The sequence below is a fragment of the Pleurodeles waltl genome, chromosome 3_1 (assembly GCF_031143425.1).
Source record: "Pleurodeles waltl isolate 20211129_DDA chromosome 3_1, aPleWal1.hap1.20221129, whole genome shotgun sequence".
Classification (NCBI taxonomy): domain Eukaryota; kingdom Metazoa; phylum Chordata; class Amphibia; order Caudata; family Salamandridae; genus Pleurodeles; species Pleurodeles waltl.
In genome coordinates this window covers 320,627,617-320,749,512 of record NC_090440.1, presented here as the reverse complement: position 1 = coordinate 320,749,512, position 121,896 = coordinate 320,627,617, and the positions used below count along the sequence as shown (strand labels likewise).

The 121,896-nt window shown below is 44.0% G+C and overlaps 1 protein-coding gene across 1 annotated transcript; it reads right to left on the bottom strand.

The window, feature by feature from the left end:
• Positions 1-11,739: 11,739 nt before the first annotated feature.
• Positions 11,740-111,219, bottom strand: LYSMD2 (LysM domain containing 2). Its single transcript, XM_069222473.1, has 3 exons — positions 110,563-111,219; positions 84,517-84,854; positions 11,740-15,502 (listed from the first exon to the last, which is right to left on the bottom strand). Exons 1-3 carry the CDS (start codon positions 110,809-110,811, stop codon positions 15,457-15,459), a joined length of 633 nt encoding a protein of 210 aa, XP_069078574.1. The 5' UTR covers positions 110,812-111,219; the 3' UTR covers positions 11,740-15,456.
• Positions 111,220-121,896: the final 10,677 nt, after the last annotated feature.

Sequence of the window (121,896 nt, the reverse complement as noted above, 5' to 3'; positions counted from 1 at the left end):
CCCTGGCGGACGGCGTTAAAGCGGCGGTAAGACCGCCAACAGGCCGACGGTAAAATTTTGGGAATTACGACCGTGGCTGAAACCGCCAACAAAGACAGCCACTTTAACACTCCGACCGCCACGGCGGTACAGACAAACAGCGCGGCGGTCACCGCCAACAGACAGGCGGGAGCCAATGTACCGCCCACACTATTGACAGGCCAATCCGCCACCTTTTCCGGGGCAGATTAATCGCAGATAAAAACACGGCGTAAACAGGCATTTCAAAGGAAAAATGCTCACCTCTACACACTCCACGAGGAAGGAGGACAGCATGGAGCCGGAACTTCATATTCTCCCAGCGCTAGTCTTCCTGCTCCTCTACGAGGAGCACCAGCGCCGGCGGAGAAGACCACGGTGAGTACTGCACCTACGACATAGGGGAGGCAAAAAACAGGGACACACACACGCAACACCCCAAACCCCACCCCCACCCTCACCCACTACAACACACACACCAATGCATATCTATACATTACAGTAACACCCCCCAACCCCCCCCGGAAGGATGCAAAGACAAAAGGAAATGAGTGTAACTATTGTAGTATATCAAAAATCAGTAAGCAAAAAAAAAAAAAAATATATATATATATATATACACTATAAACAAAATATACACCACGATTAGTAGTCCATGTATTGCACCATTCATAGTCCGTGGACCACGGGGCCCAAAATGCATGGGCAAGGCCCACACAAGATACCCGAACGTGACGGAGAGAACACTGCAGGGGCATCAGATAGAAATACAACAGGCACCTCAGGGGGAAGGGAAGGGGGGGCACCTCAGCCGGATGAGTGCACGACGCCAGATCCATGAGGGGGCACCATGCCCATTGATGTATCCTGGGGAGTGCAAAGCCACAGTCTCTCAAGTCTCTACGGTGGGTGGTTTGCCCACTGCTGCATCCTGGGGAGTGCAAAGCCACAGTCTCTCAAGTCTCTACAGTGGGTGGATTGCCCACTGCTGCATCCTGGGGAGTGCAAAGCCACAATCTCTCAAGTCTCTACAGTGGGTGGGTTGCCCACTGTTCAATCCTGGGGAGTGCAAAGCTACAGTCTCTCAAGTTCCTACAGTGGGTGGATTGCCCACTGTACCATCCTGGGGATTGCAAAGCCACAGTCTCTCAAGTGGATGCATGTCTCCACTGGTTCTGGAGGGGGACTGGTGCCCAGAGTGCTTCATCCTGTGCAGGACAGAGGTAGTGGATGCTATTCTCCACTGGTTCTGGAGGGGGACTGGTGCCCAGAGTGCTTCATCCTGTGCAGGACAGAGGTAGTGGATGCTGTTCTCCACTGGTTCTGGAGGGGGACTGGTGCCCAGAGTGCATCACTCACCCCGTGGCGGTCCCAGTTGCGTCACTACCCCTGCCGCTCATGGGCTAGCGGTGCTCGCCTTGGCGGTCTTTGCCCTGTTCAGCGGTGCTTGCCCTGTTCAGCAGTGCTTGCCATGGCGGTCTTTGGCCTGTTCAGCGGTGCTTGCCCTGTTCAGTGGTGCTTGAGTTGGCGGTCTCTGCCCTGTTCAGGGGTGCTTGCCATGGCGGTCTTTGCCCTGTTCAGCGGTCCTTGCCCTGTTCAGCGGTGTTTGTCCTGTTCTGCGGTGCTTGCCATGGCGGTCTTTGGCCTGTTCAGCGGTGCTTGCCCTGTTCAGCGGTGCTTGAGTTGGCGGTCTCTGCCCTCTTCAGCGGTGCTTGCCATGGCGGTCTTTGCCCTGTTCAGCGGTGCTTGCCATGGCGGTCTTTGCCCTGTTCAGCGGTCCTTGCCCTGTTCAGCGGTGCTTGCCCTGTTCAGCGTTGTTTGCCATGGCGGTCTTTGCCCTGTTCAGCATTGTTTGCCGCCGGTCCGTCATTGCCCAGCTGGGCTGTGGCTGGCGGTCCTTCATTGGTCAGATGGGCTGTGGCTGGTGGGGCCCTCCTGGGCAGCTGGGCTGTGGCTTGCGGGACCCTCCTGGGCAGCAACGATGAGGCTGGCGGGGCCCTCCTGGGCAGCGACGATGGGGTTGGCGGGGCCCTCCTGGGCAGCGACGATGGGGTTGGCGGGGCCCTCCTGGGCAGCGACGATGGGGTTGGCGGGGCCCTCCTGGGCAGCGACGATGGGGCTGGCGGTGGCCTCCTGGGCAGCGACGATGGGGCTGGCGGTGGCCTCCTGGGTAGCGACGATGGGGCTGGCGGTGGCCTCCTGGGTAGCGACGATGGGGCTGGCGGTGGCCTCCTGGCCAGCGGAGATGATGGAGGTCTTCTCTGCTGTGCTGCTCCTCCCAGACTTTGCAGGTTTCTTCTGCCCCTTCCCCACCTTGGGAGGAGTCACAGCCGAGTCCACACTCCCCCCGGGACCCCTGTAAGCGGCTTGGCTGGCTGGAGTCTTCCCCCTCTCCCGCCGGGCACTGGCCAACTTCTGGTGCTTCACAGGGGGGGGACTGGCTGTGCTGTGGCTCCGTGACAGACTGGCTGGCCTGGTGGCCGGTGCACTCCACATACCTGTGACAACAGGCACCACTGGTCCCGGAGATTTTGTGGCTGAGGTGCTAGTACGGGACCTATGAGTTGGACGGGGGGTGGTGGTGGGAAATATGTTAAGGATGGACAGGAAAAGTTGTTTGGAGACACTGGGATGGGTAGCTGGAAGGGGTTTGGAAGTGGAAGAAGAGGTGGTGGTTGTAGGAGGTGTACGTTTTGTGGCTTTGGGTGCAGGTGCATGCGCTGGAGGCTGTTGTGAGGTGGATGTATGCTGGGTGGGTGTGTGCCTGCGTTTGTGTATCTTCGGAGGGGGCGTCACAGACACACTGGGAGAGGACACAGGGGGTGGTGAGTGCACGTGAGCGGGATGTGGTGGTGGGTGTGCTGGTGCGGGACGTAGTGGCTGTAGTGGTAGTGCATGCAGGTGTGAGTGTAGACGAGACTGGGAGGGAGGAGGGAGATGACGAGGAGGGGGACACAGTGGAGGCAGTGGATGTTGGTGTGTCTGTATGTGTGTGATGCTTGCGTGAGTGCCTGTGGGATGTGTGGTGCTTATGTTTGCCAGAGCTTCCCTTGTGTGGTGAGGTGTGTGCAGGCTGGTCTGATGGTGTGCTTGGGATAGGCAGGGGTACAGGGGATTGGGTCTGGGTGGAGGAAGTTGGAGGGGGGAGGCTAGACACAGGGACAATGGCTGCCATCAGTGCTGAGGCCAGAGTTTGAACGGTTCGATGAAGGGCAGCCTGAACAGAAAGAATGACCTCTAGGAATGCATTTGTGTGTTGCAACTCCCTTTCTACACCCTGGATGGCATTCAAAATGGTAGACTGCCCAACAGTGAGGGACCTGAGGAGGTCAATGGCCTCCTCACTGTGGGCAGCAGAGGTGGCAGGGGCTGAGGTGCCTGGGGCGAAGGTGATGCCCACCCTCCTGGGTGAGCAGGCACGGGGTGAAGGCTGAGGGGCTGCTGGGAGGGCGGTACTGGTAGGGGGGGTGGCGGCTGTACCTGTTGAAGTGGGGGGCACAGATGTTGCCGCCACTACAAGGGAGCTCCCATCGGAGGACGAGCCCGTGTCACTGGTTACAGATCCTGTGACCGCTGTGGTGCTCCCCTCGCCCTCCGTCCCACTGGTGTATTCAGAGTCCGTAGTGTGGGCCTCCATGCCCATGTTGGATGCAGCTCCCTCATGCTCCGGTGCCACTGCACCTCCGCCTGATGATGCTAATGCACACAAGAACAGGGAGACCGCAAAAAAAGGGGGGGGGGGAAACAGAAGAAAGACAGGTTGAGTGCGAGGCTTATCGCTACCGTTGGCGGACAAGACAGACACAACAGCCCCCTGCACTACGTCGCGCTGTTAGGCTCTACAGTGCAATTCCTGGGAAATGGCCTACAAGGCTATGGACAACATCTGCACACATAGATGACACAGGTGCATGAATAGCTGTACTTGGCACTCTACAGAGGTGGAGTGGGGGGCCACAGGGCCATGCCTTACGAAGGGGCCTAGCCTACGGAACTCACCCTGGCCTAGGGAACCCGACAGCCTTCCTTCCCCATCCAGACCCCTCCACTGCGCACAAAGTCAGCAGAATGAGAGTGTACTCACGCCCTTGTGTCTGCTGTGATGCCCTCAAGCGCCCATCCAACTCAGGGTAGGCCACCGCCAGGATCCGGAACATCAGGGGGGTCATGGTTCGACGGGCACCCCTTCCACGTTGGGAGGCCATCCCCAGCTGAGCCTCCGCCATCTTCTTGCTCCAGTGGCGAATGTCCTCCCATCTCTTCCGGCAGTGGGTGCTCCATCTGTGGTGGACCCCCAGGGTCCGGACTTCCTTGGCGATGGCACGCCAAATATCCTTTGTCTGGTGGGCGCTGACTTACATGAAATGTACAGGGGAAGAAGAGATGTCATTAACAACTGCACCGTCAAAGTGAGTGGCCCCCATACCTACCCTTGCCATGTGGCACATGCCCCCACCGTCTTTCATGCACGCAGAACTCTGCCCCCTTCCTTCTTACTACCATCCCTCTCCACACAGGCATAGCCCATACAACATGCTCCCTGTGTACTTACCTGTTGGTCTGGAGGACCGTAGAGTAGCGTGTACTGGGGGAGGACCCCATCCCCGAGCTTCTCCAACTCCCTCGATGTGAAGGCAGGGGCCCTTTCCCCAGACGCACAAGCCATTGTCTCTTCCAGACCGAGGTCACAGCAGCACTTGTAGTGAAGGTCCTCTCCTGTCGAAGATCAGGTATCGAGTGATTCAAAAGCTAGAAAATGGCAGTCACATCTGCGGTGGTCACGTCCGCGGCGGTGCGTACCATCACTGCCGGCGTACATCGTCATTGGCTCCTGGGACCCATAGGGTCCAATGTTAACCAATGCAGCATTGCGCCGCGGTCTTCGACCGCCTACCGCGACAGTGTACAACGCCAGCGCAGTTACCTCACATCCCATTGTCCCGCTTTACAGGTCAGGCAGCCGCCATTTCAGGGGCCCACATGGCCTAATTACCAACTGCGTCACACATACCTAGGCCTACTCTCAACACACATACAGGCCAGATTTTGTGTATGAATCATGTTCTGTGTAGACTGTGGGTACATACCTCTGAGTTGTTTGACTCTGTGCTCGCTGTCCGCTGGGACATGTGAGGAGATGGCGGAATCTTCCGGTGTACCGACTGCTGGTGGACCTGTCGACAATGGAGGAAAGAAATTTGATCATCACCTACAGGTTTGACCGTGCCACAATCCAGGAACTGTGTACCCAGTTGGAGCCACACCTGATGTCAGCAATCCGCCATCCCACAGGAATCCCCCCTCAAGTGCAGGTGCTATCAGTGCTCCATTTCCTTGCAAGTGGGTCTTTTCAAACAACTGTGGCCATGGCATCAGGGATGTCACGTCCTATGTTTTCCAACGTGTTGTCCAGAGTGTTTTCTGCCCTGCTGAAACGCATGCGGAGCTACATCATTTTGCCTCAGGTGGAGGACTTGCCTACAGTGAAAGGTGACTTCTATAGCCTTGGACATATCCCCAACATCATAGGTGCCATTGATGGGACCCATGTGGCTTTGGTCCCCCCCACAGGAGTGAACAGGTGTACAGGAACCGGAAGAGTTATCATTCGATGAATGTACAGATGGTATGTGTGGCAGACCAGTACATCTCCCAGGTGAATGCCATGTTCCCTGGCTCAGTGCATGACGCCTACATCATGCGGAATAGCAGCATCCCTTATGTGATGGGTCAACTCCAGAGGCACCGGGTGTGGCTATTAGGTGAGTCTGGTTACCCCAACCTGTCATGGCTACTGACCCCAGTGAGGAATCCCAGGACCAGGGCAGAGGAACGCTACAATGAGGCCCATGGGCGGACCAGGAAGGTGATCGAATGCACCTTCGGCCTCCTAAAGGCGAGGTTTAGGTGCCTCCATATGACAGGTGGATCCCTATTATACTCACCAAAGAAGGTGTGCCAGATCATCGTGGCCTGCTGTATGGCCTGCTGTATGCCTCACCTCTGTATCCTTAAAAGAAATGAACATTTTTGTCGCAAATGCTAGAAACTTTTACATTCTATTTCATTACCGAAGGCTTCAATTATGCTTGTTTAAAGCTGACTCACCACCACAGAAGACACATCAACAATAGGTTTATAGTAGAACGTGTTAAAAGTAGATTCCGATAACCATTTAAAATGTCTTCCAAACGGGACCCCAATGCAAAGGACTTTGATGCCACTGCTCCTCTGGCTGCCTCAGATAGGAGCCATCTCATCCATCTTGCAAAAGCAGATGAAACAGGATGAAAGGGCTTCTGTAAGGCTATCAATATGTGACCGTGCAGGTTAGCCCGAAACTCGGCTGTACTTACTTCAAAGGCCTTCAAGCACTGTACCACACAAAGTTTGGGGTTATATGGAAAATCTGGATACGATACCAAGCTGGTAGTAGACTTAGTCCTTTAAGGAACAACAAAAGATACTCCATCAGGAGAAAACTGATGCCCTGCTAAATTGAGAACCGCCACATCGGAAACTCCTGTACATTAGATAAGACATAGCAACATAGTCAACTTGGCTGATAACTGTTTCCTGGACAGATATTTAATGCTTGGCCAAGAGTCTAAGAACTTCTATGACCACATTAATGTCCCATAATAATGAGCAATTAGGTAAAGTGGGGTTCAACATCCTAATCCCCCACACTAGTTTGCAGACAATGGGAAGTTGTCCAACAGTCTCCAGTCTATAAAAGATTGACCGTCAGAAATGGCAGAACGGAAATTGTTAATTGACCAATAGGCCATCCCCCTAGCTGCTAACAAAGAAGGAAAATTCAATATAATGGTACAATCGGTGTTAAAGGGATCTGCACTCCGTGCATTGCACCAATTACACCAGCGTATCCAAGCTGAGGCGTATTGTTAGTGGGTACTAGACGCTCATGCTTGATTAATGTAGTCTTTTGCCTCTTGCGAAAGTGCTGGGAGACTTCATCTCTTCCCGAATGCTGCCAGGCAACCACAGGCAGTTGACCTGTTTATATCAATGGGTGCAGAATACCCATAATAATGAGCATTTGGGTAAAGTGGGGTTCAACATCCTAATACGCCACACTAGTTTGCAGACAATGGGAAGTTGTCCATCCGGTCTCCCATCTATAAAAGATGACAGGCAGAAATGGCAGAAAATAAATTGTTAATTGGCCAATAGGCCATCCCGCAGCTGCTACAAAAGAAAGAAATTTCAATATCATGGTACAACCGGTGTTAGAGAGATCTGCACTCCGTGCATTGCACCAATTACACCGGCGTATCCAAGCTGAGGTGTATCATTAGTGGGTACTAGACGCCCATGCTTGATTAATGCAGACTTGAGCTTCTCAAAAAAGTGCTGGGAGACTCCATATCTTCCCGAATGCTGCCAGGCAATCACAGACAGTTGACCTGTTTGTATCAATCGGTGCGGAAGACCCACTGGGTCCACCAGGAGGTTCCAACGCCAAGGAACTAGGATTGGAGGAGAACAAGCTAACTCCAGTACATCCAGAAACCAGGCCTGTGTTCTCCAAATCGTGGTCACTAAAATCATCTCTGCTTTCTGCCGTCATAATTGAGCCAATGTTCTGGGTATCATCAAACAGGGAGAAGGCACAGGAGCGGAACGGGCCCCAATCCTTCAGAAAAGCATCCGACGCAAGTGCCCCGGGATCTGGTCACAAGCTGAAATGCACTGGAAGGTGACTGTTCAACCGGGATGCAAACAGATCGCTCTTACAGGGACCCCACCTGTGAACCAGCAAATGAAAGATCTTCCGATGAAGTCTCCAATCGCTAGTATTTCAGAAGTCGAGAATGCCAGTCCGCTATCACATTGCGTTGGCCCAGCAGATATTCCGTCGTCACCAAGATGTTATTTTGAAGACAGAAGTGCCTAAAATCCTTGGCTATTTCGGTCCGAATTTTGGATCTGGTCCCACCTAGTTTGTTCACATATCGGGCCGCCAAGATATTGTCCATGCAGAGGTGGATGCAGCATTTCACTCTCCCTGCTGCAATACACCAGACTGTGAAGGAACTTGCTAGAATTTCAAGGCAATTGATGTGTGGATTCAACTCCATTGAGGACCAATGACCGCTGTAGAAATCTGGCCACAACGGGCTCCCAAGCCCTAACGGCTGGCAGATGACTTGATGATTATCTTCAGCACTGAGTCAAAGATGGCCTTGCCGTTCTAAGCCTCCATATGGCTCAACCACCAGAAAATGTCTGTCTTCGCGTCCTCTCAACCTGCTGAGAATAATAAAGACCCTTGTTCAGATGTTGGGTCTTCAAGCATTGAAGTGCCCGATAATAGAGGAGGCCCAGAAATATCATTCGAAGGGAGGAAGCCAGAAGGCCCACTAGACAGACTATGAACCTCAAAACTGACCTCAACTCCTTCTTGATATTCTTCACCTTCTGAGGCAGGAGAACCAGCTGTGCTGACTGCAAGTTCACCTGGAAACCCAGAAATTCTATGCATTGGATAGATTTCTGGGCGTTGATAACAAACCCTGGATCCTGGAGAAGAGAATTTGTCCATTCTAGATGCAGAATTATTCTCTGCGGGTACTGGGACATAATGATTATGTGGTCCAGATATGAGGGCAATGTCCTTATGCCCTCAGAAATTCTACTATCAGCCTCATGACCTTAGTGAAGCACCAAGATGCCAACGAGAGTCCAAAGAGGAGGACGTTTAACTCATAACATCTGTTTTTCCACTGGAATTGAAGAATGTGTCTGAGGTGGAAAGATAGGGATGGTCAGATAAGCATCTTTTAAGTCTAATCGCACCATCCACTCCCTCTCCTGAAGTATGTCCTGTAATAAATGGATCTCTTCCATCTTGAAATGACAGTAGAGAATCCACTGGTTTAAGTCTCGAAGATTGAGAATCAAACTTGGCCACCTCCTTTCAACAAGGAAACTGGAACTTAGGAAACCCTGAGTGTGTAGGCTAGACTTCTCTATTGCATCTTTTAGCAAAAATGTTCGAATTGCTAAATCAATAAAAAACTGATCTCACTGGGAAAAATTTCCTGTGGGGGACTCGATTGAAAGGGAAGTTCCATAGACGTCTAACCTGAAACCCTGAATAGGCTCTAGGACTCATGTATCCTGTGAAATTCTATGCCAATTGTGTACCAACAGCTGAGTTCCTTTCCCCCAAAGACACCTCCGACAAAGGAATAATTCTCACCTGAGGGATTAGAGTCCTGGTAGGAGCTCTGAAAGCCTCTGGTTTGTCCCTTTCAGAAACGTCCTCTAAAGGAACGTGATCAACTTGGATAGAAGGAGGAAGCTTTGGGAAGGATACCGTGAAGAGCCTTTGTACCCCTACAGAACACTCAACCCATAAGGCGTCTGGCCCTTCCAAAAAGTTGGTTTGTGTACCTTTTTAACTGACCCTTGGGCCTTGTCTAGATTGAAATAGGTCGGGATGACTTTTGTTACAAACAGTAGCCCTTGTGCCACTGGGACAGACTCCGAAGAGGCTAAGTCTGACAATTTGGGGGTATAATTTCATGAGGATGGATCTGCGGCGTTCGCTAGAGATTGCACAATTGGTATTACCCCAACTGGCAAATGGCCCACTGGGTCTACTCTGATAGGATCTCAGCATTTATAGGGGTGTTTGACTCCTTGGATTGATAGGTAATTTCTAGAATCTTTGTTAGTGAGCCTGTCACAGCTTGACTTGGCAGGACTTCCACACTCAATCCAGGCCCTTTCTGGAATCCTTTGTGCACTTATTGAGGCATGTTACCATGGTGGGATACATTTCAGGAGTATCCATACCTTTGTCTGTCAAACCGGGCCTAAGACACTCAGACCGAAGGTGGGCTTGCACTTCTTTATCAAAATCTTTTCAGATGTGTGTTTTAACATAATCCGCTACTTCTGACGGGGAATCCATGAAGTAGATCTGGGGGTGCATAATGTCACCAGGTTCAAATGTAAGGACCTTTGTTAGTTTGGGAGGCTTCGAGTGTCGAGTCTTAGCCTTGCGCAGGCCCTGGGTTTTCTTGTGCGTAGAGCTCCAAGAGGAAGTGGAATCAGATTCATCCATGTTAGTGTCTGTACTGGAGTTTGTGGCATATAATAAGCATGTTCATTTGTGAAGGATGTGGCCAACCTTTCAAATGTCTCCCTGTGGGGCTCCTCACTTTGGCCATATAGGTGCCTTCACTTTCTCTAGTCATGCCAGAGGATGGGGGTATCCAGCCATGCTGTTGTGCGAAGCAATAGAGGTGATGTTTCAGGAGTGTGATAGCCTTTACTGAGGCATCGTTGACAGTTTGGCAAACCCTGCGGCCAGGGCGTGGAACAGATCTTGTTCGAAATAACTAGACTGGCTTTCATCATAATAACCATAATCATCACCTTCCTAATCTTCTTCATACATTGTTATGTGTGCACACCACCTAAAAACGGGGTTACAGAATAACTGGGTCCAGAAGGAGTCTTCACTTGTGCCAGTACACTCCAGAAGGGGAATAAGGTAGAGTACAGTCCAAAATAGTAATCACACCCCAAGTCAGGCCAATAGGCAACAGAAGAAAGAAGGTGGAGCGAGGGCCTGACAAATGCTCTGGGCAAAGCCTCTGGTGAACTCAGTCGAGCCAGGACATCACTGAGCTAAATGTCCCTAGTAGCGCTTGCTGGGCACTAAACGTGACTCTCCTTGTGTTAGAAAAAGACCCATTTAGACTACTGCCGGGTCGCGGTACGTGCAGTGTTCAGCATATGGGCGATAAAAAGAGGACTGCGTGGCCGACTGAATGGCTGCCGCGGTCTTTTGACCGCGGTTCGGTCATTCGGCGGCGGAACCTTGGCGGACGGCCTCCGCCGTCCGCCAAGGTCTGAATCACCCCCATAGTGTTGTGAAACGTTCATTTTGATTGGCTGCTGAGAAATAAAGCATTCAAAAGAGAAGCATAATCAGAGCCTCGGGTCCTGACATGGAATTACCAGGCACACAGAAGTTATACATTGTGATTTTCACACACAGATTTTGGATAATAATAAACACAGAGGATGATGGTCATGTAGCAGGCTTTTAGAAGGACACAGCTGGCTTCTGCTCCTGCATAATGTGCCTCTGAGTTGGACTGTTAACTAGCAGGCCTCTTTACTCATACCGCAGAAAGAATAATATTATGTAGGCACTCAGCAGCCAGGCTGTTAGGTTGAATAAGACGGAATGGTGGGGAGTGTGTTCTCACACTGTGAAAGAGGAAACCTGGACTGCTGAGAAAAATGAAGTGCGGAGCTTTTGGGGAAATAACATCTAAGTACTGCCTTATCGAAAAGAAATTCTATTTCACTGAGTTTGCGGATTGCCCTGAAGGTAGATGAGAAGAAAAACGTAACATGGGTGCAAACAAGTGTTATTTTGCACATTCCACAAGTGGCTACAGGTAATTGGAAGGGTCCTCCATCATGGGAAAGAACCCTCTTGTCACTTTTTAGTTGCGATGCCACTCGAAGGAGGTTTGCGGTCTGATGGAGAATAAATATACTAGATAAATACGTGGTCAGTACTCTGAATTGCATCTGGCCTATTTGCACCATACAATTAATGTATGTTGCTTGCCAACTGACATAACCATTACAAGTTTAATTTTATCACCAACCTAATTACTGCGAACATTCCATTGTGGTGAAAGGACAATGTCACGAAATGAAGCATTGAACTTAGCACACTCTTTATTTTTTATTTTAAATTAAAGTTACAATGAAAACATCAACTTAACAAACGCACATATAATAATGTGTATATATATGTATATATATACACACCTCACATATCACAAAATAAAAGCTTGCAATACATATTTATTTTCATAAAATTAATAACAATTTTAAAATATAACAGCTGAACAATATTATTCCTACGCAATAGCAGTTCTGGTCTATCTTTCCTGAAGATGAATGCTTTTGGATCCCAACTTACAGTATTAAGAAATCAGAAACAAAAAAAAAATGAAAGGCTCAAGCTCAAATACAACAAACGGATCAACATTCTAAACAAAGGTGCATCATCAAAATATGTAAAAATGTAATTTGTGCCATGTTCGCCAAGTGCAAAAGGTGGAATGGGTAACTCACACTTCACCCCACTTTCAATCTCATTTCTTTTCTGAATTCTAAACACCTTGCTGCTAAATTGGTTTACTGTATTCTTTCACCAGAAGACAAATGTCTGCACAAGAAAGGGTAGCACTTTTCATGGATCATTTACCGTACGAATTCTTCAGCGAAGCACATGAATAATCACCTAAAATTCTTTTTTAGGAGTTCCGATGGCCTCACTCAAACTCGCAAAAAAAAAAAAAAAAAAAAAAAGAAAATCCGAGTAAACTTTTGAAAACGTCTCCGCAATCTAGATGGTGAAAGCCGATATCTTGAGTTTCCACGTCCATTCACGGGTCGAGATATCTTCAGCTAGGAACTTTGCCAGCTCAAAGCAAGCAAAATATCCCAGTAAAATCATAAAGAAATTATGGAAAATGTGCAGAAACTCTACTGAAATGCAGACATCTACATATTATTCTCAATTACATCACAATCAGAAGAAATTACCCCACCACATATTAAAAGGTGTTGAGGATTCTGGGGATGGGAATTGAGGCTGGTTATAGGGCCAGTTCTAATCAACCTGAAATGCTAAACATGTCTTCAAAGAAAATATGTGTGTCCATCACATTACCCCATATCTTGAGGTTTTGAAAGCAAAACATGGGCAGTGATGAAAAGAGTATGGTGGCCATATCCACCTAATGGATATGACGGAGACAGGGTGAGCCTCGCAATGCATATTCACTTGTGGAATTGGTAGGAGCAGATGCACATATGGAATACAGGACAGCTGGCAGACAGCTCAGACACTGATGCGAGACTGAGATAATGAGTCCTAGTCTTCATGGGCACTTAACTGGGTCAGGCCACTCCAACATACTTAGGTTTGTAAAGTCTATTACTGACTATATAACAAGGCAAAGTGTATATACAGGAGTAATTGCATGTGCACAAGTGATTTGTAAATCTTGCTCTAGTGACCGAAGAGAAGTGAAAGTGATCAAATTATGCAAGCTGCAATACACTGAAGCTTCCAACTGAATACAAAACAGTGAAAAGTATAAAGTGCTCCTTAGGATACTATCTACGTTATACATCTTGATCAAATTAAAAATGAGTGTCGCCATCTGTATCCAAGCAGAAATGTATGTGCAAAACATATAATGTTTTATATAGCTAAGTGAATTTTAACAGTCTTCAATGAGGTGTTTATGTTTGAGTGAGATCCAGCAGGAGCATGTCAAGCTAGAGATGAGCTGAGTTGGTACTCAGTTGCTGGCTTCAACTGCAGACAGAAGTTTGCCAATTATTGGCTTATGATATGGATCTCATCTCTCTGGACTATTTAGACAAGGCTCCATGTCCACTTGTTTCACACACACAAACTTATTTTCAAACCACAAATTGGTAAGAACAGTGTACAATACTTAATGTGCAGTACTCTTTTGCCAATAATGATGACTCAATTTCATCCACTGCAGAAAATCCAGGAAGCCATAACTACTATTAACAGCCAGATGTCTATCTCCTTAAGGAGGTAATGGTTTCATTTTCCTTGGATTCCAAATAAGTCTTTCTTAAGCCTTTTTCTCACTTATTAACTCAGATGGTTTTATTAGGGCCACGAATGCACGGCTCTTCTTGTCCAAATTATCTAAGTTCTACATTGGAATCAACACTTGGACACCACTAATAAAGAGGAATGCATTAGGTAGAAAAACGTCATGAAATGAGGGCAGTGGAGGCTGTTCTCAAAACGAGGTTTGTCAAAATAATTAACAAACGTATTTGCTCTCTAAAGGTCCACTGTTACTAAGGGCATCTTTGAGTGCTGCAAGTAAAACAAATACGACTTGCCACTACACCACATTCATAGGGGATAAACAAACAATATTAAACATCTGGATACTATAGTCTGGGCAACCACCAAAGAATGAAATAGAGATAATCCACTTGCCTATTGGCTGCACCTTGCCAAACAGGTTGCCTTTCTACTCGAGTTTTTCTTCTCTTATAGTTTTGCCATCTTGTCCAGTGTCAAAAACTTAGGAATGTCAAGATCCACCAATTCTGATGGATATTACTTTCGGAGCATCTCAGCTATGAAGACACATAACAGTTTCAAGATAAAAGGTACGGTCTTACCCTTTGTTTTGAACGTAGAGTGAGTCAATTCAAACAGATGTCTTACATTTTATTCTGAATAGGTATGAGAAAGACAAATTCTCACCTAGATACACAACCAATCCACACTTTTCTTTTACTACAGAATAGAGATGAAAGGCTGAAGCTTGCTTCTTTCTAAAGTTCCCTGACCTAAAGTGCTCTCATATCAGTTTGATGTGATGGCTGCTAAAGAACAAGATAGCCTTTTCCCTTAGTCATTTCGGTAAACATTAAGCACTAGGAAAAATAAGTAAAGACCAGTATATGTGGGAGCTCCAGACTACACAATCCTAATTGTTATATAACATTATTTAAAGTCTAAGCTTTATCATAATTTATTTACCATGACACAAAGACATTATGAGGAAATGTTTCAGTTCTAAAGGATGACGGAAAACAGAAAGGAGCAAAATGACTTTGGAGGAAATGGCTATGCATGAACCCACCACAAGCAATCACATTTATCACATGTGTACCCAGGATCTTCTAAATAAGAAACCCTGAATCTCTCAAACTAGGATCTGAAGTGAAAATCTACACTGAAACAGTGGGAAAGAGAAGTCTAGTAACTCATTATGAATTGGGATCCCACATTCTGAAAAATAAACATTCGTGATAATAGGCCATAATAAGCCATCCTGAGCTCGAATTACAGGAAGCAAGTTCAAGTGTGCTGACATAGCAATATGTAGTTATAGTCCATATCATAAGCTAAAGTTCAATAAAATGCATACCATAGACAAAATCCATAGTGCAGCTTCCATACAAAGTTAACAAAAGATCAAGTCCACATATGTTTTAAAACCAGTCACCTGCATTTAGGGAATATCATTTACAGATCTGTTATAAAGAAGATGGCAGGCTACCTAAAAGAATAAACAGAGTCAATATATTTGCATGCAACTATGCATACTGAAGGTCGGTGAAAGCAGTCACACTTGTGGGGTTTTGAAATAGCAACAAAGTTGTGGAAGGCAAAAAGGTCAAATAATTTCAGTGCAATTATAGTCAGTGAAAACATCCTCTAAAAACTTGAAATGATGATCATCCATAGAGCGGATTATCCAGGAGAAAGGCTTTTCAATCCTGAGCCAAGTCTGCACCTTTTAAATCTCATTTCTCTTGAGCTGCATTTATATTATTCTTGTTTTTTAAAGCCTTTTACTGTTGATAGGATGAAGTTGCATAGGAAGTTCCATCGTCACTTCTGAAAATGAAAAAAATATAATAAGAGCAAGAGAAAAGCAACCATTTAGTCACTTCATAATAAAGTATAGAACACAGCAAAATAAATTCTCCATGATACAGGAAATATCTAGATTTATTTGATAAGAGTCGGTAAACAATTCCGCGTGTTCCAAATCGAATATAAGCAAGCAGGCAACTAGAATGACTCACTCATGCACTCCAAAAAGGGGGCACTATGTGAAAAAAAAAATATAGCCACATTTATGTTGCGTTCAACATAGGACAGAACATGCAAGAATGATTTCTGTGGGGCAGGAAAGTGACACAAAATTCTTATTCCTCAGAAGCCAACTCTGGCTAAAAGGACTAATTCACCCACTAAGGGATGTGTTTTCTGACTAACGAGACACAGGTTTGAGTCCCAAAGTCTTACCTCAGTTGTTAAACTTCTTGAGATAAATAAAAGAACTTATATTCATTTGGACAGCAACAACCATCTATTAAGAACACCAACAAACCCACTGGAATACGCTCTTTATTAATGTGCATGCAGAGATGCATGACTGCTGTCATCTCCCACTAGTACTAGGTAGCTGACTGATCCAGTCTTCTAAAGACATCTTAGAAAGTTTAGTGCTCTTTGCCGACTGTAGTAACCCTCTGCCCTGGAAAATGATCCTGGATTAAAATTAAGGCCTGTATTGCATCCCTACTAGGATATATGTATATATAGTAAAAATCACACTGAATTCAGCTTTGTTTTGCAATTTTAATTCCAAAGCCATTGGAATTCAAATTTGAAATAAAGCTGAATTCAGTGCGGCTCGTTACTCGAAGCTGGAATTGGTGAGAGTGATTTTGTGAAATATAACAGCACCAATGTCCGCCTCAGAGCCCCAACCCGCCTGGCTTGGCGTTTCACTACCTTATATGTTTTTTTTCACTTAAAAAACCCCAAAGGTTACATGGACATTATAGTTAAGCTCACATTTAAAACGTAGAAATTCAGCTGTTATAGTTGGAGTTATTTCAAGTAATTATAACTCATGCCTGAAGGTAATTATAACTCTCAACTCCGCCATGCAGTTTTCTGATCAATAATTTAACTGCTAATGCTACATTGATATTTTTTATGATATTATAAAAGAGGTCACAAGTGCTGTAATATCTGGGGTAATTGCTTTACATGGCGAGGGCGCGAGTTATAGTTATCTTACAACACAAGTTATAGTTACCTCTGAGACAGCGGTACTAGTGGAGAGGCCAGTCTCTCTTAACTCACCCTACTTTGTACACCCATCATTTGTGACAGAGTATGACAGAAGAGGCCAGTCCACGTACAGGTTTAGATCTGGACGCAGGACGTGAGTTCGGATTTTGATATCAGTGGCCAGCGTATTCGTTTTCATCGTTGTGAATGACAATTTAAAGGACTCGTATACCTTATTGAGTTTAGATAACACTATAGACACCATAATTGGAGATAATCTGGTATACTGTAGCTCCTGTTATCTCCAGGAGACTGCTGGGTGTGGATATAAGCTTATTTAGATCTGGTTCGCACACACAAAAGTACTATAAAATATTGCCTCATAAGAAATCATCTATAGAAGTGGTTACATCTAAAAAGGTTGCTGTGTATCTCAGTTTCGCCTGTCTTTCTGTTCTGGACCCCCATATGAATTACCATACTGGAATCGCCCTAATGAAGGTGGCCTCCATATGAGAGGGATACCGAAACGCGCATAGGCGATATGTTTTGAAACATTGTCTCACTGACTGTATTGATATATTTTCAAATCAAACTGCCTTCTATATCAAGAGCAGATAATAAGAACTTTTTGGACCCAACTTTCATATATTTTAATGTTTATATTTGTTTTTATATTATCCTGTTGGTGCTTTAGCATATGATGTATATGTATGTATAGATCTATTTTGTGTTAGATCATAGACTGGTTCACGGTTTTATGAATCCTAGGTTAAGTCTGGTTTCCACTGAGTATGAATGAGCATGAATGAGGTATATATGTTTGTTGCTTGCCGCTGTGTGTGTGGGGTAGAATATCTGGATTGCACTGTATTATATTGTATTGTATCATTTTTAGGATTCTTGTATATTATCTTTTTTAATATATTTGTTGTTGCAACTTGATATAAATATAATAAACATATTAAAGAAATAGATGATCGATTCAATTAAGTATGTCTTAAATAATTAAACAAGCAGGCACATATGGAGCGTTGTTAGATCCATTATGAAGGTAGTGAAATGTCATATATGAATATATCATGATGGGATTTGAGAAACAATAATCTTCTGACATATCTATCAAATATATACTCATTAGGTTTTAAACTGTGGTGTTTTATATATATCCTTATAATACAATTCAAGAATAGGTCTACTATTCTTATTTCTAATTGCTCATTTTCCCTGGCTGAGCTACTATATTATAGCAGAGACCCTCAGTGTAACTTACAGTCCACGTACACAGCCTTATACACACACCTGTCATTTTACAGAGAGGTCTGACAGGAGAGTATAGTTTGTGTACACACCCTAATATGCTCAGCTCTCATCTGAGAGAGAGAGAGAGGTCTAGCAGGAAAGGGTAGTCCCTCTCCACTCACTAATACTCACACCTATCTGAGAGAAATGTCTTAGCGTAGAGGCCAGTGTCTCTCCAGACACCCTACTATGCGCACACGTGTCACCTGAGAGAGAGGTGTGGAAGGAGAGTGTGGTCCCTGTACACACCTTACTACACACACACACACATCATCTGAGAGAGAGGTATGACAGAAGAGACTAGTGCATTTACACATTCTAATATGCACAACAGTCATCTAAGAGGGACGCTGGAGAGGAAAGGACAGTCTGTCTCCACCTACTACAGTGCACACCCGTCATCTGGGAGAGAGGTCTGACAGGAGAGAGCAGTCTAACTATACACCCTAATAGACCTCTCTCTGACATGACAATTGTGTGTAAGAGGAAAGGGCAGTCTCTCTAGACTCACTACTATGCACACCTGTCATCTGAGAGAGAGAGAGAGAGAGGTCAAACAGGAGAGGCCAGTTTATGTATACACCCTAATACTCACACTCGTCATGTCAGAGAGGTCTGAGAGGAAAGGGCAGTTCCTCTCTACTATCACTCACACTCATTATCTCAGAGAGAGAGAGGTCTTAGTAAAGACTGTAAAAAAATATTTCCTTTATATCTTCTACAGAACAGTACACAATTCATTGTGCTGCCTTATACAAGTGTAATGTTCTATTTTGTTCAAAATTACAGTAAAACACTGTAGGTAACTTAATTCTAAATGTACAATCTCGCAAGTGATTCGCTAAGGCCAAAAAGGAAGTGCAGCCCCCTCGGAATTCATGCAGGGGATTGTGCATCCAGCTCTCACACCCTAAGGTAACTATAACTCGTGCCCCCGCCATGTACAGTTTTCTCATTAATAATTTTATTGCACATGTTGCAGTGAAACTATCAATGATGTCATAGAAGACGTCATGACTGATGTAATATATGGGCTAATTAGTAATGCTCGATGAAGGATTGAGTTATAGCTACCTTAGGGCACGAGTTACAGTTTCTTGACATCAGTATAACTATAACTGCTGAATTTCAATGGATTTGTGTATGTAAATTCTGAACCTAACTATAACATCCCTGTAACCTTTGTTTTTTTAGTGAAATTCCAGTTTTTTTTCATTTAAATTATATTTTCTAAATATAAAGTCCCTGTAAGCTTTGGTATTTGCAGTAAATTTGAATGTTTTTTCAATGCAGCGGGGGTTGGCTGCAGGGCCTGGACTGCGCTCAGGCACTGCGGCCAACACCCTGCATGCAGCCAACCCCATACCTTGCATGGCCGGGGGTTGACTGCAGGGCCTGACGGCTAGCCTATTCCACTCAAACTACCCGACAACACAGCAGTTACAACACCACTACAAACCACGAAAAACCCAAATACACCCAAACATATCTCAAACGTGTTCTTTTTCTATCCAAACAACCACCCTTCCACAAGCTGCAACCAGAATACCCCCCAACCCAGCCACACTAAATTGCACTAAGCTCCTGCACCAATTCTACACCACAAACACCCTTCAAAGCACCATGACAAAGAAACACAAAAACTGAAATGCTTACTTTTCAATGCAAGCTCCATAAACAAAAATTGCTTAAACATTTCTGACCTGCCCTCAGAAACAATACCACATCTTACCTTCCCTACAGAAACACGGCTCAGCAAAGACTTTTAGTGGTGTGGAATTCCTAGAGCTCGATGGCAAGGACGTATTGTGTGGGGTCAAAGCCAAAAAATTGTAATGTTTATTTTGTCCTTGGGACAAGTAGCCCCAACCCCCTGCAACACAAACCCTTTGGCTGCCAGTTTACAGAGAAGGGAACTGAGTGAGGTTGAGGTGCTATTTAATGTTTGTGTCCATAGGTTAACACTGTTTGAATTTGTATTCATATTCATTAATGCACAGCCTTTAACATTAGGGTGAACGCTCTAAATAAATGTTGTAAACTCACACTGCACTACAGACTGTGGTTCAGTAAAAAAATAAAAAAAATGTGTACACACACGTTTGAAAAGTTTAACAATATGAGGCTACGCATAATGCTCCCAGAATGCTCTCTGATTATATGTAAATGTTTGTTGAAGCTTGTAAGCAAAACTGATGATTCTTTGCTTTCAAAATAAAATATTCAGAAAAAATGGAAGTAGGAATAAAACATTTTGATTAATTACTGTGAAACTGTAGGTACTAATTCTTTGAAGCATCATTTAGTAAAATGTGCTGATGCATACTAGTAATTCCAAAAAATATTCATAATGGAAAATTAGTGGGGGCAGTTTCAACAAGATTATGGGAAACATGAAAATAAACAAGTACTGGCAAAGCCAATCGATCTGACATTGGTGGTCAGTCTTTTGGTTTTGTCAACGTGTATTGTTTTGACATGGCTTTTGTAAATCTTTATTGTTATGGGAGCTGCCAGGTCATTACCATTGTAACAACCATTGGCAAAAAGCAAAATAAAAATTTGGCCTTCAAAATCACACATTGCCATAGTAGTTCCTGGCACTGAACATAACTACTTTGTGTGCCAATATGCTCCTTGTGGAAGAGCGCAATGCGATCACTCACAGTAAAGCCAGCCGAAACACGCATAGAGAGAAATTAAATTTTAATAAAAACAAAACATCTTGGTTAACTTCAGACCTAGTTAGGGGTCCAATTCTTAAACAAAAGTCACAAAAGGGCACCCATTACATATGTCATTGCTTTAGTGCAAAATTATTGCTTTCCTGAATTCACATTAATTGATAGAAGTAGACTAGGAAATTGTACTGTGAACTGTATTTTAGCACAAGCAAATATGAACCTGAAGATCTGCTCATGCGAAAAATTAAATGGAGCGTTTACACGTTTATTCTCCCTCCAACCACTTTCCTTAATAACCCTGTAAGAACTTCTACTTCTGCCCATATAAGGAGAACATTTACAATCTTTGTCATTATGGAAAAGCTTTGAGAAGAGACGGTGAAAATCCTTATAACAAGCAAGTTAGTAGGTTTGCAAAGACTCAAAGGCATTCCAACCCTTGAACTATTGCTTACTGCTTCCTCCAACCCCAGTATGTAGATCTGCTGAAAGGTGGCAAAATAAGGAAATTGCTAGTATTCAAGCCCTACTATAGTATTATCCCTGGCATAATCAGAGAGGCTATCATTAGAGCTCTTATATAATAAGATTGCTGCCATAATTTGTAACCGCATTACATGGCACCAAAGGGACAAGTAGATTTTTTCCAGGAAAAACAGATTTAGATAGCAACCTGTCCCACGGACAAGTAGATATTTTATTAAATCCCATACCCCTGGACTTTACACCACCATGCCACAAACCTATCCCACTTGACTTTTGCATCAACAAAAACTGCATTGGCAAAATTGAAGAGGCCTGGCCATTATATAAAAAAACCACTACAAATAATACAAATTGAAAGCCACATCATGGGGGACTGAATATTTGATGACAAGATGTCATCCCACTCCAACTATAAATTGTTCTTTCCTCATAATATACAGATCACCTTAATATACAGACCAATAAAGTGGGCAATGCCAACTTTTAAAAATATATTTTTTGATTCAGTTACCAACTGGACCTTCCAACCTTATACCAACATACCGTTTGACAAGAATAATCTAATCACAGTCATAGTTTTCACAACTACCCTGGAAGCCTTCAGCTCGTAACAAATGTTAGCTGGCCCAACTAACTCCATCGGACACAATCTAGATGTCATATTGCACCTGTCGGACAAGCCACAGTTATAAGCAACTCACCCATAAGCTGGAGCGACCACAACATCATCACTTTCAATATCAACACTCACATCAACAATTCTTCAAAGACACAAAAACCAACAACAAAAACTTGTAGACAATGGAAAAAAGCAAACGTCCTCAAACACAACTCCTGTCTTGAAAAAATAAATAAATAAATATGCACCCAAAATACACATATATCTTTTATTATAACGGATCGACACTGCACTGAACAAACAGTTAACAATAAAAAAACACATCCAGGGTTGACAAAATACCCCCACATGGAGCAATGACAACATCAAAAGAATGAAAACACGAGACAATATACTATAACACAAGTGGAAAAAATCATTACGTGTTAGAAATTTGGTCTCAGGTTGGCAGAAGTATGCACCCTGTTCAAGTGGGGACCACAATCCTAGTCAGGGTAAGTAATATACACAGCAAAGTTAACCTGTGATCACTCTCTGGTAGCTTGGTGCACAGCACCAGATGAAGGGGTGATTTCAAAGGAACCCTTGAAAGTGTACAACAATTACTTTCAGCCCAGCCCTAGCTCCAGATGATCAATAAGGGGAAAATCAGCCCTTTGACATTGACATGTAAGTGTGAACCACCTCTTCCTCTCCCAGCCCAGGAAGACTATCCGTATGCAGATGTATCCCCTGTCATACCCAGCCCTTGTTGTGTTGTGGTTGTCTAAAGAGTATGCACAAAGTGTAGCTGTCGTCCAGGCCAGACGTGGATTGGAGACAGGCTGCAAAGCACACAGAGTTATAATCACAGAGAAATGCCCACTTTGTAAACGTGGCATTTCTAAAATAGTAATGTAAAATCCAACACTAGTAAGTGGGTTTCATCATAACCTTTCCAAATATGACAAAGCTACTCCTTTCTGATCAGGAATTACCACCTAAAAGTGTATAAGGGAATTCCCAGTGCTAACCTCTGAAAGGAGCAGATTTCACAGTAGTGAAAAACAAAATGGGCTGTTTGTCACAACTAGAACATGCAAAACATAAAAGTACATGTCCTACCTTTTACTTCCACAGCACCCTGCCCATAGGGCTACCAAAGACCTACCTCAGGGTTGACTCATGTGTAATATAAGGAGAGGTTAAGGCCTGGCAGTAGTTTCAAATGCCAAATCCAAGAGGCAGTAAACTGTGCCCACAGGCCCTGCAGTGGCAGGTGTTAGACAGGTTTCAAAGGTCTGTGGGTGGCACAAGGAGTACTGCATATCCTCTAGTAGCATTTAATTTACAGGTCCTGGGTATATGGTATACAACTTTACAAAGGACTTACAAGCAAATCAAACATGCCAGACAGGTGTAAACCAATCATACCTTGTTTAAGGGAGAGAGCACGTTTGCTTTAGCAGCACGGATTAGCTGTGGTAAAGTGCCTAGAATTCTAAAGCCAATAAAAAGAAAGTCAGAAAAATAAGAGGACGAAGGCAAAAAGTTAAGGGGTAACCCTGCAAAAAGGGCAAGGTCCAACAACATGAAATAGACAAAAGCTCTCTACACCAGCAAAACAGAGCCTACAGAAGAGCCATCAAAACCACAAAAAGACACCACTACTCCACACTCATAACTGAAGCTGACTGCCCTTCTAAAGAACTCCACAAAATTCTAACAGAATTTTGCAATCCAGAGTGGAAAAACACAGAAACACCCCAATCACAAGATGCCTGTGAAAGAATCACTGATTAATTGATCTCAAAACTTAAAAAGACTGAAAAATACCTGTAGGAGAACACAGACCACACCACTACAATGCATGACCTTTAACTACCGTAGAAAAAGACAAAATAAATCACTCATCGACACATACTTTCAATGCCCTCTAGCAAGAAGATTTCCTGAGTATTATCTTTACAGCCAGATCATTAGGATTACCATCAAACTCATGACTTCCAAAGATTGTTAAACCTGTACAGGGAAGATAGCCAGATACCTACTCAAAAAGTCCCTGGAAAACCTCCTATGTGAGACCACTTCTAAAAAAAAAAAAAAAAAAACTCAATCCATCCCACCTCGCATACTATATGGTCCATTCTTGGGAAAAATATTTGAAAGTGTAGCATTTACTCAACTCTCCCATCATCCAGAACATAATGAATTATCAGACCAACGGTCTGGTTTCAGAACAGCTAAAGGCACAGAGTCAGCCATCATATCCATTTGGATTCATCTAAAACTCACACTGGACAAGAAGAGAGTAGCCAACCCATTCCTTCTACATTTATCACTGTCCACTTTATCTTGGAGTCTGTGAAACTGCTCTAAAATGGATTGATTCTTACCTCAAAGACAGGCAAAGTGTAGTTTACCTACCACTTTTCACATCAGCTCCTCTCACACAACACTGTCGGGTCCCTCAAGGAACCGTCATAGCCCCTCTATTTTTCAACATCTACCAGACTTCCTTACCAAGCTTAATTAAATCATTCAACCTGATCCTGCTACAACAACTTCAGCTATGCAGATGATACCTAAATAGTTTTTAAAATGCATGGTCCAGAAGAGCTCTACAATTCAAAACTAGATGAGTGCCTTTGTGCCATAAACACTAGGATGATGAATAACCATCTAGAGCTCAAAGGCAATGATTACGACCAGTGCACAATTACAAAAATACCATCCTAATGCCATATGGTACAAGAAACTTGAGGCCCCTCTGACAACATCAAGCGAAGTCAGAAACATAGGAGTAGGCATGGATTTAGACCAATCCTTGATACCATATGTAACAATGTCACAAACAGTGCATTCTGTGCAATGAAAACACTACGTTGCATCTTCCAATACCCTGGATGCCAACACAAACTGCAAGCCATCCACATACTCATAATCTCCAAGCATGACAATGCCAACAGCCTATACACTGGTTCACCCACGTTCATCATATGCAAAATACAACTCATCCAAAATGCTCACACACAACTTCTTTTCCGCCTTCACCAAAGAGAACAAATGACTCCTGACTTGCAATCATTCCACTGGATACCTACAGCTAAAAAGGAAACGCTCAATGCACTTGGTACTGTGCACAAAGCCTCCCAGGGTACAGAACTGTTATACCTATACGTTAAATTCATGCAATACAAACAAGCCACAGTGCTCCAGGCTTGCACCATGCATCATTCCACATTACTGCTTTCTCTGTACAAGCTGTTTACCTCTGGAACTCACTATGAGCCGAGAAGCATATACATTTCAGAAGACAGGTCAAAAATGGCTACTGCCAAGACATATACACCAGCCCACAGCCCACGGACAGGATGCGGAAAGACAGTTGTACCTTCAAGCTCAATCTTCAGATTGCAATCCCCAGACTGGAAATAATCCAACCAGCAAACTACTTTTGATATGTAGGTAAGCTACAAAGGACTGACTTATGGCTCACCGGATTATTATACAGTTATGTAATATCATACATATCATTTCAGGCCCACACCAATACGAATTTCATAACACTCAGCAGACTGCAGCAAACTGTAACTTATATCTCTTACATTCACATAAAACATATCTGCTACGGGGGGTATCAATCACCAGTACTGTACAGCCAATAACCAGACAACATCAAATGAACAGTCATGGAATAACTGAAGAGAACAGACACACACTGATGGTCAACTGGAGAACTTTAATCTCGTCTACCAGTGCAGGCCCCTAATTCTAGACACCGGGACCGCTTTTGTACATCTTACAATGACAATCAGACATGGGATGATAGTAACAATGCCCATCCCAGAACCTCTCTCCACTTCTCTCTTCCTCCAAGCATGCCAGCTCAGGACAGCAACTACAAACCAAATTTCAGACTAGACAACCCAGTGTAGCTGATAGCTGAGCAGACTATATATAACTATGAAAGTACTTACAGAGCTGTTCCAAATTGCTAGCGTAGAAAAAACCATACACTGCGCATCTCTCATGCTTCATCATCCACCACACTGTTACATACTGCATCCCTTAATGGATAACCACACCTCGGTGGTCATCACCCACAACATGGGAACACTTACCATAAAGGATTACAAAACTAAGACACCTTTCCAGCCACACATCCTACATGCGTAACTAGTCATCCACGTAGGCAAGTGCTTCAGTGCCCTACACAAGCCAACATTTGAGAAGAGGAAAGTTGGAGATTTATAAAAAAATAAATAAATAAAAAATCGGAAAAATGCATTTTTTTTTTTACAAGGACCTATATTGAACAGAGGTAAAATGAGGAGGGAGACACCCAAAATAAAGCCAATTTTGGCTTAAAGAAAAAGTGAGTCCCTCTCGCGAATCAGGTCTATTGGCACGTATGGTGCCCCAGAGAGAGGTAGGCGCTATATTAATGCTGCAATACAATACAAAATAATACAATACTTTTGTAGGGGATAGCTGGATTGGTTTTCCACCCAGAAGGTACAATGTATCAATCTCCTACTGAACCGATATAAAAGTCACAACGGGACACTTCTTGCACTGTGCGTGCACTGCTTAGGTGAAGATGTCACTTATTGTGACAATTCACAATGGAATTCGCGGTTGGGTGCAATGACTCAATGTTATTTGTTCACTTTTCAGAAGATGAAACACCTCTTGTTGTGGACTACGTTGCCTTACACTGGGAGATCTAGTACATTCTTAACAGAATGCACTAGAGATCTAAATGATATTTATTCATAAGGTAGTTTCTGTGCCGAGGGAAGGGTTTTCAGTGTATGCTATTTTAAATTAACATGCTGTCTGCAAAACGAAAAGGTCATCTTTATTCTGTGCTGGTCTGCCTATGCAAATAAGCCTATGTCTGCGATTCATAGACTGAGCTTAAAAGTACGTCTGGCTGCTTAAATACACATCTTTCGAGTAGACAATCGCATTTCAACCAAAGCCACCGCACCTTTTCTTCCAATTTCGAATGATTAAAACAGTCGTCGGCTTCCTATATGTAGAGCTCTTGATCTATAGGTAAACTGCTATACGTTTTTAGAAATATTCTTTGCGAGTTTTCTTTCAAAGAATGTATAACAATTTCAAGTTCGTGCAATGTTTGATAGTCAACGATAACGACTATGCTACTTAAAAAAAATTTTTAACACTTCCAAATCCTGCCACATGCCAAGTGCCGAAGGCCCGCAAAGGAACCTAAGCACCAGAGATTTAAAAATGCAGACCTTAGGCAGGGATGTGGAATTCCTATCGCCCGACGCCCGGGACATCTTGTTTGGGGTCAAGGGCAAGAAGTTTTTATGTTTACTTTGTCCTTGGGACAAGTAGGCCCAACCCTCTGCAGCACAAACCCTTTGGCTGCTTGTTTACAGAGAGTGGAACTCTCTGCAGTTGAGGTAATGTGTTTCCAAAAGATAATGCTGTTCGAACTTGTATTTATGGTTCATTATTTGAAAGCCTTCATTATTAGGGTGAGTGCTGTAAATAAATGTTTTAAGGTCATACTTCACTACTGACGTTAGTTCCAGTACAAAAAAAAATAAAATGTGTACACATGTTTGAAAAGTTTAGGCTATGAGGCTAAATATAATGCTCCCAGAATGCTCTCTGATTAGATGCAAATGAAGTGTCATTTAGTAAAATGTGTTGATGCATGCTAGTATTTCCCAAAAATATTTCTAATGGAAAATCAGTGTAACCATTTTCAACACGAATATGGGAAGCATGAAAATAAACAAACACTGACCAAGCCAACTGATCTGACATATTTTTATAAGTCTTTTAGTTTCATCAATGCCTGTCTTGTTTTGACATGGCTTTTGTAACACTTTATTGTTGTGGGAGCTACCAGGCCCTCAACATTGTAACAAACACTGGCAAAAAAAAATAAAAAAAAATTTGAACTCTAAAAGCACACGTTGCCACCAGTGGCATAACAAAGGCCCCACAGCCGCCCTCCAGGGGGCCCCTTCAGCACAGCACCTGCCCTGAGTGCAAAGAACATGGAGGAGCCCCCTCTCCAGACTCAAAGGGGCACCCTCCAGTTTCATTACGTCACTGATTGCCACTGTATTTCTTGACACTGAACAAAACTACTTTGTGTGCCAATATGCTCCTTGTGGAAGAGCAGAATGCGATCATTAACAGTAAAGCCAGCCGAAAGAGAGAGAAATAGAAGTTTAATAAAAACAAAATGTCTTTGTTAACACCAGACCTAATTAGGGACCAAGACCCACATGTAGGTAGCTTTTCGCATGTCGCAAAGAGCGACTTTCGCTGTTTGCGACGTGCAAAAAGCACATTGCGATGCACAAACCCAGTTTTGCGATTCGGTAACCTGGTTACCGAATCGCAAAACGGGTTGTCACAATTCGGAAGAGGTGTTCCCTTCCTAACTGCGACTCGCAGTGCAATGTAGGATTGTTTTGTGACTGCGGGCGCAAACCATTTGCAGTTTGCACCCATTTCAAATGCGTGCTAACACTTTTGCAAAAGGGAAGGGGTCTCCATGGGACCCCTTCCCCATTGTGAATGTCACTGTAAAAAAAAATTCAGAGCAGGCAGTGGTCCTAGGGACCACTGCCTGCTCTGAAAAAATGAAACGAAAATGTTTAATTTTTCGTTTTTGTAATGCATCCTGTTTTCCTTTAAGGAAAACGGGCTGCATTACAAAAAAAAAAAAAAAGAAACTGCTTTATTGAAAAGCAGTCACAGACATGGTGGTCTGCTGTCCCCAGCAGGCCACCATCCCTGTGAGGGCCGCTATTCGCAAGGGGGTTGCAAATTGCGACCCACCTCATGATTATTCATTAGGTGGGCATTTGCAAAGCCCTTGCGAATCACAGATGGTGTCAGGGACACCATCCTACATTCGGATTTGCGACTCGCAATTTGCGAGTCGTAATTCTGAACCTACCTACATGTGGCCCCAAATTCTTAAAGAAAGTCACAAAAGTGCACCCATGGTATATGTCGTACCCCTATAAAATATTTGTGCACTGTATTTTAGCATGGGTAAATACGATGTGTAGATTTGCTCATGTGAAAATCTATTGAGCATTTGCAAGTTCATTTTCCCTCCAGCCACTTTCTTCCCAACCCTGGAAGAAGTTCTAATTCTGCCATTGTCAGGAGTAAATGTCCAACCTTTCTTATTATGGGAAAATATTAGAGAGAAGCTGGTGAAAATCTTTAAAACATGCAGATTAGTAGGTTTGCAGACTCAAAGGCATTCCAGCCCTGGAACTATTGCTTACTGCTTCCTCCAGCCCCAGTATGCAGATCTGCAGAAAGGTGGCAAAATAAGGAAATTGGTACAGTAGGGATTGAAATTGCAAGTATTCAAGCCCTACTATGGTAGTAGCCCTGGCATAATCAGAGAGGCTATTATCAGAGCTCTTACATAATGAGATTGCTGCCATAATTTGTCGCCACACTACATGGCACCAAAGGGACAAGTAGATCTTTTTACAGGACAAGTAGATTTGAGAAGCAACCTGTCCCCTGGACAAGTAGATATTTTAATAAATTCCACACCCCTGCCTTAGGGCAACAGCAGTTAATAAAACATATGCACATACATATTGAGGGACGGCATAACATACTCGGTCCAACAGCTAACGTAGAACTACTGTGCAATATAGACACAAAAGGGGACATCTCCCAATCAACTATATGTCCGCGCTGTCTGATGCTATGTTGTCAATTACAGCCGATCAAAAATGCTGTGATTAGCCTCAAATCAAAATGGCCATACGGTTGAGGTGTCAAAGCAGCATACTGATCATGAAAGGACCAGACTCGCTGAAATGTTCTTTAATGATTAAAGGATTCACAGTCACATTTTTAACATCTAATATTCTCCTACCACCTGGCTTTACAGAAGGCTATCATGGATACCATTTGATTCTACATGAAAATGTCTGACCATGGGACAATTTTCACCCAGCATGCTCCCGGGCAGGTAAAGATCCACTGCCCAACGCCTACAAGACAGACTTAGAAATTAACTTTCCAGGAGTTTGCTACTGTTCGCCCTTTTGAACCGGCTACACCCAATTATCCTCCTGTTCCGAGGGAAAATATTTTTACTAAGCAATAGGCGGTGTGTCCACTTTACAAAAAACTAGAACAAATAAAACAAAACTTTAAGCAATTAACCTTCTTCTAATGTAAGGCCTCAATAATGGCCAAGCTCTCTGGTTAGAGATAAAATATGCTTTTGGTCACTTGAATGCAATTGGTCGGTCGATCATTTACCAAAATCAGCTGGTTTAAAGCAGCTCTGCTCATGTCATATCACAGAAATGTGAATGACTCAGACCTCAATCTTCAACAGAAAAAAGATGAATGCAGCTTTTCAAAACAATAATTTGGGTGCAATTAAAGACGAAAGGTTAGGCTTTCAACTGGACATGGTACAATACTTCTTTATTGGAGCAACACATAGGGCTGCAGCTTCTTTCTCTCAGCATTTATATTACAACCTAAAAGCATGGAATAGTGGTTTCCACTCTCTCGCCAGTATACTTTAAGACGATTATGTTGATTTGGTAGATCAGGATCAACTTCTAGCTTATTGTCAAAGATAACATGCGACACTGCTCCAAGTAACATCACAGCATGGCCTTTGTTTCACAGACAATCCTCCAAAAAGGCTCGCTGGTACACCCAAGCACTTAGAACAGTGAAACGGGACAGCAAACAATTGGAGTGGAAATGGTGCATCAGCAAGGACACCTCCGACAAAGCAGTCTTCAAGACCTCCCTCAACTTCTACCACCACCTGCTGAGAGCAACACAGAGACAGCCCTTCCCACACGCAACATACCCAGCGACACCACCACCAAGGAATTTTTCAACATTGTAAAGGAATTTTCCAACCCATCTGCCAGCGAAAACAAAATGACACCTTCCTAGGAGCTGTGAGACAATCTCGCCCACTTCTTCCACAGCAAGATCTCAACCATATACAAAAACTTTGAACTCCAACCAACATCTACGGACTTCCTTGGCAGATACGCCACCACTGTAACTGACACATACCACACACTGACCAGCTGGAGCATCCTTTCCTCCCATAACATGACCACCACGATGAAATCCAAGCAGTCCGGAGCTCCCACAGGCCCATGCCCACACCACATTTCAACCTTGGAAGCCAAAGGATCGGCCAGGAACTCCCCACCCTGCTCAACACCTCTATCACCATGCAAAATTTTCAGACACCTGGAAACACAGCAAAGTCAGACCAATACTCAGAAAACCCTCTGCCGACCTCAGCAAACCCAAAAACTACCAGCCAATCTCCCTGCTCTCATTCCAAGCGAAGGTACTGGAAAAGATCATCAACAAGCAATTCATGACATACCTGGAGTAGAACCAGCTATTCCCAATCTGGGTTCTGCAGCAATCACAGCACCGAAACTGCCCTAATCGCAGCCACTGATGACCTCTGAACCCTCCTCGACAGAGGAGAAACAGGAGCTTTGATCCTCGTCGACCTTTCGGTAGCCTTCGACATGGTATCCCACCACATGCTGATTGAAAGACTACACCACTTCGGCATCTAAGGGGAAGCGCTCAGATGGATCAATTCCTTCCTCACCAGAAGAACCCAGAGGGTCCACCTTTCACATCCGAACCCAAGGAGATCACCTGTGGTGTCCCCCCAGGACTCATCCCTCAGTCCCAATCTCTTCAATGCATATATAACCCCGCTGGCCAACATCGTCAGATACCATGCTCTCAACATAATTTCCTACGCAGACGACACCCAACTCTTCCTCTCACTCACCAATGACCCCTTCACCACCAGAACCAACTTTCACAGATGCATGACAAGTGTCGCTGACTAGATGAAGAACAGATGCCGGCAGCTGAACACAGGCAAGATGGAAGTACTGATCTTTGGCAAAAGCAGCAACACATGGAATGACTCCTGGTGGCCATCAGACCTAGGACCCGTATCCACTCTCTCCAACCATAACAGAAACCTGGAATCATCACTGACAACAAGCGCACCATTAAAATACAGATCAACATGGCTGCTCCACCTGCTTCCTCACCTTGCGCATGCTACGTAACATCTTCAAGTGACTACCCCTACACACAAGATGCACCGTGACAGAGGCCCTCATCACTAGCTGACTGGACTACTACAACACACTCTACGTAGGAATTGCTGCACACCTCATAGAGACTTCAGACCACACAGAAGGCCGCAGACAGAATCATCCTTGGCCTTCCCCAACAAACCAATATCATACCCCCCCCCCCAAGGCGACTCCACTGGCTCCACGTATAGAAGGGATGCCAATTCAAGCTACTGACCCACGCACACAAGGCTCTACACATCCAAGGACCTGCATAGATTAACTACCACCTGAACTTTCACCACCATCGGGAAGACTACACTCTGCATCCCTTTCACTTGCCCATACTCCCTGCATCTACTGAAGCAGAAGTGGAGGACACTCCTTCTCTCACATCACAGCAAAAACCTGAAACAGCCTCCCCTCACACATCCGGACTATCACCTCACTTTCAGAATTCCAAATGGCCCTCAAGACCTGACTGGTCGAATAAGCCTCCTGGACTTGCAAGCACCTGGATGCCCTATTGGGTGATTAGCTGTGCTTTATAAATCCTGATTGATTGACTGACAATAAGCTCTCACACCAAATGCTACTCCGCAATGCTCCTACTTTGAAAGGTACCAAAGCCATTGGTGTGTGCATTCCTATCACCTCCATTTCTTTGTTTTCACCAAGGATACAAATAACAAGGGGTTGGCAATGAGTAATTCTAACATAAAGCCTCCGTATACCAACGTTTTAGTGTTTTCCTTCACATCCATACAAACATGGAATACAGCCTCATTCATGCAAGACAAAAGCTAGACAACCTATTACAAGGTATGTATTTCTTTAGCTGTCTTGGTTTAAGTATAGCAACAGAAGCTTCTTCAGGTCATCTGTGCTAGTCTTCATAATTTCAGTTTTCTTAAACTAGGGAAAAAACACTCATTTGAACATGAAGACCCATTGCTCTAGATTTATCTGCACTGACATTCAGGTGTCATTTGACCAATTTCTTGATTCCTGCAAGCATGATCAAGGCATGTTGTCTGGCCTCTTAGAACACCTAATAACTATTGTTTTCTGACTGGTGACAAGATCTCCAGGCCATCACACAGATATTACTTAATACATCAGAATGTCAAAGAGGCAGGATGGCAAATGCACTGCTGTAGCTCCCACTATTTTAAATTAATTAATTACATGTAAGAAAGGCTACCAACAAAGGCCAAATTTAACCCCTTTGTTTCTGAGCAATTTCCACCTCAATGCTGAGCCTTTTATTTTTGTGGCACTAGGCACTTAAGCCCTCATAACTTTTTCCACAAAATGTATTCAGGGAAAATGTTATTTCACTTGGAAGGAACCACAAAATAGCGAAAGAGCTAAATTTTTATGTTTGGGAAATTGGAAAAATATGGTATTAACAACAAGTTTGTGGTGCTAAGGCCACCATCTTCCCACCTTCCAGGAAGAAAAAAGTACCACAGTTGTTGCATTTGTCTGAGTGGTGGCTTGTTTTTCCTATTTTTCGTAGTTTCACCCTATGTGCAGTTTGTGGTGGAAACAAATGTGAAGCCCATGGATAAAACCAGAAAGCTATACATTTCTCAAAACTAGACAACACCAATTTCAGCAAGATGTCATTTGTTTAAGTTGCTCATGGGTTACCCAAAAACGAACTGTTGAAATAAAAAGTAATGTAAAAAAGGATTAGGGAAAGGAACAGAGTGGCAGATTGGGAGTAAACCCCACCTCCCACCCCCAAGTGCAGCCTGCGAAACCTAGTGTGTGGTGGACAATAGAGAAGAAAATACGTTACTTGCCTGTAAATGTGGTTCTCCAGTATTGGTATCCACCAGGAGGAGGGATTTGTTTACTGGAGGAAACAATCTGAATAGTCCCTTAAGGAATTGTTTTACTATTCTGGAGGACCATAAAGATGGAGAATTTGCGATACGGTGAAATCTAGAAATGGCTGTCAGGTGTACCTTGATGGATGAGTGGGAAAGACCCAATTTTGCCAAGTGAAGAAGATACAGAAGTATTCTTTCTGGAGCAGATGTCAGAGGGTGGACATAGTAATCCTACACCATATACAGAATCTTTTCCATTTGAGTTTGAACACTTTATCAGTAGTCTGGGCTCTAGCATTAGCAAGCACTTCACGACAATCGTTTGGAATATTTAGCTCAGCAAATTAATTGAATTCAGGAGCCAGGCAGACAACCAAAGAGAAGTCGGGTTGGGATTACGGACCTGGTCTCGATTCATCGTTCGTAAGTTCGGTATTGGTTCCAACAGAATGTGAGGCTGCTCCTACAGAAGTGGGAGCTCAGTGAACCTAAACTGGCGTGGCCACTTGGAAGCTATCAGTAAGAGTCAGCAAGCTTCCCTTTTAATTTTCTTTAGAACTCTTGGGATCAATGGAAGCAGGAGAAAAGTGTAAGCATAGATTCCTGACCATTTGATCTAAAATGCATTCCCCCCACGGCCCTCTCTGCGGTTACCAGCTTGCTTAGTACTGCCATTTTTTTGTTTTCCCTTGTCGCGAAGACACCAAACTGGGCTTGCCCCAGCAAAGAAAAAGATGATTGAGAGTTGTCTGGTTGAGCTCGCACTCGTGGCAGGTTGTTGCGGTCCTGCTGAATGAGTCCGCAAGGGTGTTGGACACTCCCAGAACGTGTTCGGCCCTGAGAGTTATGTGATGTCGAAGTGCCCAATTCCATATCTCTTGGGCCTGGAGAGATAGCGCTGGTGAGCATGTACCGCCTTGCTTGTTGAGGTAGTGAAGGCTTGTGGTGTTGTCGGTTCGGATCAAAACAGACGAGTCCTTGATATTGGTTAGGAAGGATTTGAAAGCTAGGAAGATGGCTTTTAATTCTAGCAAGTTGATGTGGAGCATTGCTTCCTGGGTGGTCCATTTCCCTCTTACTGTCAGGTCATGGAGATGTGCGCCCCATCCCTCTAGGGATGCATCTATGGTCAGTACATGTTCCGGGCTTTGATTCAGGAAGGCCAGACCTTCGGAGATATGTGACGTCTTTGACCACCATTTCATGGCCTGCTTCATTGGTAGGGTTATTTGAACAATGTAGTCGAAAGATCTGTTGAATTCCACCCACTGGCTGGCTAACTGTTTTTGATCTCTTGTGGAGACTGCAGTTTGACATCAATGGAATGCAAGAGAACAGCATTCCCAGAAAAGATTTGTGGATCCGGACAGAAGTGGACTTTCTTCTGTGGAGGTGTAGTGCTAGATTTCAAATCTTCTTCTGCCTGTCATGAGAGGCGAAGTCTTTTGCTTGTTCTGTATCTAATACGGTTCCTGGAAAGTTGATGTTAGTTGTAGGAGTTAGGTGTGACTTTTGGTAATTGACTAAGAGACCTAACGTCTGGAAGAGAGATAGGCATGTTGTTGTGTCTCTGGCTGCTTGGCACGCTGTGTTCGCCTTTATGAGCCAATGGTCCAAGTACGGAAACACTTGAACTCCTGTTTGTCCGAGATATGCTGCCACTTGAGCCAAGACCTTGGTGAGCACTCGAGGAGCTGATCTCAGACTAATGGCAACACTCTGACTTGGTAGTGAGTGCTGGCTACCTTGACGCATAAGAATTTCCTGTGGTTGGGGTGAATAGGGATATGAAAATAGGTGTCTTGGAGATCTAAAGCCGTCATGTGATCCCCTTGATCGACCAATTGTAACACATCTTGAAGAGTGACCATACAAAATAATTGTTTTTTTCAGGAATTTGTTTAGTTGTCAAAAATGTAAGATGGGGCGCCCGTCTCCTGTCTTGTTCTGAATGAGGAAGAAGCAGGAGTAGAAACCAGTTCCCCTCTGCGACCTTGGTACGATCTCTATTGCTCCCTTGTCCATCATTGTAATCTGCAAAAGGAACTCTTTCAACTGAGCAGGTGGTGGTACATCTGGAGGGTTTTGTTGAAATTCCATGGTATAGAACCCATCGTTCTGAGGTGATCTGGGACCATTGGTGGGTGATGCTGAAAATTCTGCCCCCTATCTGAGTATTGCAATAGGGGTTGGTGGCCGGCACCTGGTGGAGGTCAGTGCTTTCTGGACGTGTCCCTGCCCCTATAGGAAGACTTTCCTCTGGTGGGATGTCTGTAGGCTGCCGAAGGTGGTTGCCTACAGGGTTGTTGTTGCTGTTGCTATGTGGTAGCTGAACGAAACCGAGTTTGATAAGGCTGGTATTGCCTATAGTGGTGGAGGTCGTCTCTATAGGAGTGAAGTCCCCTACATCTTGCACCTCGAAAGGACTGCCTTCTGAATTGTAGGGTACCCAAAGATCTAGCCGTCTCCATGTCTGTTTTTATCAATTGTAGTGCCTCATCGACATGCTTCCCGAACAGGAGTTTTCCATTATATGGCATGTCTAAAACCCTCATCTGAACTTCCCGGCAGAAGGAAGTGGCTTTTAGTCATCACTGATGTCTTAGTACTGGAGCTCCGGCTAGCTGTCGAAAGCCTGTGGACAAGACATCCATGGCACAATCTATGATCTCAGCGGAGATCTTCTCTCCCTCTTGTAAGATCTGCTGTGCGTCAGATCTAGCATCAAGATATTGGGAGATGTCCGACCACATCTGGCAGTCGTATCGTCCTAAAACCGCAAATTAGTTTGCTGCCCTAACCATTGTAGCTGTCATCGTGGAGAATTTCTTTCCTATAGTATTCAAGTGCCTTCCTTCCTTTTCCGGGGGGGGCGGAAGGCGGAGAGGATGGGTTTCTGGACCTGCGTTGGGCTGCCTGAGTTATCACAGAGTTGGGTTTGGGCTGACCAACCAAACAAGCTGCTGAGTTTACTGGTGCCTTGTACTTTTTATCTAATCTGGGAAGTACAGCTGGTATGGAGGATGGGGTCTGCATAACTTTAACGTCCTCTTCCAAATGAAACTACAATCGGGATCACACAAACTGATTTCCTGGTATCTTCTTCAAAGTCATAAAGAAAGCAATCTGCTTGTTTTGTGACAATGGGAAGCTGGAATCTCTTGGCTGCTCTTTCCATATTACTATGGGACCGTCCTATATCCTGTGGTGGAGAATATACTGATGGTGGAGTAGACGGGGATGGTGTCTGTGACTTGTAGTCTTTCCATTCATTGAGGAGTGAGGCAGTGACCTGGATCTCACCTTCTTCCTGGTCCTCGTCCGAAGAAGGCGGATTATTGTCGGGAGGTAAAGATGGAGGTAGCAACAGTGTTGTAGGTACCTGGAACTGTGAGGATTGATCCCTGGTAGAAGGACTTAATGGCAGTGTTCCTTATGGTAGTGAAGTTGTTGATCCCGGTGGTGGGAATCTATTGTAGTAATCATGCATTATATGCTGCAAATTGGTAATCAGTGACACTGGCATCTGCTCTGTTGGCTAATGTTGTTATTGTGAACCTGCGTCACCAAACAATTCATGAACATACAAATGTTCATACTGCTTGTCTTCCTCATTATCTTCCTGACATTTAATTTGTAGGTCTGAAGGACTACGAGCCACTGCAAACAACCCATCATCGGAATAGTCATCCATATTCCTCTTCATCTTCTTCCTCATCAAGAAGATTTTCTGGGTGTGTAGGCGATACCTTACTGGGTGACGTAAGTGACAGTTGTAATGTCTCTTGAGCAGATTTACGCCTTACAATTATTCATCTTAAGGGTAAAAAAGACGGTTTTGCTAAATGAATTGCCGTTGACGGTGTAGGTGTTGCCAGTGTGTCTGCAGGAAAGAAATGGGCAGTCGACAGTGCTGTCGTTGATGGTTTTTCCATTGATGGTGCTGTTGTCGACGGTGTTGGCATCGTTGGTATGTTGGTTAAGGTCAATGGATACTGTTGACAATTTAGAAGCCTTTGTAGTAGTCGATTTCTTTACTGACGTCGACAGGCCTGATGTTGAGGAGTGGAACCTCTTCATCGATGGATCTATGTAGGATGATTTCGTCAAACCTTTCTTACCTTGGGGCATTGTCGATGATAAAGCAGGTCTATGCTTTATGCTGACCGATGTTATAGTCATTGATGATATCAGCGATGACATTATAATGGGCGAAGGCAGTGCTGTAAACGTTGCCGTTGCTGTGGTAGCAGTGGTGATTAAAGCAGTTGTCGACGATGTGCTCATCGACAAGACTGAACTTTTTGAAGTTGATGGTGGCAGAAATCTGGATTTTAATTTTTTTTTAATAGTACTGGCAGCTGGTGCGGTAGGTTCAGAATGACCCTTTTCCTTCTCTTTCTATGAGATGAAAGAAACTTCCTCTGCTTTTTCTCTCACAGAATGCGCTTTCTTGGCTGCCTTACTTTGTTTTGGAGAGAAACTCTCCACAGATCTTTTCCTCTTTTTCAATGCCACAGATCTCTGTGAGGTGTCGCTGTCACCATCATCATCATCAGAGAGAAGGTATTCCTTGGATTTAAGCTTTTGAAGCCAAAGTAGGAGCTGGCCTTTCGGTCTCTAAAGGTCTTGTGAGGAAAAGTTTGACAAGTTTTACAGTCTTTCACCTTGTGTTCTGGGTGAAGACAATATATGCAGTGCTTGTGAGGGTCTTCACAATGAAGCCTTAGCTTTCCACAGGTGCTGCAGGGTTGAAATAAACCTTTCTTAGCTGTAGATATAATGTAGACATCGCAGTTCTAGAAGCAAATATCAGTATTCAGAAGAATTCCTGTAAGGAAATTAGTAAACTGAGCAGAGCTCAGGGAGACTCCCTTCACACAACGTGCAGTAGAAAATCTGAGAGACTGGAGCTTCTGTGGAAAGGGTTTTAAAGGGTGCTCTCGCCAGATTGGCTGGGCTTTGGGTCATTTCTAATAACACTGATAAGCTATTAAAGTGAATGTCTTTTCCATTAACTTCAATGGAAATTTTTTATTTACTGTTTTCTATGTACCGTGGGACTGCCACTTCGACGACGGGGAATGATTCAAGCATGTGATTCTATGAAAGATACCTCAATACTGGAGAATGTAGGAAGACTATTCTACTTTGAGTTCAGAGACAGAGCAGAAGACTAAATAGTGTCTATAGTCAATGGTCAGAGCTCTGCAACATTGACACACTAGGAGGGGAAGGGATCTCACAGAGTACACACTAAAACTTATCATAGTGGAGTACATAAAGCTTTAGAGCAAAAGAAAAAAAAGACAGCCAGATTCATAAAGATTTTCATGCTTGTAAATGTATGAGTTCAAATGGCTGGACTACTATGAGGCTTTAATAAAGAGCTGGCCTACAAATTATAAATCTATTTACTCCACATAATATTTCTCTGAAACAATTTAATATTACATGCTGAGTAAATCCACTTGATAGGTGGAGATCGGGCAGGTCAAGGCATGCTCACCCTTGAGAGTTTGCGAATGCCCAGAAGCAAACAATCTATTTGTGGCCAGCCACAAGTTCCTCCCAACAAAGTCCCACCAAAAAATTGGTCACAGATTTACTCCAGCCAGGAACTGAAGTAAATCCTGTTCATCTCTGGAGAAACAAATGGGGGATTACCCTTATTTCAGCAAGCACTTTAGGTATTTGCATGCAATCAAGAAATTGCCTGAGAGAATTTGCAATATGCTAACATTGTCAGATTTTGCAAATGTGTACTGGTTTTTATTCTGGAAACCGTACACACTGATCTTACTGCAATTTATTCTATTGCTTTATACACTCTCACTAACTGTTTAAGCTTTGCCTTCATGAACTACTTATACAGAGTGGAACATCTTGTATTTTGGATGCATATCTTTTTGCTATGGCAGCAGAGGATTTAACTACCGTGTGACACTGTAAAGTGATGTTTTCCTGGCTTTCAGACCACAAACCTGAAATGCACGGCAGGAGGAAACCTCCCTTGGCTAATGAAATGTAGTTATTTCATGAATCTGCACCCACACATTGCCGCTAATCTAGGTTCATAGACGATCTGTGGATTAACAGTACAGATATCTATAATTTTTTAACTACCTCATGCCTTTCCGGATAACTTTTTTTGAACTGCTAATTTTTCAACAAAAAGAAAGATTTTACCTACCCAGTAAGCATCTGTTCGTGGCATGTAGTGCTGTAGATTCACATGCTCTGCATTATCCTGCCATCTAGTGCTGGGTCCGGAGTGATGCAAGTTGTTTTTCTTTGAAGAAGCATTTCGAGTCACAGGACTCCTCCTCTTGGTAATACTGCGCATGGGCATTGAGTCCTTAGTTAGATTGTTTTCCCGCAGGCAGGTGAGTAAAGGAGTGTAGTATAAATAGAAAGAGCTATCCATGCACTGTTTTTACATATGTACAATATTTACAAGTTTAGTGTAACTGTAATGGCCACAGCCCCAGGCAGGAGGGAGGGTCATGTGAATCTACAGCACTAGATGACACACGCAGATGCTTACTGGGTAAATAATATTTTCCCTTCGATGGCATGTGTGGCTGTAGGTACACATGCTTTGTATAGACTGTAAAGCAGTCGTTCCATGAAAGCGGTAGCTAGCTTTTGGGAGCTGCAGGTGACTGAAAAAGTGTCCTTAGTACTACGTGCCCTACACTGGCTTGCTGACATGCTGCTTTACACATTTCAGTTATGGGGATATGTCCAAAAAAAGCCATTAAGGCACCTTTTTTCCTAGTAGAATGTGCTCTAGGAGTAACAGGTAAATGTGTTTTTGCTTTTGCATAGCAAGTTTGAATACATTTATCTATCCATTTACCTCTGTCATTTTTTATATTGGACTACCTTTGTGAGGTAGTGAGAAGGCTACAGAGAGTTGTTCAGTTTCTCTAAACTCTTTGGTTCTTTCAATGTAAAAAAAAGAGTGGCCTCAACATGAAGAGTGTGGCGAGCTCCCTGTGCAATAGAGTCAGGTTGAGGAAAGAAAAAAAAAAAGTGGTAACTCAATAGATTAGTTTATATGGAATTGTGAAACTACTTTGGGAAGGAAGTTTGGGTTTGTATGAAGGACTACCTTGTCTCTGAATTTGGAAGAAAGTTTCTTCCAAGGTTAATGCCTGAAGCTCACTGGCACGTCTGAGTGACATGATGGCAACTAAGAAAGCCACCTCCCATAAAAGGAATTGGAGAGGACATGAATGAAGTGGCTCAAAATGAGGACCCATGAGCTTGGTAAGCACAATATGGAAGTTCCAAAATGAAGCAGGAGGCACCCTGGGTGGAATGACTGTTTTACGGTCTTCCATGAAAACTTTAATGATTGGTATTCTGAATAAAGAGGTGTGTTGCCTGTTTTGTAGTTAGGCAGCTATAGCTGCTAGATGACGCTGAATAGATGTATAAGCTAATTTTGTTTTTTGTAAATAAATCAAATAGCAAATAATGTATTGAACAGTAGCTTTGATAGAGTCAATATGTTGGAGTTGGCAGTAGCAAACAAAACGTTTCCATTTTGCAGCGTAACATGCTCTGGTTGTAGGTCTACGTGCCTCTCTGAGAATGCCCATACGTTCTGAAGGAAATCGTAAGTAACCAAACTCTATGACTTCAGGAGCCATATTGCAAGGTTCAGAGATTTGGTGATTTGAGTTAGACGGTCCGGCCTGTTAGGGAGTAGTTACTCGTGGGGAACCACTGATCGGTCCAGAAATGTAGTGAACCATGCTTGACGAGCCCAAGTGGATCATGGTGAGAGACGTTTTGCATGATCCTCCGAACCAGAAATGGAATGAGAGGCAAAAGTGGAAAAGCGCAAGCAAATATCCCTGACCAGTTCATCCATACAGCGTTGTCCTTGGATAGAGGCTCTGGGTACCTGGAGATGAAGCTTAGGCATTTTATGTTTTCTGCTGTGTCAAAAAGGTCTATTTGAGGAGTTCCCCACTTGTTGCTGCACCCTGCTGAGCAGGTCTGCAAAGTCGTTGTCCGTTCCTGGGCTATATTCTGCCACTAGGCAAATGTGATGGTGAATCGCCCACTTTCATATTGTCTGAGCAAGATGTGACAGTTGGAATGACTGTGCCCCCCGTTTAATTAGATAATACATGGCTGTCATGTTGTCCGTACAGACTAATATAACCTTGTGCAATAGATGTTGAAGAAAAGCTTTCAGTGCTAGAAACACTGCCTGAAGATCTAGGTATTTGATATGTAGGGACTGATGACTGAGATCCCGTAGGCCTTGCACTGTGAGGTTGTGAAGATGAGCACCCCAACCCGTCAGTGATGCGTCAGAGGTCAGAATGATTGAAGGCACAGGATCCAGAAAAGGCCACCCCTTCAACAGGTTGGAGGTGTTCCACTATTGCAGAGAGTGGTGAGGCTGGCGGTCTCACAACACTAGGGGCCAAATGTACAAACACATTTTCCCATAGACACAGAATGGGTAAAACCATTTGCTACATCTGGCCCTAGATCCCTAGAACTAGACCCTGTAACTGAGACCATTGACGAGACAGACACTGCTGTAGGGGATGCGTGTGGAGTCTGGCATGGGGAACTATGGCAATGCAAGATGCCATCATACCTAACAGGGGCATGAAAGTTCTGACTGTATGTGTGATTCTCCTGTAACTGTGTAAGAAGAGACTGAAAAGTTTAAACTCGAGCTGGGCTTGGGTACACTAGCCCTAACAGCACATTGTGAACAGCCTCTAAATAAGGCTGTATATGTAATGGTTGGAGATGGGATTAGGTAAAGTTGATTGTGAAGCCCAGAGTGTATAGGAGACCCACTGCCAATTGAGTGTAATGTTGAAACTGTTGCAACGTACTGGCCTTGATGACCCAATCGTAGAGGTAAGGGAACACATGAATGTTTTGTCTTCTGAGATGTGCGGCAACTACTGCTATACACTTTGTGAAGGCTCTGGAAGCGGTTGTGTCCTCGAAACGTAGAACTGGCAGTGTTTTCCCGCAAGAACAAACCTTTGGTATTTTTGATGTGCAGGGTGAATGGGGATATACAAAAGTAGGCCTCCTTCAGATCTAGAGCAGTCATAAAGTTGCCTTGCTGAAGAATTGGAAGAACATCTTGAAGAGTGACCATATGAAAATGTTCTGATAGAATGTATTGGTTTAATGGTCTGAGGTCCAGAACAGGTCGGAGGGAGCCATGCTTTTTTGGGAATGAGAAAGTATAGAGAGTATATCCCTGATCCCTGATGTGCTAAGAGAAAAGGTCTGATAGCCCCTTTGAGAAGGAGAGATTGAACCTCTTGTTTTAAAAGAGTGAGATGCTCTTGGGATAGCCTTTGAGAACAAGGGGGAATGTTTGGAGTAGTTGGATAATGGAAAGGACCCACTGGTCCGTGGTGATGCTGACCTATAGTGGGTTAAATCCTATGATCTTCCCCCTACAGGTGTAGGGTGAGGAGGAAGAAGGTGTAGGTAGTCACTGTCGTGCTGTGGAGGTAGAGCTTCGAGATGTGGAGCTCTTAACTTTGCCTCTATTATTTCCCAGGTAAGACCCCTTAAAGAAGTCTTGCATTTGGAGTGGGAAGTCCGTTTGGTTCGTGAGCTTGAGTGATCTGTGGTTGTGAGCCTGAAGCCTCCTCTAAAAGTAGGGCATCAAAACCTACCAGGTTGAGTAGGAGACTGTGGCGCTCCCATTGCCTTTGCTGTGTCTATTTTTTTTAAAAGGTGTTCCTAATCGAAAGGCATGTTAAGCACTGCCTGCCGTACCTCGTTTTAAAACCTGAGCACGAAAGGCAGGCGTGCTTTCTTATAAGAACACTATTATTAATAGCGTGCTGCTGTATCTGCGGTGTCAAAGGCACAACGTATTGAATTATTAGTTATAGCCCAGCCTTCTGCAATTATTTGCTGTCCCCTTTTTGGATGTTCTTCCGGGAGAAATTGGAGGAGTTCCTCCATTTCATCATAATGGGCTCTGTCGTTTCTGGCCAGCAATGCATGTGAGTTGGCAATGCGCCAATGATTGGCTGCTTGTGCAGCCACCCTTTTACCGGCAAGATCCAAGTGAGGTGGTGAGTCTGCTGAAGATTGACTATTAGCACGTTTTCATGCAGTGGTGGCAACAATTGAATCTGGAGTGATCTGTGACCTTATGTACACTGGGTCCGTAGGGGCAGTCTTATGTTTTATCAACCCTAGGGGTGATAACTCTAGATCGTACTGGCTCCTTAAAAATGATGTTGGCATGACAAATGTAGGAAAGTACCATCTTGCCTGGCATGTTACCCCCATTTTTACTTGTGTGTCAGTTTGTTTTTGCCTGTCTCATTGGGATCCTGCTAGCCAGGACCCCAGTGCTCATAGTTTGTGGCCTAAATGTGTTTCCTGTGTGGTGCCTAACTGTGTCACTGAGGCTCTGCTAACCAGAACCTCAGTGCTTATGCTCTCCCTGCTTTTAAAACTGTCACTGCAGGCTAATGACCATTTTTACCAATTCAGATTGGCACACTGGAACACCCTTATAATTCCCTAGTATATGGTACCTAGGTACCCAGGGTATTGGGGTTCCAGGAGATCCCTATGGGCTGCAGCATTTCTTTTGCCACCCAGAGGGAGCTCAGACAATTCTTATACAGGACTGCCACTGCAGCCTGAGTGAAAGAACGTCCACATTATTTCACAGCCACTTATCACTGCACTTAAGTAACTTATAAGTCACCTATATGTCTAACCCTCACTTGGTGAAGGTTAGGTGCAAAGTTACTAAGTGTGAGGGCACCCTGGCACTAGCCAAGGTGCCCCAACATTGTTCAGGGCAATTTCCCCGGACTTTGTGAGAGCGGGGACACCATTACACGCGTTCACTACATATAGTTCAATACCTATATATAGCTTCACAATGGGAACTCTGAACATGGCCATGTAACATGTCTAAGATCATGGAATTGTCCCCCCATGCCAAATCAGGTATTGGGGTGCCAATCCCATGCATCCCCGGGGCTCCAGCATGGACCCCGGGTACTGCCAAACTAGCTCTCTGGGGTTTTCACTGCAGCTACTGCTGCCAACTCTCAGACAGGTTTCTGCCCTACTGGGGTGTGGGCAGCACAGTCCCAAGAAGGCAGAACAAAGGATTTCCTCTGAGAGAGGGTGTTACACCCTCACCCTTTGGAAATAGGTGTTAAGGGCCTGTGAGGGGCAGCCTCTCCTGGCCTCTGGAAATGCTTTGAAGGGCACAGATGGTGCCCTCCTTGCATAAACCAGTCTACACCGGTTCAGGGATCCCACAGCCCCTGCTCTGGCGTGAAACTGGACAAAGGAAAGGGGAGTGACCAATCCCCTGTCCTTCACCACCCCAGGGGTGGTGCCCATAGCTCCACCAGTGTGTCCCAGACCTCTGCCATCTTGAATGCAGAGGTGTGAGGCCACAATGGAGGCCTCTGAGTGGCCAGTGCCAGCAGGTAACGTCAGAGACCCCTCCTGATAGGTTCTTACCTGGTTAGGTAGCCAATCCTCCTCTGACGTCTATTTAGGGTCTCTCCTGTGGGTTTCTCTTCAGATAACGAATGCAAGAGCTCCCTAGACTTCCCCTGCATCTCTCTCTTCAACTTCTGTTAAGGATCGACTGCTGACTACTCCAGGACGCCTGCAAAACCGCAACAAAGTAGCAAGACAACTACCAGCAACATTGTAGCGCCTAATCCTGCCGGCTTTCTCAACTGTTTCCTGGTGGTGCATGCTCTGAGGGCTGTCTGCCTTCACCCTGCACTGGAAGCCAAGAAGAAATCTCCCGTGGGTCGACGGAATCTTCCCCCTGCTAACGCAGGCACCAAACTTCTGCACCACCGGTCCTCTGAGTCCCCTCTCATCTTGACGAGCGTGTTCCCTGCAACACAGGAGCTGGATCCAAGTGACCCCGACAGTCCAGAGGTCTTTCTGTCCAAATTTGGTGGAGGTAAGTCCTTGCCTCCCCACGCCAGACAGTAATCCTGTGTACTGCGTGAACTGCAGCTGCTAGGGCTTCGGTGCACTTTTGCAAGGAATCCTTCATGCACAGCATAGCCCAGGTCCCCAGCACTCCGTCCTGCATTGCTCAACTCGCTGAGTTGACGACGGGCTTCGTGGGACCCTCTTTTGTAGTGTTGAGACAACCGCCGTCCTCAGATTTCTTGAACGCCTGTTTAAGTGCTTCTGCGGGTGCTGCCTGCTTCTGTGTGGGCGCTCTGTGCTGCTGAGCGCCCCCTCTGTCTCCTCCTCCAAGTGGCGACTTCCTGGTCCTGGGCAGCACCCATTTTCTTCAACCGCGACTCACGGAAACAACTCTACATCCTCCAGCACGCTGTGGGACATCTTCTGTGCAAAGGAGAAGTTCCTGGCATCTTCTGTTGTTGCAGAATCTTCAGCTTCTTCCACCCGGAGGCAACCCTTTTGCACCTTCATCCGGGCCCCTCCGGACACTTGCGCGACTCTTGGACTTGGTCCCCTTCCTTTACAGGTCCTCAGGTCCAGGAATCCGTCTTCAGTGCTTTGCAGTCAGTTGTTTCCTTGCAGAACCTCCTAACACGACTTTAGTGTGCTTCTGGGGTAGTAGGGTAAATTTACTCCTACTTTCCAGGGTCTTGGGGTGGGGTATCTTGGACACCCTTAGTGTTTTCTTACACTCCCAGCGACCCTCTACACACTACACTAGGTCTGGGGTCCATTCGTGGTTCGCATTCCACTTTTGGAGTATTTGGTTTGTGTTGCCCATAGGCCTATTGTCTCCTATTGCATTCTATTGTATTCTACAGTGTTTGCACTACATTTCTAACTGTTTACTTACCTGATGTTGGTTTGTGCATATATTTTGTGTATTTTACTTACCTCCTAAGGGAGTATATCCTCTGAGATATTTGTGGCACATTATCACTAAAATAAAGAACCTTTATTTTTAGTAACTCTGACTATTGTGTTTCTTATGATATAGTGCTATATGATATAAGTGGTGTAGTAGGAGCTTTGCATGTCTCCTAGTTCAGCCTAAGCTGCTCTGCTATAGCTACCTCTATCAGCCTAAGCTGCTAGAACACTACTAATCTACTAATAAGGGATAACTGGACTTGGCACAAGATTTAAGTACCATCAGGTACCCACTATAAGCCAGGCCAGCCTCCTACAACGAAGTATCCCAAGGAACATAGGCAGGAACTAAATGTCCTTATGAGTGGATGTCAGACTGTCAAACAGAAAATCCTGCTCAATAGGATCAGTATGCATTTCCTTATTGTGGAAGGCTGCTGCTCATGTTATCACTTGTTGATAAGATGAACTATCCTCTGGTGGTGCGGGCTGTGCATGGTAGAGATCTGGATCATTGCTTAAAATAGGATCTGGTCTAAATCTTCAACTATGTATAAGGGTGAGACCTGTGTTGTGTTGTGTTTTGTCCGTTCTCAGCTCTAATGCTGTACCCGCTTATACAGCAAGGTCTACAAAACAAGCTTAGATGATGTAGTGATGTTATCAATGATGTATTTTGAGAAGTCATTAGTGGTCTCATAGAATATATCATGAATGATGTAATATTTGAGTTCATAAGCAATGCAGTGCTTTCCGCTGATGTTTTCTTTTTTGTGAAATGAGCATTGTGCCACAATGAATCCTACCCTACATATTTATAAAATATAAATCAGCAGAGCAGGATTATTATTTATATCTAATAAATGTTGGGGACTGCGGGGGGAGACTCAAGGCCCCCCCCAGCCGGCTCCCTTCCTCTTGAGGGTGCCGGCATTGATCACACACACAGGGAGCTGCTTGGAAAGCTGCTCCGTGCATGCAGGAGCAATACTTTCATCTCTTTCCCTGACCGCATGCCTCCAGGCAGGGAACAAGATGAAACCTCTGCTTCCAGCAAGCAGGAGCATTTTGACAGCTCCTGCTTGCTGGAAGCGGTGTGTTTCCTTATGCTTGGTGGGAGCTGCCACAGCACCCACCAAGCAAAGAGCTATCTCCAGAGGGTGGGCATCTCAGGAGATAGCAGAAGCTAGAACTGGGGGTGGTGGTCAGCAGGGCCATAAATGGCTCCAGGGGGTTGGCACGTGGCCCCCTCCTTTGATCGCACGACCCGGATGAGGAAAGGAGGGGCTCCTGGCGCCCTATATGGCCCAGGACAAGGACTCGGTGGCTCCCTCCTCCAAGTTTAAAAACAATTATTTGGTCCCAGTGAGGTGATGGTCCCCGGGGCCAGAGTCCACATGGACCTCCTTTTAAACTACATTGTAGCCCTAGGGATGTGGTGGTCCCTGGGGGCTCCATGCGAGCCCCCTTTACAATTTTATTCATAAGCCACAGGTAGGTGGTGGTCCCCATGGTCCATGCAGCCCTCTGTATATTTATTTTATCTAGCTATGGGGATGTGGTGGTCCCTGGGGATTTTAAAAGCCGTAGGAGGGGGGTCCTCTGAGCCCCCCTCCTTATTTATGTTTTTGGGCCTGCCCCGGGACCTGGCCCACCCAGGAGCAATATTAATAAAAAGCGCGGAAGACCGCACTTAAAAAACAAAAACAAAAATCAGCTAAATCTGCAGACCCATTTGTGGATTTTGCCGAAAATTTTAAAAAACAAAACCAAACAAAAAAATCATAAACTGTTTTGCCCTGGTGGGACTCCAGGACCAAGGCAAGGGGGGTAGCGTATTCATTCTCTGTCCCCCCTTTTCTTTTAAACTTTTTTTTCTTTTTGGGGCTGTCCCGGAGCTCATATCTGATTATCTGCCAGCAATTAAACAACAAAGTGTTAGCAGCCATTCTGAGACTCAACTTCAGTCGAGTTCCCCAAAAAATAAGAAAAGGGACCTAGGTAGAGGTACCCTGACCCCTTAGTGATGGGTTCCTAGAGGGATCTCCCAGAGCTTAAAAAGCCGTGACACAATTACAAATGAAAAATGCGGGGGAGGACACTTTGTCCCCCGCAGCCTCGGGGACCTCAACCTCCCAGGGCTCAAATCAAATACAGTGCGGGGGGCCACCAAGCCCCCCCCGCCGCCTTGGGACTGCCAACTGCCCAGGGATCAAATTAAATATAATACAAGGGGGGAGGGGCTCCAGCCCGCCCGCAGCCCCAGGGACCAACACCTCCCCTGGGCTTACATCAAATAGAGTGCGGAGGACCACGCTGCCCCCTGCAGCCCTAGGGCCCACCATCTTCCGGGGCTTAAATCACTACCTCCTCAGGCCTCAAATTAAATATAGTGTGGGGCTACTCAAGCCCCCATTCCCTATCCCCCCCTCGGGAACACCACCTTCCCGGGGCTGAACTAAAAGAATGAAGGGGGTCCGTCGCAAACCCTCGGCCACAGGATCCACTGCCTCCCTGGGGCTATTTTACATTGGTTAATGGCTGTGCGGTCCCCCTCGTGGAGCTACAGATGGCCCTGGGGACCACCACCCCCCAGGCCCGGTTCCTGCTATGTCCTGGGGTACCCACCCCTGGGACATAGCTGTTTGCTCTGACTTGGCAAAGCACTGAGAGCTCCCGCCAAGTCAGAGCAAACACTTCATTTTCTGCAAGGAGAGCTGTGAAACAGCTCTCACTTACAGAAAGTGAAGGTTTCATCTGTTTCCCTGCATGCAAATGTGCATGCAGGGAAACAGATGAAAACATCGCTCCCACAGGCAGGAAGGTGCTATTTAAAGCAGCTCCCTGCTTGTGGGAGCAATGCCGGCTCCAGCTGGACGTGGGGTGCTGGCTAGGACTGCGGGGGCCTTCAAACCCCCTATTTCCCTCCTCCGCCTCCGGTGGTCATGTCACTCTCTTGCATCAAAAGGGATGGAGAGAGAGAAAGATTGTAATTACTATGGCCACTCCATACAGTGACTTCAAAAAGACAGACTAGCTGGATGTTATAGGTACATTTGGATGCAGAGCGGAACAGTGTCACTACTGTCATAATGGTCAAGCTCTGTGCTGTCACTCGGTAGGCTGAAGGCTCATATCCTAGTATGGCTTGGCAGTGTGTCTGTTTATTTTCTAGTGTTTTCACTGTTAAACATTCCTAGTGATGGCACACTGAAGTCTATTTCCCCTTGAAATCTGTGGGTTGAATGTCAGAGCTAAGTCTGGACACTGGACAGTAAGGTGTCACCTCTGGCCTAGGGGTAAGGTCTCAGACATGCACACTAAAGGTTAAGGGTTCTAGGATAGGTCAGTCTGTGGTCATTTCCTGCTTTAGTTTCTTTTCAACTATAAATATTTAAGTTACATACTGAAAGGTGATTTCACTCTTTTTAATTGACAAAAACATTTTTCTTTTCAATTTGTCTGGAAATATCTAATTCTAAATATATGATGCATGAAAGCCTAAAATTGCTTTTTCTCTCAATCTCTCACTTTCTCTCTCTCCCCCAGGGTTGGGTGGTTATAGGGGGTTGGCCACCGGCATGGCGGTGGTTGCAATAATATATAGTAATAATTAAACTTACTATGGGTTAAAAATAACATAGAAATGCACTAGAAAAAACAAAGATTACAGGGCCGCTAGTTAGGGAATAGACTTTTTTTTTTTTAAACACAGAAATTCACTTAAAAAACAGGGACCTTATAGTTAGGCTCACATTTTAAATGTAAACATACAAAACCATAGAAATTCACCTGTCAGAGTTATCTCAAGTAACTATAACTCACGTCCCTGCAACGCACTTCTAATTACCCCACAAATTACGGCACTCAGGACATCTTTAATAACATCATTGATAATATCAATGTAATATTTATAGTAAAATTTGTGATGAAAAAACTGTTCATGGCGGGGGCCTGAGTTATAGTTACCTTAGGGCATACGTCTTTGTAGTCTCTTGGCCTTTCTATAAGAGGATTCGTGTTATCACAGAATTCTGGAAAAAGATGCAAGAGGAATAATCACATTGCCAAACGCACACAAGGTCACTGGGAGCCATTTCCTGTGGTCCATTACAAAGCTGTGGTGTAAAATACACACTGGGCATTTACACAACGAGGTAGCACTTACTAACTAACCAGTAGAAAACACTTCAGGTGGGTAAACAGTTTGGCAGGTGTGGTTCCTTTGTAGATGAGTCACTCACAGAGCTATTGACACACCAACACAGACACTCACACACCCACTCAGACACTCAGGCACACACTCACAGACCCACTCAGGGACTCCTTTACTCAAACACAGACACACTCGGACACTCACGCACCCACTGACAGACCCGCTGACAGAACCGCTCAGATACTCGCATACCCACTGAGACACTTATGCACTCATTTACACACACAATGTTACAAGTGTGAGGGTACAGTTAGGAAATACATTTTTTTTTTTTTACTTAAAAATTCACTTAAAAAAAAAAAAAGGTTACAGGGGCTTTATAGTTCAGAAACAAGATTAAAAAAAACCTTCGAAATTCAGTGAAAAAAAAAATCAAAGGTTACAAGAACGTTACAGTTAGGCAATAGAATATATAAAAAAAATAACTTTGAAATTCAATGAAAAAAACAAAGGTTACAGTGATGTTACAGTTGGGCTCACATTTCAGTTGTACAAAACCAGTGCAATGCAAACTACAACTTGTGCCCCCGCCATGCACTAATTATGACCTCACATCTTACATCACTAAATACATGGTCAGCGAAATCACTGATGAAATCTCATCTGGACACCAGCCACAGAGGCACACACACACCCACTCACACCCCTATACAACCTCTAATACATCCACTCATGCACCCACACAACCACTTACATACCCATTCAGACCCATACAAATACTCACACACTCACTCATCCATAGGGCCACTCACACAACCACTCACTAACCCACACAGCTACTCATTCAACTAGTCATTTACCCATACACCCACTCACAGAGCCACACACTCACCATTCAGCGACTTACACATCCACTGACTCACCTATACAGCAACTCACACACTCATCCATACAGCCTCTTAACACAGCTGCACACTCCCCCATACAAGTAGAAATACCCTGACCCCCGAGCCCTGGAGCTGGGGCACAAAAGTATTCAAAAATGGGCAGGGGGTCACACGGCCCACATGCACAAAAACATAGAAATTCAGCTGTTAAGAGTTAGTTCAAGTAACAATTACTCGTGGCCCAAGGTAACCATAACTCGTGTCCTCGCCATGTACAGCTAATTACTCCACATGTTACATCATTAATGACATTTTCTACGCCATCATTCATATTATTACTACAACATTTGCAATCAAATTACTGATGAGAAAATTGTGCATGGCAAGGACCTAGGTTAATAGTTAGCTTGAGGCATGAGTTATAGGTACTTGAAATATCTATAACAGCTGAATTTCTATGGTTTTGTGTGTGTAAATTCAGAATCAAACTAGACTGCCCCCGCAACCTTTGCTTTTTTCAGTGAATATATATATATAAAATATACATTGGGGGCTTAAAGATTAAAGTGATGTTATAGTTTGGTTTTGTAATAATACCTTACTTTAGGTTAAAAAAATAACAAAATAGAAATTGGTTGGAAATTACCTGGGAAAAAAAAAAACAAAGGTGAAAGTGAGGTTATAGTTAGGTGAAACTACCCAAAAATACAATTAAAAAGAAAAAATCCTGGAATTCACAAGTTATAGTTTACTGAGATACTTGTAATTTGTGCCCCCGCCATGCATTGTTTATCATCATACATATTACATCACTGATAACATCTCAAATGAAACCGTTAATGACACACACACACACACACACACACACACACACACACACATATGACCATTAAACTTTGGTTGTGTGGGTATCTATGATGTTGTGTTAAATGGCCAAAATAAGCTCTGTGAACTGCTATAGGATGGTGGGTATATATCATCTGCAATGCTCACAACCTCACACTTGCTTGGGAAGATTTGATTACAAATTCCATAAACAGTGTTAATTGTGAGACTGCATCTCACAGGAGCAATAGCACCATCAACAGGATGATTATAAAACTACAGTGCTATTAATTGGTCTTAATATGCGATATTTACTGATGTGCCATTTAGGTGTTTTTACTTATTGGTATATAATAATGTTATTTGGGAATAAGCATTGCATTTGGTGTACAAGTTATGGCTTGCATGGCTTTAGTGGGAGTGACAGTTTGCAGAACTAACATTAACTAATGAACTTCTGTGGTTTTTCAATTTTTAATTGTAACCATAACTGCACCTTAACTGTGCTTTTTAAGATCATTTCAGAGGATTGTAAACATATGTAACTTCTTAAAACTAGTCCTAAATTAAACTTCACTTTACCACCTCCATGATATACCCAATACTTTACTGAACCTCAATATTGTGTATGTTTAATGACTGAGACAAGGTTCAGTAACATCTCACTCACTTAAATACATCTAGTTGTCTCATCCATACTTCATGTGGATCTGGCAGATAAATGCGGTGGGGATGTGGCTATTGATTATCGCAAGCAGTTCAAAGACCACATTCCCTTGCAGGATTGTCCAGTGCTATGTGCCCAGCTGCCTCCATTTGTCATGATGATCAAATTACATCTTCAGGCATTCTCGTTTATTGTTCCCAGGCAACCCTCTAATTTTGGTACTAACGTTGCATACTGCACCTCTCCTCTTGCCTTAGCCATGTTTAAGTCCATAACCTTGGGAGACTGTAACATCTGGTGAGATATGCTGGCCTCCTTGGCTTGTAAAAATCTTAGGTCAGCCTATGCTTCACTCAGTCTAAAACAAAATGTATCCGACCCCACACATATTGCTGGTCATATCCGATATTTCTGTTTTGTATCCACAGATCTTGCACTATACCTCAGTGTTTTACGTGTTACTTTGCCAGATCAGTCTACCTTATTATTTTCCTTATCCTTTGAACCAGTGCCTTTGCAGTGTAATCTTTTCACTAAAATCCTTATGAGTAAACACAACTTGTGCAAAATATAATTAGTAACCTTCAGTTATATGCTGCATGCTTTCCCCCTTCAGTTATATGCTGCATGCTTTCCCTGCAATGAAGGCAAGGATGCTGGGATGAGCAATACCAGGCTTACACTGGCATACGATGCACTGGCTGCTATGGAAGCTGAAATGTCCTGTCTGAAAATGTCTTCTGCTCCTTGGTACCCTTCTGAACTGTTTGGTCAGAAAGGAGCTTGAAAGTAAACATAGATCAAATAGTGCAGTAATTAACACTATGCCACAAACATTTATCATATTTCCCAGCCCTGCGGCTATAGTATTAAGTAGTAATTATCGACTCATCTCTCTCTATTGTATTCTCCTGCAAAGCTAGCTGAGAAAGTAGTCAACATCCAGCTAAGGGTCTGATTTAGATTTTGGCGGATGGGGTTACTCCGTCACAAACGTGACGGATATTCTCTCTGCCGTATTACATGTCCATGATATCCTACGGACATCGTAATACAGCAAATGGTATACCCGTCTTATTTGTGATGGTGTAACCTGTCCGCCAAAGTCTAAATCAGGCCCTAAGCATTTTTACAGGTAACACTCTCCTTAATCCTGTATAGGCTGGGTTTCAGTCCCTTCATGCCACAGAGGTAGCACTGGTTGCAGTTCTGAATGAGCTGAGAATTATTTTAGATAATGAAGTAGAGCCCTCCTCTTATTTAACCTCTCTACAGCATTCGTACTATAAGTCATAACGTACAGGCTGGAGGGGTAAGAATGGACACCTGGGCTCCCAATTGGATACTTATCTATGACAGGTCACACCAAAACAGTATTTATGCCAACTTTCGGAAGCTCAGCCATTTAAGTACTCTGTGGAGTCACACAGGACACCTTGCTGAGCCCTACACTGATTTACCTCAATTGGGCACTCATAAAATAACTTGTTGCTGTGCAGATGATTCTCAAATCCTCTTGAGACTGTATGGCAACATCAGCAACCCCACTCTGGTTTCCACCTGACGCTCATCTGAGTGGCAGCCTGGATGACTTATACCTGCCTCAAGTTGAACTCAGATAAGATGAAGGTCATGTTGCTGGTGGTCCCTATAACAATTGCTCTGCAGGTAGGTGTCTCAACTCTTTAGGCCAAAGCCCTCTATCTGTAAAGACTGTGAATAATCTGGTGGTTATGTATGATGAGGAGCCCACTTTCAAGGCACAAATCACCAATGCTACCCCTTCTGCGTCAGTAATCTAAAAATTATTTCTAAGATCTTGTCCAATTTACCGGAAACCACACTTTATCAAATCCTTCAGGCAGAGGCACGATATAGGCTGGACTAAGTGAACACTTTATCTGGTAATCCCAAACTACACCATTTATAAAACGCTCCACCCAGCTTCTTCTTCACAAGCACCCACAGCATGAACCCATTTCAGATCATCTGCAAGCCCTACACTGGCATCCTATTCAGAAATATATTCTTCACAAAAGCTGTTTTAAAGCTCTTCATAATATGTGTCCGGGCTTTAGAAGATAACTTTTTTCTTGGTACTCCTTCAAACAGACTCTCTACTCCAGCTCAGATTCCATCTTTTTAAGATCTAGAAAATGGATAGGAGGAAGAATATTTGCTTTCTAGGACCAAAGGCTTTGAAATGATTTTCTATGGAGTTAAGGCTTCTTACAATCTTCATGAAGTTCATAAAAAAACCACCTAACACTTTGCTATTCAGACAGTGATGGCTTTACCTATGTGATCCATTTGTTGGTGTGCAACCCCAGCATTCCTTTGGGTATCAGTGCATTTAAAAATGCCACTACTAATTGCAGACTTTGGCAATGCACTTCAGAGTTTGGCCAGAAGATCTGGGCTTTTGGCCAGGTCCTGAACCTAATGCTCATCAGGGGGCCAACCCCTTCTGCTCATGCCCTTGGGCTTGTGCAATTGAGGATGACCACAAGAGGCTTTGTAGGGCCTATGATGTAACAGAAACAAGTCCTTTCATTGAGATTTGTGGATGGCTCTAGATTTACCTTTTTTGATTTGTATTTGGGTTTTTAGGGAGGGTTTTGATTTTTTTGTTTTTGCTGAACTTTATCAACTGTGGTGTCATACTGCCACTTCTAACTGTTTCGCTCTATAAGCAACACAATGCAAAGATTATTTCTATGGGGACTGTCCTGTCGTACCTGCTGCAGCACTTGCTCAAAAATGTTGTGTGTGGGATGGTCATCCTGCGTAGCTAGTACTTAGGGGGTTTCTTTTGTTTGTCCTACTGAACCTTAAGAAAACTCGTTTCATGCTTTGACTTTAGATGTTTTGTCATTGTCGAAGTTTGAAGGAGTACCTCTCTGTCCCCTACTTAGTGTTTTGTAGAGAAGCCTGCTGGAATGTGTGATATATAAAGAAATCCCACACGACTGATTACTTTAGTGGCTTTCCTCTCTCCACAGCCTCCTCATGCAGATACCTTACTCTTCCTGAGTTCCAGATGATTTTCTAGGAAACTACCTATCCCCTGTGTCAGCTATTTTTCAATTTTAAGGTCGCAGAGTATGAAAAACATCTTGGGGAGTTTCAGAAAGTTGACCTAGGAATGCATTCTGCTTGTTGCTTGCCATTGGCTTTGTGGATTGCAACTCACATTTTCTTGTGTTCCATTTGCTGTGGTTAGTAACTCTCGTTTTCATGCGTTCCATTTGCTCTTCAGACTCACTTTGTTCCTCCCATGCGAAAACATTATTTACCAGTATCTGTCTGAGAGTGCCCTTTCTGTAAACAGGCTTGTAAATCTTATTTGGTCACATTTGCTGGGCATTTAAAGACAGAGGTCAAATGTCAAGCTGTGTGTTCTGGAGAGTGCAGTGTTTTCTTTAGGCTGACTTCAAAGCGAGAGTGTTTACAGGAGAGGAGAATGCAGATTATTACTTTCACCATAGAGCATGCTTGTTCTCCTTTTTATTTTTTTTAACACATGCCTTTTGAGTGGGCAATCTCGTACTCCAACTGAACAAAACACTTGTGCTTCTTTTGTGGGACATGAACATAACCTGGTTGCTGCTGACAAACTCTGCATCTTTCCCAAAAGGTCACACAGCAGCAGTTAGCTGTTAGTATTCATTACCAGTGTTTTCTAACCTCAATTTGATACCTACGGCTCCTTCTATATCACTTTTAGTGCTTTTTATTTTGTTAATATGGACAAGCTTAGTCGTCGCTTGCTTGCTGAGAAAAAGGCTCTATTGATGTCAGTCAGCTCTAAAGGGAAAATAAATTCCTCTTGCTGGGCCCACAGGAATTGACGTGACTGTCACAGTGGGTGCTGCAAACATTCTCCAGTTGTTGGCCTGCATGTTCATTCCCAGTAGAGTAAGATTGCGCCACAAACCCACTTAACCCCTTCGCTGCCAGGCCTTTTCCCCCTCAGTTGCCAGGCCTTTTTTTGGCTATTTGGGGCAGGCGTGCTTAGGCCCTCATAACTTTTTGTCCACATAAGCTACCCACGCCAATTTGCGCCCTTCTTTGCCAACATCCTAGGGATTCTAGAGGTACCCAGACTTTGTGGGTTCCCCTGAGAGAGAACAAGAAATTAGCCAAAATACAGTGAAAATGTTTAAATTTTTTAAAAATAAAATAAAATGGAAGATAGGGCTGCAGAAGAAGGCTTGTGTTTTTTTACCCTGAAATTGGCATCAACAAAGGGTTTGCAGTGCTAAAATCACCAGCTTCCCAGCTTTCAGGAACAGGCAGACTTGAATCAGAAAACCCAATTTTTCAACACAATTTTGGCATTTTACTGGGACATACCCCATTTTTACGATTTTTTGTGCTTTCAGCCTCCTTCCAGTCAGTGACAGAAATGGGTGTGAAACCAATGCTGGATCCCAGAAACCTAAACATTTCTGAAAAGTAGACACAATTCTGAATTCAGCAATGGGTAATTTGTGTAGATCCTATAAGGGTTTCCTACAGAAAATAACAACTGAAATAAAAAATATTGAAATTAAGGTTAAAAAAACAGCCATTTTTCTCTACTTTTTACTCTGCAACTTTTTCCTGCAATGTTAGATTTTTGAAAGCAATATACCGTTACGTCTGCTGAACTCTTCTGGTTGCGGGGATATATGGGACTTGTAGGTTCATCAAGAACCCTAGGTACCCAGAGCCAATAACTGAGCTGCACCTTGCAGTGGGTTTTCATTCTATACCGGGCACACAGCAATTAATTTGCTGAAATATAAAGAGTCAACAGGTATCAAGAAAACCTTTGTATTTCCAAAATGGGCACAAGATAAGGTGTTGAGGAGCAGTGGTTATTTGCACATCTCTAAATTCTGGGGTGCCCATACTAGCATGTGAATTACAGGGCATTTCTCAAATAGACGTCTTTTTTACACACTGTCTTATATTTGGAAGGGAAAAAATGTAGAGAAAGACAAGGGGCAATAACACTTGTTTTGCTATTCTATGTTCCCTCAAGTCTCCCGATAAAAATGGTACCTCACTTGTGTGGGTAGGCCTGGTGCCAACGACAGGAAATGCCCCAAAACACAAAGTAGACACATCACATTTTCTCAAAGAAAACAGAGGTGTTTTTTGCAAAGTGCCTACCTGTGGACTTTGGCCTCTAGCTCAGCCGCCACCTAGGGAAACCTACCAAACCTGTGCATTTGTGAAAACTAGAGACCTAGGGGAATCCAAGACGGGTGACTTGTGGGGCTCTCACCAGGTTCTGTTACGCAGAATCCCTTGCAAACTTCAAAATGTGGCTAAAAAAACACTTTTTCCTCACATTTTGGTGACAGAAAGTTCTGGAATCTGAGAGGAGCCACAAATTGCCTTCCACCCAGTGTTCCCCCAAGTCTCCAGATAAAAATGGTGCCTCACCTGTGTGGGTGGGTCAAGTGTTTGTGACAGGGAACAGCCAAAAACACGTCGAAATTGAAATGGCCTAATAATAATACCCCCTCCCCCCCCCCCCCCCACCGGATCGACCCTTGCCCAAGGGGTTGCTCCCCAAACATAAAAAAATAAAAATAATCAAAAATAAAATGAGCCCTGGTGTCTAGTGGTTTTCTGAACCCCCCCCCCCGCAGGGGGCAGATCACCCTAATAATTTTATTAGACCCCAAGGGGTCATTCCCCCCCCCAAAAAAAGAAATGGTCCCTGGTGTCTAGTGGATTTCTTGCCCATGGCCTAGAAATAATTTGCCCCCGAGGAGCGGCGCCTGCTAAAAGGGCCACTCCCCTTATTTCAAATACAAACAAATAAAAAAATTCCCTGGTGTCTAGTGTAGTGGCATTTGATGCGATCGGGCAGCAGAAATGCTCAGAGAGACATGAAAGGAGAGGAAAAGCCTTTCCTCTCCTTCCATGCCTCTCTGCCCCATCCACGTGATGCTTTTGCTGGTGGAAATCGTGATGGGGCTGTGCCTGGGGGCCCCTGCACTGCCCATGCCAAGTGTCTACTGCCATGGACAGGCTGGCGGTAAAGGGAGTCAAAATCCCCAGGGCAGCGCTGCTTGCAGCGCTGCCCTGGCGGATTGCGACTGCCGGGACCTCCACGGCAGTGTGACCGCCGCAGTCAAAATGTGGCATTTCGTACTGCCAGCCTGTTGGCGGTATGAACGCCACTTTAACCCTGGCGGTGGGTGACCGCCTGGGTTGAAATGAGGTCCATAGTGTATATTGTTTGTGTTTTTTTTAATCCAATAATATTTAATGTGCTCCCGACTTTGGAACGGTATTCAAGTCTCTGCATGCTCTCCCCGTGCCAACTCCCCTCCCCTCCAAAAAGCAGAGATATGCTGATATAAAAAATGCAAATACCAAATGTTTTTTAAAGGGCCTGTAGGGGTGTGATTGAATCAGTCATTTGTCAGACATGCTAATGTTTTTAAAGTAGCCGTGCTTGTATGCAGAGACTTGCCGATATCAAAAATATAAATACTGTATGTTTTTATAGTGCTGGGACAGAATCAGTCATTTGTTAAACATTTTCATGTATTTAAATTTTCCGCGCTTAGGTACAAATAATGCTGTTTGTTTGGGAAAGAAGCTGTAACATAACATCCACAGCTGCCGACTTTGGAACTGGGTTTGAGTCTGAGTGTGCTTTCTCACTGCCAACCCCTCCAAAAAAACAAAACGAGAAACATGTCTATATCAAGAAAGTAAATACTGTATAGTACAGTGCCAGTAGGGGTGGAATAGAATCAGTCATATGTTAGACATTTTAATGTTGCAAAAGTAGATGTGTTTGGATAAAAAAAATGCCAGTTATGCAGCTGCAAACTTCGGAACTGGGGAGCTGGGTTCAAGTGTCAACATGTTCTCCTAGTGCCAAATAATGCAGAGTCATGCCAATATCAAAAATATAAATACTGTATGGTTTTTAAAGGGCCAGTAGGGATGGGACTGAATCAGTCATGTGTTAAACATCTTAGTGTTTTTAAAGTTGCTGCATTTGGATGCAAATAATGATGATTGTTGGGGAAAGAAGATGTAACATAACATCCAGAGCTGCCAACTTCGAAACTGGGGAAGCAGGTTCAAGTCTCAGCGTGCTCTCCTTGTGCCAAATAAAAAAAAAAGCAGATACATGATACCTAAAAAGTAAATACCATATGGTTTTTAAAGGGCCGGTAGGGCTGGAATTGAATCGGTCATTTGTTTGACATTTTTATGTTGTAAAAGTAGGCACGTTTAGATGCAAAACATGCCGATTGTTTGGGAAAGAGGCTGTAACAACCACAGCTGCCAACTTTGGAACTGGGGAACAGGGTTCAAGTCTCGGAGTGCTCTTCCCATGTCAAAATACAAAAAAAAAGGCAGAGGCATGGGGATATCAACAATAGAAATACCATATGGTTTTTAAAGGGCGAGTAGGGCTGGAATTGAATCAGTCATTTATTAAACATTTTAATGTTCTTGGAGTAGCAGCGTTTGGAGGCAAATAACGCCGACTGGTTGGGAAAGAGGGTGTAACATAGCATCCAGAGATGCCGACTTAGGAACTGGGTTCAATTTGCAGCATGCTCTTCCTGTGCCAAGCCCCCCCTGTGGAGACATGTCAATATCAAAAATATAAATAGGGTGTGGTTTTTAAAAGGGCCAGTATTATCACTATGGCAATAATTGCTAAACTCCTGTTGGGTGAACACGTTGGGATGCAAAAAAAAGCTGATTGTTTGGGAGAAAGAATGTAGCATAACATTCTGAACTGGTGACTTTAGAGCTGGGTTTAAGTCTCTGCATGCTCTCCCATGCCATAAAAAAAAACAACAAAAAAAAACAAAGACAGACATGCCGATCTTAAAAATATAAATACCGCTTGTGTTTGGAAAATGAAAATGCCACCATCTGAGCGCATTTAGATCTAAAAGCCCAAAGACACAACATTCACAAATCATGAGCCAAGACGAAAAAAATAAAAAATAGTGCTCCAAAACATAAATAGACTTGAGGGGACAACTACATACAATAGGGCCAGGATCCATGGGAAGGAACCAAACACCAAAAGGGGGACAAATAAGGCCAATGCACCGCTGAAAATCGAGGATTTCCAAATGGCACACGATAGAATGAATGAAGAATGACAGGTGTGCTCAAAGCCTGCAGAGTAGATATAGCATGTCTTGAAGAGACAGCACATGTACTGCCTAGGCGAGACTTAAAAAAACACACCTTTTGGTATTTCTTGTTTTGTTAACGCTTTTGCAAAACTTTATGGTTTAGGAAATGGCTAGGCCCTCATCAAACCTATTACAAAATTAAATAAAAACATTGACTATTGGCAAATATGTTTGTTTGTTTTTTGTCTCAAAAGTACACATTCCCATGGTACTCTTTGTCACTGAAAGGAACAATGTGTTTCTATTGAAAAAGGCAGCATTCCATGACTCACAGTGAAATCAGTGGCTGAAGTGGGCTGACTCACTGCCCCTTGATGCCTGCTGGAGTGGGTAGAAGAAAATGTGAATGACACAATCGTAGACTAATTATAGATTCACTCTGTCCCTATGAGTAACTATCTTATATTTAAGTAAAATCAAAAAGTATTTTCTAACACAGACCTAAAAAATCCAGTCAGTCTGGCATCAACTGCCAGTCTCTTGCCATTGAGAAAGAAGGCAGAAAGGGAAGGAAGGAAAGAGAAACAAAAATAAATGAAGGAAGGGAAAGGAGAAAGGAAGACGCAGAAAAAAGGAACGAAAAAACAAAAAAAAGAACAAAAGAAGGCAAAAAAGGAAAGAAGGAAAGAAAGAAGCAATATTGTAAAAAGGAAGGAAGAAGGAAAAGGAGAAATAAAGAAGGAATGAAAGAAGGCATACAATGAGGAAAGAAGGAAAGGAGAAAAAGAAAAAGTAGGGAAAAAAGAAAAAGTATAAAGACAAAGGAGAAAGAGAAGAAGGCAAAAAAGAAGGATAGAAGGCAATAAAGGCAGAAGAAAGCAAAAGGAGAGAAGGAATCAAAGGAAAAAAAGAAGAAAACAAAAAATAAAATGAAAGAAAGAAAGAAAAAAGAAAAGGAAAAAGAAAGAAGAAGAAAAAGAAACAAGGAGGGAAAGAAGGAAAGAACAAAAAAGACAAAAGGAAAGAAAAAAATTAAAGAAAGAAAGCAAAACAAAGGAGAGAACAGTAATAACAGGAAGAAAGTAGGAAAGAAGGGAAAAATGGGAAAAAGGAAACAAAAGGGAAATGAAAGAAGGGGAAGAATAAGAAAGAAAAGAGAAAGGCAAGAAAGAGAAAAAAGGAAAGAATAAAAGAAAAAGGAAAAAAGGCAAGAAAAAAGGCAAACAGAAAGAAGGAGGACACAATGAAAGAAAAAAGAAAATGCAAGGAGGAAAGGGGGCAACGAAGAAAGGAAAAAGAAAGAAAGGCAACAAAGAAAGAAAAAGGGAAAGAAAGAAATAAGGAAAGAAAGTAGTAAGGAATGCCAGAATGAAAGAATGAAATTAGAAGACAAAAGAACAAAATAAGGAAAGAAGGCAAAAGGAAAGAATAACAAGGGATGGAAGGCAAAAAAGAAGGAAGGAAAGAATGCAAAGAAAAAAAGAGACAAAAAAGGAAGGAAATGAGGAAAAAGGAAAGAAGGCAAAAATACAAAGAAAAAATGAAAGAAAACAGTATGAAGGCAAAAAGAAAGAAGGAGAAAAGAAAAAATAAATGGCAAAAAAGAAGGAAGGAAAGAATAAAAGAAGGCAAAAAAGAAAGGAAGATGTGAAGAAAGAACAAAAATGAAGGAAATAAATCAAAAGCGAAAGGACAGAAAGAAGGCAAAATGAAATAAAGTGAGGAATGAAAGTAAACGAGAAGAAGTCAAATAAGAAATAAAGAAAGGAAAGAAGATGAAAAAGAAAGAAAAAAGGAAAAAAGAAAGGATGGGAAGAAAGAAGGAAAGAAAGGGAAAGAAGGCTAGCAAGAAAGAAAGAAAAGAACTGAAGAAAAGGGAAAGAAAGAATACAAGAATTAAGATGGATAGAAGGAAAGAAAGTTCACAATATAAGATATTGGATACTAATACCCAAATCACCCCCTACCTATTTCTAGATACATGTGTTACATGTTAAACAGGATAAAGTTTGATTATCTTCCTCGCAAAGTTTATTAAAGTACCATTGGTAAAACAAAGTCCTGGAAATAAATGAAGTCAGATAAACTAAGGCCGCTCCCACAATAATTCACAACAGCACTGTCAGGAGCCAGGAATGATAAAGCTGAAATTTGCCCTCTGATCACTGTAAAGGCATCCTGCTATCTCATCAGGCAACACTAAAGAAATGTTCAAGGGGAGTGGGATTTCCTCTAAAAGAGGCACTTTGGGAAAGAAAAGGCCTTTCCTTTCCCTCGATGTCTCTTTCAGCATTCCAGCAGGAATGCCCACTAGACACCAGTGATTTTAGGTTTGTGTGTATTACATGTGGGGGGAGCAGCCCCTTGGACAAGGGTCGCTCCTCTTAGGGGGGCCATATTTTTTATCGCCATTTTATTATTTATTATTTTTAGGCCAATCTGCCCCCAAGGGATGCAGAAGCCACAGTGACGCCAGTGATTTGTTTCTTTGTTTTTTTTGTGTTGGAGGAGGGCCCTAGGCCGTTTCTGCCCCCTTTCGGAGCAGATTGATCTATTTTTTTTTTAGGCCCATCTACTCCCCCGGGGGGGGGGGGGCACAAGCCACTTAGGCACCAGGGATCATGTGGGTGTGTTTTTTCCTTTGAGGGAGGCGGCCCCTTGGGCAAGGGTTTGTTGCTCCCCATGGGGGCAGATCACTAATGGCCATTTCCGCCTCCCCTGTGGTAGATCAACCTATTTATTTTGTCCCATCTGCCCCCAAGGGGGACAGAAGCCACAAAGACACCAGGGATTCTTTTAGTGTTGTTTTTTTTGAGTTGAGGCAGCCTCTTGGGCAATGTTCGCCCCTCCAAAGGGGGCACAGAACTGTTGGCCATTTCTGCCCCCCTAGAGGGAACATCGGACTATTTTTTTTTAGGCCCATCTGCCCCCAAGGGGGGCAGAAGCCACTTGGGCACGAGGGATTGTGTGTGTGTTTTTTGTTTGGGGGAGGGGGCGGCCCCTTGTGCAAAGATAGATCCCCATGGGGGCACATTACTAATGGCCACTTCTGCTCCCCTTGGGGGCAGATCGGCCTATTTTATTTAGGCCCATCTTTCCCCAAGCGGTGCAGAATCCACTAAATGCCAGGGATAGTTTTTGTTTCTATTTTGTGTGTGTGGGGGGCAGGCCCTTGGGCAACGGTCTTCCCCCATAGGGGGCACTTGACTGTTGGCCAAAGGGGGGCAGAAGCCACTAGACACCAGGGAACATTTCAAAAATGTTTGGTGGCAGGGTGTTTGTCAACTGGTGAAGTATTTACATTTGTGATTATGACAGTTTATTTCTCCTTTTTGTTCTAGTTCAAAGCCTTTGCTTCCTTTGCTGTGACTCCTTGTGGTTTTGGCAGTTGTTGACCTGCAGTTCATAGTTGCATGTTTTAGGTAAGATAAAAAATTTACTCCAAACGAGTATTGTTGCCATGCATGAATAACATTTTTGAAAGTGGTGTACTAAAGGCAGGATTTGTGTGAAATTGTCCTTAGATTTGTGCATGATGATATTTGTGTTGTCTCATGTCTAATATTCTTTTATTTTCTCTTTTTAGTGGGATATCATTGGTGATGTCTGTGCAGAGTAGTTGCTGGTGAGTCTAGCTTTTTCAGGCAAGTGAGTGGTATAGTTTTTGTGTTTATAACTCTTTGTGATAAAGCCACACTTTGTTCATTACTTATTATACACAGTGCTGGTTGTCAAGTTACTTTCCACAGGAAAGAATTATGGCTAGCCACAGGATGACCGCTCAGCAGGTTGTTGGTATGTTTTTCCGAGTCATCTTCTGACCATGATTATGGGACTGACTCTGCATCTGAGGCAGAGGAGGAAGTGCAAGAATTTTCTGTCAGAGAGGAATTACCTGACGATGACGCCACTTTCAGGGCGGACGAAGTGCCTGTTTTAGAGGAAGACATTGATGTGCCAATAATGCAGCAGTCTGGGGCTGAAAGGCTTCCCATTGGAAGACCTGAACTCTTGGTTGCCCCAAACATGGAGCAGCCATAGTTGCCTGTCTTTACTGGTCTCCTGAAGTGTAGAGTCAATATGGAAAACTTTTTGCTTATCAATTTCTTTCAGTTGTTTATGGACGATGTGTTTTAGAAGAGATTGTTGAGCAGACTAATTTGTATCCTGAGCAGTATTTGAGGGACAACAGTGCCATATTAGGCCACACTCTAGAGCTATACAGTAGATTTCCACAAAACTGGAAGAGATGAAAAAGTTCTTGGGTTTGACTTTTTTAATGGGGTTGATAAGGAAGCCGTCACTGGCTTCTTATTAGTCTACTAGTCCCTTGATGGCAACGGTTATATTTCCTGCAACCATGACTCGTAATTGGTATTTACTGCATTTTGTTGAAAATGCTTTAACCTTGCCATGAGATCACCCTTATTATGACTGTCTTTTTAAGATTAGGCCTATCCTTCATTACTTTGTAGATCGTTTTTCAGAGGTCTTTGTTTCAGGGAAAGAAATATCAGTGGACGAGTCTTTGGTCCTGTTCAAGGGCCGTTTGGTTTTTAGCAGTCCTAGAAAGAGAGCACGGTATGGAATTAAGATGTATATGTTGTCTGAAAGTAGTACAGGATAGGTGTATAATTTCTGGGTCTACACTGGTAGGGATTCCAGTATTGACCTCCCCTGGTTGTCCTCCCCCTTTTGTAGCTAGTGAGAAAATTGTGTGGGAACTTGGGAGACAACTGTTTAACAAAGGTCACCGTTTGTACCTAGATAACTCCTACACTGGAGTGCAATTGTTCAGGGAATTATTCCAAGTGGACACTGTTGCTTGTGGCAGAAACCCCTCTTACCCTAAAGGCTATCCAAGGGAGCTTGTGTGCAAAAAACACCTGAGACTTGCGTAATGATGAGCTGCTAGCTGTGAAATTTGCAGACAGGAGGGATGTCTACATGCTGACTACCATCTATGATGAGAGTAATTCCCCAGTGAATGTTTGGGGTCAGGGTGCCGAAGTGCGCAAACCTTCGTGCATTTTGGACTTGAATAAGCACATGGGTGGTGTAGATAGAGTAGATCAGAGGTTAGAACCTTACACTGCTGTTCTTAAGTCTTACATTTGGAATAAGACGTTAGCAATTAATCTTTCCATTTAGCAACGTTTAATGCTTTTTTTGTGTTCAAGGATTGTTCTGCAGAGTCGAGGACGATTGTTAAATTTCAGGAGTCTGTGATAGAGATCCTTGTAGAGATGGAACAGGCAAGAGTTCCTAGAGAAGCAGTGGTGGAGGTTGTGGCTAGATTGAAAAATAGCCACTTTCCTGATCACATTCCTCCCACGCCCAAAAAAGACTTTGCTGCTAAGAAATGTCGAGTCTGCGCCCGATGAGGTATCCTGAGGGAGACTCGTATGCACTTCCCCCATTTTCTTTCTAAGCCTGGGCTGTGTGTGGCCGGCTGTTTCAGAAGTTACTACACCGAAAATAATTATTGGGAACTACTGTGAGTGTAAACTGCCTGTTCTATATTGTTTTAGATTTTTTGTTCAGTTTCACGGTAGGCATTACTGTCATGTAGTTGGTTAGAGCTTTTGTGTTTGTAGTTTTGTACTTATTTAATGTTTTCTTTTTTGTTAAAAAAAAGTGCTGGCGGTGTGCGTGGAGTGACGCTGGCCTGGCAGGGTGTGCGTGGAGTGGTGCTTGCCTAGCAGTGTGCGTGGAGTGGCGCTTGCCTGGCAGTGTAAATAGTGACTTGCTGTTGGTCACTTCAACACACTGCTAGCCAAATGGCAATCCAGAACTCTGTCCCCTGGTGTGATTGCGATTTCAGGCATGTGGGCGTATGAAAGGGATGGGCCCTTGAATGGTGCTGTCTGTTGCTGTGAGTGTGGTAATGTGCTGGGCCCGCGGTAGGAATGGTTTTGTGCATGTCACATATGATAGGTGTGTGAATGGACTGTAAAGCGGTTGGTGCCTTGACGTGACTTTACAGCTTACGAGCTGTGAGTCATTGGTGCAGTTTTTTGGCCTTTCAGTTAACAGTGCATTTCATTTGTGTGAAATCTCTTGTTAATAAAATTTGATCTATTGAACCATCGCTCACCCTCAGGTCAAATCCAACCAGTATGTGTGATAAAAATTAAAAATGAAAAAACACGCTCCACTGTTATCAGGCGTTGAAGCACACCCATGACATGCTAGGTGTCTCGGTGGGACCCCGACGAAGAAGCATGCCACCAACTAGGTTGGTCTTTTTACCATAACCTAAGGGCATTTCTTTTCACAATCTGAATGTTTGCAACATCACTGAAGGGCGTGGACATATGAAAATGACCTATTACAGAACTACCTGTTTTTAAAGGAGGGGGTCACCTGAGTTTCTGGTCGCGGGTGTGACGGTCATCTAGGAAAACCTACCAAACCCAGACATATTTGAAAACTAGACACCCGGTGGAGTCCAGGGAGGTGTGGCTTGCGTGGATCCCTCAACATTTTCTTACCCAGAATACCTTGTAAATCTCATTTTCCTCCCTTTTCTTTGTAGGATCACCGCGCTGGCACACGTTTCCTACCACTTAGGCCCTCATTCTGACCCTGGCGGTCTTTGACCGCCAGGGCGGAGGACCGCGGGAGCACCGCCGACAGGCCGGCGGTGCTCCAATGGGGATTCCGACCGCGGCGGTAAAGCCGCGGTCGGACCGGCACCACTGGCGGGCTCCCGCCAGTGTACCGCCGCCCCATTGAATCCTCCACGGCGGCGCAGCTTGCTGCACCGCCGCGGGGATTCCGACCCCCCCTACCGCCATCCAGATCCCGGCGGTCCGACCGCTGGGATCCGGATGGCGGTAGGGGGGGTCGCGGGGCCCCTGGGGGCCCCTGCAGTGCCCATGCCACTGGCATGGGCATTGCAGGGGCCCCCGTAAGAGGGCCCCTACATGTATTTCACTGTCTGCTGCGCAGACGGTGAAATACGCGACGGGTGCAACTGCACCCGTCGCACAGCTTCCACTCCGCCGGCTCGATTCCGAGCCGGCTTCATCGTGGAAGCCTCTTTCCCGCTGGGCTGGCGGGCGGTCTGAAGGCGACCGCCCGCCAGCCCAGCGGGAAAGTCAGAATTACCGCCGCGGTCTTTCGACCGCGGAACGGTAATCTGACGGCGGGACTTTGGCGGGCGGCCTCCGCCGCCCGCCAAGGTCAGAATGAGGGCCTTAGTGTTCCCCTCAGTTTCCCAAGTAAAATTATACACTCCACTGGGTGTCTAGTTTTAAAAAAATGTCTGGGTTTGATAGGTTTCCCTAGATGGCTGCCAAGCCCAGGACCAAAAACGTAGGTTCCCCCCCTTGCAAAAACAGGTAGATTTGTGATAGATAATTTTGTTGTGTTCATGCTGTGTTTTGGACCCTTCCCTGTTGCGGGTATTAGGCCTACCCACACAAGTGAGGTACCATTTTTAATCGGGAGACTTAGGTAATGCTGGGGGTGGAAGAAGTCTGTGGCTCCCCTCAGATTCCAGAACTTTCCACCACCGAAATGTGAGGAAAAAGCACAGTTCTTTGCCAACTTTTGAGGTTTGCAATGTTTTCTAGGTAATAGAACCTGGTGAGAGCCCCACAAGTAACCTGATTCTGGATTCCCCTAGGTGTCTATTTTCAAAAAATGTCTTGGTTTGATAGGTTTCCCTAGGTCCCGGTTGAGATACAGGCCAAAATCCACAGCTAGGCACTTTGCGAAAAACGTCTGTGAGGTACCATTTTTTTAAATCGCGAGACCAGGGGTAATGCTGAGTGGAAGGAGGTTTGTGGCTCCGCTCAGATTCCGGAACTTTGCAGCACCGAAATGTAAGGAAAAGTGATTTTGTTTGCCAAAATAAGAGGTGTGCAAAGGATTCTGGGTAGCATAACCCAGTGAGAGCCCCACAAATCACCATCCTGGATTCCCCTAGGTGTCTAACTTTAAAAAATGCACAGGTTTGCTAGGTTTCTCTAGGTGCCGGCTGAGCTAGAGGCCAAAATTCACAGCTAGGCACTTTCCAAAGAACACGTCAGATTTCAATGTAAAAATGTGATGTGTCCATGTTCCGTTTTGGGGCGTTTCCTGTCACGGGCACTAGGCCTACCCACACAAGTGAGGTACCATTTTTTATCACGAGACGTGGGGGAACACAGAATAGAAGAACAAGTGTTATTGCCCATTGTCTATCTCTACATTTTCCCCTTCCAAATGTAAGACAGTGTGTAAGAAAGAAGTGTATTTGATCAATGCCCTGTAATTCACATGCTAGTACGGTGACCCCCGAATTCAGAGATGTGCAAATAACCACTGCTTCTCAACACCTTATCCTGTGCGCATTTTGGAAACACAAAGGTTTCCCTGATACCTATTTTTCTCTCTTTATATCTTACCAAATGAATTGCTGTATACCCGGTATACAATGATAACCCATTGCAAGGTGCAGCTTGTTTATTGGCACTGGGTACCTAGGGTTCTTGATGAACCTACAAGCCCTATATATCCCCGGAACCAGAAGAGTCCAGCAGACGTAACGGTATATTGCTTTTAAAAATCTGCCACAGCTGAAAAAAGTTACACAAGAAAACATGGAGAGAAACAGCAGTTTTTTTCAACTCAATTTCAATATTATTTTTTATTTTAGCTGTTATTTTCTGTGGGAAAACCTTGAAGGAGCTACACAAATGAACGCTTCCTGAATTCAGAATTGTGTCTACTTTTCAGAAATGTTTAGCTGTTTGGGATCCACTACTGGTTTCACCACTCACTAAGTGGAAGTAGGCTGAAAGCACAAAAAATAGTAAAAATGGGGTATATCGCAGTAAAATGCCAAAACTGCACTGAAAAATGCAATTTTCTGATTCAAGTCTGAGTGTTCCTGAAAGCTAGGAAAATTGTGATTTGAGCACCACAAACCCTTTGTTGATGCCATTTTCAAGGGAAAAACACATGCTTTCTTCTGCAGCACTTTTTTCCCATTTTTGTGAGAAAAAAAACGATTTTTTTGCTGCATTTTTGCTAATTTCTTGGTCTCCTCCAGGGGAACCCACAAACTCTGGATACCTTTAGAATCCCTATGATGTTGAAAAAAAGTACACAAATTTGGTGTGGATAGCTTATGTGGACAAAATGTTATGAGGGCCTGGGCGCCAACTACCCCAAATAGCGGAAAAAAAAGGCTTGGCACAGGAGGGGGAAAAGGCCTGGCAGCGAAAGGGTTAATAGATTTGTAATGCCAGGTTAACAATTATAAATTATATACGGATCAATTGATTTTGTGTGGTAATGTGTTGGTCTTACGGAGTCTAATAAAGTGCTGGTGTATTATTACACTCCTGATCTTAATGTGAGACTTTTTTTTTTTTTTTTACTAAACTACCTCCACTTCACTGCAGGTTACCCCCAGCCTCAATTTATATATGCCGTTTATTCGTTCTCAAATGTTGGCATGTAAGGTGGTAGAAACAGAAGATCTAGGGGGTCATTCAGACCCCGGCGGGCGGCGGGAACCGCCGAATGACCGCACCGCGATCAAAAGACCGCAGCGGCCATTCTGTGTTTCCCGCTGGGCTGGCGGGCGACCGCCAGAAGGCCGCCCGCCAGCCCAGCGGGAAACCCCTTCCCACGAGCACGCCGGCTCCGAATGGAGCCGGCGTAGTGGGAAGGGTGCGACAGGTGCAGTTGCACCCGTCGCGAATTTCAGTGTCTGCAATGCAGACACTGAAATTCTATGTGGGGCCCGCTTACGGGGGCCCCTGCAGTGCCCATGCCATTGGCATGGGCACTGCAGGGGCCCCCAGGGGCCCCACGACACCCCTCACCGCCATCCTGTTCCTGGCGGTCGGAACCGCCAGGAACAGGATGGCGGTGAGGGGGTCGGAATCCCCCATGGCGGCCATGGGGGATTCCTCAGGGCATCGGAAAACCGGCGGGACACCGCCGGTTTTCCTGTTCTGACCGCGGCCAAACCGATGCGGTCAGAATGCCCTGCGGGGCACCGCCAGCCTGTTGGCGGTGCTCCCGCCAACCCCGGCCGCCGGGGTTGGAATGACCCCCCTAGTGTTCTGGAACTCATTAGCAGTGATCATTCCAGTGAGTGTTAGGCCGCTCGAATATTTGGCACCAAAATAAGCTGGGACTATTTGGGATTGAAACATATAGCAAACAAAAATCAACTGGAGAATTCCATTAGGGAAGAACTGAATTATACAACATGAAGTGGAGACAAGTAGGCGTTTGCTGTACCAGAGACACAACCCATATTAAACACTTAAGGACAGAATCACAAAGAGATTACAACATATTTCTGAGCGTCACAATGTACGAGCATTCCTTTTTTCTGCAGACCTCAATTGACAAAATGACAAACAAGACCGTTATTGGTATGACTATGCCACAACATCAGCTGCATTGCATACATTCTCAAGCAGCCTTTTTCCAAATTAGGGAAATGGGAATGCAATATGTGGGGAGGGCGGGGCCTGATGTTAATAGGTTTCCACCACTTCACTTTGTTTACTCAAAGGAAACTGCACTGACGTATTCTATTTAAGGTAACAATATGACAACACAAAAATGTGCACTCATCTCTTAGATAGTGGAATACATGGCTCTACAATGATGCCTGTATTGTGCATTCCACTCCTGCACCAGTGACAGCTCAGGATTGCATCAGGTGAACAAGAAGACCGCAAGGTATGGATGTCAGAGAGGTGAATTAAATATAATTGGAAATTTTCAAATACCACAACTCTTGCCATGTAGATTTGGCACTGAAAGTTAATGTGTGCAATCCACTGGAGACAGATGCATGCATGCAATGCATTATATGGACTAATAAGTATTGCGATTTTATGTGCATTTGTAAAGAACACTATCACCAGTGCAGGTATCCTGGTGGTAACAAGCTCCGTATATACTATATTTGAAGAAGGAGGGAGTGAGAAGTGATACGAGGGTTTGCGCATCGTCCCAAACATCTAACCATACAAACAACAGGAGGAAACCCCTACTGTGCTTAGCCTCTCTCTCCATACTAGTCCAAAGGGATCACCCAATGGTAATAAAGGACTCTCACCTCCTGGAATTCCAAGTGGCATGCTTCATGGCAGAGTCCTTTTTCAGATACGTAGTGTAGCTGGGCGGGCTCAACCTTGTTAGTCAAGGGAGCTCAATGCCTATTGGGTCGGACTGTAGATTTAAAAATAGTCTAGAGTGTCCGGATGATTAATTTTACTTTCAACGGGCATCCTGACGGAGTTAAAGATAGGTGGGTATGCCGTAAGTAAATTAGTATCATCTGTGTTCCTTGGTCAACGTGTTTCAGCCATCACACCAGAGCTTTACCTGGCTAGTTGGCTTTTGCCAGGACCTCACAAGGACCCTGTTAATACCCTATTTGTGTGCATTCAATTGTGTAACTTCCATTCACCATACTCATACATGCCATACATACTGACCCATTTGGTCTCTCTGTTTGCATTTCTCTGTAGGTATGGGAGAGAGAGATATTTAATCAAGCATGACATAATTACATACATCTGTATCCTTATAGATGTCTCCAAATCATCTCTGTGAATATTTCACATCAAGTAATATCAGTGTGTAAACAGTGCAAAGTGTGAATCTTCATCACAATTACTCTAAACATGAGTACATACTCTGCATGCACTAGGTTGGTACATAGTTTGCAAGTATAATCCTTAAGATTACCAAGATACTGTATGTGGTACACTAATCATGCATATAAAGTGTGATTTGTGCTCATTCCCCTTAATTAGTAGCATCCTATTTAAAGCTCTATGAGAATAAGGAGGCAAGTTGACCTTGTAGTCAATATTCAGTTAAATAGGTAAACATACATCCATACAAATGGCAGGGTCTAGGTCAGGTGTTTCCAACGAGTAGCTTGTGAGCTACTAGAGCTCTTGAGCTACCCATAAGTAGCTCTCCCATGTGCAGCCCAGCCTGCAAAAAGTGAAAAGTACATATTTAAAATAAATATGTAAACTTGTCTGATGTGGTCAGTATTAAAATTCTAATAATAGTCTTACTTCTGGATGACTTTCATTGAACATAAGTAGTTTTTACTACAGAAAAGGTTGGAGAGCCTTCAAAATCTGAAAAGTGCGTATTTAAAACAAACATGTAAACTTGTCTGATATGGTCAGTATTAAAATTCTAATACTAGTCTTAGGTCTGGATGATTTTCATTGAACATAAGTAATTTTTACTACAGAAAAGGTTGGAGACCCCAGGTCTAGGTTCCCCCCGTCAAAGGACCCATCAAAGCCTCTCTACTTACTTCATCAAAAGTCTCTTCTCAGCGTGAGCCCATTTGGTTTCTCCTTCCCCTACAACATAGCATGGGATTATTTATACCCAGTATTCCTCTGAGTAATGTGACCCAGGTGCGTGCCACAGGAGGCTCTTCTGCTGCCAATGATCTTTTGTATAGAAATTGTGAGATGTTCTTTTACTGCCTATTCATTTCATTATGTGTTAAAAAAAGGCCCAAATGTTCCACTAAATGTGCTGTATAAAGACTCCCATGTTACAGACCAATGGTTCCCAACCTTTTGACTTCTGTGGACCCCCCAATTTATCATTACTGGAATCCGGGGACCCCCACTAAATTATTATTGGAATCCGGGGACCCCCCCACTGAGTCATTACTGAAAGCTGGGGACGTAATCACTTAATATTATTTAATTTTCTAAGCAGTCACGGACCCCCTGAGGAGTCGTTGCAGACCCCCAGGGGTCCCCAGACCACACGTTGGGAACCACGGTCATAGACTTTCTAAGATCAGTCCTTATATAAATCAGAATCTGGTATTAGTTCTTTCTAGCCTCTGTCGTTCTTGCATTGTCTGTGTAAGTATGTTATTATGTACATAGACTCAAGATGTTTAAGGGCTATAAGTTTTTATGTGGTGAAAATATAAAAACAGGGAAGGAGCCTTGTGGCGTGGGTACTCATATGCTACACACTTGTACACTTTTATTATATGTTTTTCAGGTGCTAGATCACCAGGAATGAACTCTAATCACCAAATTTCATATATAATGGTTAGTCAGGCTTCTATGTCTGTAGTGGCATCAATGGGATCTCAATTTATACTGCATTACGAGTTGACAAACGGTAGGTACATCTTTGTTTTTTCTTATATAGGGAGGGCTCCTTCTCGAATTCTGAAATTCTCGTCTTGTAGTTGTTCTATTAGTACCTATCTCAGGTCCTCTACTGTATGTTCTACTGTCAAAAAGTGCTGTGACTTTTATGTTGTACTTTGGCCGCAACTTAGATTATAGTGGTGTTTGCAAATCTATGTCTTTACCTTTCTCATCCTTATGCCTATGTACCTAAGGTTGCATAGGCGAGTGATCAGGTAAATGACTTATGTGGAATTGCAATTGGTATGTTTTCTTAAAAACATTTTCTTCAATCCAAGGTCGATTGTCCTGATCTTTGTAGTGTCTGCAGTATGACTAAAATGCCCACATGCGTAATGTTCGAATACCCTGGGGAGGTTCCACATTAAGGATGACATTGCTACTTCTTGTGCCAGTTTGCATGGTCTTGTATGCGCTAAGAAGACCCACAAGTTGGTAATTTATCTGTGCGAGTAGAGAGGTTTTTCTAATAGAAGATTGCTCGAGTTCAGAATTCTCCAATTCTTCTGGATGACACAGGTCATCCTCTCCTCTTCCTGGTTCCTCTGAATGTTTTCTAAAACAGATTCTCTATTTTGGTTGCATGGTCTTTTCCTTGACCTCTGTATGAACTTCTCCGGATAGTTTCTTGCTTTAAGGTTCTTTGCTAACATATCTGTTTGTTTTGGGAAGTCTTCGGTTCTACTGCAGTTTCTACAAAGACGGGCACGGTCGGTTTGTTTTTCAGTGGTCTCAGATGCAAACTGTCGAACATAAGCAGATTATTTTTGTCTGTTGGTTTGTAATAAGATTCTGTATATAGCATTCTACGTTCCTCGGAGATTCTTACATCAAGAAATACCATTTCTTTGCTGCTGATCGTGTGTGTGTGAATTTTAAATTGGGGTACGAAGGAGTTCAGCCATGGAAAGATGGGAGAATTAATCCTGGTCACTTTCCCACACAATCAAAATATCATCTATGTACCTTTTCCATAGTTTTATTTGATTGACAAAAGGATTACTGGTATGGAGTATTCTCTGCTAGTCTAAATGGCGTGCTTACAAGCCTGCCACACTTGGGGCATATGTGCTGCCTATTGATGTTCCATGTACTTGTTGAAACATAGTGTCTTCAAATTCAAAGCAATTCTTTGTCAATGCCATCCTTGTGCATTCCAAGACAATATGTTGTGGGGTGGAATAATTCCCATCTCTAGAGTACAGGAGTCCCTCCAAAACTGTTAAGGTATCTCCTTAAGACAAACTAGTGTACAAACTCTCAATGTCCAAACGTATGGGAAGGTTATCCTCTGCTTCAAACCTTTTGTCTTTGAGCAGGCTCAAACGATCGTTAGAAATCTTCAGGAATGTTGGCTTACTCTGTACCATGGAGTGTAGGATGTGATCACACAACCTTGATACTGGCTCTAATACAGAGCCTAGCCCTGAAACTATAGGGTGGCACCGGGGACAACATTTTCTTATGTATTTTGGTGAGAATACAGAAATACGGGACTGTTGGATCGGTATTCACTAGAAATTGAGCTTCGTTTTTTGAGATCCGGTTTATTGTTTCAGCCTCCTCTACCATGCTCTTTATTTCTTCCAGAATTTAAGGAGTTGTACCAGATTTGAGAGCTATATATACATTTTCATGCCCTCTAGTAAAAATACAATGTTGTTTGTAGCATTCAGCGTTCTGGATTACAATACCACCTCCCTTGTCTGCAGGTCTGATTGTGGTCCCAGGTCAGATCTTAATTTAGACAGTGATGCGTGTTCTTCTTTAGATATGTGGAATTTTCACTGGATCAATCATTTCAACTTCCTCTGTAACCGCATGTTCAGGCAAAAGTTTCTACTGCTATGCTTGATGTATGGGGGCAGAACTTTGATTTCTTAGGAAGACCTGTGTCACCTCTGTCAATGACTGTTTCTACTTGACCAATGGAGATTGAATTTGTCCCACAAAGGAGTTGGTACAAAGCCCAATCTCTTATTCAAAACTCTCAGCTGTACCAGACTCAACTCCTTATTGCTTATGATCACTGTGTTGTGCTGGAAGGTGGAGGCTCCTTGTTTATGTTCTAAGTTTGCATCCTCTGGTTGTCATCTTCCCAGTGGACGTGGGCATCCTTTTAATTCCTTCCTCTTTGTTGCTCTTGACCCATCCCTAAAAAGGTGCCCTGTTGTAGAAAGGTTATGCTGGTTCATCCAACCCATATATTTTTGTGGTGAAGGTAGAAGCAGTGTTTGGTAAAAGGGTTGTTGTTGGAAGTGCCTGTAAGCATTCCATCCACGTCCCTAAGATTTTCCTTTCCGTTTGCCTCTTCACTTTCCTTGCTGATCCTCTCTACTACCCCAATCTTCCATGTCCAAAGAACTGCTTGCAGTGGACTGATAATCCTCTGTATCAGTGTCCTTTCCAAACCCGGGTGTATATTCTGGTGCAGAGAATGGGTATAATATCTTGAGGGAGAACCTTTTCATACCCTTCGAAAGTTTCTGTGCTTTCAACTGTGTGAGGTAATCCCTAAAGTCTATCATTTCTTCAGTGATTTGTTTCTAATCTTTTCTTGTATGCCGTAATCCGTACTGTGACATTGAGTTGATTCTCATTTGAATGTATCTGTAGGATCAGGGAATCTGAAAGTCTCTTAGCTGTTTTTAGAATAAGCACCAGACAATCATGGTTGCAGTGCCAGACTATTAGTGACCCATCTCATCTAAATGTAGCATCCTCCCGAAAAATGTGTGCATTGTTTACTACGAGGCCCATGGGAACAGCATTAGATCTTAAGCATTAGGTCACTATCAGCCCAGGTCCTTAACCTGTATTCTTTTAAATTCACTCAGGGTCTCCCAGTCCTCAGTTCTGGCGAGTGTTTGTGTGATGTTAAGATCTACCAGAAGTGGTGGCCCTGAGAGGATGCAGTCAACATCCTCATCAGTGAAGGTCAGTCCTAGTTAAGTGTGTGGTGGATTTGTTCAGTCTCTGTTATCTTATTTCCTGGCCCTATAGGTTACTTCTTTTGTCTAAAGAAATAAAAGATAAGCATTCTCACCTACTAAAAACAAAGACTACCAGGTAGGCTCTAGCCCATTTTTGCAGGGAGCACTTTGTTTTTCTGAAGGCAATACTGGGACAGGGAAAAACATAGGTTAAAATACCTGAGGGTGTCTCAGGGTGTCACTCACCGTCTAGTAGTAATTTATTCACAGGGCAGCCTGGGACAGATTGGAACAAGGTGTGAAATATAAGGAGAGAAAATGTCTCCTACATCCGTGAGTCAACATGGTTCAGCTGATTACTCATTGTCCATTCGGTCACTCAGCATTCATCAGGACCTACCAGGTCTCAAGGATTTTATTTGGGGTAGCCAGTGATTTGCTCCACACTGCAATTGATAACCATTCTGCAGCTGGCGTGACACAGCCATGTACATAAGCCTAGGGGCTTGTGGCGAACTGGGGAAACATCAAGAAAAGGGTGTACAAGTTTATTCCTTTGGTACCAGGAAGAACAACTAAATAACGGGAGCAAAGGAATCATGGATACCAAGTACTGGACGGGAGAGGTACCAACTTTGTGTTTTTTTACTATTATGGTAGGTGGGCTGTCATTTACACACTTATTTTGAACTATTCATTGACAATGGCTAATGCTTGCTGATGGTACCTCACTCGAGAAGATTACAGCGATAGGTCCCGGCACAAAATAGCAGTAAGTAATGTGATAACCACCAGTACTGGTTGTATATACCTAATCTATTAGACGTTAACATTTTATACTACTCACTGGAAGTAAGTCTGCAAAAACTAGTCTTGAATACTAGCCTCACGTCCATTGACAATAAGACTAACTCCAACACTTCTCAAATGTACAGATTGACTATTAAGAACACCAGAACATCTTGACAGACAATGTGGAGAGGAGAATCTCTGGCCTGGAGGTTGGCACCACAACAAACATGGAGAGAGTGTAAAAACAAAAAATACAGAAGTTAGTTTCTGAAACAGTGGCTAAAAATGAAGATTTGGAGGTGCGGTCATGCCGCAATGACATTAGTATCAGAATCAATCAACATGGGACAACCAGACATTTGGTAGGGCCACATTTTCCAATACATTTCTCGTGGAAAGACCTCACTGCTTCCTGGGCCTGCAGCCCCTGCCCACCTGGGGCTTTCCCCATTCACTAACTGCACAGATTCTTAGTTTTAAGGCCTGCAACACAATTGTTATATTGGCCTGTGAGATGGGATTCCTGCAACACCAGGGAGCAAATCTCTGTATACACTGACTTTGCGCCTGCGGGCCAGTAGGCTAGCCATGAGTTCAGCACATTAAAGAGGTCTCTCTGTTCCAGAGACCTTAAATATGCTATGCGGGACCCTATCAGAATGAGAGTGGAACTAGGTGACAGGGTACATATCTTAAACCTGGGGTACAGAGGTGTCCAAGATTTGAGGAAAAGTAAATCAAATGGAGGAAAGCAGTACAGAAAAGACAGACAAGTCAATGCACATAGTTGGTCGTCCAACTCTGTGGCAGGGGTTGGATGGTGTGGAGTAAAACGGAGTCTCCTAGTTTATCCTTTTGTAAGCTGTAGATGCTACATGGTGGGGTCTAACTATATTTATGTTTTGTTATGCTGAGTGCATAGATGTTTTAAGTTATGTTTCAGGATGCTTTTCATCCAAAAGTTAATATATATGTCTGTGGATGGCCTTGCACACTTTGGCGTCATTCAATATCTTTGTCTACTTATTATGATGAAGGGTTGGCTGCTGTTCTGCTATTCCCTATGCCATATCCGATCCTAATGTGTTTCATCTGGTAATGAAGATTCATGGGGTGAAGTATTTGGCACTGGAGGCTGGCGTTTTCAGTGTTGGTTGGGGAATACATTGGGGATTGCGGAAAATACCATATTCAAGCACATAAAAAATAATACAAAGCAATAGAGAACATTTGTTGCTATGCTATGGGAGGCCCTTGAAGCCAACATTAGAGGGGCCACTATCTCTAATCATTGTTGGTATACTTACAGGTATACTTACAAACATACGTACTCTCCTAGGGAGGGTGGAAGTTAAACTTGAAGCATAAGAGAGGCAATTCGCTGAATTGACCCAAACATGATATTTGGAGGAGAGACACACACTCAACTTCAGAGGTTCTGGGATCTTGTGGACAGAGAGGTGACATATATGGGCAGGTACACTTGGGTGCAAAGATAAGGTGAGGGTGAGAGGCCGGGCAGGATGCTTGTGGTGCTGTTCAGAAGAGGTCAGCATTGGCAGGATATATAATTGATCATCGAAAATGCTAAACTAGTAATGGCTAGGGAAGATAATGGGGGAGCTGGTAGTTTACTAGGATTGGCTATATACTATAGTTCGAGGTTAACGGAACAATCCAAACCCACAGAAAGATATTTGGATGAAGCTGCATTTGTCTGGGTGGGAGTCAGCAATAAATCTTCAAATGTTTTCTATATCCTCCATCAATTTAATCCTGAAATAACTGCCACTGTGACCTCATTAGATGCCAAAAAAGTATTTGACTCCCTGGATTGGGCATTTATGAGGGCCGCGCTGAGAAGAATGGGCATTGCAGGGTACTTTCTTAAACTAGTAATGTTACTCTACTCAAGCCAAACAGCTAGGGTCCAAGCTAATAGACTTACCCATGTTCCCTCCTCATTGCTAGCAGAAACTCTTTGTGTTGACTATGGGGCTGCTTGTTAGAAAACAACAGGAACATCACATGCACAGGGGCCTATGCTTCCAGGCTGGTTGAATTCTGCTGCTAATGTATGGGGAGGCATTCTTTTGTTTGTGCGCAACCCTACTACTACTACTAACCTCAGACCAAAGACGGACTGCATGTCCAGTAACCTGGGAGTCTAGCCGGCGTGGTTAACATTTTAGGGACTGTGATAAAATTAAAAAGCCAGGATAGTATCAGTATTCTGATAGCCACTCTCCCCCTTTGTTTCAGCACTCTGACAGTAAACAAGTAGAAAAAGGGGGCCAGATTGTGTACCGAAGAAAAGAAGAATGTAGCAAGCAGAAAGGTGAATAAGGAAAAGAGACTAAGAGCAGCATAAAGATGGGAGAGAAAGGTTCAGACTCAAAGACTCAATTTAAAAAGAAATAAGTGGCAGGACATTCTAAGAAACATGCTGTGCTTGCGACAGATACTTCTTTGAAACAAATCTTGTGTGAGAGCGCTCCTAGACAGCACAGCAGAAGTAACAATAGTGCATCAGATCCTCCAGAGGTTTCTGGTTGTGAGTCCAACTGATGTTTTTATACACATTGAGACTCCAGATAAACCCCAATAGGGTCGTTCATTTAGATATACACATTGAGGGGGATATACTGTGCACAATTAAAACAGTCTTCTGGTCTAATTTATATGAAGATGACATAATATTAACAGAACATGACTACACCCCAGCCTTCATAAGGGAAGCCCCCTTAGGAAGCACGTAATATGAGTAGCCTTTTCCTCTATACTACCTGAGGATATCAGGGAACCTTACATTAGAGAGTGGGCTTCAGCTTTATTGAGAAACCAAGCGAGGTGGGATAAACAGTCTATTCTACATGTCATTCCCTTATACAGTGAGTCTCAAGCACAGGATCAATATTCATTGAAGCCAGAAACAAAGCCCAAGATAAAGGCAATATTGATTCAACTACAATATCAGGGCATTATAGTGGCTTGTATTTCACCAATGGGCACTCCCCTTTTTCTCGTTTTAAAACCAGACATATCCTATGGAACAGTTTTAAATTATAAAAATCTAAACATGTACATATGCAGCTCAGAATGCGCAAAGCACCGTTTTTCTAGTTCAGAAAAAAATACACCCTGGGTTCTTCAGTCATAACATAGCACCTGAAAGTGTCTAATCGCCTTCAGCTTTGATGGAGTGCAGTACTTGTTCAAATAAATGCCCATGGGGTATAAAAACAACCATGGCCTATTCTCAACACACATTATGCAGATCCTACAACCAGATCCTGAGGAGCTATCAATATTGATGGCATCTATCTCACAGATGATGAATTGACTTACATGTACACCTAACAAGGGTGGACTGGATAGCGGTAATTAAAAAGTTCTAAAATTAACTTTATACGTTTTTTAATTGCCTACTTTACGGTAACTTTTCTTGGATAGGAATTACATAGTGAGGGCAGGGGACTGGAACCTGATTTCCTTGCGGCCTTGCAACCTCTCAACACACTGAAGAAGTTACAATCCCTTTGGGGGTTTCTTAACTTCAGACAGACTTACTTGCCACATTATGCTGAGAGAGCGAAGCCCTTGTACGACTTAATTTCTCCCACATTTTCTGCAAAACAACAGATGAGTAAGCACAATATCTTGCGTGAGCTGCAAGAAGACATGCTAGAGACAAATATTTACAGTCTATGGATAACACAACAAACCTAATACTCCCCCCCCATGTTTTGAGGATGGCTTGGAAACGTCTCAGCCATGGTGGGCGAGGTTCGAGGACAGCTCTAGACCATTCTGGCACCAACCTGTGCTGGGAGCGCTGATGCTCGCCCCACGGACCCACCACCATAACTCTTCTCCATTGGGGTGGCAGCAGAAGCGCTTCCGCTGCCATCCCTGACCCCCCTCTGTGTTCTGATGACATCATCAAATGCTGCCAGGGGCACGCTGGAAGCCATTAGCTTCCAGTGCATCGAGAGAGAAGGTGAGATCACTAGATGGCAGGAATGATTTTTAAATTAAATGTGGGGAGCGACTTCTTGGGCCAGGGTCACTCCCTTTGGAGACAAACATTTTTTGGAATTCACCCCTCCTCCCCCAAGAGGGCAGATTGGCCGTTTTTAGACCGATCTGTCCCCTGCCGGGGAGGCAAAGCCACTTGACACCAGGGTAGTTTATTTTGAAGGGGAAGAGACCCTTGGGGAACATATATTTATTTGTAACTCCTACCCACCCTCCAAAGGCAGATTGGGCGTTTTTAGGGCGCCTGCCCTCTGGTGGGTGATGAAGTCCACTCTACACCAGGGATTTTGTGTTGAAGCTTCCCCTGGGGGACAATATTATTGTTTTTGGTTTATGATCTTTTTTTAATGGACTTGGCTTCAGGGTGGGTGGTAACACTTGAGTCACCTGAGAATAAGGTTATGTATGTGGTGGGGATATCTTTTTTGCCTTTGTCACATCTCCTTTTGGTGGAATATCAGTATGTTTGATTGATATTTTGTTAGCAATTTTATTTGTGTTTTAATGTCTGTTTATTTTAGTGTGCAGCCAATTGCTTCCTTTGTCATTCATGGTGGTGGCTCCCGTCTGTGGGTGCAGCTTTGGCAGATATCTTGTTTATGTAGTTGTGGTTGGTAAGCAACTAATTTTCTAATATTCTCATCTAATGTATATCCTTTGCCTGTTTATGTGTTTTTGACTGCTGTCTTAATGTTTGAATCTTCAGCTTGTTGTGTGGTTGTTTTTCAAAATAACACATCTATTTGTGCATATTCTATACTGCCTTGTGAAATGGAATGGGTGGAATGTTTTTTTTTTCGTTTTTTCCCTTCAACTGGGACTTCTTTGGTGCTTGGTGTGTCTTTGCAGAGAAGGTGCAGTTGATCCCCAGTCTTGCTGTCTCTGGAAAGTGAGTAGTATTGTTTTTGAGTAGATAGGTCTTTGTGTGTGTTGATTTTTCCTTCCTGATTACTATATGCCAGTAGTTTTACTTTCTGTTTGATAAAGCCACAGTTTATAACTTATATTACACAGTATTGGTTATTGTTGACTTATATGTTGTGTTACTTTTATTAGCAAAGATTATGGTAAACCGCTTTTCAAACCTTCAGCTGACGATGGTTCTGAGACCGATGTCCAATATTTTGGCAGTGAATTTCCAGAGGAAATTTCTAGAGGAATCATCTGATGATAAAGCCACTATCAATGCAGAGGAAGTGGCTCTTTTAGGTGAGGACACGGATATGCCAATACTGGTGCAAGAGGAACCTAGATTACAGCCTGGGGCAGAAAGGCTTCCCATTGGAAGTGCTGAACTCTAGACTGCCCCAAACATTGTGCAGCCTGTGCTGCCTGTCTGTAGTGGGGTCGCAGGATGTTGATTCAATCATGAAAACCTTTTGCCTATAAATATCTTTCAGGTGTTTATTGATGATGTATTTTTGGATGGCATTGTTGACCGTGCTAATTTGTGTGCTGAGCAGTATTTGAGGGACAACAGTGCCAGACTTAAGCCCCACTCTACAGCTAGCCATCAAGAAAACAGGACAACTTAAACAAGTTTTGCGCGCAGTTCTGCAGAGATCGGCAAATTATTTTTGCTACAGATTTTTTTAACGTCTTTTGTAATTTATTTATTTTTTCTATTACTACCATTGAATGAGTTTAACGAGCTGGTTCATAAATGGGCTTAATTATTGAATTCTCTAATGTGTGACCATTTAAAATATGTTTAAGAATTCTCATATATCGAATGTAATCTACAAGGTTGTAATCCTACTCTTCATTGAAATAGCTCTAACAATAGTTTTGAAACGTCACACACACACAGAACGGTGGTGGGTTTAGGGATAGCATTTTAAGGAGTGGAGATAAAAGGACTGGGGCAAAAAAGCCTTAAAGAAAGAATTCTACATATGATTAACCTTGAAATAGAATATGGAAAGGAAATCAGAGTTGTAACTCTGGTGTACCAAGAACAGAAGGAAAGAAAGTGGGAAACAACATAACTAAGAGGATCTACTTATACTACAGACCACATGTCAGAGTTAAAAGCCTGCCTCTGGAATATTAAGGTGTAAAATGTGTAAAATATGTGGTACCTAAGACTGTGAAATAAAATACTTTATAAATTGTGAACTATGTCCTATTCTGACAGTTGCATGCTAATTTTTCTTCAAACTGCCATTTTAAATATAAAATGAAAATGTTTAGAATGTAGGTGTTGCTACATTTTTAAAATAAAAAACAAATCTACCAAATGAAATAAGAAAGGTGCCAGGAAGAAATGCAAGTTGTCAACATTTCTAATCACAATACTAGCAAAATTAACTTTACCTGCTATCTTCTTCTTTTAGTTTGTTGGCTGCCTGCTTAGACAATTTAATCTGAAAGTCTAGTCTCTGTAGGAAATCTTTGGCGGACAGTTCTTCGGGTTCAGTGGATTGCTTGCCAGGTTCTTGAGGACTCTGAGAGGGTGTGCTCTCTTCAAGTGGTGTCAGCAGTTCTTCCTTCCGAGACATGGAGCTGTCTAGGGTTTCGTTATCTGGAGAGTCCAATGAGTTAAGTCCATTGAAAAGTGACTTCTTCTCTGATACAACAGGGATATGCAAGGTTTTGCGCAAAAAGATACAGTCACTAGTAAACAGTTTATTAGCCCTTTTTATTTGCTCCATCTAGAAAACACATAAAAAGAAAGGATGTAATTGCATAACCACATATATAAAATAGACAGCAGCAGTGCGACAACAGCACAAACTGTTAACTTGCTAGGAGTATCATTAAGTTTGTAGAGTCAGCACAGCTTGCACAATATCAGTCACCAAAAGCAGCAGAGAGATCTACATTGAAACATTTTGTTATTGTATGCAATAACATGGGCCCAACAAACAATTATACATTTAAAGATAATTACGTAACTTTGGGATCCATAAAAAAGAATTAAAGATTACCTCTTCATAAATGATCGATTGGAAAAGCACAATTAAAATTGCCCATGCACGTATATATACTCCTGATGTTCAGAAAGGAGTTTCAGGAAGTTTACATAAAATGTGTCTGTGGTTGATGACTGTTAGATCTTTGTCACAGTGCCACAGAGAGGACTTGGGTTACTGGGTCCCAACCGTGGTGGGTGAGTTAGTTTGCCACTGACGTCCTGGGATCCTCCTTAGTTAAGGTTCTGCAAAGTAGGCCAAATACTACCTTTCTACATTTAATCCCAGTGTAAGAAGGGCAAGCAGATAAAGATTTCTCAAGGGAGTAATGTGAGGGCTAAGACCTAATTCTACAATTTATCAAGAAAGCCAATAAAAGGTACTTTTAATATCATATCACAGCAGTACTGGCTTCACTTGGAAAGCCTTCTCCATCTGTGACTTGAGAACTGTGCCCAGACAGGTCTTCTTTCTCTGTGGTGTAGTTGAAGAGTTTTTGTGGTTGATGGAAACCCGAGGTGGTGTAATGCCTTTGTGACTTTGTTGTTGTTCCTGCATTGCCTGAATGTGCTCGTATTTACTAACCAATCTTCAAGGTATGGGAATACGTGTATTCCCTTTCTTCTGAAGTGTGCTACCATCAGAGCTAGACATTTTGTAAATAACCACTGCGCTGATTATATGTTGAATGGTAACATCCCGAATTAGTAGTGGGTCGTGCCCACTTCAAATCTGAGGAAATGTCTGTGCAATCTGTTCATCTGTGTAAGTAAGCATCCTTGAGATCTATAGTAGCCATGCAGCCTTCTTGACCAATAAGGGGAATGACCTCTTGCAGGGCTGTCATCTTGAATGTTTGTGATTTGATTGACCTCCTGAGCCCCTTTAAATGCAGTGCTGCTCTTAGTGTGTTGTCTAGTTTTGGCACCAGAATGTGAGTGGAGTAAACACCTTGCAATCTTTCTCTTCATGGCACAGTTTCTATCACTCCCTTGCTTAAAAGGGTATTCTAACTTCTGCTGTAGGTGGCGGTGTTCTTCCTTTTCGATCCCCCTTTTCTTTGGTGGTATTGTGGGGCTGTTTTTATCAATTCCGTGTATTAGCTGTACCTTATGATATTTAGTCTCAATTTGCCTGAGGTTATCTTTCTCCATTCCTCTAGGAACCCTCCGATCTTTCCTCCCTCTGGTGACTTGTGTAGGAGAGTCCTCCGGTGGACTCACTTGGTTGTGTTCTAACATCCCCCACCCCCAATTGGGGTACCTTCTCTTCCTCTACCTTGTCCTCATGTCCACAAAAAGGCTGTCTAGAGTTCAACTGCTATTGTCATTGCATGGTGCTGGTGCTGATGAGGAACTACTTTGCTGGCTAAAGGTGCATTTGTGATACTTGGTTGCAACCTTCTTCTAGCGGGTGTTCTCTTTGTTTCTGCCATGCCTCCTCGAAAAGGCCCTTTGTATTGTAAGGCTCCCATGATCTTGGCAGTCTTTATCTTCTGTTATGCGCTGCAGCGCTTCGTCGACTGTCTCTCCAAACAGGCTGTCTTCTGTGAAGGGCATGCTTATTATTGCAGATTACATATTTTTTAAATTCAAAGATAAGATCCTCAGCCAAGTGTGCCTAGACAGGGTGGTAGCAGTGCACAGCTGCCTACTGGCTGGGTCTGCCGCATCTAATGCAAATTTGAGTCAGGTGTTAGCAGTTATCTTGCCCTTCTGTAGTACATTATTTGCCCTTTTTTAAATCTTCTTGTAGGTGTTGCATGAGTACCTCCATCTCAACCCATTGCTGATGGGCGTACCTGTTGAGCAGGGCGTCTGAGTTGGCTACATGCCATTATGCTGAGGCCAACCTCTCCATTTTTCTCCCCACCATGTCCACTGTGTGTTTTCCTTGTGTGGAAGGCAACCTGTTGAAGTTGAGTTGTTAGCTCACTTGCAGGCATTGCCATCATTAGGGAGTCAGCTGGTACATTGCCTCTGATGCAAGGCAGAGTCTTTGGTGGAAAACTGATATTTCTTTTCCACCTTTGGGGAAATGGCCCTTGCTGCAGCGGGTTGTTTGAAGGCCTCTCTTCCCTGGTCAAGGACACTGACTAGCATTAAGAGAATTTGTGCCCCTCCAGGTCCTGTAGCAGAGTCTTCTGGAGAAAGCAAGCTTCTGTTTATTCCCCCATATGTTTGCTGCTCTTTTGATGACCGCATCGTAAGCGTGTAAGCAATTGAGTTACTGGTTGGGTGGGGAGTAAAACTCTACTCAAGCAGCAACTACAGTCATTGTCAGGGTAAAGATACAAGCAAACCCTAACTTAACCTGTGTTCAACCCTCGGGGAGCTTGGCACACAGCAGCCTGGCTTAACTTAGAGACAATGTGTAAAGTATCTGTGCAACATTTATACAGTAATAAATGTAAAAACACCACACAAGAATGATCCCAGACCGAATTAGAAAAATATAATAATTTAACATTAAATAAAACAAGACCAAAACAACAAAAAATTCAGCGAAAATTCTATCTGTAGAATCAGAGATTTCAATGAAAATAGCTCCAAAAAGGACAAAGCACCAACAGTGGATATCCGGTTGTGTCGGACTGGTGACAAAAGTCAAAAGTTCAGGCCAACTGCAATGAAGCACATGCCGACTACAAGGACCTATATAGGCTTGTTGAGCAAGAGTACCTTAAATCCTGGTTGCCGAGCACAGTAAGGTCCTGCATCAAGGATGCAGTGCACAGCTGAGGAGATGTGAGGTCCTGGGTCATACATGTGTCATGCAGTGTCGGTTCTGGGGAGCTGCGAGGGTACGATGCGCAATCTACATCTTCAAAGAGAAGGCAGTCGATGTGGGAAGCTTGTGATGCGAAATCCTGAGCCAGGATGAGTCAAGCACCGGCTTGTTAAGAAAAGGCTGTGGGAGTTGTGATGCAAAGTCTTGCTTCATCGTTCATACTACCGTCAACAAGAGTCTTGCGATGTGAGGGCCTGCAACAAGATGTGTCAGGGATGAGTGGCGCAGCACACTTTCAATGAGGATGTGGGCTGTTATGCGAAGACTTGCAATGTTCATCAAGGATGTAGTTGATGAGAGGCTTTTCGGCGTTAGGGTCTGCGTTGGAGAGGTTAAACTGTGCAGCAGAGGAGATGCGTCAGTTCTGCTGGATTCAAAGATGGGGTGGCAGTACTTCTTCAGGCCCACTTCCAAGGGTCAAGGGTGGGATGGCACCCCTTGGCAGGGAAGGTTGCACAGTTGAAGAGTCTAGGTGCTGGCTACCAGAAATTAGTCTGGGTTGTCCTGGGTACAGGCTGCAGGTCCAGCCCTTCTCATCCAGGCAAGAGGGCAGCAGGTCAGCAAAGGAAGCAGCAGACCTTTAGGGCAGCAATCCAGCAGAATGGCAGTCCTTTCAATAGCACAGCAGACCTTCTTCCTGGCAGATTCTTCCACATATCCAGAAGTGTACTGAAGAGTTGGTGTGTAAGGTCTATTATTTATACCAGGGCCCTAATAGACATAGGGTGCACTTTTCCGGTTTGTTCCATGGTGAACCCTTAAACTGCTGGAAACAGGGAAAGTGTGCATTATTAAAGTGAATGTGCTGCCCTCAGGACAGCTGCAAACTTGTGCAGCTATGAAGGCAGTGCATTCAAGTGAAATACAGAGCAGCTGCTTCGAAGCTGCTCACTGTTTCACTTTGCAGGCAGCATCCTACCTGCACTTTAGAGATCCCTTTGCTGGTGGGTGCAGTGAGTGGCTGCACCCGCCTGCAAGGCAATGTCTGGGGGTCCATGAGACTCCCTCCCCCCTCCAGAGGGCAGCTTCTTTGCTTTTACGCCCAGGTCTGTAATGCAGCGCAGAGACAAAGAGATTCCCTCATTTGCATTGGGCCACGTCCCCATGCAAATGAGGGAATGCCCTCTCGAGATAGTGCTGGTGCACATGTAGCAAGCATCTGTGGCCTCTTCGGTAATATCGAAATACCCCAAGGGCACACAAAGTGGGCACACGTGCCTGATGCACCCCCGGGGCCCCTGATGCCTTCTTTGAATTGGGAGACACTTCTAGAGGATTCCTTTTGAAGTGCTCAGGTTTCCTGTCTCACCTGCCCTGGCTGCAGACTAACTAAAGGGGGTATGTAGCCCTTTGTGTGAAGGAAGGACGCACCGTATTCAGGTATAAGTAGGGCTGTGCCTGGAGCCGCACCCCCATCCTGCCTGTGATGGTCCATCCAGGTAGACCTAAGCTCTCTATTGTGTGTGGCTGTCTAGGAGGAATATACAAGGACCAACTGCCAACTACACCTAGTCATGTGACCCAGAGACAGCCTGCAGGCACTAAACGGCTTAGACAAGGAAAAGCCAACTTTCTAAAATTGCCACTTTCAAAATTGAAATTCAAAATCTGACATTAGCATAAAAGGGAAATTTTCATTACAATTCGAAAGACAGCAAACGTGAATTCAAGCTTTCATTTAGGAGATATCCTTATTAAATGTAATAAGGTAACTCCAATGCTACCCTGTGGGAGAAGCAGACCTTGTAATTCTGAAAAACAAATTTGGGAGTTGTTTTTCCACTGTAGGAACATGGAAAATGTAAACATACATGTCCTACTTTTAAATACGTTGCATCCTGCCTTTAGGCGGTTCAGGGCCTATCCTAGGGGGTGACATATGTACTAAAAAGGAATGTTCAGGCCTGGCAAATTTTTAGAATTGCATATTGCATACCCAGGCTGCAATGGCAGGCCAGAGACAGGTTTGAAAAGTTACTTCGGTGGGTGCACAAACGTGCTACAGGCCCAAAGGTAGCATTTAATTTACAGGTCCTGGGTACATGTAGTACCACTTTCCTAAGGAGTTATAAGTAAATTAAATATGTCAATTGGGAATATGCCAATGTTACCATGTTTTAAGGAGTGAGCAAACACTTTAGTACTGGTTAGCAGTCGTAAGGTGCACAGAGTACTAAGGCCAACAAAAATGAGATCAGATGGAGGAGCAAGGCAAAACTTTGGGGGAATACTTCCCTAAGGCTGAAAGGCCTAACAATGTGGTAATGTCATCTGAGTACAAGGGTCTAGATAGGTAGGCTTTATCTGGTAAGTCAGTGTAGGTCCCTTGCAGCTTCTGTGGATAGACTTGTTTGCCTGTGAGAATTCTTGTTCCTGGAACTTCTGTTCCTTGTCATTGAATTCAAAGGCATTCTCCTGAACACCTGGGGTCAGAGGAGGTTCCAGCCCCTCTGCTTCTTGTACACACGATGTATTTGGTTGGTGTAAGCTAGGTATTCTGTGCTTCGATCTGCTCTTTGATGCCAGCATTAAACTAGTCTTTGGGGAAAAAGCGGCTTGACACTGAACCCAAAATGTTCTTGTTCCTCACAAGCTATTAATCCTCTTTCAAAGTTGATACTGGTTGCAAGGGTTTGCCTATAGCGATACCCCTTGTTTTGGACCAATATGGCCTTTGCAGCATTATCTTGCCCTCCGGTGTGGGAGTTTTCAACATCGATGCCAGTTTTGTGTGCTTTGAGTCTGAGGTCTTTGACTTGGCCGTGGACCACCCCTGTGATGTTACCTTGTGTCTCTATCTCAGTGTCTTTTGTGTCTCCTTTTCTCCGCTGCCTTTTTTCTGCCTAGATCTTGACTTACTCTTCAAGTTCTTGCTCGTCTCCCTGGGCCTCTTCCAGTGTGTTCTCTTCTTCATTCAACAAACTCAGCTCCGTTAAGCACTTCTGTATTCCCTGACAGGAGGTCATGAAATAATGTGCCCATCTATGCTTCTGTCTTGCTCTGATTGTCTTTAGCAAAAACTCTGGGCACCCTATTTAGCTGTGTCCCTTCAGGAGACACAGTATGTACACCTTGTGGTTATCCCTTTGTGCATATATGTGCTGGCACTTGGGGTGTGCTCCATATCCCTAGCAGAGCTGCATGCCAAACACAGCATTAGTCCCAGGATGGTTGCGGCTGAAATGCCACTCTGCACCTTACAGGTCAATGCACGATTTACATAATAAAACCATCCTGTGTTGAAAGCACAGCTCTGATGTAATGCTACGTCTGGATGTTAGAAGCTGTCTTCTGAACAAGCACTAGGATATTGTATACTGTGTTCCTAGCCTTGAACAAAATGTTCTGAGTTTACATAGAGAAAAGGCTAACAAAGCAAGCAGCTCGTGCAATATATTCTTATAAGAATATTATGCAAGGAAAGTATGTATAATGTCATTGCTAAAAGTAACACAGCTAAAAACGTGTAAAATATGAAACATCTTCACACACCTATGAAATGGCAAAGCTGCACCTTTTCATTTGTTTGTCCGATGAATGCTTTCTGCAAATTCTACAATAAATCATCAAATAGTACTGTCTTAGCCAATAGGTCCAAAAAGGTGAGTTCTGTTGGCTTTGCCAATGCTTGTTTTACCTTAATGCCAGCCGCTGCTACCACTTACACTCCAGTTTTTATCTACGGGCCACCCAGCCCATCCAACAAGTTTGGCCTCAAACTTGCAGACCTTATTTTCCTAACTCTTAAAGCCTCAAGATTCCTCATCGTGGATGACATTTATGTTTATACAGACAATTGGCAACTCAACTAGTCTACTTCCCTCTTGCACTGGTTTACTTCAGTTGGTCTCAACATATGGGTAAATCAATCTACCCACTCAAAAGTCCATATTACTGATTAAATTTTTGCTGCAATTCATCTTCTGGCTACTAGTTCAGGTAACTTGGTCTGACCATGCAGGAATCATTTCTCACCTGATCTCTCCCAACAGACTCGACTAGTGGCAGAAATGGCACTAGAGGTAAAGATGGCGCTGAAACTTGCAATACTTTGACAGACTACTGATGCTACCCTCAAAAGGCCTCTCCAGGTATAGCAAACTTCCTGCTGAGCACAGACATTTGGATCTTACGGCACGGACTAACGCAGCGGTCTCCATCCACCTCTTGAAGCTGAGAATGGCTGGTTTCTGGTCCAAAACGGCAAATAAACAAATGGCACAAAAGAGGACCACTGGACCATGCTTAAACTGGTGTCACTAAGCCAGTGCACAGCAAGGGCACGTGATCATTCCCATAAATTTCTGCTATAAGACCCTGTTTCACGTCCATTTAAATGTAAAAGATCACCCGTACTACACTACCATCACCACGCCAAGACGTAATAACAATAGCAGGATCTGAGAAAAAGACACAATAACGAAAAAAACGAAAAATAGGGATAAGTAGTAGCATGGGGTTTATAGAGGTTGAAATTCTCGGAGCATACAGACGTCTTAACATTTGAAGGTGCAGGCTTTCACTGATACTTCTACAGAATATTACCCCTAAGGAAACCCACCCATGTGTCGGTGTTAAGAATGTTACAGGTAGCAGTGATAAACGACAAGTGAGAAATTTCACGGTGCAGTTTAGCAACTTAATAACAGTTACTTCAGAAACAATGACCGAGGTGCCACAAGCCTCATAAACCCAATCACCAACACAACGCCTAACGATTAAAGCACTAACATGGAAGCACTTAAAACTTCAAATACAACTATTGCGAATCTATGCACATTTAAAAAAACTAGACCTGCCTTCTATCGACAGGATGCTAAAAGATCTCACTGCTTTTGCACAATCTTACTTTCAGAGAATGATGCTATTTCTAATCATGTGCAGTCAAATCCCTGTGGCCAATTAAAGGTAACCACTCACAAAAGTTCATATATGCTTGAAATGCAGACCGGACCTACGACCAAATAAAAATACCATAATTGTTCAGTCCATGACTGGCAACGGTGTAGTGATACATGTTTTGCTTTCCAGAAAGATCCTATTGGATTTTATTTTTCCTAAAAAAATTGGCTAAACAATTCATAAATGTCAGGTCAATGTAAACAACAGTAACCACGCCATTCAAATATTTCTACTGCTGAAACGCTATATCCCTATGATAAACACAAGAAAATATATTGATTAAACTAGAGTTGCCTCAAGTTGAAGCCGGCCTCTACATGCGGTGTATCAAAATAACAACAGTGCTTTATGTAGCTATTGATACTGCACTTTTTCAGTATCGCAGCATGGCCAATAATAGTTGTTAATATTACCAAGCTCAATCTATCAACTTCAGAAGTATGGCAGGCTGAGATGGCTCTGCTTCGGCCTGAACTTTTGGAATGAAAATAATATAAACAGAACACTGAGCTATAACTAATATTCAGTTATTTATTTATGTAGGAGTTTTGAATAATATAGGACGTGGTCTTTCGCTAACCTCAGAGCACTGACACATAGCAGATACAGCTTCCTTCTTAGATGGGGAAGGCAGCCTACAATCTGGGACATGGATGATCATATTCTACAGAGGAAACCATGTCAGATATAGATCTCAACTGAAGTCAAGTCTGAAGAGATCAGTTTACAGACTGTTGTGTTGTAGAATTCTCGACATACGCCCGTATGTCGAGAATTCTACATTCCAGAAAGGGTTGGAGTCGGGGGAGAAAGATGGAGGTGGGCGAGGGATCGTTTCTGCTGCTGCGGCCGCTTTACTAAATAAACTTATCTTGTTTATAACTTTTTTACCGGAGCAACGACTATCATTACATTGGCGACGAGCGCCTACCTCCACATTACCGTGGCACAGAAACGTGAAGAGTGGACCCGTGATCTTGACGGCGATCGAGGAGAACGACTTCCTTCCTGATTGAAATTTCGATGGTACGAAGGAAAGGACGGTCGACGCGCATGGATTTTGAAGCGTGTTGAGGCTAGTAAGCTAAAATTTATTTTCTACAAAACAACCCCTACCACCCTTAAAGAAAACGTCGAATGACGTGGCGGACATCTTGGGGGTAGGAAATACAAGCTGGAACAATCGTCCATTAACATGGCAGCCATTTTGGGAGTAAAAATCTGATTTCAATTTTAAAAGTGGACAATTTAATGGTGAAGGCCATCAAGGTTCTACACAAAAGGGTGAACGTCTATCAACAATGTTTGATGTTGTCTAAATTTATGTTTTAAGACTTATTAGGCTGGTCTTATTAAAAATTAAAAAAAAAAATATATATATATATATATATATATACATATACACATACACACACACACACACAACAAAGTGAAAAGTCCAATATTTACATTGTGAACTACCATGGCCATCAATACCCAAGGTATAGTACCACCTCCCCCGTTCCTTGCACAACCAGGTAATCCACCTATTCCTTGGGGTGAATGGATTGACATTTTTGAGAATTATTTGGTGGCACTCGACGGCCAGGATTTGAGACCAGCAAGAAAAAAAGCTATTCTTTTGAGTACTATAGGACAAGAAGGTCAGCGCATATTTAAGTACTTACCTCAACCATTAGTAGGAGAAGGTCAACCGGAAATGGATGAATATAAGAAGGCGAGGAATAGAATGGAAAAAAGATTTTCGAAAGAAGTTAACATTGTCATGGCAAGACATACATTTTATACTCAACCACAAAGATCAGAGGAGAGTATTGACGAATTTGTCACAAGGTTGAGGGAGTTATCCACCAAATGTAAATTTGGTGCGATGACTGAAGAATTTATACAAGATCAATTAATCGTTCAGTGTCATAGCAAAAAAATGCAGGAAAGATTATGGGCAGCCAAAAATCCGTCGTAGAAGGATGCTATCGATATAGCAAAAGTTGTGGAACAATCTGAATATTGTATGAGAGAGATGGAAAAGAAAGAGAGAGTGTCCAATGGTAGTTCTGATACAAATACAACGTGTGTTATAAAAGAAGGCAATGATGTTTTGGCAAGTACAAAAGGTGGGCGTATGTTCAAGGGTGCAAATAAGAATAACGTCAACAAGTCTTACAGTAAGGTGTGTACGAGATGTGGGAGTAAGTTTCACAATGCAGATTCAAAATCATGCTTTGCCTTGGGTAAGGATTGCATGAAATGTGGTAAAAAGGGGCATTTTGTACGCATGTGTAAGAATAATGGAAAATTTAGAGTAGGTATCATACATCAAGATTATATGGAGGAGGCAGAAGAAATAGATAGAGTTTTATCCATAGAGAACACTGGACAGGAGATGAAAAGTATACATAGACCTCCCAGACCAACGGCAAATTTTATAGTACGTGGGAGAAAGGTACGACTAATGATTGATTCTGGTTCACTATACACAATTGTACCCAAAAGCTTATTGGTTAAAGAATGGCCCAATGTACGTCTTCTACCAAAGGATATCAATACTGGTGGTTATCAGGGTGAGAAAATAGATATAATTGGTTATATGTTGGCCAACATAAGTTTTGCTGAGAGACAAATTGAGGGTAAGGTTTATGTGGCTTCTAATGGTCCACCAATTCTGGGTTGGCATCACCAGTATGATTTACACATAAGATTGGATCCCAGGACAGATGATAGGGTCATGTCGTTGCAAGACGATAACTTAGGTAATGTATTGGAGGAATACAAAGAAGTTTTCACCAATAAAGTAGGAGCACTTAAAGGGTATACACACAAAATCATGCTAAGGAAAGATGCAGTTCCTGTGCAGCACAAATTGAGGAGAGTTCCTATTAAGGCAAGGAATGAGGTAAAGAAAATGATTGGTGACATGGTACAAGAAGGCATCATAGAACGTATTGAAACATCTAGTTGGATCTCCCCAGTGGTCATCACAAGTAAGCCTGATGGGTCTTTGAGATTCTGTGTCGACCTCAGGTCACTTATCCAGAATATAGTGGTTGATAATTACCCATTGCCCAATATTAACGAATTAGTTTTACTCCTGAGAGGGGGAAAATATTTTTCCAAGTTAGATCTTAGGAGTGCATATCATCAGGTCAAATTGCACGAAGAATCCAAAGAGTTAACAGCATTTATTACTATGGAGGGGGTCTATCAGTTTAATAGGTTGCCATTTGGTTTGGCCTCTGCGGCAGGTGTGTTTCAGAGAATTATGTGTGATGTGTTTGAAGGGGTTGGTAACGTGCTGTACTTTCAAGACGACATCTTAGTTTTTGGAGAAACTTTGGAAAAACATAACCAAGTACTGAAGTGTGTATTAGAGAGAGTTATGAGAACAGGTCTTACACTAAAAAGAGAAAAATGTACATTTTTAGTTGAAGAAATTGAGTATTTGGGATATACCCTCTCTAAACATGGAGTAAAACCAATGAAAAAACTGTGGGATGCTATTGAAAAAGTTCCATTCCCCCAAGATAAAGAACAGCTGAGATCATTCAAGGGACTCATTGAGTACTACTCCAAATTCATAAAGAATTTTGCTGATAAAACAGAGAGTATAAGAAAACTTTTACGCAAGGGGCAAAAGTTTCAATGGGGGGATGATCAAGAGACGGCTTTTCAAAACATAAAAAAAGAAATGTGTGAAGCTAAAGTTTTGGTACCTTTCAATCTTGAAGCTAAGACTATTATAACAGTGGATGAAAGTGCAATTGGTCTAGGAGCTGTACTTTCACAGATCTCTGACAAAGAAGAAGAGACTGTGGCATTTGTGTCACGATCATTGACCAAATCGGAACGAAATTACTCAGAACTTACATTTGGGGACGTAAGATAATATTGCGCACTGATCATAAACCATTGTTGAGGGTACTGTTACCTGGGGGTGCCAACAAAGTGTCTCCACGCCTGGCCAGATTAGCTGCAAGGTTGCAGGAGTATCAGTTTACTATTGAATATATTCCTGGATGGCGTAATGTTCAGGCGGATTGCCTATCTCGCTTGCCATTGAATTGGCAGGAGGTAGATAAACAACGTATACAAGACTATGAGAGTGAAGGTGCTGTTGCAAGTGTTGAAGACATGCTGGAATGCACTCAGGGTGTGGTGTCGCGTGAGGAGTGGTGTGAGGAAATGGAGAAAGAGGAGGTGATGAAAGACGTTATTAATTTAATTGTTAATGGAGAAAGGAGAGAGAGTACATTAAACCCTCAGGTTCGACCCTATGCAAAGATTCTGGAGGAATTGTCTATTGTCACTAAGAATATCGTGGTGAGGGGTGACAGGTTTGTTCCTCCGGTAAGTGTGAGATACAAGCTGTTTTGGTTGGCTCACGAAGGCCATTCAGGGCAGACTTTAACGAAAAAAAGACTAAAGGAAAATTTTTGGTGGCCAGGGATTGATGGTGATGTTTGCAATTGGGTTGAGAGGTGTGTTGATTGTGTGGAGAGTGAGAAGAGGTTGAAAGTGGGCAGACAAGGTCTATTGGGATCCATATCAGATCCTGGCATAGTGTGGCATACATTGTGCATGGATTTCATTGGACCTTTGAATGGTGTTCCATGGGACTTCAGATATGCTTTAGTGATGATTGATGTGCATTCAAAATGGTTGACAGTCAAATTTATGAAAGAGATTACTACCAGAGCAACTATTAGGACAATGCAGGAAATATTTCATGAAAAAGGTTATCCAACGAAACTCATTACAGATAATGGGACACAGTTAGTTTCCCATGAGATGGAACAATTCCTCAAACAGACAGGGATACATCATTCCCGTACTGCATTGTACAATCCACACGCCAATGGTATGGTAGAGAGGTACAATCGGATGGTAAAGGGTATTATCAACATGGCTATAAGAAGTGGTAAGAATGTACGTACCATGGTGGACGATCTTGTATGGGCGTATCGTACCACTGTGCACAGTGTTACGGGTAAAATTCCTTTTGAGGGGATGGGAGGCAGAAAAGCATGAACAAAAGTTAACCCACCATGGTTGGTTTCAGTTTTAAAGGAAGGAGATGTGATCCAAAAGAGTGCAGGGACATCACGATCTATTTGGGAAAAGGATATTAAGAAGGGAGATTTGGTGAAAATTAGAGCGGTGAATACTGGAAATAGTTGCATGAAATTTAGGGGACCCTACTTAGTTAAAGATGTATGTGAATTTCATGTTGTTTTGGAAAATGGTGAACGGTGGAATAAGAGGAAAGTAGCACTGTATTGCAGAAGTAACGGAAATGAAAAGAGGAAGATGGGCTCTGAGAGATGGGTTCCAGATGAGAATAGTGTTTTTTTGCTTATGAGTGATGAAGACATATTAGATAAAGGAAGAGTGAACGTACAGGAGAGAGATTGTTTGCAAAATGAATGATGGAACCACTTACAGATATGAATAAAGGGAATGTTCAAACCAAAAGAGTAGGGTTAAGACCTCGTAAACCTCCAAGATATTTACGAGATTATGTTGAGTGAAGTTGACTATAAGTTATATTACTGTTGTAGTTTATCTTGTACATAGTTTTAAGTTATATGGACTGTGCATGTCATCCATTGTTTGTAAAGGGGGTGGATATGTTATGTCGAGAATTCTACATTCCAGAAATGGACGGTTGGAGTCGGGGGAGAAAGACTGAGGGGGGCGAGGGATCGTTTCTGATGCTGCGGCCGCTTTACTAAATAAACTTATCTTGTTTATAACTTTTTCACCGGAGCAACGACTATCATTACACAGACGTTTCCTGAAGCTCAGATGGCGGGGTTCTGCTCTTAGGTCAGAGTTTGGGCCATTTAAGAGCCTAAACACACACATTTATCATACTGCTGCACACCATTGGATGCCAATCCATCACCATTTTGCAAGACTTTAAAGCCTTACTTCAAACAAACCTCCATGCCAACATCCAACCTCTCAAAAACCTATAAATCAAAAAAGGATTCTGTAGAATACATCTTATTTCAAGCGTTTATAAAGTAATCAGAAGAGCTGACTTAGTAAAGAGTGGATGGTTCACAGGCTTAAGTGAAAGTGTCACCTTAAGTTTGGAATTTCTTAAATTTGTTATGGGTATTCCACTACAAAACGGGTGGTGGCGGTGTTAGTTACACAGTGACAGTCGCTACTGTGTTGTTAATGTTGGGTACGACTTTCCATAGCAAGAGCATTTTTTTGCTCATACCTTTGGTGCCGTTTGCCGAATCATCAGGAAACTGTCCCAAGAAAATGTTCATCCACATCTCCACCTTCCCTGAAAGTTTTGGGAGATCCGGCAAGCTAGGGCTGAGAAGAAGTGAGTTCCAAAACAAAATTTCCCCATGCAATTTCCATATTGATTTTTTACCAGCTCTACACCCAAAAACGGCAGAACGAAATTGCACCAAATTTGGCAAAAATCTAGATCTTTACCCAGAAAACACTCCTTTTGTGATTTGGTGTATATCCCTTCTGCAATTTTTGAGAAGTTAAGGTTCAATATTTATCGATGTCTGGGCAGTTGGGTTAGTGGGTGTCCCACGGAATACCTGCGGATACACACCTTGAAATAATAGAGCGATCCGACTAGTTGAAGAGGCTTTTTTCAGCCGCCTCGCTCCAGCAACAGCTCATGTTCTGATTAGCTGGTTGCAACATGAAGATGAATATTCCAATCGCCATTAGAGGACACAAGGACTAGATCCCCTCAAAAAACTAAATATGGGTAAAGAATCCCCGGATCCCCTGGATTCTGTAAGCGCTAAATAAAAAATAAAAAATAAAAATAAAAAAAACAGCGTGATCCCCTAAGGGGGACTGAAAAGAATTATTAATAATAATAATAATAATAATAATAATAATAATAATAATAATAATAATAGTAAATGGGGTGGGAGTCCCTTGGGGCAAACAGACCCTGTGGCCAACTCCATGTCGTGCACGGTGCGGGGTTGGCAAAGTTAGATATGGTAATAAAATCTTGCTTTAGGTTTAAAAGAACCCTACAAATTAACTACAAAAAACGTTAAAGTGAAAATATAGTTACGTTTGGAATAATATCTTACCTTACCTAAAACCTCAACAAAAAAAAAACAGGTTAATGTGACGTTATGGTGAGGTGAAAATTTTGGTTAAACCTAACATTTTAAACTCACAAACCAACCCTCAAATTCACCAGTTAATTTAACTCAAGTAACTATAATTTGTGTCCTTGCCATGCACTGCTTATGGCCTGACACATTACATCACTCATGACATGTACTATGACATCATTGATAACCCCAATGAAGACAGTTGAAATTATATGCATGGCGAGGGCATAAGGAATAGTTACTTAACTATAACTGCTTAATTGGGGTTCACGAATGGTTTGGGCACAAGGGGCCTGTATTTGCAGGGGTGTGGGACTCCTACTGCCGAACATCCAGGAAGTATATTTTGGGGACCAGGAAATCAAGTTTTCTTGTTTATTTTGTCCTTTGGACAAGCAGGCGCAACCTCCTGCAGCTCAAACACATTGGTTATTTGCTTTCAAAATGAAATGGAAATAAATCAATTGCAACTAAAAGAAAAACGTTTTGCTAAAGTGTGCAATTTTGGGTACCATTTCTTTGAGGCACCCGATAAATTAGTTTGATACATACTAGTACTGCCAAGAAATGAATAATAGAAAATTTGTATAAAACCAGTTTATGTAACATTATGGGAACATGAAAACAAACAAGATTTGAAAAAAGACATTAGTTTTGACGGTGGCTGCCAGCCTTTTGGTTGTTTCAATATGTGTTTTGTTTTGACATAGTTATTTATAAAACGCTAATGTTAAGGGAGCTGCTCGGCCTCACCAATCCGAATGGCCTCAAAAAGCACACATTGCCATAGTTTGTCCACTGAACTGAAGAAACCTACTTTGTGTGCCGATGTTCTCTTTGTGAAAGAGGAGAGAGCCGTTACTCACTTTGAATATGTATTTATATTCACTAAAAAAAACAAAGGTTAAAGTGACATTATGGTTAGGTGAAACTTTCAGTGTCAACGTAACGTTTGAAACTAAAATTCAACAGTTATAGTAATATCTAGAAACTATACCTAGTCCCCCTAGATAACCATGAATCGCGCCACGCCATGCACAGTTTTGTAATCACTGATGTAATTTCACATGTTGCAGTAATGTCATTGGTGATGCCACAGACCATGTACTGAGTGATATAAGTGGGGAAATTAGATGTGCATAGAGAGGACGCTCTTGTACTTCGGCGGCCAACCCCCTACCGGGGAAGAGAGTAATATGGCCATCCTCCCCAGGCCACTGTTGGCCATGTGGGCCTCAATCCTGGAGTCTTTAGTTTTTAACAAAGGTGGGGGTGCACGTGCCCCCCATCCCTAAGCCACTATTGGTCCTAGGGACCTCAGCCCTAGGGACTTTTTTTTCAATAAAAGAAAGAAATGGGGAGGGGGACGGGTTCCCAAAGACACTACAGGCCTGTGGGCTAAAAACATAATATTACAGTAGGGGGGCGAGAGCTGTCCTTCCCTAAGCCCAAATTTGCCCCTGGGACCCCATACCCTAGGCCCATACTTTAATTATAAGGGAGGGGAAGCATAGCCCACCTCCCCAAGCCTTAAGAACTGCTGTGAACCCCATCCCTCGGGGCTTTTTACTTTCTAAGTGAGTGCCGGGGTACCCACCCAGGGCACCCAGAAAACATAACACTGGATGCCACTGTAGAGCCCCAGGGCCCTGCGGAACCAGTCCGCTCCTGCATCAAAGCCATCACTGCTCCCTACTGGTAGGAGCAGCTGCTCCTGCCGGACAGGAGCAATCAGAGTTTCCCGGTCCACATTTGGCTTGGAGAGCGGGGGTCGCGCTCCCTCTCTCATAAAAGTCTTCGGCCCCATGGGATGGGATCCATGGGGCCACTACAGGTTCGTGGGGAGGGACAGGCCTGTGGCTATGTTTTGTAGACCTCAGGGGCTACACTGGAAGACTGGAATCCTTCTGCAATATCTGCTTACCACATGCCAAAATATATGTTTTCATTTTATTACATGAGAAATCTCTTTGGGGTCCTCTGAAATGATCCAGGAGGTCAGGGATGCTACTCCTGCCCATTTTGGCTTTTTTCAATTAATTTTTCAGGACTGGAGCCTCGGAGTCCTGTAATGGCAGGCACAACAGAATATTCTCTTTTAGCCAGAGTGCTAGGGTCTGTGAACCTGTAATGGCATTTAGGAGAAAAGACTCCCCATTCAATTAGATATGAATTATATTTTTTAACATTGAGCTAACAGAGTTTGCAAACCTTCCTGGAGTAACAGTCCAGATATCACAATAATTTAATCTCTTCATGCATTTACATTTTTAAATGCTAGGTTCTCAGGGGCTTGTAGATTTTGCAATGGAATCATAATGTAACTGTGATCTGTTAAGTAAATTTGTTGTGTTTTTTTCACAATAAAAAGTAAATGTGTTGCATTATATGACAATAAATAGCTTTTAAGTGTCTGTTTCCAGTGAATTTTAAAAGTTTTCTTAAGTAATATTTTATTTTCAGGTGTTGTAGGAGGCTGGCCTGGCTTATAGTGGGTACCTTGTGGCACTTACACCTTGTGCCAGGTCCAGTTATCCCTTATTAGTGTATTAGTAGTGTTCTACCAGCTTAGGCTGATAGAGGTAGCTATAGCAGAGCAGCTTAGGCTGAACTAGGAGACATGCAAAGCTCCTACTATACCACTTATATCATATAGCACTATATCATAAGAAACACAATACTCAGTTACTAAAAATGAAGAGGTAATTAGGAGGTAAGTAAAATACACAAAATAGCGACCTCTGACCCTGGTTCTCAGGCAGGTCGCTCCCCTCACCGCCTCACAGCCTCCAGTGTGACCGCTCTCGTATTGTATTGTTTTTACCTTTTTGCCCTTACTGTGTTCTTTTCTCTTCCAGCCTCGTCGCGTCACCCCATCGCCGCCCGTTTGTTTCCCGCCGCTACACTCCGGTAGCTCCGCCCCCTTGCTCCCCATTGGCCGCCCCGCTCCCACCTCCCAGCTGCTCCTCCCTCTTCCCCTCATATGGAGGCCGTGCAGCGGGCGCGCCGCTGGCGTGCCGAAGGCAAGCCCGTCTGCGCCCGTCCGCGCCTGGACCGCGCCCAGCGCCAGACCCCCTGACCCCGCCGCTGCGAGCCTACCCGCCGGACCTACGAAGCCGCCACCCTCATCGCACTCAACACCGGCCGGATCCCCGGGTGCTGCCGTGCCGCCCCAAGACGCACCCACGGACCCTTCACCTGCCAATCCTGCAAGTTCTCCTGCATCCAGACCCGCACCCCGCCCGCCAAACAAAGCACCAACAGCAACCACCTGAAGTGCATCCTGCTTAACACCCGCTCCATCCACAGACACGCCGTCGAACTCTGGAACCTGCTCGACACCACATCTCCAGACGTCGCCTTCCTCACAGAAACCTGGATGAACGCCTCCTCAGCGCCCGACATCGCCATCGCCATCCCGGACGGATACAAGATCACCCGGAGGGACCGCATCAACCAGACAGGAGGAGGCATCGCCATTGTCCACAAGAACACCATCCGCATCACGACCAACTCCGACGACACCCTCACAGCTGCCGAACATCTCCACTTCCAGATTCACACCGACCCCAAGACCACACTCAGAGGCACCCTCATCTATAGACCCCCAGGACCCCGCACACAATTCAGTGAAGACATCGCAGACTTCATCAGCCCTCACGCCCTCTTCTCCGCCGACTACATCCTCCTAGGGGACCTCAACTTCCACCTGGAGAACAACAACGACAACAACACCACCACCCTGCTGGACAACCTTGCCAACCTCGGACTCAAGCAACTGGTGAACACCCCCACCCACTACGCCGGACACACGCTTGACCCAGTCTTCTCCTCCAGCAAGTACATCTCCTTCAGCCACTCGACCGGACTCCACTGGACAGACCACAGCTGCGTCCACTTCAGCTTCAGAAAAACCACGACTCACCACCACCCACAACAGGCTCCCCGCAGGAGCTGGAACAAGATCACCACTGACCAGCTCTCCACATCACTGAGCCAGAACCCTCCCGCCAGCTCAGCGGACCCCAACCAAGCAGCCAACAACCTTACACAGTGGATCACCAACTGCGCTGACAACCTCGCACCTCTGAAAACCCATCCCATCAGGCCCAACAGCAAGAAAGCCTCCTGGTTCAACAACGACCTCAAGAACTCCAAGAAGAACTGCCGCACCCTCGAGAAAGCCTGGCGAAAAAACCCGACTACAGACAACATGACCGCCCTCAAGTACGTGTCCCGTAAACACCACCAGCTGATCCACACCACCAAGAAGACAGCATTCAAAGAACGACTAGACAACAACGCACACAACAGCAAGGAACTCTTCAGCATCGTCAAAGAGCTCTCCAACCCCAGCGCCGGAAACAACGACATCACCCCCTCACAAGACCTCTGCGACTCACTCGCCTCGTTCTTTCACCGCAAGATCGCCGACATACACAACAGCTTCGGCGCACAGACCACGCACCCAACCACCAAACCGACACCCCCCAACACCACCCTCCGCGCCTGGACCCCGGTCAGCACCGAAGACACCATCCATACGATGAACACTATCCATTCCGGATCACCAACCGACCCATGCCCCCACCACGTCTTCAACAAGGCCGACTCCGTCATCGCACCCCATCTCCGGGACATCATCAATTGCTCCTTCAACACCGCCACCTACCCGGAGAGCTGGAAGCATGCCGAACTCAGCGCCCTCCTGAAGAAACCATCAGCAGACCCCACCGACCTCAAGAACTACCGCCCCATCTCGCTCCTCCCGTTTCCTGCCAAAGTCATTGAGAAGACCGTCAACAGACAGCTGGCCGTCTTCCTCGAGACTAATGGATCCCTCGACCACTCACAGTCCGGCTTCCGAGCCAACCACAGCACCGAGACCGCCCTCATCGCAGCCACTGACGACATCCGAGCCCTGCTCGACAACGGGGAAACAGCGGCCCTCATCCTCCTGGACCTCTCCGCAGCGTTCGACACGGTCTGCCACCGCACCCTAGTGCAGCGCCTCAGCAAAATCGGAATTCAAGAGAAGGCTCGAGAGTGGATCATCTCGTTCCTCACCGGAAGAACCCAGAGAGTCCGCCTCCCCCGTTCAGATCCGAGGCCACCGAAGTCATCTGCGGCGTACCACAAGGATAATCACTCAGCCCCACCCTCTTCAACGTCTACATGAGCCCCCTCGCAGCCATCGCACGCCATCACAACCTCAACATCATCTCCTACGCCGACGACACCCAGCTGATCCTCTCCCTCACCAACGACCCAGCCACCGCCAGAACCAACCTGCACGAAGGGATGAAAGACGTAGCCGAGTGGATGATGAACAGCCGCCTGAAACTGAACTCAGACAAGACGGAAGTCCTCATCCTTGGATCATCACCCTCTGCCTGGGACGACTCCTGGTGGCCCCCTGCCCTGGGCAGCGCACCCAAACCAACGGACCACGCACGCAACCTGGGCTTCATCCTGGACTCCTCCCTCTCGATGACCAGACAAATCAACGCCGTCTCTTCATCATGCTTCAACATCCTACGCATGCTCCGAAAGATCTTCCGATGGATCCCCACCGAAACCAGGAAGACGGTCACCCAGGCACTCGTCACCAGCCGACTGGACTACGGTAACACCCTCTACACCGGAACCACGGTCAAACTACAGAAAAGACTCCAACGCATCCAGAACGCCTCCGCATGCCTCATCCTTGACATCCCCCGACACAGCCACATCTCCGGACACCTGAGAGACTTGCACTGGCTCCCCGTCAGCAAGAGAATCACGTTCTGCCTCCTCACCCACGCACACAAGGCCCTCCACGACCTGGGCCCCAGGTACCTCAACAACCGCCTGACCTTCTACACTCCCACCCGCCAGCTACGATCGACCAGCCACGCCCTCGCCGCCGTGCCACGCATTAGAAAAGCCACCATGGGAGGAAGATCCTTCTCCTACCTGGCAGCCAAGACTTGGAACTCCCTCCCCATCCACCTCCGTCTGACCCACGACCACCTCTCCTTCAGGAAGCAACTCAAGACCTGGCTGTTTGAGCAGTAGCGGTCCCCCCTCCCCCCAGCGCCTTGAGACCCTCCGGGTGAGTAGCGCGCTATACAAATTTTTTGATTGATTGATAAATTTGTTGTGTTTTTTTCACAATAAAAAGTAAATGTGTTGCATTATATGACAATAAATAGCTTTTAAGTGTCTGTTTCTAGTGAATTTTAAAAGTTTTCTTAAGTAATATTTTATTTTCAGGTGTTGTAGGAGGCTGGCCTGGCTTATAGTGGGTACCTTGTGGCACTTACACCTTGTGCCAGGTCCAGTTATCCCTTATTAGTGTATTAGTAGTGTTCTACCAGCTTAGGCTGATATAGGTAGCTATAGCAGAGCAGCTTAGGCTGAACTAGGAGACATGCAAAGCTCCTACTATACCACTTATATCATATAGCACTATATCATAAGAAACACAATACTCAGTTACTAAAAATGAAGAGGTAATTAGGAGGTAAGTAAAATACACAAAATATACACACAAACCAAAATCAGGTAAGAAAAACAGTCAGAAAAGTAGTGCAAACACTGTAGAACACAACAGAATGCAATAGGAGACAATAGGCCTAGGGGCAACACAAACGATATACTCCAAAAGTGGAATGCGAACCACAAATGGACCCCAGGCCTAGTGTAGTGTGTAGAGGGTTGCTGGGAGTGTAAGAAAACACTAAGGGTATCCAAGATACCCCACCCCAAGACCCTGAAAAGTAGGAGGAAAGTTACCCTACTACCCCAGAAAGACAGTAAAGTTGAGAAAGGGGATTCTACAAAGGCAACAACTGACTGCAAAGCACTGAAGACGGATTCCTGTACCTGAGGACCTGTAAAGGAAGGGGACCAAGTCCAAGAGTCACGCAAGTGTCCAGGGAGGGCAGGAGCCCACTAAACCCCGGATGAAGGTGCAAAAGGGCTGCCTCCGGATGAGAGGGGACCCAGAGGACCGGTGATGCAGACGTTTTGTGCCTGCGTTAGCAGGGGGAAGATTCCGTCAACCCACAGGAGATTTCTTCTTGGCTTCCAGTGCAGGGTGAAGGCAGACAGCCCTCAGAGCATGCACCACCAGGAAACAGTCGAGAAAGCCAGCAGGATTAGGCGCTACAATGTTGCTGGTAGTCTTCTTGCTACTTTGTTGTGGTTTTGCAGGCGTCCTGCAGCAGTCAGTGGTCGATCCTTGGCAGAAGTTGAAGAGAGAAGTGCAGATGAACTCTGGTGAGCTCTTGCATTCGTTATCTGAAGAGAAACCCACAGGAGAGACCCTAAATAGCCCTCAGAGGAGGATTGGCTATCTAACCAGGTAAGAGCCTATCAGTAGGGGTCTCTGATGTCACCTGCAGGCACTGGCCACTCAGAGGTCTCCATTGGGCCCTCACACCTCTGCATTCAAGATGGCAGAGGTCTGGGACACACTGGAGGAGCTCTGGGCACCACCCCTGGGGTGGTGATGGACAGGGGAGTGGTGAATCCCCTTTCCTTTGTCCAGTTTCGCGCCAGAGCAGGGGCTGGGGGATCCCTGAACCAGTGTAGACTGGTTTATGCAAGGAGGGCACCATCTGTGCCCTTCAAAGCATTTCCAGAGGCCAGGAGAGGCTACTCCTCTCAGGCCCTTAACACCCATTTCCAAAGGGAGAGGGTGTAACACCCTCTCTCAGAGGAGATCCTTTGTTCTGCCTTCCTGGGACTGGGCTGCCCAGGCCCCAGGGGGGGCAGAAACCTGTCTGAGGGTTGGCAGCAGCGGTAGCTGCAGAGAAAAAAACAGAGAGCTAGTTTGGGAGTACCCGGGGTCCATGCATGAGATTGGCACCCCAATATCAGATTTGGCTTGGGGGACAATTCCATGACCTTAGACATGTGACATGGCCATGTTCGGAGTTACCATTATGAAGCTACACATAGGTATTGGCCTATATGTAGTTCACGCGTGTAATGGTATCCCCGCACTCACAAAGTCCAGGGAAATTGCCCTGAACAATGTGGGGGCACCTTGGCTAGTGCCAGGGTGCCCTCACACTTAATAACTTTGACCTAACCTTCACTAAGTGAGGGTTAGACATATAGGTGACTTATAAGTTACTGAAGTGCAGTGTAAAATGGCTGTGAAATAACGTGGATGTTATTTCACTCAAGCTGCACTAGCAGGCCTGTGTGAGAATTGTCAGAGCTCCCTATGGGTGGCAAAAGAAATGCTGCAGCCCATAGGGATCTCCTGGAACCCCAATACCCTGGGTACCTCAGTACCATATACTAGGGAATTATATGGGTGTACCAGTATGCCAATGTGAATTGGTAGATTTAGTCACTAGCCTGTTAGTGACAAATTTTGAAAGCAGAGAGAGCATAACCACTGAGGTTCTGGTTAGCAGAGCCTCAGTGAGACAGTTAGGCATCACACAGGGAACACATACATATAGGCCACAAACTTATGAGCACTGGGGTCCTGGCTAGCAGGATCCCAGTGACACATAACAACCACACTTACAACATAGGGTTTCCACTATGAGCACTGGGCCCTGGCTAGCAGGATCCCAGTGAGACAGTGAAAACACCCTGACATATACTCATAAACAGGCCAAAAGTGGGGGTAACAAGGCTAGAAAGAGGCTACTTTCTCACAAACTGGCAGTTTAAAACTGCACACACAGACACTGTAGTGGCAGGTCTGAGCCATCTCTACAGGTCTACTAATGTGGGTGGCACAACCAGTGCTACAGGCCCATTAGCAGCATTTGATTTACAGGCCCAGGGCACCTCTAGTGCACTTTACTAGGGACTTACTAGTAAATTAGATTTGCCAATCATGGATAAACCAATCAACAATGCAATTTACACAGAGAGCATATGCACATTAACACTGGTTAGCAGTGGTAACGTATCCAGAGTCCTAAAGCCAAGGAAGACAGGTCAGAACAACTAAGAGGGGGGGGGAGGGGGGGGAGGGAGGGGTTTGGGGATGACCCTGCGAAAAGGGCCAATTCCAACAGTACTGATAACAGGGTGAGCTGCCAGGTTGCACTGGTGAATGTAAGGGTGGTTTAGATATAGTTATGCCAAAAATAGGAACAAGAGCTGTCTGCTACTAAATGTGGGGGTGACAATTTTTGGACAGAGTATTATTTATAAAAACATCAATGCAGAGCCCAAAACCTTTTCATAGGGACTTATTACTGAATGCCAAAGTTGCCATAATCTTTTTCTTTTACTAATATACAACTGCCTATTCTTTCAGATTCTTTTTTCGTCCCCTTTTCTGCCCTTTGTTCAATCCCTGTGTAAAGGAAGCTTTATGCTGGCAAAAGCCATATTGTTTTATGTGTAGCTTGCAAAAGTGTGAGTCTTCGTCCTAAATCAGGAGTGTTTGTGTGTATACTTGTAATGCGCTCAAATGTACTCATGATAAACATGCTAAACATATGTGTGAGATCATAAGACCGGATGTCACTTCTTACGATGTCCCTTCCTGTAGTAACGGGTTGTGATGCCACGTGTGATGTGATATGCCTTAATGTCACGCCACGTGATATCACTTGCGTACTGCAAAACTTGGTTAGTCCCCCCACTTGCTTTTTTAGGACTTGTGCCCTAGGTCTTTCCAAAAGCTTTTGGGGAATGTAGTTTAAATTTAGTGCTACATAAAACATATTATTTTCATATAAAATGAGCATATTTATCTTTTAATCACCGAGGAGAAACATTTCCCATCTAAGAAGCTGTGCCGAAGGGGCATATCTTTTTTTTAATGCAATTTTATATAGCGCAAACTCAACCCTGAGGTACTGGGGTGCTTTACATCAACCCCAGTTACATTATATAAGGACACATTCATTTTTCGGTAGGCACAGGGAGTTTAACTGGTTTGCTTAGAATAACAGGATGTTGAACAGACGCGGAGACTCGAACCTGATTCCCTAGCTCCTTTTACGTGGGCAGCTCTGGCCGTTACGTGTAGGGTGGCCAGATTTTGAATCCTGAAAACCGGGGAATTTTGCAAAAATGAAAGAAGGACTACAATTTTATATCTACGCAGGGGCATATATCGATAGCCCCCCCATTAACCTAGAATCACAGAAGATGCACTAGGAAATTAAATGAAATGCAATTTTTTTAAACCCAGTAAGATATATTTCAATTAAATGCCTTGCTTATAATACCTTCTAACTAGCATTGCCAAACATGTATCCCTCTGTTTTCAGTCAACTGTCTCCAAAAGACAGATCATGAGCCAAATTTGCCTTAAAGTGCCAGGACAGCTGGTGAAAAACCGGAGCTGTCCCGGCAAATACGGGAGGCTCGATCACCCTAGCACATCCTCTCATCATTTTTACAGAAGTGCTTGGTGCCGTCATTATTTTCAGCGCACTGTCTATTGCCCACCGTTATTAATATGACTGGTGCACTGTCATTTACTACAGCTGTTTCTTGGTACTGTTCATGACCCAAGCGCTTTCTCCTACCGTTTACCACCTCTCCAGACCCTAGTTGTCCCTTCACCTCCTCCGTTTGTCAGCCAGCCCTGGGCCATCTGCCCCCCTCCCACCATATTCCACCAGGGCTGCAGAATGCGCTTCCTTCCCCCGCCCAGCCTTCCTTACCGTTACGCCATACTTCAGCGCGATGCCCTGCAGCGTGTCCCCGGAGCTCACGGGGTGCTCGGTGTACTTCTCCGCCCAGGCGGCCGCCGTCACGCTGGCCGTGCTGCCGTAGGAGCGTGTTTTGGTGCGTGCCAGGCTCAAGGACAGCTCGGCCTCGGATTCAGACTCCGAGCCGGAGCGGGAGCGCGGATAGACGGGTAGGCCGAGTCGGCCTCCTGCCGCCTTCAGCGCTAGGGGAGACTCTGCCATGTTCGGGAGGGAAAGCGTAGTCTCAGGCAGACACGGAGGGCCGCAAAGCCAGGCTTGGCGGAGGGGCGCCTCCCGAGCACACGGGCTGCGGCAGGAGGAGCAGGCGGCCGGGCGTCTTGTGCATCCCAGCAGCAGCGGGAGGAGCACGGTAACGGTGAGAACCCGAGGCTGTGCACGGAGCCAGAGCAGCAATGTGACACCAGGGCTCTGATGGAGAAGGCCAGGGGGCAAAGGGGGGCAGCGGCATCCGGATCGAGACGGTAGTCCACACCCTGTAACCCACGGTAGACGCACAACAGCCTTGAAAGATACTGCGGTCTTATGGGAGGTGAACAGCCTTCTAAAATTGCTTAAGCGTTTCGCGACAGACGCTTAGCCTTCTGAAGAGCACATACGGTTCGCAGCTCCAAGCATGCAGTATAGGCAACAAGCATTTGCAATGAAAATGGGTCTAGCGTTGTACGTTTCTAACTGGACTATTCTTGGCACATAAATTGAAAATGTAAAGTAAAGAAGTTAGCTCACAGTCAAAGGTATCGCAGTTTAAAAAAAAAAAAAAACGGCCCAAGGCTGGACAAAGGTAAAGCATTTACCAATGTCATCAAAGGATTTTTGAAAGGCAAGGCCACGAACGAGTGAAAATGATGGGCGTGAGGTGGGTGTGGTTAAAAGCCCACATAGATACCAACATGTTGGAAAAGCAGCTTGCACACTGCTATGCTCGACCTAAAAATCTAATTGCCTTGTATAAATAATCTAATTGTCACTTTGGTGTCAAGCAGTGAGGTAACAAACTCTGTCATACCTAAAACATTCTCAGTGTATCAGGGCTCAGATTAAGTTAGGGTTCATATTATATTAAGGTTTCGATTCTAGCAAGGCTCTGATTTTGCTACAATTTCGCTAAGCTATACTAATGGGCCAGAAGTAGGCAGGAAGCAGTAGTTCCAGGGTTGGAATTCCCTGTAAAACTGTGTTTGCCCTCAAACTTACATGCTTAATTGTATCTGCTAGCTCTTGTACAGTCTTTTGCCATAATGGAGAAGGTTGGAAATTTACTTCTGACAATGGCAAGAATAAACATTTTTCAGGGGTGGTAAAAAAAGAGAGATTAGGGAATGTGAATTTGCAATGGCTCAACAGATTTTTGTACAAGCAATTAATCATGTGAGTATATTTGCTCATGCAGAAATGGAAGTCTGGAAAGTTTGCTACAAGTATGCTTTAAGGGCTTCTTCTATAAAGTTTTGTGAATTCCTGAAAGTTGTAAACCTGAACGAATGCAGGAACATATACCTGCAGTGTACTTTTTTGACTTGGGTCCATGATGCAGCCCCTAATAGTTTTATACTGGTTCTCAATGGTTAACCTTATTTTTAATTTAACAGTGGCATGCATCAAGCATGTTTTACATAAGAGGGGCCTTATATAAATTTTATGTCAAGTTGAAGAGTTTTGCAAAATATTTAAAATAAAAATACAGAAAGCAGGGTTTCTCCCACTTCACCATCGGTGCCTCCCGTGTGTGTACGGCTGCAAGACTTATTCCTCCAATTAATGTTACTTTTTATGTCAAACTTAAAGCCCTGTAAACACATCTTTCTCTGTACTTTAACAGATATGCACAAAGTATCAGGTCAAGCATCTGAAAGTAGTTATGCAGACACCTGCACTGGCCTGACACAAAGCCAAGTCAGACTTCTGGACTGAAGGTTTACTAAGGGAGCTATGTGTTCTTGGCTCCGCAATCTAAAGGACTGTGACAGGGGTCTACAGTGGAAGCCTGGACTGTCCATATATAGCAAGATGTATGTGGGCTGTGCATATACATACATGCCTGGTCAAATACAGAATCTCTTAGATGTTCGTAGCATTGCACCATCATTATGCACATCCACACATTTTGTGTTTGCCCAGCCACAGTAACAATATACACAGCTCAATATTGTAAACCAATAACTGCGCCACTGAATCAAAACAAATGTAAACAATCGAGCCCACGGACGTCCCTCCACCGACATCAGAAACACAGTGATCTAGAGTGATGAAGAGTGGCATCAGGGTAACAAACTTTTCTAGAGTTATTGAAGGTGCAAAGCTGCAAAGATTTGTACCTCTGCTCACAGAGGCATGCCATTGATATACAATGAAACTCACTGGCAATACCTCATGAACGTCTAAAGATGGCAAAAGATCCCAACATATAGGATAAAAATCAGATACATGCTGGAGCATCAACAAAGAAGGTAAGAGGGAAAAGAGGTTTGAAACTGTCACTTGCTTGGTTCTGGACTGTCAAGAATTGTGTCCGGGGCAGCATAACCACCCAGGAAGGTTTGGGATCTTTGAAATTACTTTTTTTCTGAAGATGTTAAGCACTTTGTGCGTTTAGATTTGAAGCATTCAGTTACACTATTTTTGACAAACGTAAAAAATATATAATGACTGGGATGGTGAGTTAGTGCTTCAGAGAGCAAGGTGACAGATTTAACTTTACGATTATAAAGTATGGTTTTACAGAACGGCATTTCTGGCAAGAGACCCACACGTGAAAATTCAGATGCTGCAAAACAGTGAACTTAAAAGCACCAACGACCTGAAAGGTATCCAGTTCACTCTCTTCATTCATTTCCCCTAACTTTTCGGCTGAACAAAACAAAGAGCTGGATACAGAGTAGATTTGTTGAGATTTCTCCTGTCTCAAACCTTTGGTCATTAAATGCTCTGCCTGGAATACTAAAAGAATTTGGAGTAGAAGAAAACAGGTCAAATGAAAAAAAGTAAAAGGTGCAAAACAGCATTGTGTCATCCAGGCTTACTGTGGTGGGCTATGGCTTTGAATTCTCGGTTGTAAGCCTTTCAAACTGTTGCTAAAATGTTTCTTTTTGAATACCAATACTTTTCTTCGTGTCTCGAGCCTATAAACCTTGGATGCAGCTACCATGCCGGCATGAGAAGTGTGGCTTTAGCCACGCAGCTCAATGTAGTGAAACGCAATGAGCAGAAATTTACAGGATGGTAGTCTGAGGCAAGACAACAGGCAGGATTTCCAGCGTGAGATGCATGCAGCGAAGCGTGGTGCGGAAGCGGCTGGGGCAGGAAGCTGCTTGCTACATGAGGACGAGTTGCACTGCGGCCACAAGCTGCCACAGGACTAGCCACCCTGCCATGGCAAGCAGAGCTGGGGCGGGATGGTCAGGAACCAGTGGCTGAAGTTACAGAGCAGTGCGACTGAATCAGCAGCAACTCTGCTTAGCATTAATTTTTTATTGTGTGAATAAGCAAGTAAATCCACAGCGCCACTGCCACCATGAGTGTGAGCGCAATGGAGAGACACAAAAAAAAAAGTTCGCTCGCAGTCAAAGGTATCGGCAAAAGTGCAATTAGCCATGTAACAGGGTTGGTCCCCAAGGCGGTAACCAAACCGCCCCAAGGAGGGACCAACGTAAAGCATTTACCTTTGATAACAAAGGATTCTTGAAAGGCAAGCCCATGAACGAGTGATAGTAATGAGCGTGCGGTGGGCGTGGTTGAAAGCCCAGATACATACAAACACGTCAGAAAAGCAGCGCATGTGCGCTGCTATGTTTAACCTAAAAATGTACACTATTGCACCATAAGAATATAGTGGCATATAGAAACAGTACAACACAAGACACATGTAATGTGAAAATACAGCGAGCAAATGTAGTATAAATAAACCGCCTATAACTATGAGGAGAAGTCATACGTTTAACTTGAACAGTTAGCGGTAGAGCCAAAGTATCTGACATTGATACAGTGATTACCAGTCATACAACAGCACAAATAAACCACACAGCAGCAAGAGCAAGCCACCTATGAATGCACCATGAATCAGTGGTTCCCAACCTTGTGACTTCTGTGGATCCCAACTTTATCATTACTGGAACCTGTGGACTCCCGCTGAATCATTATTGGAATCCGAGGACCCCCCTCATTACTATTAGGCAGGGATCCCAGCCTTACATTGTTGATGATTTGAACCGCAAAATAATACACATAAAATACAGAAGGAAGCATTCCTCAAATACATAAACAAATGACAACATATTATTTAATTTGCAAATAAATGTAAGTGCAAAAAATAAAAAATTGAATTTTAATAGGAAGGTTGGAGCTTTTCTAAGTTCAATTCAAGCCACACATTATCTGTACTATATTCTGTTTGATGCACCTGCGCTGCTCTCACAAATCAATCTGAGGATAAAATATTTTTTGCCTCCAAATTTCAAATTAATTGACACTTTCAGTACATTTTAAAATTTTCAATTGTACATTTAGCCACTTTTCTTATATACACTTTATTAATCTGTTAATATTATTTCTTTTTCTAAGCTGTCGTGGACCCCCAGAGGAGGCTTTGCAGACCCCCATGGGTCCCTGACCACAGGTTTGGAACCACTGCCATGAAGTATTTAAGTGTATGTTAAAATCTTTAAGCACAAAATACGCAGGATAAGTAAACCGAAACATAATACAAATAGTGTAGCTAAGCATCACATTAAGTGGAGGCATAGTGAAAAGAAATTCTGCAAAAAGGCATAAATGATGCATAAAAAAGTACAAATGTACACATAAAAAGGCATCAGTTGCTATACAATTAAATAGTGAAATGCAAACAACTTTTTTTCATATCTTTATGGTCATTTAGCCCTCACTGGAGCAGTCTCATGATGTTTACTATCATTGGATTTACAATGACAAACCCCTTGCTATAGTAAAGATGGTTTTGTCAATAAGACCTTGGAAATGCAACATCTGTAAAGTGGGCATTTCTATGTTCCCAAAATTCCTTTTGTGTGCCTTTTTAATTCAGCTTCATTCCACTGAAGGCTGGGGAAAGCACATCTGTGCATTCCCCAGGGACAGCTATAAAACTTGGGCAACTGGAACAACAGTCCTTTGCCATTGGAGGGCCTGGCTGGATAGATTGGAGGGAGAGTTTGTAACACTTGGCCTCTCAGAGCCAGATCATGGCCCCACTAAAGATCAAGATCTACATTTCACTGCCCCATGGCAAACAGGACTGATATTTAGGGAAGACATCTGTGGTTCAAAGGGGAGTACACTGAACCATCCCCCCCAACTTCAAAGGCTCACTTCAGTATAACTACTGGTACCACACTTCAGCAACTTAGAGTTACACTTGCAGGAACATGGGACAGAGACCCTGGACTGTGTGGTGCACACTGCAAGATGACTATGTCGTGCACAAGGAGTAATTACTGCCCTGGGAAGGTTACCACGCACCCTTCCTGCATCGTGGCTGGCTTGGGCAAACTGGTTGCTGCTGTGTGGCACTCTGAAGTGTGCTCTCCAAGGGCTTTTTGGCTTGCCCCCTGTTCTCTGGTGGAGGCCTCACAGACATCAAAGACCTCTGGCGCGGGCCCTTAGTAGGATCCCCTTTGCCCCTCTCGGGCCCCACCTAGGATGTTGCACTTTCCGTCCCCCGGGGGTGCGCTCCCGGCCCTAACCCCGGTGTCACCTTAGTTCACTGGAACAGCACCAGTACAAGGGCACCTTCATCGTCAGGCCACGACACTCACAAGTGTCTGGCTGGTTGTGAGCGGTTTCACTGGTTGTGGGACTTCTCTTCGCCCTCTTTTGTCGAGCATGCCACATTTCTCTCATGCAACACCTGACTGTATGCTCATTGTGTGCGGTGTCCAATTCACTGGTTACGACCCTCTGAGGTGGTGTACCCAGAGCAGTGCCCCATTCTAGCTTGTGTGGCACTGCTGGACCTGCGTCTCTCTGTATGTGACCAGATATGTCTGGTGCAGCTCAAGTCATTGCGCACCAAACATTGTGCCTCATTCCAGGATGGTACAGGATTGAAATTCTTTGTGTGTATGTTTGGATTTGTTGGTGCCATTTAAGTTATTGCACACCAGACGCTGTACCTCATTCCAGGGAGGTGCAGCATTGGTCACTTTGCGTGTTCGATCAGAGTTGTCACAGTTGGGCCTAGTACTGCTAGTGATATTTGTAAATGTGATTTATGCCCAGATTTACATGATGTCCATGTTGTGTTAACTAATGTGTGTGTTTATCACAAACTTTACATACACCTCATGTGAAGTCTCTTTTGTGATGCTTAGTGTATTTGTTGCATGGTAGTGCTGTTCAATTGCTTTACACATTGCCCCTGTGATAAGCCTGACTGCTTTGTGCCAAGCTACCCAAGGGTGAGCGCAAATTATACAATGAGTTTTATCACCCACCCCTGACGGGAGTTGTAGATTCTGCCTGGCTAGGGCCTCGCCTCAGCCCACCAGAACGTGCTATTTCCAACCCCCGAAGATAAGCACCCCAAACTGCCATTTGTTTTCTCTCTTTGTACACCATCCAGGCATGTACATTATTTTCAGTTCAACCCTCTCCTCTTTCTCTCTCAGCAGGACACACCCCATGATATGCTGATAAAGGTACTAGGGTGTGACTACCCTGACATGCCTTTATGAGTTTCTCCCTTTTTATCTGCTACATAACGTACCTCCACAGCAAAAGTGTTCACCTTCTTCTCTTGGATGAACCATTTAAAACCTGGGTTATCCTTTCAGCTGAATTTTTACCTGTACTTCTGCCTCAACAGTATTGAAAATCTATTTAGGTATGACTTGATCCGATTACTACTTCATCTCCATGTTTTTCGTGATTTGACCAAATAACTACTTTCTTCTCTGTCTTCTTTGTTTTTTCAAAACAAACTTTGTTTTGTGTTATGATAAACCTATCTACCTTTGCACACTTATCATAACTACGTTTTGACTTCTCTCCTTGATAGATATGGGATAACCATGGAACTATACCTTTTGACACTGTAATATCGCTGGCATGATTTGTAGTGAAAATACACGAAGGAGAGGCTAGGGGCGACTCAATGTCCAACATACATGCCCCCAAGCAGGCTATGTTTTTCTTTTCACTTAGGAACTGCATACTCCTTGTATTTACATGATTTGTAGTGAGTCACTACGAGAATATTAACACTAAACCTGTATGAATTATTTACTTACTTAAAGAATGTTTAACAATGGTAATTTTCTTTTTTTTGCCTCTTGAGTGTTCCCTTGCTCTTTCCTCTTTCTATGTATTGTAATTTGATCCTAATTATATTGTTTTTGATTTGGTATGTCTATAATATTTGTAACCACTATTGTAAATCAATAGAAATGTAACTCTTAACAATCACTATATTCAGTTTTGAAAAAGCCCCAGACCTGCACGCCACATAAGGTAAGAAACACCTGTTGGCTGGCATATAAAAAACAAAATGCTTTGAATTACACTTTATAAATTGATACAATGAAATATTACAGACCACAGGCTGACTGAAATTAAAATTCGTTTAAACTGCCTACCCTAAATATACCCTACCTACAAAAGGCAGGCCTGATTATCAAGGCCAGTAAGTGCCAGATAGGGAAGGGGTCAGTGTTGTATTTGAGCCATCAAGCTGGTGGAGGCCGTGTACAACTTCTATTCTGTCTTGTGAGCCTTGCAAGACCCAGACCTGAGGGAGAGACTTCTTGGGCATCAAGGGATACTACAGGTGATTTTGTCTTGGGGCAGCATTGTAGCCCCCTTGACTGAAATGACTTCCAAGAAGCAACCCAAGAAGGTGATCTGGAGAGAGGTGTGTTAGAAAACTTTTGACACCCTGAAGGAATCTTGTGTGTTCATCACCATTGCACAAGGCACCAACTTCTCAAAAGAGTTCCTCATGCTGACAGATGCCTCAGAGCCTGGGATAAGGGCTGTTCTCTCATAACTGAATGATGAGGGCCTGGACCTGCCTGTAGCCTTAATCAGCAGACAGCTACTATCTTGGGAACAAAGGTGGGGTGCAATTGAGAGGGACACATTTGTAGCGGTGTGGCATCGAAGAAACTTGAGACCATACCTTTGTGGGACTTATTTCCTGGTTCATACAGCAGATCGCTCAGATGGCTGATGCAAATGCAAGGTGAGAATCCTCAGCTGGTGAGGTGGTCCATATCCCTTTAGGGTATGGATTTTATAGTGGAACATTGCCTGGGACTCACCACGCTAATACTGAAGGCCTTCTTTTGAATGGTGTTCCCCAGATTTTTTCCTTGGCTGTTTTTGCTGACTGTATAACTCTAACCAATGGTAAAGTGCCTGTGCTCCCACTTACCACATGATAAAATTGGCACACTCCTAATTGGCATATTTATCTTACCTCTAAGTGCATACAATATGGTACCCACATTGTACCCTGGCCTGTAAATTAATTGTCACCAGAGTGCTGCAGCAGTCATTGTACCACCCACTGCAATGAGAGGGCAAACATGACTGCAATGCCCTACATAGCACAGCTGGACAGGTTTTTTACTGTGAAATCGACCTGTCAAATTAACTCCCTTGTGATAGTTCTTAACTCCCCTTTTTATAAGTCACCCACAAGTACGCCTTCTGGGTAGCAAGGCAGGTTACATGGTATTTAAAGGCAGGATGTATAAAAATTAAATGTTAAAGAAGTCCTGACAGAAAAGAGGCCCAAAAGATCATTTTCACTGTATCGTTGGCTGTTTCATAGGAAAGCACTGGGATACAATATTAAATGGAATACGGCTATCTCTGTTCTGCTAAGGAACAGCTACAGAATTTATTCTTGGATTGTTTAAAATATTTATTACAAACTCAAATCATTGCCAAAGTCAGATTTGTAATAACTTCTTCAGAAAAGGTGCTTTTAGAAAGTGGCATGTTACCTGAATAAAGCCTCAGAAGCCCATTTGCATGACCTTTCAACTGTCACCCAGGACCCGAATACCCCCTTTGATGAGGTATGGACTTGTTCCCAAAGGCATTGGGTATATGGAGGTGTTCTGTTTCTCTGGCAGGCTGACCATCTGGGCTGTGCCCAGGTACATAACGCCAAAGAGATCTACCTTTTCAACGGCTGATTTAGCTGACCCCTTCCTTTGGACCCCTAGCCAGTCAGGCATCATGTCCAGTGGGAGAAGAGTTGCCCCCTGAAAGTGTTTTGAGTGACGGCAGAGGAGGAGTTGCTCATTTCCTTCACCACACTTCTAGGGTGAGCACAGGACCTCGGCACAGGAGAATGATTCTGCCTTGTTGGTTTTGGGTGGAACGGGTGGAAAGGGGCACTATGGTATTGTGTGCAATTGGACACTCAGGAAGACCTGCACATGTTTATAGGGTTACCCCTGGCAACGTTTATACTATTGGTTTGGGAATGACTAGGAGCTTCCCTCACCCACTGCCTGGAGCCAGGCATAAATGTACCCTAAAGTACCCTTGTTAGATCACATCTGAGCCTGATGAAGAACAGAAGAGGACTGCACCCCCTGTTTGTGACTTGACAAAAGCCATGAAGACTCGTCCAGCACTCCCTCTTTTACCCAGGAGAAAAAAGTGGGCTCCAAGGGGTATAAGGCTGACTTCTTGTTTGTGCTATAGAAACACATCAAGCTTGAAGAGGCTTTATTCCTGCAATCCCAGATGCCCAATCGGCCTGCCGTGGTTCCTGCTGCTGGGCTGTGCTGGAGTGAGTCTTGACCCTCAAGTGCTGTCCTCAAGGTGCTGGACCCTTGGCTGATGTCAAAGTGTACTCCTCTTGATGGTTAAGTGTTAGACTTGGCATCCTTGGCATGGTTTTTGATGTGTGCTGGACTTGCTGTTTTTGATACTCTGGGCACCTTACCACTGCTAACCAGTGCTAAAGTGCAAGTGCTCCTATGTACAAGGTATGTGTATTTGGTTTATTCATGATTGGCATATTTGATTTACTAGTACGTCCCTAGTAAAGTGCACAAGAGGTGCTCAGGGCCTATAAATCAAATGCTACTAGTGTGCCTGCACCACTGGTTGTGCCACCCACATAAATAGCCCTGTAAACATGACTCAAACCTGCCACTGCAGTGTATGTGTGTGCAGTTTTAAACTGCCAATTCGACTTGGCAAGTGTACCCACTTGCCAGGCCTAAACCTTCCCTTTTCATACATATAAGGCACCCCTAAGGTAGGCTCTAGGTAGCCCCATGGGCAGAGTGCAGTGTATGTTAAAGGTGGGACATGTGCTGATGTGTGTTACATGCCCTAACAGTGAAATACTGCTAAATTCAGTTTTCACTGTTGCAAGGCCTATCGCTCTCATAGGTTAACATGGGGGCTGCCTTTACATATAATTAAAGTGCAGATTCCCTTTGAGAGTAGATAGAAATATGGAGTTTAGGGTCTCTGAACTCACAATTTAAAATATATCTTTTAGTTGGTTTTTAGATTGTTACTTTTAGAAAGTAGGCATTTTCTTGCTTAAACCATTCTGTGACTCTGCCTGTTTGTGGATTCCCTGTCTGGGTCAGACTGACAGTTTGGTTGTTTGTGAATCTCCTCTAGAAAGTTACACAAAGGGAGCTGGAGTGTAGCCTGCATATCCTGTTGAGCCATCTGTGGTAGAGTGGAGGGAGGAGTGGTCACACCTGAAAGGGCTGTGCCTGCCCTTACACAGTGCAGTCTCCAACCCCCTGGTGTGTGTCTAGGGCCTGGCCCGGGCAAGGCAGGATCTTATGAACAACAGAGACTTTTCCTTTGACGTAGGCCAACTTTAAAGGCAAAAAGTTTTGACCCAAAACCCCTGAAAATCAGATTACTTCTGGATTCAAGAGGAACCTCTGCCAAGGAGTTGCTACTTCAGCCTGTGAAAAGGGGACAAGGACTGGACTTTGTTGTGCATTCCTGCTTGAGAAGAATCTCCAGGGGGTTTAATTGAGCTTGCCTCCGGTTTCGAAGTCTCAGGGCCATCAAAGACTTCCACTGCTAACATTTGGACTCTCTGCTGAGACTCCGGCCCTGCCAAATGGTATCCTAGCCAGTCCCTGGGTCCCTTGAAAGGTGTAGTTGCAGACTAGAGCTGAAAATCCATGCACAGAACTTTTCGATGCACCATCTACAACGCGGCTGATAAACAACATGCCGACAGCTTCGTGGGTAAAATCGAGGGTAAAATCGAGACTTCACCTGCATTGTGACTGGGAGATCGACGCATCGCGGCTGGAGAAACGACATGCAATA

Excerpts from the sequence above, each read along its gene's own strand:
- LYSMD2 (XM_069222473.1), bottom strand. The coding sequence starts at position 110,811 with ATGGCAGAGTCTCCCCTAGCGCTGAAGGCGGCAGGAGGCCGACTCGGC. Across the intron at positions 84,855-110,562 it reads CGCTGAAGTATGGCGTAACG|ATGGAGCAAATAAAAAGGGC; the intron begins GTAAGGAAGGCT and ends TGTGTTTTCTAG. Across the intron at positions 15,503-84,516 it reads CTAAAAGAAGAAGATAGCAG|AAGTGACGATGGAACTTCCT; the intron begins GTAAAGTTAATT and ends TTTCATTTTCAG.